Source organism: Schistocerca piceifrons, chromosome 6, assembly GCF_021461385.2.
Source record: "Schistocerca piceifrons isolate TAMUIC-IGC-003096 chromosome 6, iqSchPice1.1, whole genome shotgun sequence".
Taxonomy (NCBI): Eukaryota; Metazoa; Arthropoda; class Insecta; order Orthoptera; family Acrididae; genus Schistocerca; species Schistocerca piceifrons.
The window spans coordinates 437,413,969-437,558,147 of record NC_060143.1 but is presented as its reverse complement, the minus strand read 5'-3'; the positions used below and the strand labels follow the sequence as shown (position 1 = coordinate 437,558,147).

At 40.3% G+C, this 144,179-nt stretch overlaps 1 protein-coding gene across 2 annotated transcripts; it reads left to right on the top strand.

Moving 5' to 3' along the window:
• The first annotated feature begins 48,247 nt into the window (after positions 1-48,247).
• On the top strand, positions 48,248-133,644 carry LOC124802723 (protein Spindly-like). Of its 2 annotated transcripts, none has more exons than XM_047263693.1 (9): positions 48,248-48,380; positions 59,519-59,692; positions 78,031-78,165; positions 79,980-80,159; positions 98,797-99,006; positions 99,132-99,233; positions 99,333-99,445; positions 116,804-116,970; positions 132,443-133,644. In XM_047263693.1, exons 1-9 carry the CDS (start codon positions 48,291-48,293, stop codon positions 132,607-132,609), a joined length of 1,338 nt encoding a protein of 445 aa, XP_047119649.1. In that variant the 5' UTR covers positions 48,248-48,290; the 3' UTR covers positions 132,610-133,644. The 2 variants fall into 2 exon arrangements, with proteins under 2 accessions (XP_047119649.1, XP_047119648.1); XM_047263692.1 differs by having other exon boundaries at positions 116,804-116,976.
• Positions 133,645-144,179: the final 10,535 nt, after the last annotated feature.

Below are 144,179 nucleotides of genomic sequence, written 5' to 3'. Positions count from 1 at the left end.
TCACACCGGAATTCCAAACTGCATCAGGATCCACTGGAAGTACTATGACAGTTAGGTGAGAGGTGGGAAAACTTGGATTTCATAGTCGAGCGGCTGCACATAAGCCACACATCATGCCGGTAAATGCCAAACGACGCCTCGCTTGGTGCAAGGAGCGTAGACGATTGAACAGTGGAAAAACGTTGTGTGGAGTGACGAATCACGGTACTAAATGTGGCTATCCGATGGCAGGGCGTGGGTATGGCGAATGCCCGGTGAACGTCATCTGCCAGCGTGTGTAGTGACAACAGTAAAATTCAGAGGCGGTGGTGATATGCTGTGGTCGTGTTTTTCATGGAGGAGACTTGCACCCCTTGTTGTTTTGCGTGGCACTATCACAGCACAGGCGTACATTGATGTTTTACGCACCTTCTTTCTTCCCACTGTGGAAGAGCAATTCGACACTGGCGATTTCATCTTTCAACATGATCGAGCACCTGTTCATAATGCACAGCCTGCGGCGGAGTAGTTACACGACAGTAACATCCTTGTAATGGACTGGCCTGAAGAGAGTCCTGACCTGAATCCTATTGAACACCTTTGGAATGTTTTGGAACGCCGACTTCGTGCCAGGTCTCACGGACCGACATCGATACCCCTCCTCAGTGCAGCACTCCGTGAAGAATGGGCTTTCATTCCACAATAAACCATCCAGCACCTGATTGAACGTATGCCAGCGAAAGTGGAAGGTTTCATCAAGGTTAAGGGTGGGTCAATACCATACTGAATTTCAGCATTACCGATAGAGGACGCCACGAGCTTGGAATTCATTTTTAGCCAGTTGTCCGTATACTTTTGATCACATAGTGTGTTTACTTCCGAAGGACACAGATTCGTTGTCACTTGTGATGGCACCTCTTCCTCATAATGGGGGAGGGGGGAAGAGAAAAAAAAGAGAAAATAATCCTTGTGAAGCTAGTGATTGGTTCGACAAGATTGAATCCTTTCAGAAACGTGTGCCTGAGAATCAAAAGGTTTATTAAGTTGATGGTATTTGCAGTGTTATAGGTACCTATGATAAGGGTACGGGTTACATAATTATCTTCGGCAGAGCACTGTCAAATTTTGGCAAGATACATATATCTCGTTTCATCCCTTAACAACTGCTTAATAATATATTGATTCACTCAAGGAAATCCCTATGCATATCAGAACAGTGTGTGTACTTAATGTATTTATCTGACCTTTCACACAACTAATTGCAAATAATACTCGGGAATTCATTCCCTCTCAGCAAACTTCCTTAACACACCGTTTTTACACAGTAAATGGCCTTACTTAGTTGCATCCTGTGCTCGTTAGATAATCCAGTCTACTGGGGAAACTACGTAAACAATGTTCCCCACAGAATTACACAAAACAACATCCTACTTTTAACATTGATTCCTATTAATTCATGTAACCACTGGTAAATCTTCAAGTACTGTAACTCTTTTAAATGCGTTGTTAACCATCACACAAAAATCTCTTAAAGACACTACGTCATTAATAAACTAGGCTCCACCGCTGCTTTACAGCACACGATCCAGTCCTTCAGAACAGCCAAGGATCTGCACTGTCATCCATTAAACATCATAATCATTGAAGAACATATTCCTAACAAAATTCATCATAAATATCCACACAAAATAACAAATACTCTGATTACATAACAAATAAATATGGGACTACCTAAAATAATACTGGTTAACTCTTTCTCTCTTAACAAGTTAGCCATAACAAAGCCCCTTTACCACTACACGGTCCTACTCCATTGTTCACTTAAGTCAGACATTTCAGTTCGTCTATCTGGTTGTTTCTTAACCCACTGTTTCGCTACATCATCCAGAACTTTGTCTCTTCAACAACACTTCCCCTCTTGTTTTCCAGAACATCACCCTAAAACCATGCTCACACTAAACCCAATCACAGCTCTACCACACCCAATAATTTGACCTGTTGCACTCACTGTAACAGACTGAATCCTTCTTGCAATGCTACGTTCTCATGTAACATCGCTCACCTGAAGCAACTTCCCCGTACCTCGCTGGGTTAGTGATTTTATCCGCTGTTTAACTGGTTTGCCCCTCATGTTAGACGAATCTTGCAACAGTATTTCACTGATGTCAGTTTCTCCTGATTGGGACATTGTCCCTCTGAGTTCTGCCATACATTGCCATATGTCAGTCCTGGCATAATACTTGTACAGAAAGTCTAGCCCCAGGATTGCACAGTAATCTTCACTTGCAATACGAATTGCATTGCATGTGTCATCATTTTTGTGAATCTCCCACTCCTCAAGCATCCGTTCCTCAAAGGATTCGGCGTTGTCGGTCCGATCATTAACCTTAGCAACACGTTTCCTCTTTTTTCTCCTATCCTCTCCATATATTTGAGGAGGCGACGCCATACACGTGGTAACGAATCTGTATCCTTCGGAAATAAACGCTTCTGTGCCACTTCATTATCCACTACATCCGCAATACATTCAAGATTATCAATAGCTTCCTGTGCATCCTCCGCAGTATCTACAACAAAATTATCGTCTGCAGTTCAACTTTGCGTGATACAAAAATCAGCAGCACATGCACTTCCCTTTACATCAGGCCCAGGCTCCATGGCCTCAGAACATGACCCATTATCAATCAGTGGGGTAGTTATTGCTGTACTTTAATCTCCCATGTTGCTGTCGGCACTCTTATTCACTTCCATACAGCACACACTTAAATTCGTCTGGCAGCATAGGCGCTTCAGACTTCGCATTTTCCTAAAATATTGGAGCAGTTATTACTCCCCTTAACTACTACACATTACTACTTTTTGCATCCTCCAAAGTACTACCCTTTTCCCTTTCTTCAAGTTTCTCTAAAATCCTCATATTCCGTATCGCTGGAGACAAATATTCGTGCTTTTTCTACCTCTTCTGTGGATACTGTGGAGTAACTCTTCCGCGCAAAGTGTTGTTCTGTTCCACTTTTACTCTCTCCGCCTAGTCTACTCCCGTATCCTTAAATTTCCTTAATTATATTTGCGTTGACTGCCCACAACTCAGCTAACTGGGCTGCTATAATTTTCAGCGTCTCCACCAGGATAGTACCCTGTAATACTGAAACGACATAATTTACTCTTTGCCAATTACACAACAACGAAAGGTGAAAACAAAACAGAAAAACAAGGACACTGAAATATAACACTACCCCAACACTGTAACTTAACAGCTCTGCCTGAGTAGGTCTCCATGATCACATGCTTAAAATAATGAGCCATATTCCTTGCTCAAAACAAAATATATTGTGCAAATTAGTAACTCGGACGTAGTGGAGATTCTATTAAGTAAATACAACAAAACAGCAACAACAGGAAAAACCAAATCAAACGACGAGAAGGGCACGCAATTGAACACTGCTACAACACACTGAGGTGACAATCGTCATGGGATATGTCCTAATATCGTGTCGGATCTCCTTTTGCCCGGTTTAGAGCAGCATCTCGACATGGTATGGACTCAACAAGTCGTTCGAAGTCCCCTGCAGAAATATTGAGCCGTGATGCCACTGTCGCTGTCTATAACTACGAAAGTATTGCCACTGCAGGATTCTGTGCACGAACTGACCTCTCGATTATGTCCCATAAATATTCGTTGAGATTCATGTCGGGCGATCCGGTTGGCCAAACAATGTGCTTGAATTGTCCAGGATGTCCTTCAAACCAACTGTGAAAACCAGTGACTCATTGACGTGGTTCATTGTCATCTGCTAAAATGCTAAAATTCCATCGCTGTTTGGGAACATAGCGTCCATGAATGGCTACAAATAGTCTCCAAGTAGCCGAACACCCAAAGGACCCTGTCCATTCCATGTAAACGCAGCCCACACCATTATGAAGCCACAACCAGCTTCCACAATACCTTGTTGACAACTTGGGTCCATGGTTTTATGGGGTCTGCGCCACTCTCGAACCCTGTCATCAGTTCTTACCAACTGAAATCGGAACTCGTCTGCCCAAGCCATGGTTTTCCAGTCATCTAGGATCCAACCGATATGGTCACGAGCCCAGGAGAGGGCTGCAGATGATGTCATGCTGTTAGCAAAGGTACTCACGTTGGTCGTCTGCTGCCATAGCACATGAACACCAGATTTCGTCGCACTGTCCTAACGGATAAATTCTTCGTACGTCCCATATCGATTTCTGCGGTTGTTGCTTATCTCATAGATTTGACCTTTACGTAAACTCCGCTGCTCTCGATAGTTAACTGATGGCCGTCGGTCACTGCATTGTCCTTGGTGAGAGGTAGGTAATGCCTGAAATGTGGTATTCCCAGCACACTCTTGACCCTATGGATCGCGGAATATTGAATTCCCTAACGATTTCCGAAATGGAATGCCCCATGTGTCTAGCACCAACTACCATTCCGCGTCGAAAGTATGTTAATTCCTGTCGTGCGGTCATAATCTCGTTGGAACCTTTTCACATGATTCACCTGATTACAGATGACGGATCCATCAATACATTGCCATTTTATACCTTGTGTACGCGATACTACCGCCATCTGTATATGTACATATCGCTATTGCATGGCTTTTGTTACCTCTCTGTTCTTCTCAACAAAACTCAGCTTCACCTCTTGAATCGTTACATGTGGTTAACACTTTATACATTTCTAGATAATGAGCCACATTCCATGCTCATGACAATACCGACTGCCCATAGTCGAAAAGTAACACTCATATTTACACATCCTTTGAACACTGTCTGGGAGGAGCACACCTCAGAACTGCTGAAGCGTATTAACAAATCTCTATTTGCAAATGCGAATTGTGTCAGACATAGGGGATATAAAAATGAAAAAGCTGGCATACTATGCTTACTTTCATTCCATAATGTCATATGGGATTATTTTTTGGGGCAATTCATCAAGCCAAGCTAAAATTTTCTGGGCACAAAAACGTGCAGTAAGAGTTATATGTGGTGTGAACACAAGAACATCCTGCAGAAGCCCGTTTAGGAAACTAGGGATAATAACTACTGCTTCCCAATATATTTATTCCTTAATGAAATTTGTCATTAAAATATATCACTTTTTCAAACCAACAACTCAATTCATGGAATCAATACTAGAAATAAGAATAATCTTCACTAGGATTTAAAGTCACTTAGTCTTGTACAAAAAGGTGTGCATTATTCAGGAACACACATTTTCAATAATTTGCCAGCAGCCATAAAAAGCTTAACAACCAACGAAATTCAGTTTAAGAGAAGCCTAAAGGATTTATTAGTGGCCAACTCCTTCAACTACATTGATGAATTTCTCATTAGAACCAACTTATTTATATATATATATATATATATATATATATATATATATATATATATATATATATATATATAAAAGTACAATATAATTTCTGCACCAGTTCAGTGCAGTAATGTGTTCATTGTAAATAAGTATTTAGTAGTTGTATTACACGTTTATTACCTTATAAATAAATAAAAAACATTTTTTATTTTAAATTCAGTGCATTAGCATTTGTAAAATGATTCTTTCATACAGCGTTCATCAAAAAATGACCACCATGCCATTTGGGATCTGTGGAATGCTACATTAGCTTATTTGTTTGAGTTGTAAATATTTGTCATGTATTGTTGCTTTTCTGACATGTTCTAATCCTGGAGGACGTCCTCACTTCGGAATGCTGACGTGCGGAGTCTGCAGCCGTTCTTGTACCATCAGGGCCGGCTCTGCAGCTCACGCCAGGAAACTCATTGTGATTCTTGTAAAGGAAGACAGCCCTTAGCGGTGGTTTCTGTCCTTGAGATTGGAGACATACAGTGTCAGTACGCCCAAGCGGGCTTAAAATGTTGAATGGCTGCACTGCATTGGATTGAATAACTGCCTTCCAGGCAGAAGGCTGGCTGCAGCTGAACTTAACTCAGAGGTGAACCACTGGCTAGAAGTTGACTGCTAGTCGTTATATGTATGAAGCGTCCTAGTCTGTTGTGAAGACATATATGTAAACCAGTTTGATATTGTGGTTCCTTTAGTAGCAGGAACGACTGGATGGCTTATTTCATTTCGCGTATAGGGCCCTGATGATGGTACCAATGATACACCAAAACTGGTAGCATAGTAAAATTATTCCACTGACTTTTGGCTTTAGGATAACTGTCTTCTGCAAGTCTCGTAGTGATCGCTTGTAGAACCATGTGGCCTTGTGGGCCAGCGTAGACCTCTCCTCAGAGATGATGCTGCCAGACTGCGATCCCTTTGACTAAAAGTAATGGGTATTTATACTGGTTCAGTTTCTACATTTACATGATTACTCTATTCACAATAGAGTGCCTGGCAGAGGGTTCAATGAACCACCTTCAAGCTTTCTCTCTAACGTTCCACTCTCGAACGGCGCTCGGGGAGAACGAGCACTTAAATTTTTCTGTGCGAGCCCCGATTTCTCTTATTTTATCGTGATGGTCATTTCTCCCTATGTAGGTGGGTGACAGCAGAGTGTTTTCGCAATCGGAGAAAAAAACTGGTGATTGAAATTTCATGAGTAGATCCCGTCGCAACGAAAACGCCTTTGTTTTAATGATTGTCACACCAATTCACGTATCATGTCTGTGGCACTATCTCCCCTATTTCGCAATAATTCTAAACGACCTGCCCTCCTTTGAACTTTTTCAATGTCATCCGTCAGTCCCACCTGATGCGGATCCCACACTTCACAGCAATACTCCAGAATAGGGAGGACAAGCGTGGTGTAAGAAGTCTCATTAGCAGACCTGTTGCACCTTCTAATGAATCGCAGTCTTTGGTTTGCTCTACCCACAACACTATCTATGTGATCGCTGCAATTTGGGTTAGTTGTAAGTATAATCCCTAAGTATTCAGTTGAATTTTACAGCCTTCAGATTTGTGTGACTTATCGCGTAATTGAAATTTAGCGTATTTCTTTTTGTACTCATGTGCGTAACTCCACCCTTTTCTTTATTCAGAGTAAAAAAAAAAAAAATGGTTCAAATGGCTCTAAGCACTATGGGACTTAACATCTGAGGTCACCAGTCCCCTAGACTTAGAACTACTTTAACCTAACTAACCTAAGGACATCACACTCGACCATGCCCGAGGCAGGATTCGAACCTGCGACCGTAGCAGCATCGCGGTTCCGGACTGAAGCACCTAGAACTGCTCGGCTACTACGGCCGGCTATACAGAGTCAATTGCCACTTTTCGTACCATACAGATACCTTATCTAAATCATATTGCAATTAGCTTTGGTCATCTGATGACTGTACAAGACGGTAAATGACAGCATCTTCTGCAAAGTGTCTAAGAGGGCTATCAGATTGTCTTCTATGTCGTTAATATACTAGGGGTATTCGGAAAGTAAGTTCCGATTGATCGCGAAGTGGAAACCACTTTGAAAATCAGAAATATTTTATCTGCAACAGTTAGCTACAGCTTCCAGTCACTGCTCTACATAGTCGCTACTCCGACTTAGACATTTGTCTTAGCGTTGTACCAACTTTCCAATACCCTCGTCATAGAAGGCAGCCGGCTGTTCTTCCCGCCAATTCTCTACGCTCATCTATAGCTCATTATCTGTGCGAAAATGTTGTCTTCATAGCCAGTAGTTAATATGAGCAGAGATGTAACACGGAGGGAGCCAATTACGGGCTGTAGCGCGGGTGATCAAATACTTCCCATCGAAAACGCTGCAGGAGCATTTTCGTTGCCCTTGTTGATTGTGACCGAGAATTGTCACAAAGTAGGAACCTGTAATGTGGGCTGCATAACATCAGGCGAACCGCCAGGACCTCATACTTGGCGGGAGTCACTATTTTCTACGAATATTTATACGCTCGCCACGCGCTTAGAACTGAAAAGAGCGAAATGATGTAACCGACAGGCATACTAGAGGCACTGTCGAACACATATGTGCAAAGCTTTATTAGATTTTCACAGTGGTTTCCATTTCTTGACCGATCGGAGCTTACTTTCCAAATATCCTTCGTAGTTCGGGAACGATAGATGACCTTTAACACTTCCTTGGGGAATGCCGGATATTACTTCTGTTTTACTCGATGACTTCCCGTCTATTACTACGAACTGTGACCTTACTGACCGGAAATCACGAATCCAGTCGCACAACTGAGGCGATATTCCATAGACACGAAGTTTGGTTAGGAGACGCTTGTGAGGAACGGTGTCGAAAGCTTTCTCGAAATGTAAAAACATGGAATCAATTTGACATCCCCTGTCGATAGCACTTATTACTTCATGAGTATAAAGAGCTAGTCGTGTTTCACAAGAGCGACATTTTCTGAATCCTTGCTGACAATGTGTCAATAAATCGTTTACTTCGGGGTAATGCATGATGTTCGAACACAGTTTATATTCCAAAACTCTACTGCAAATCGACTTTAGTGATATGGGCGTGTAATTCATTGGATTACTCCTATTTCCCTTTTTGGGTATTGATATGACTTGAGCAATTTTCCAGTCTTTAGGTACGGATCTTTCTGTGAGCGAGCGGTTCTGTATAATTGCTAAATATGGGGCTATTGTATCGGCATACTCTGAAAGGAACATGACAGGTATACAATCTGGACCGCAGGCCCTGCCTTTATTAAGTGATTCAAGCTGATTTGCTACAACGAGAATATCTACTTGTATGTTTCTCATCTTGGAGGTTGTTCTTAATTCGAATTTCGGAATATTTACTTCGTCTTCTTTGGTGAAGGAGTTTCGGAAAACCGTGTTTAATAACTGTGCTTTGGTGGCACTGTCTTCAGTGACTTCACCGTTGTTATCGAGCAGTGAAGGTATTGATTGCGTCTTGCCACTGGTGTGCTTTATCTATGACAAGAATCTCTTTAGGTTTTCTGCCAAATTCTGAGACAGAATTTCGTTGTGGAAATTATTAAAATCATCTCACATTGAAGTACGCGCTGTATTTCGAACTTCTGCAAAACTTTGCCAATCTTGGGGATTTTGCGTTCTTTTAAATTTGGCATGTTTTTTTCGTTGCTTCTGCTTCTTGTTTTGTACTTGTTTTGCTGAAGCACGACCACAAACCATGTGAGCCGTAACAAGTTCACAGCTATGGGTGTAGTAACCGACTTGCCGAAGCCATAGTCGTTCCACGTTTCTACTCGGTCGCCGTTATAGCAGAGGTGATCCCTTGCCTGGCCCACAATGTGCAAATCAGATGGTGCAGTGTTGCAACTGACATAACGATGTTTTGGTCGACTCGTCTCTCGCCCCCTCCTATGGCCTCTTCGCAACAACCCAGTCAGCGTCATTATTTTACACAGCAGCACCGGAAAATAGTGGCAGCGCTACAATATCTTTCCAGTGAGACAATATCCAGACGAAAGAATCGAGTCATGGAGAAACAGAATCGATGAGCTGCCCAAATCGTTCACAGAGGCCATAACAAGGATGACAGACACAGCACAATTAAAAGGTGCTTTAGATTTGCGACATGCATTAACCGTTGACTTCTCAGGTGAAGCCGCACAGACCGCTTGCGTGTATTGTTATTCTGTTGCTAATGCATTGGGGTGGGGTAGGAGATTACAGCGCTGTCTAGTTGTTTTTTCGCGCAGCTGTCGTGGTTTTCTTTGTCAGTACAGTTGAAAGTGACGTGGGCCTGTATTATTAGTGCTTCTTGTGTGCTAACGGTCTCTGAGACAGTACCTGGGGCTTTGTATTATGCGTATTACGTATTATGGATGCAGTAGCCGGGCCTTCGTCTACTGTTATGTGTAACAGACACTGACTTTGAGTATACTGTTTTAAAATGGTTTGAGGATAGTTTAGCAAGTGCTGTTGGATCAGACAGTGACATCGAAATTGAGAGTGAACATAAAACAGTATAGGAACAGTGCGAAAGTGACAACAAATTAATTTTGCCACCTGTGAATTCCTTGAATGAAACAAGTGACCAAAGTGATGAAGGCAGAAGTGTGGAGACTAAATTATTAGCAAGAGGTTCTGTTAGAAATACATTAGGACGGAACAAATTTCGCTGCATGCTGCAGCCTGTTCCAACGATGGCCAGTGGCATAACTTTTGCGCATGTTGGACAGAAGTGGGGTGAATGTGTTTGTCCTAGAGAGACAATACTCAAGTGATGCGCTTTAATTTTTGAAGAAGCTTATAAACACGTTAGTGTCACCACAGGTAAAAAGTGAGATAACAAGTATCACGCATCCCTTGAACTTCGCGCATAGTTCACTGTGTTTTGGGTGTAGCAGAAACAAGAGTAGAAGTCGTTGTAGAACGATTGGAAAAACGGAAAACCTGCTCCACCTATAACCCCCCCCCCCAAAAAAAGAGAAAGGCATCCCTTATTTGCCACTGTTGCAAGAAGCGAATCTGACATGAAATCTCCTCAAAAATTTCCAGTGAGTGCAAAGAAAACCTGCAAGAAGGAAACTAAATGGTTAAAGTACAAGTGTAGTTTCCATTTTTAAAGGTTTTGTGGGAGCTTTTATGCTTTTATTGTGAAGTGTGTATTAAAAGATAAAAATATAGCAAAAACTAAAATTTGGAGTGCAGGCTGGGTATTTGAGTTTTGGTATCGTTAACATTATCATGTAATATTATGTTCATTGTGTCCAGTTTTCCGTATAAATAAATTTTTTGTGAAAATAAACTTTAAAATTTATTTGAATATGTATTTTTATGTGGTTTTAATGTAACCTTTTACACAAAATCCGAACTGTGGCACTGAAACTGATGAACCCAATTTGTGTGTCTATTTAAATATATAAGTCACTCAGAATACACCTCAGATAGTCTGTAATCAAATAATGACATGGAAAGCTACGGATTAAGATGTCCAGGATTCAGTGAGTGATCAGTTTCAAACAATTGTGCAAAGTCGTGGTGGAAAGATAGGTGTAAGAAATGGGGTGGAAGTTGCATTACAAGGAAAGAGTGCACTGCTGCCACTGAAAGAAAAGGATCATTTCCCAAGGGCCACTCATAGAATCAGTGAAAGAAAAAATAATAAATGGGCTAGATATTATAACTGTGGCCAAAAAGGCCATTTGCTGTATATTGCTGCAAACCAAAGAAATGAAGCGAAAATACGACAGGTAACGATACCCACTAGGGCACAAGAGGCCAGAAAGTTTCAGAATGCCTAGTATCATAGTCATAAACTAATGCATACTGTTGTGCAGAGTAGAAAGATAATTATCTGCGAACAATGCCACAGACTTGGGCATCAAATAAAAGACTGTCAGTCACATAAATGCTACTGTGCAGTAAGTAAGGTAATATTTGGCCTCATTGTAGAGTGAATAGTAATAGGAAATTTGGAGGGTGGAAAAGTAACAAATAATGTGGAATATGACGCAGCCACTTGTTACCGCAATAAAGTGGCCAAGAATTAGAGTAATGGCCTTCAAAGCAAAAAAAGAGAAAATTATGGCACAATGCAATTACTCAGAGATGCATTGGGGACCACAGACCTGCAATTGCTCATGGCAGAGAAGTCACAAGTAGAACAGAATTTCCACAGCTTAGGGAAAAGATCTAAATCCCTTATGATTGTATAATAGGAGACTTTCTGAAAATTCAAAGCGCTATAATCAGTTATGATGGCAAAGTTTTTGAAATGAGGGGTCGGAATATACCGCTGTATACAGTGCCCAACACAGTGACCCAAATAGACGAAGTAAAGCAACAAGTTTCCAAGAAAGCTGTAAGCCGAATCAATACAGATCACAAAAGGGACTGTTACTAGGCAGATGGGATCAAAGGGTGACATGCTAGTCGGCACTACAGAGGAGAAAATTTTGAGAGCACTTTTAGAAGGAGGAGAAACTTATGGATGGAAAGACAGTAATTATTCCTGAAAAGGAAGTAATGGAAAGTGTATATATACCAGACTCGATCGTACACCTAAGATAAGGAAAATATATTACAACTGTAGAAAAACTGAATGTGACCTAAGCTCACTGAGACTAAGGACAGAAAAGATGGCAAAGAAAACGCCAACTATGGGGATACAGGAAAGAACAGGCAAAGTAGATATATTTCAGAACTGCATGACTCAAGTAAGAGTGACAATATGCACAGAGCACTTGAACTGAGAAGAGAAATATGAATTAGATAAACTATGTAGCGAGTATTGTGACATATTTTATTTGAAAGGTGGTAAGTTATCCCCTACCAAAACAGTGAATTAATCTCTCCCTGTACTACCAGAGCATATGGGAAAGGCTATAAATGTACATCTTTTCAGAGTACCAGAGGCACAAAAGAAAGTGTTATAGGAACAAGTAGAAAAAATACTAAATGAAGATATAATTGTAACGATGAATAGACCATGAAATGTACCACTTATGTTAGTGCCAAAGAAAAAAGAAGCTGGTGGACTACTTAAGCATATGTTGGTAGCATATTGTAGAAAGTAAGTTAAACGAAATTTTGGTCAGATATGCTTTCCTGATATCCAACATAAGTGAAATCTTAGACCACCTAGGCAAATCAATGTATTTTTCCACTGTAGACATGGAAAGTGGATGTCATCAGAATTCAATGAAACCAGGGGATAGAGAGAAAACAGCTTTAGTGCAAATTTCCTGCACTATGAATACATATGATTGTTGATAGGATTAAAAATGCACCAAATACATTTCAAAGTAATGTTGTTTGATAGAACATATAATTTAAAAAAGTGCGCTATTAAATGCATGAGCATGAGAATGATGTCTGACTGTGAGTCCTACCCAGTGCTGGCTTTCGAAAATCTTCGGTGTAGTCATATGAAAGTCTTATTATCACTGAATAAGTGGGTCCTCTATGTGATGTTTTAGTGGTAACTGCAGGCATGTTCAATGGAATTGGTCAAGATCCATCAGTCATATTAAATGATTATATGGTCTCTGCAGGGGACATGCCATAATCATCTAAAATTTTCTGTTATTTAGAACGCACTCATCTCGAAGAACATTTAAAAACTTAATGCACTCCAGTTACTTGATCCAGCATCCTCTAGTGAAGGGGTAGTCAACTATTTTTACCTGTTGTCTACTGCTGTATCTCTCTTAGTCGTAAAATTCTCTACCTGCTCATCAGCTGCACTGTGATAGTGATTTATAAAGTAGGGAAGAAGACTTATAGAAAGTTAAAGCATACAATAATAATGACTTACTAAATATCTTATGTTGACATTTCACAAAAAGGTAATGAAAATATTTTTAAAACTCCTACAGCCTACCATCCACCATGATAGCCATATCACAAACTAGTGGACAGTATAGATTAAGTTCATTGCCACTAGTCTAGGTGAATGAATAAGCTGTCAACTGTATATGCACATATTCTATGAGATAATGTGGACTGAATTGGTGTACTTAGCGTGCAATGCTTAGCATCCATTTGAAGAAATCATAGCCTTAATTTAGAACTCCTCCAGTGGATCACTATTGCAAATATAAACCCTCCATGCCAGATGTAACCTAGAACTACATTCTTGTTTGAGTTGGTATGTATGTCATATAGGCTTTTAAGAGATTATAAATAAAAAAGTTTAAGTCACATGCTGTTTGTTTCTCTATAAAAACCCCTGGCATGCTCATAATATCATATGGTCATCACCATGGGCGAGTGTGCAAAACAGCCTCATCACAAGAACTTCGTTGTAGCCGACTGGTCCTGCAATACTAGCGAAGATCGGAAGAAGGAAAAGGAGATGAATGGGACATCATTCTTGATCATATATAAGCGATAACTGTAGGTCCATCTGACTGCAGGAAGATGAGTGTTATCATATCACTGCTAACACATTCAGCTGTAATTTATTTGAGCTTGTGTACGTATTTTCAAAAACAGTATTTCAGCCCAAATCCCGAATATTACAGGAGATGTTGTATGGAATCGATGGTGTAAAGTATGTGACATCCAGTGAAAACATCGATATATCATCACCACAGAGGGTAAAGCTGAACACTGTGCTTATATTTGACCATGTTCCAGTGGAAAACCAGCATCAAATACGAAAATATTTTTGTTTCAGTCGTTGTATGGAGCTGATGTTTTTTATTTGAGTCAGACGTATTCTGGGATCCGGAAACAGATGGTGAGGGATAATGAAAACCTTATTACCCCTTTCAAATAGGCAATATGAATTTAAAGTATCGTACATTTATCAAGCATGTGTAGGAACTGATATGACATTCGGTGAATTTGTAAATATATGTGCAGATTGCTAGAATCACACATTGTACGATTTTCTGGTTATTGACAAAACAAGAAAACTGAGTGATGGATGATATGCAAGAAACTTCCCGGAGTTTCTCTGAACTTAATATGTATAGTAATACAAGATGTGGGTAAACTGAAAACATCAGCAAAAGTTTGACTAGAATGATTGACATTATGTTTATGATGGCTAAACAGAAGATTAATGCAAAATTCCAGAGGAACGGTCAGCAGATAACCTCAAGATTTGAGGACATCTGGAAGATAATTTAAAAAACGTTAGAAGACATGAAAATATCTCAGAACCCTTCAGATGTTAATCATTATATTATGTGCAAAGGTTGATGAAACTGAATGGGTTTTAGACTTATGGCAAAAATAAATCAGCAGATAAGTCCATGAGTATATAAATTATGTACTATCTCAAAGTCAATTTAGTACTCAACAGCAAGTGGACAAAATGTAAAGTCATTGAGACTGTTTGACAGAAATTATGATTGTTAAGGTTATGGGATTTGGAATGAGATCAGATCACTCAGCCAGTTACTGAATCTTTGAAGGGAAAAAAAAGATGACATTTCCAATTTTGCTGATTGTCACAGCAATGCTAAGATAAATAAAATATAGAACCTATACGTTTAACGAGCACATGGTACACATTCATGGCAGAGAATTTCAAGTTTACTGAATATAATGGTCCTAAAAACCTCAAAAACCGGAAATTAATTATAGAAAGATGTAGAAATGTATGGTGAAATATTAAATTTGACTGATGTACATAAGACAGCCAATGAAGGCCAAAAAGCCAAACCAGAATAAATCATTGTAGTAGTAGTAGCAGTAGTACAAAGATATAGGACATGTCAAAGCATTTACAAATTTAGATCAATTTAAAATAAGCTAATGCATATACACATATACTTACAGACTTCTAGTTAGAGACAATCATTAGATTTACTCCTGGTAATAATACTTCTTTTACAAATAACTTATTAAATAATGTAATGCAACATTGTTCACTCATATCTCACTATCAGTCACTGCGCACACTATACACACATTGTTTCAGAACACTCCACTCACTACACACACACACACATACACATACACACACACACACACACACACACACACACACACACACACACACACACACACACACACACACACTGGTGATTTCTGGGCCATTTTCTGTACCGCAACTTTCCGTTTGCTATCCTGAAAGACTGAGTCAGCAAGCATCCCTCCATAAAGAGTGAGATGTTGAGCTCTGAAAGAGAAAGAGGTGTTAGTATTGTGCCATGCATAGCTTGGAAGTAGATATTTCTAGAAAGGGAAAAAAAGTAGGAGAATAACATTTATGTGGAATATTGGATATTTTATAATCATTATTATTTATTTGTGTAACTTTTTTTATCAAACCCCTATTCTGTTTTAGCTACGTAATTCTTCAATGTATAAAAGGTTTTAGATAACTGCCTTTTTAAATAAGTGTATTTTTCCAATGGCTTTAATCTCTTTTGGTAATTTACTGTACAGTTTCATTCCTTGGTAGAATATGCTGTTTCGAGTTTTAGGTTATTTTTTTTTTTTTGGTAAATGTAAGTTGAGTCTATCTCTTGTTGTATGGTCATGGAGAGAGCTGTTTGTGCACTAATTACCAATGTTATATTTTATGTGTACAACTGACAAGAAAATGCATTCACATGGAGCAGTTAAAATTCCCAGAGTTCTGAACAGATCTTTACTATGAGCTTGATTAGTACTTTTATGGCTCTTTTCTGGAGTTTGAAAATTGTGTTCATATTTTGTGCATTTCCTCCCCAAAAAAGAATGCCATAGCTAAGAAATGAGTGTACATATGAATAATATGTAACTAAAAGACACTCCATGTTACAACCTGATGATAGGATTCTAAGGGCATAACATGCTGATGACATTCTGTTTGCAAGTAGCTTTGTATGTTCACACCACTTCAACTGAGAATCAATATTCATTCCTAGAAATTTTGCATTTGTTACACAGTCTATAGAGGTGCCATCTACATTTTATTTAACATTGTCATTTTTCCTCTTCAAACTGAAATTCATGGCATTAGTTTTCTTTTTGTTCAATGTCACCTTATTACTTATTGGCCAATCATAAACTTCCTTGAGAGTTTCATTTGCTTTCTTGGCAAGGAGTTCTCTTGTTTTCTCATTGACTATAATATTGCTGTCATCAGTGAAGAGGATTTTTTCACCATGAGTAACACTACTGGGAAACTCATTGATGTATATCAGGAACAGTATTGGCCCTAATATGCTACCTTGCAGATCCCCTATATTAATGTATTTTGGTTCTGACAAGTGTTTTACTAAATGTTTCGATCTATTTATAGTATGTGTTATCTCTACTCTTTGTACCCTATATGTAAGATATGATCGAAACCAGCCATTATCTACCCCTCTTATTCCTAATGCTTCTAATTTATTTAATAGAATCTTGTGGTCGAATGTATCAAACGCCTTAGAAAGATCCAAAAATATATCTGTGACACGCTCATCTTTAGCAAGAGCATCAATTACAACTTTTGTGAATTCTCCTGTATCTGATTGCGTATTTTTGCCGCTTCTGAAACCATACTGTGATTCAATTCAAAGATTGTATTTATTCAGGTAATTAATTAACCTGTATTTCATAATTGCTTCTATTATTTTTGAGAATGCTGACAGCAGGGAAATGGGCCAGTAATTTTCTATGTCTTCTGAATCCCTTCCTTAAACTAAGGTATAACTCTTGCCTGTTTTAACTGCCCTGGTAATGTTCCTGATGTGAAGGATTCATTTATTATATTTGTTAAGGGGGCTTGTATAATCCCTATGCATTGTTTCAGTACACACATTGGTACTTCATCCAAGCCTACAACTTTTTTATGTTTTAGTTTTTGAATTGTTTTACTGACTTTATTCTCTGTGGTTGGAAGTAACATCATTGTATTTAGTGCGACATTATTTACAGGTGTTATATTTGTTTGGGGTAATTTTTGCTGTAACTTCTTTGCAATACTTGAAAAATGCTCGTTTACATAGTTTGCTAAGTACTGTGGATCATTTACTTCTTTATCCCCCTCCCTTAACAGTATGTTATTCTGCATTTGTTTACCTCTCCCTGTTTCCTATTTTTATAACATCCCAGACTGCTTTGCTTTTATTCTCTGCATTATACATTATTTTGTAATTAAATGACTTTTTGCAGCAATCAGAACCTTCCTATAGATCTTTTTGTATCTATGATACAAATTTAAGAATTCTGTATCATTGTGAATCTTTTTTATGGAACTGGCGTGTTTAAGTGTTTGGGAGGACTTCTTAATACGAGGGCAGTTCAATAAGTAATGCAACACATTTTTTTTCTCAGCCAATTTTGGTTGAAAAAACCGGAAAATTCTTGTGGAATATTTTCAAACATTCCCGCTTCGTCTCGTATAGTTTCATTGACTTCCGACAGGTGGCAGCGCTGTACGGAGCTGTTAAAATGGCGTCTGTAACGGATGTGCGTTGCAAACAACGGGCAGTGATCGAGTTTCTTTTGGCGGAAAACCAGGGCATCTCAGATATTCATAGGCGCTTGCAGAATGTCTAAGGTGATCTGGCAGTGGACAAAAGCACGGTGAGTCGTTGGGCAAAGCGTGTGTCATCATTGTCGCAAGGTCAAGCAAGACTGTCTGATCTCCAGCGTGCAGGCCGGCCGTGCACAGCTGTGACTCCTGCAATGGCGGAGCGTGCGAACACACTCGTTCGAGATGATCGACGGATCACCATCAAACAACTCAGTGCTCAACTTGACATCTCTGTTGGTAGTGCTGTCACAATTGTCCACCAGTTGGGATATTCAAAGGTTTGTTCCCGCTGGGTCCCTCGTTGTCTAACCGAACACCATAAAGAGCAAAGGAGAACCATCTGTGCGGAATTGCTTGCTCGTCATGTGGCTGAGGGTGACAATTTCTTGTCAAAGATTGTTACAGGCGATGAAACATGGGTTCATCACTTCCAACCTGAAACAAAACGGCAATCAATGGAGTGGCGCCATACCCACTCCCCTACCAAGAAAAAGTTTAAAGCCATACCCTCAGCCAGTAAAGTCATGGTTACAGTCTTCTGGGACGCTGAAGGGGTTATTCTGTTCGATGTCCTTCCCCATGATCAAACGATCAACTCTGAAGTGTATTGTGCTACTCTTCAGAAATTGAAGAAACGACTTCAGCATGCTCGTAGGCACAAAAATCTGAACGAACTTCTCCTTTGTCATGACAACGCAAGACCTCACACAAGTCTTCGCACACGAGAGGAGCTCACAAAACTTCAGTGGACTGTTCTTCCTCATGCACCCTACAGCCCCGATTTCGCACCGTCGGATTTCCATATGTTTGGCCCAATGAAGGACGCAATCCGTGGCAGGCACTACGCGGATGATGAAGAAGTTATTGATGCAGTACGACGTTGGCTCCGACATCGACCAGTGGAATGGTACCGTGCAGACATACAGGCCCTCATTTCAAGGTGGCGTAAGGCCGTAGCATTGAATGGAGTTTACGTTGAAAAATAGTGTTGTGTAGCTAAAAGATTGGGGAATAACCTGGTGTATTTCAATGCTGAATAAAACAACCCCTGTTTCAGAAAAAAAATGTGATGCATTACTTACTGAACTGCCCTTGTACCTGTTGTTTTCCATCTGTTTTTGTGAGATGTTGATACAGACATGCATTCTTTTGGAAATGCCTTTTCAGAGTTCAATTTAAACAATGTGGACAATTTATAGAATTTCATATTCACATTGGTTTCCTTACACACTTCATCCCAGTTTTGTTTTTCTAGTTCTTTTGAAAAATCTTTTATTCTGATTTCCAATAAATGTCGTTTGTAGGCTTGTAGTTTAGGGAATGATTCGATGCCTGGCTTTACTGTTATTATTTGACAGAGATGGTATGATAGTCCGAGATCTTTTACAGCTACATCACATTTTTCCCTGTCCATATTTGTGGCCACATTGTCAGTTACTGATGAAGTTGTTGTGATAACCCTTGTTGCATTAATGACCAATAGGAACATGCAAAAACTTTGAAGAATGTTTATGATGGTGCTGTTGGATTCATTTATGATGTTACAGTTGACTGTAATGTCCTCACAGAGACTTATGTTGACTTTTGTACTTGAGACTTTATCTAGAACTTCTGTTAACTTGTTGAAATAAGAGTCCACACTACCACTGGGAAATCTGTATGCACACAAAATGATTAATTTCTTGCTGATATCAAGCCCTGTTAATTCAATAACTGATATTTCAAAGTGTTTGTCTTCACTTACTGTAGTGAGGTCATGTCTTGTTTTGAACAGTGTTCCTTTTATGATATAAATGCATGATCCACCACCTCTTGAAGCAGTTTTGCAAGAAGAGTTTGCCTTTTCATACAATGATAATACTGCATGTTGGATTTCTGTCTCCCTACACCAGTAATACAAACTACTGTGCAGTTCAAAGATTCGAGCTCAACTTCTAATAGTTGTATTTTATTTTTTATTAATTGCATTTTTTGATGGAGGATTGTTAAGTTTGTGAAATGCCTCATGTTACTCTTTCCAATGGTTTGTTTTTCTTTGTGACATCTGGTCCAAGCGATATTTAAGGTGTTAAAATCTTGTCTTGTGAGTGACTGTTTCAGTATTTTTTAAAGTGCTGCAATGTAAAGTGATATTAGATGCTAGATTTATCAATGGTGAAGGATTTGACATTCCACATGAAGGAATATTCATTAGATCTCTCTATATATTCAATCTCTCTGTGTATTATGATGACCCCAATGAGATAACACAATGGCTACAACTGCAAATTGCTGGGAATACAGCTCATACAAATCAAATCATATCTTCAGAGCTTCGGAAAAGACATATAATCGAATAATTATGGAGACAGTAGCTTGCAAATCGCACAAACCATAGTACAAAACATTCCCTCATAGATATGTCAAAGTACATAGTCTGGGTGATATACAACAGGCTCATATTGTAGATATGAAGCAATGTTCACGGGCGATTGAGGTCCCCAATTCGCCTGGGCATTACACATGAAAACTAAAATGGGGAAGATTGTTGCACAAGCGTTTCGACAATTGATACATTTGTGGATCAATCATTGGCCATACAACTTTCAAGTCGACCATAAGGGTGAGTACTATAATAGACATTTAAAGACAGCGATGAAGCGCTGTGAAATACGTCGCTATTCAATGTCCTCCCACATGAAAGCAGTTTTATGAACAGAAAGACAAAAAACCAAATGTGAATGCGTTTTAACCTATGAGGATCATATACATGGCTAGATATAACTGAACTATACATGATACAATACAAATGAAGCCAAGTGATGTTAGAGACAATGGGCTTTTAAGGGGAGCTGGAACGCCCGATCCTGACAATGTTAAATTTAGTGACTGGGCTTCCCTGTATTTCAGGAAGCACTGTAGCCATTGACATGAAACTTTTACAGAACATTAAACTGTATGTTCTGAGTCTACTGAACTACAAAAATTGCATTTCAGCCACTGCTTTCGGAAATACAATTTTTTATTTCATGATTAAAATTTTGTGTACTTTTTGTGCACATTATCCCAAATAATTTTAATTATACATAGCATTATGTCCTTCTTTTAGTTCAGTAGACTCAGGATATGATTGTTATAACTCCGTGAAAATTTGAATTCTACTCTCGAAGTGGTTTCTGAGATTTAGGGAAAAATGCGACAGAAAATGTAAATTTTCAGGAACGGCTTCTGAAGTTTCAAAAGATGAGACTCACTTAATATATGCTTAATTTTTTATTTTTAGTCACTCAGAAGTACCCTGCACCATACTGTATATCTTCTCTTGATCTTTTTCCACGTTTTTACTGCTTTCTGGACTCCTTAGTGGCCAACTGTGCTGCATACTCTGCTTTATCAATGTGAACCTTCATCCATTCAAGTTCTCTGATGCAGTTTTCTCTGGGATTAATTCTTATCTGCTGTAGCACTTTCACCCTACCAATGTTGCCATCGTTAAAAGCAATAACAGCATCACTGACCCTCCCTCCCCACCTTAGTGTCTTCATTCCAAAAAAACATTTTTTTCGTAAGCTTGTCCATATAACATTATTTAATGACTCATTGGGATTTAGAGTCTGACCATGCCGACATTTTTCAGTAATTCAGGCTTTGTCAGGGATCTGTAAATAGGTTTTATGATATCCATGACTGCTGCTGGGATGGAATGTATGAACTGTTTGGGTACTGAGCAGTGTGGTAATTTCACCATGAATCTGCTCCAGGAGGGCAAAGGTGGTGCCATAGTTTTTCATCCGTTGACAGTCTGTGGAAGAAGGTAGCCCATGATGCCTGCTTAATTTTTAACAAATCCTCAGTATTATTTCTAATGGCCATCCCATAATACTGCTGTAGTTCATCAATCATTTTGTCTATCAGCCTGCCTCTTATGGTTTTACCATCAGAAAGTATCTTGTCTCTCAAATTTTGTTTAAACTTCCTCAACCTGGTGCCCATCCTCTTCTGGACAAGACCGTTATAGTACAGCTTTCCACAGTCTTCTATATAAAATATGACTGATTTTATTAGATCTTGAAGTAACATACGTAAAAATTTTAACATTTTCAACTGGTGTAGATTATATATGAAAAAATAAAATACTTTCTATATGAATTTATAAGAGTGTATATATACATATATATAATTTTATTTTGAAAATTACAATTTTTATAATGAGATAAAAATTCGAAAATGCGAAAAAAAATTTCCATTCTAACTCGCCTTAGATACTGTCTATAATCTGGTTAAAATAGTGGGGCCACGGAAACAGAAATTTAATGTAGGTGATGTAGCCCATATTTTAATGCATAAGACTGCATCTGAGGAATCTTACCGACAGAACTGGTCAACAAAGTTGCAGTTTGCAAAGTGCAGAGAACAATCCCTAGAATTTACATATTAAAGGATGATGATAACAGAGAAATTATTAGAAGTTTTATATAGAAGAATTGCAGAAGAGCTCAGAACTGGATGGGTTTCTCACAGAGCGCATCATAATATACAACAGGGCTTTAGTTAAATGGGTTGGTTTCTCTTCATCGCCACCAACAGGGTGGATGCCCTTAATTTGTTACATAATTAGATGTGCAAACCTCAGACTGTGTAGTACCATAGTATGAGCAATAGGAGATACATCGGAGATGGTGGTAGTATTCTCGATAAACTACTGGTTGAATTGTACAACCCTACACGTAACTAGTGTGGGCCAGAAACAAAGATGCAATAAGATTTATCACATGGTGATAATTGGTTTAACCTTTTGGATGAGGCCTACATGTAACTACAACATCTAATACACAACAAATATAGATCTTTCAGGATGTCACACTGCCAATCGAATTTTAGCTGATAAAGATGAGGCAATTTGTACAGGAACAGACACTGGTATAGGACAATGCATTGCAGCATCTGGAGAATATGTTTCCAACAAAATATGAAGACCATCGTACTCTAAAGAGGAAAAAGAAAAGCCTATGGTACTTAAAGACTGAATTCAGTCACCAGTGGCTAAAAGTGTCCTGAAGCAGAAATGGTTAACTTTACATTAACACTTGTTTCATAGCTCATTAATACGACATTGCGTAATGATGTGAGATGTGTCAGTTTAACATAAGTTTTCTTTACACAGTACAATTATTTTTTTTTATTTTTTTATACAGTTACTAGATCAAATCTAAAATTTACTATTGAATAGAAAGAGTTGTCATTCAGAAATTCTTTAAATTTGCTTTTAAATGTCAGTTGGCTAACTATCAGACTCTTAATGCTATTGGGCAAATGAACAAAGATTTTCGTGGTAACATAAGTCACCGCTTTCTGTGCCAAAGGTCAGATTTAACACAGAATAGTGAAGGTCATCCTTTCTTCACGTGCTGTAACTCGGCACTCTGCTACTATTTTTGAATTGGAAGGGTTATTAATAAAAAAATTTCATGAGTGAATATATGTATTGTGATGGTATTGTGAATATCCTGAGTTCTTTAAATTAATTACTGCAAGTTGGTCTCGGTTGTACTCCTTCTATCATTCTGATTACATGCTTCTGTGCCATGAATACGTTTTCCCTTAATGATTAATTACCCCAAAATTGATCCCATATGAAAGTAGTGAATGAAAATAGACACAGTATGCTAATTTACTGGTATGTTTATCACCAAAACTTGCGATAACCCTAGTAGCATAAGTAGCTGACCTAACAACTTCAGCATATAATCAATGAATTTCTTCCAATTCAATTTCGCATCAGTGCACACATCCAGAAATTTTGAACATTCTGCATTAGCAACAGACTTCTGTTCAAAGTCCATATTTATCAATAGAGTTATGCCATTTTCGGTACAGAACTGTAGATACTGTGTTTTTCAAAATTTAGTGAGAGCCCATTTGCAGAGAACCGCTTAATAATTTTCTGAAAGACATTATTTACAATTACCTCAGCTGATTCTTGTTTGTTGTATGTAATTACTATACTTGTGTCACCACCAAAAAGAACTAGATTAGCATCATTAATACATAGTGGAACGTCATTAATGTATATTAAGAACAATAGGGGACCCAAGACTGAAGCCTGTGGGACACCATTCTTGATACCTCTCCAGTTAGAGGAATCTGCTGATTTTTTTTCTGAAGAAGAGGAAGACTGATTAAAATGGCAACATTTTTATCAAGAACTAAGATACTGAATGAAAGTATTCCTGTTACAACTCCTCCACTGCCGGGTCTTTCAGACATCTGCTCATTAGTTGGAGGTGTGACAGTCATTACCCAAACAGTGAAAACTGCTAAAAGCGCCCATGAAATGCAAGATGGCGGTTAGTGTAAAAATTCTATGTGTTGCTCCACGAAATAATGTCAATTATGCTGTTAAAAAGAAAAACTGTGACAGTTGTAAGGACTAAATAACACATCTCAAAGAATGTGTGTCTAGTTTACAATTTATTATCAGTTGATTGAAGGCAGATGTAAAGAAACTCAAAGAAGAAAAAAGTGTATTGAATATGACAAAATGGCAGCGTGGAAGTACTTTGTTGGAGATTTGGATGGAAGTCACATTCAAAAGATGCAAACAGATAATACAGGGTATAGGAAACTGTGAAGAGAACATAAATGTAGTACATGAAAATCATTTTCAAAATCTGTCTTCTATGCATTGTGATAGTGCTGTTAACAGTTCGAGTGTACCATATGGAAAACAAAATGACTTTGTGAATGAGGTAGAACATGGAATACTTCATCTGCAGTTAAGTAAAAGATCATAAGTGAAAGTGCTCTCAAAAAATTGAAGTGCTGTCAAAAAATTTGCTGTTCGTCTGAGACATAATAGACTTATGTTATCAAAACAGAAAAATATATTGTGCCAAACAATACATCGTGTACAGCAAAGGTAGGCGGAAAATCGATAAGCTCTGAGCAGCAAGTACATGTGAAACTGACCTGTATGCAGACAACCAAGGGAGAAGTACAGCCACTGAATTTCGGCGGACAACCAGTCAGAATTTTAGTTGCATATTAAAACCAGGAGCGAAATTCAGTGCCACTATGTCAATGATTCAGGAAAAAATTTCCATATTGAGCAGAAGGGAATTTTTCCCTATTCCTGGCGGGATCAAACGAAGTCGCAAGGAATGAAAAACTGGATTGCTTAATCTTGTTAAAAAGAAAATTGTATGATATGAGCAAAATAAACATTACTGTGTTTTTGGTGCCACATTGTTATGTCTTGAGAGAATGGTCCTGTAAATAAAGAAAATGAAATGAAAATACAGAGATGCAAAATATTTCCAGGTGGTTTGAATATGTAACATTCGTGAACATTAACAATTTGGGTAAAAGATTTCACACAACACTTGCTTTCATCTAAATAAACATGGAAAAATGTTGAAGTAACAAAAACTTTAAATGTAGTAAAGAAAACCTCAGATGTGTAGTGTGGCGATACAGAAGTCATACCTCTCGTGAACAATAAGTTTGTGTGTGTGTGTGTGTCTGTGTGTTTTACCTGGAAACTCAAATGTGATATCTGCTGTCAGCAGAGTTACACCCTTACAAGACAAATGTGAGATTTTGTCAATACAAGTAAACACCTCGAATTCAAGCAGCTCTCGGAAAAGCATGATATTTGTGGAAGAGCAAACACCAGAAATAAGTGAAAAAGCAGCAACAACATCATCATCACCATCAGAAGCAATATTAGCAACAGCAGCAGCAACAATAACAACTGTAGTAGTAGCCGAAACAACAACAATTCGAACATCGGTACAGCACAGCTTAAGAAGGAGCCAAAGGCAAAGTATGTGTTGTGTCAGTCAGTGACAGTTTTTTAATGGTTTCAAGCCATAAATAACACGAAAACGTGAAAAACCATCCTGCTAACTCTCAGAGAAGTCACAGTAACACCTTACGTTTAAACCTTCAGGTCTTGAAAGTGAAGTTGACATTGAGTCATTGAGTCACTGCCATAAAAGTTTATAGACATGGAAACAGTTCTTGCAGATCTTGGTACCATAATGGTGGTACTGTTATCTATGTTTCCAATGAAATAGAGTTTAGTGCACTAGATCTTAGATGGGCATGTGTAGAGAAACACTTTGAAATTACTGGAATCATACGTGATGTAATGAAACTCATCTTAGTATGTATTTGCCATTCCCCTGACTCAGAGGAAAAAGCTTTTTAGATAATTTAGAGAGTGTACTTTGCCACATAACAAAGTTACAATATGTAACTGTAATTGGGGGAGACTTTAATTCAAGCTTTGATGTAACATGTAACACACATGGTGTAAATACGTTACTGAATACGCTAAGGCAGCACAACTTCCATCATGTAAATTCAGAACAGACAAGCCTATAAGTGTACTTAGATAATGCTTTTGTCAACTCTTCCAATGCCCAAACAGTTTATGAAACATTCCATAACTACTTAATAGGTATGTTAAAAGCTCACCTTGTTCCAAAGAAATACCATAAAAGGAGAAAGGGTACATTGCTATACACAAGAGCTGGAGAATTTAAAAGTAAGCTACTACCGTTAAAGGACCTTGGCAAAGTAAATAATTCTAATGAAATTAAGGACCTCCAAATAACTGGTAAGAAACTACATAAGCAACAGCTACAACTCGCTAAACAAAGATGCAATACTAATATCATAGAAAGTAGTAAAAAACAGTGCAAAACAGCCTGATCAGTAATTAATACTGATAAAAGTGAAATCAGACACTTTATAAGACAGTCCCAATATCAGCAGATCCATTCGACAAATATTTTGTAAACTGTGCTGATGATCAGTAAACCCAATGTAACACACATAGATTATCTTAAGAGCACAAACCTAAATCATAATCAGGCCGGACCTTCATTGAAATTCTTCATAGAGGTGAACTTCTTAAAATTGTCAAAGAAATGAACAGCTCATATAGAACAGATATTTTTAACACATCAAACAGTCTACTAAAAGGAATAGCACATAACATTGCAGCACCATCAACAAATAGTATAAACTTGTGTCTCACAGCTGGGTTTTCCCTGACCCTCTCAAACTATATAAAGTGACTTCAGTCTTTAATAAGGGTACCAAATCTGATGCAGCAAACCTCAGACCAGTTTCACTAATTCCAGTACTAACCAAAGTCTTTGGAGGCATAATGTGTCAGCAGATATATGAGTACCAAGAACTAAATGATATCTTAAGTACATACTGATTGGTTACAGAAAAGGAAAATCAACTATACATGCCATAGAAATCTAAGAGAGAGACATTTTAGCAGCATTCAAGGACCCCTCTCATATACAGGTAACCTGATGTTATCTGAGCAAGGCCTTTTACTGTATTTTTTCTCTCTAAATTTGAGTATTATGGAATATTTGACAAAAGTTTAAAATTCTTCAAATTATGCCTTAATAAAGGGAAGCAAGTGATGAGTTAATAAAAGGAATATTAACTAAACTGTTGAAGAAGCAAAGTTTTATGACAATTAAGACTCAACAAAGTGAAACTGTTTGAATCTTTTGTTACTCCTGGATGGAATATGAATATAACCTTAGGAATGGATGTGTTGAACAAGTATAGTGACATAAGATGTAGTATGTACCGGGTTAGGCGTTGTGTGTGAGTGTCAAACAAGAATTTACTTGTACAACAGTTGATAATGAAAGATTTTAAGATGTTAATGGTGGAAGAAAGAGCGAAAATGAACGAAAATGTATGTGAAGGAGAGAGAGAGAAGGAAAATACATAAATCTACATGAAAGTAGGTGGGATACTGTGTGAAGAGAGAAGAATCAAAGGCACTGCTATTTGAATAAAATGAGATTTTCCAAACACACTTGGTTTAGTATTTTTCTGAGTGGATTGAAATTGATAGCTCGCGAACCTTTTATTATAAAATCATAAACGTACCCTTATCCAAATGAGAAGTATTTGAAAACCAGCTGAAATGAATGCATTGAAAAGTCTTATAGTCCTGTAAACAATAGGATCATAGCTATGAGGAAGAAATATGAGTAGTGTATGACATGTTAGATTCATATATCCTAAATTTTTAGAAAGAGAGACAAATATATGTAAAATGTAGAGGAATTTATCCAGTAGTTTCTAAGTACATCATTTATGTCCACTTGTTACACCAATATAGAGTGTATCTTTTTGATTTTACTATTTCGCTTTTATTACTCATAAGACCTCTGGACTCAATTTTTTTTCAGCCAGCAGGTTGATAGAACATGGTCAGCTATTGAAAGTAGTTTTTGGGCATTAATCATGGGAGGCATGACAGTGAAAATAGTAACAAGAGATTTACTCAAAAAGGAATAAAATTTCTGGGATATTATGTGACAAAAAAGGGATAAAATCTTGATACAATAACAACTATCAACTTTTCTTTTCCCTAAAGATAAGAAACAGGTTTCATCATGTTATGGATCATGTGAATGCTATAGGTAATTGTGTCTAACCAGCTTGTGAACAACCACTATTTGGTAAATTCAAGAAAGACAAATGCAACACGCTTATGTACTTGAAAATATCAAGTTACTTCTGAAAATATTAAGACAGAAGTGAGCAACAGCAAAATTTTGTATCATCTAGGGTTTAAATTTGTCGTTCTGTTCAGTAAGTCACAGTAGTAACACTGGAATTGGGTCAATAAAAGAAAAGGAAACCCATAGAAATACACCATTCACTTGCAGAGTTGTGACAAACTGTGAGTAAAGTTATAGTATGTCAAAGGAGACATTGAGCACTGTTTGAGGAATCAAGAGTTATATGGCGTCATAGAACTATAGTATACACATACCATAAAACTTTACCTTTTCTTTTAATGAACACCAGGTTATTACACTGAATGTTAGTCAGATGGGCCTTTCATTTTCAGTAAAATGTTTTTGAGCTCAGATATATCAAAGGTTCTCAAAATCTAGATATGGATGGGTTGTCTAAATTACCACTGAGTATGGATGAATGAACTGTAAGAGATAGTGGGAAGCATAGTTTTTTAGATAATGTTTATGAAATAGGTAGAGAATGAACAGGAGATACAGAATATGTTTCGAAATTAGCAGCGATTTCAAAATGAATGGTTGTGTCTGAAATTAGGCAACTCATGTTTAGAGAAAGATGAAAACGAAAAATTAATCAACTGTATTTGGCTTTTAAAAAAGTCTTGTTCAGAAGACAGGAGGTAGTTTCACATAACTGGAAAATATCTTGGCCTCAGATATGAATGGCTAGATTAATTAATAATACTCAGCCGGTGTTGGACATTTTTTGCTAGAAGATACACAGAAAAGTTTAAGAAAATTGTTTTGTTTAATATCAAGGTGAAAAAGAGTCAAGATTAACAGTAAAAAAAGTAGAGCTGTTATGCATCAGTGTTTCTTCCTCTAGTGTCTGTTTCATAAATAAAGTTGAATGAGCAACAGCAACAACGATATATCCACCTTATAAGGCATTTTAATAAAACAGATCAAAAGTCAATGGTGTAAAATTATCAGGGGACAAAACAGAAAAATCTGTCTATAATACACACAGTGTAAATATTACGGGCCCCCAATATGGCAGAAATTAATCAGTGATTCATTTATCGCAATAATCTCTTCATATCCTTTCATTCACATATGATCTTTGGGAAAGCCTGCTCCTAAAAGCCTACAGAAGGACGTCTTCAACTGTCTTCTTACAGGTTACATGTCTCGTTTGTAGTTATGAGGATATTCTAACAGTAATGTCACCATCATCGTAATCATCATCATCATTATCTTCAGTCATTTCCCCATCAGCTTAGAGGAAATATTTGTTACAGTATGAGCAAAGCTTAAAAATATAGTACACACATTCTACGTACCTTGATAATTAATCTTGTTATTAGTTCATAGATAAAATTTCAACACATAATAATACACAGCTCTTTTCAGGTAAGATGTGCCTCACAACTGCAATTAACAGAAGTTCCAAGTGAGACCAGAATAAATTTCACAGTTCACTCTGGAGAAAATGGAGAACAGTCGCCTGAATCATGATGATCTTTGCAAGGAGTTCGTAGTTTCTCTGTGAACTCACTTTAACGTCGTTTGCTATTTTGTCACAGTAGTAATATTTAGTATCTTTTAATTTTTTTTCACACTCCACCACTCAGTATATTCATAATTCATCAGGCTGTAGTGCTACCACTGCTAACACTGTTGCAGCCAGTCAACTGAAACACAAAACTGACTATGGCTCTCTGTCCTACTCTGGACTGGACTTACCTAATTCACTTTTAAAGCTCTGCCACCACAATATCTTAACACCTTTCCTAACATAATCATGAATCTTCAAGCAGAATATCAAAATACGTAATATTGTAGCGTAACCTATCATACACAAACACTTAAAGACTAATGCAGTAAAAACTACACATATGCAAATACAATATACAAATTATTTGTGTAAGATTTTTTGTCTTCATCGTTGATGCAAAGTCTTTATAACATGTTAGGTGTACAGATCTTTTATTTTTCATGTTTCCAGATAGGACAGCAATAATACTCTGTGATTGGATATCCAAGCAGTAACATACAGACCACTGTATAAGTATTTCCTTTTTCTAGTCTGTTTTGTCATTTATGACAATTTCAGGGAAGTGCAGGATCACCAATTTTTATAGAAATATATTTCTTCCTTTGTGTCATTTTCTGTATCTTTGTAACAAGTGCTTCGTTAATCTTTCCTTAAGTCGAAACAATAGTTTGGCTGTTTGTGGGTGTAATGTTGCTGTCTTAACATTGACTCACAATGTGTATAGTTAGCGCACATGTGCTTTAAACTGTTCATATGTCTTCACTGTGCGTAAAATAAGCAAACTAAGTGCTCTAATTTTGAACACTTATATGGGTAAATGTTTCTTAGCAATATGACTAATAATAACCAACTTATATTAGCATATAATTATTCCCTGTACCAAATTCTTGTATATATCAGAGTATGCGCTTATATTCCTGTTCATGTCCGAGTATGGTCACTGAGCTATACTGTGAACAAATCAGTACATCTCTTTCATACAATCCTCAGCATCAAAGACTCTTTTGTGGTGATCAGTTCATTTATCTCTTTTACTCAAACAGTTAACTGGACAAACGGACAAAATAGAATGAAATGTTCATAATGTGTCTTTTCAAGTCATCGTAGTCAGGGAAGTGTTAGAAGAGGGTTTAATTGTCATAATTTTGACAATATAGAGTAACTAACAAATTGTAGTTGTGATCATTGAGAATGAATGTTGGCAATCAGTTCTGCGCTCTGTTTTGTGAACAGGTGCAGGTTGAACTTGTTCAACTGACAGAATGTGCTGGGCTGTTGTATTCTTACTGTAGTTTTGAAAAATAAATGTTAACTTTATATAAGTTTATTTGTAAAGGCCCATGAGAGCATTTTCACACCAATTCTGAGAGTAGAGATTAACAAGTAGAAATTCGAAGTTTTGCCAGTGGTTAACCATGTTAGATGTTTGCCAATGAAAATGGAAGCTGGACCAGAGCAATTTTATTCAGTTATTTTATGAATTTTGGGTAGTTTCTTTGTGACTTGCCCTGCAGCAACAGTGCCCACCACGAGTGCATGCAAAATCTGTTCTGAGTACAATTAAGGTATCAAAGTGTGTTAAACAGTCTTAATGTTTGCTAAAAGTGATACTGAGAAATTTGATGCTCCTTTTTGTTTGAATTTTCGTTCGGGTTTAACTTGTTTCTTTTTAAGTAATGTCTGGCTATTTGTGTAGCAGTAGTTCATGTGGTAACTAAATGGAGAGTGATTCAGATGTTGTTTAGTTTCGTACAGTTCGATATAATGTTTTTGATGCTGGCAGCCACATCTTATGTAATAATTAAGTAATTTATGGTGAGATGCCTTTGTGAATGCTAAGATATTCCATGTGTTCCTGCCATTCTGTTTAATGTATTCCATGCTCATTCAAGTAGTTTGTTTCGTTTCCTTTGTATGGAATAATAACATATCAAAGCCAAATTCATTAACTACGTCAGACTTTGAAATTCCTGTTAAATTTTATATGTAGAGCCAATTCACTCCAACCTTCTTTACGAGAGCAATATCAGATACAGTTACTATCCTGATAGTGTAAAACATGATTTGTGTCTTTGTCAATGTGCAGTGGCATAAAACCACAGAGGAATCTCTGCTTTGATCTGCTTTCCGACAGTGTAAACTGGTGCATTTAGTTGGAATACCAACCGTGTGTGCCTCCTCCTAACCTTTCTTGGAGTTTTCATGCATTTATACGTGATTGTTGAGTTGCATATCAATGTTATGTAAGTCCATATTGAAAGCTGTGTTTTAGAATAATAAAAATAGATAAATGTAAAGAAACATGTTTTGCCGTCAATATAATCCAATCAACACCCTCTTTCCTCATCTCTACTGAATGCATTGGTCTGAGGTATAGTTACAGTTGTCCATTGCATTGTTAAACTGGTTAGATTTCAGGTACTATGTAGAACCAATAAACATGTCGTTTAAATTGGGTCAATATTAAAACTTCCTGGCAGATTACAACTTTGTCCCAGACTGAGACTCAAGCTCAGCATCTTTGATTTTCACAGACAAGTACTCTACCAACTGAGCCACCCGAGCACGACTCACGACACAACCTCACAGGTTTACTTCGCCAGTACCTCATCTCAGACCTTCCAAACTTCACAGAAGCTCTTCTGTTTTCACAGTTTACACGGTTTTTATTAGTAACGAAAATGGAAGTATATATGTTTAGTTTCTGTCAGCAGTAATTAGTTTGCCTAATAAATATGAAAAGAACCTGTTATGGTGACATGAACACAATGTATATCGTCTCAGCAGTTCCATGGTCTCCTGCCAGCAGAGAAGAGGCCATAGCAACTTAAACTGATGAGCCCCACCATCAGACCAACTGAATGTGGCACCAGCAGCTGGGTCAGTACACTGACACATGTTCACAGCTACAATTGATGCATGCAGGTCAATCTTCCCATGGAGATCAACTGGAGCCACACATGGGGTATCACTCCACGAGGCACTCTGGCCCCAGAAGTCAGTTCCAGCACAGTGAGCAGTCCCGGAAAGACTTTGCCAGGACATCACTCGTATAGGGTGGCTTTCTCTCCATTCTGTAATTCACTGAGGATATCAGCTTCATCAGTATCACAGTGCCATGCTGAGAGGCCTTGGTATACTCTGCTTCACTACCTCTTCACCAGTTTGACAGTGTCGGACTTGGTGCTGGTAGTATTTGCACAAGCACAGCTAATTTCTCTGGTTCTCTCATAAGGGCTTCATCTTCACACACAAATGAGAGAAATTACAAGTGTTGTGATTCCATTACAATTATGGAACTTCACTTGTTCAAGTAATTGAAACTTCATGTTACACTTCAGACTTTAATTTGGTCAAATTTATGAACTTTAACATTTTTGACACCCTGAAGTTGTTTTTTTATGATCACTCACATCAAGAAGACCAGTTTGTTTCTTTGGAAGTTATTGATTTGTTATACCAGAAGCAGTGTTACTACCAGTGTAATATATATTATGTTTACAATAAAACTTATGATGGTGCATCTGATGTATTTTCATGTGGTATTTCTGTTGTGACAGGATACATCAGAAGTGTCCTTGTGTAAGGTTCGAGTTTGACTTTGTTCTTTTTTGTGAATTGTGTTGATTGGATTGAGGCAGAATGTGGGCACAATCCATTAATTGTAGCAGGAACAACTTTTTTTAAATCTCAGAGTGGCTGGGTGTCCAGTGTAATGTCATACTAAGCCAACTTATTCACCAAACAATCACAAATGTCTTCTGTAAGAAGTGTAGCATGATTTGAAATACCTTGTTCTTGTTCAATAACAGTTGATGTGAAATTTGAGTCTTGGTAAGAGTTTTTAATTTTTGAAGATGAAGGTATATTTGAAAGTTTTTCCTATTGACTTTTTTCATGAGTATATTTTTACTGTCCCAATAAGTAAAATTTGGAAAATTCTGTCACAGTAATCTCTTTAGCAAAACTCTACACCTGTTTAAAAATCAAAAAACAATTGACTCTTGAGACAAAAAACGAGTAACTGAGACAACAGCAAAATAATTCTCATGAGAAGCCTCATTAGCATAAGTTCCACAGTACATTTAACTCCAGACAACATCTTTTCACAGTGATACATATACTCATTTCACATCATCTCCACTAACACTGCATCAAAAGAATTTAATTTGGTACATTTTGAGCCTTGAGCAGTATAATTTCCATTACTGATAACTATTTTCCTTAAGGCTGGTTCACACATAACGAACTCTCTGTAGAAATGGCTGTGCACATCTCATCTGCACAGACAGACGATAACTTGTGGACAGGAGATTTGAACAGATATAAGATATGCACCACCTGGAGGTTTGAGTGAAACTGGACGGGAAATCACCGAAAATTTGATCATTTCACACTGGCCTTCATGATACTGTCATGGCACGGCACCATCATATCAACGTATATATACACTATCCGTCATGTCATGCCATGTCGAGTCAGTTCAACTCATGTGATTTCTACTTGTATGACTGTCCTCAATGTTTTTATCATGGAAATTTCAATCTTCAGAAGATGGTTTTCAACTGTGAAGTGAACATACACAATGTGGTAGCTTACACGTGTGGATTCTGGAGCACATATTTGTAAGAAAATGACATTTATTGGCCTCAAATGGTTTGCAGTTTGCAGGAATACAATGTGTATTCGAGTAGGAAGGCAGAAGTGCAAAATGACAGAAAGTAGAGTGTGGATCAGAAAAATGTGATTACATGGTAAAGAATGGGAGTTTCTCACACCACACAAAGAGCTCAAGAAAGATAATATTTTAGAATGTTGAATCATCAGTTTTTTTCATTTGTTATGTCAAATAGCACCTTGAATTACTAAAATAAACAAAGTGTTTCAAGCTGTCATCACATCCCACGAAGAATTGGTTTGTTTAATATTTTTGAAAACAGAACCGCCTTTTCTTGCTGCAACTGTAATTTATTACTCCCAGACGTGTTTCGCCTTTTTTTGTTCTAAGGCATCTTCAGTGGGATCCAGCATGATAGAGTTTTGTTTTGGTATGTGTTATATGTGGTTTGCTTAAGATTACTTTTAGATGCTTGTCCAGTGCAAATATTTGTGCAGTATTCATATCTCCCTCAGAATCTTTCCATTCAAGGTTTGTAATTTTTCTTTACATCTTGTATATGGCTTTTAATAGTTCAAGTGCCTTACCTGTAGTGAGCTTAGCTGCAGAAACCACATAAATATTGATCACTGTTGCTTGGAAAACTGTTTCACACACAATCCAGAGAGCTGCTTAACAACAAATAAGCCTGCCACAAACACATATTTAAACAAAGGAATTGCAGTCTCTGAAGGTTTCAGGCCATTTCTTTATAAAATACTACAAACGCCTGCCAACAGTGAAATAAATTCCACCTACTAATCTGATTCTACCCACAGTACTTTTCTCACTTTAAGTGGCAGTCGTACTGCAATACAATTCATTGTACAATATTAAATATGGCACTGGTATGTAAGAAATCCATTTAATGTAGTAATAATATTAATAATAATGCTTTATTCAGCATTGCATGATTCATTGCATATGTACAAAAACAGGTTACAATACTCAATACATAGCATCATATACATTCTTCTGAATGTGTCATTGATTAACAAAATGATTAAGTTACAAATAAAGTAAAATGGTACTTAACACTGTTTACATATTTTTTCGAAGTACTTCTTATTCTCCATGTAAGTATGGTATTCTTCTAATGTGTAAAATGGTTTTTGTAATAGGAATTTCTTTAGCTGAAGTTTAAGCTTCATTGTGGCTAGAGACATAACTTTACTTGGCAGTACATTTGCTAACTTTAAACCTGCATATTGTGGACCCTTTTCATAGAAAATCGGAACAAATGTTGGGCTGCAGTCTTTTAACAGGTAATATGGCTTTTACAATGTACATGTTTACTACAGTAAGCACACCAGTTTTTGGAAACAAGCCACAGTATGATTCCTTATATTTTGCTCCACAAATGATTTTTATAGCCCTTTTTTGAAGTAGCAATAGCTAATGTAGATTTACTTTGGTTGTTGCTCCCAAAATTTCTATTCTGTAATTCAGCTTAGAGGAAAACAGAGCGTAGTATGCAGTCTTTAGGACAACAGTGTCTTTGCAGAACTTGCTAAACATATTAATTGCAAATATATGTATGTACCATTTTAGATTGCTTTGAATTCTTGAACTGACGAATTTTACACTAAACTCTGTTTTTACTATTTCTTTGCTTATGTATAGTTTAATTTCATCATTGAAACTACTGTTGATAAACTCCATGAGACATGTTTTACCACTGTTTATATTTAAATGGCTCTCGTTACAGTACTGAACAACTTCATTTGTCACATCATTACAGTGGGTCTATAGCTCGTTAAATAATTCCTTTGTATACACAATGGATGTATCATCCACATAAAGAACTTTTTTAGAACTCTGGGTGCAATATATTATTTTATTTATATAGATCAAAAACAGAAGAGGACACAGTACTGAGCCCTGGGGCACTCCATATTTTATATTCATGATTTTGGATTTGTGAACACCACTTTCAGTTTTAAGCAGTACAAACTGTTTTCACTTACTTATGCAAGATTTTATTACGCCATGAGCAGTGCCTCTGATGCCAATGTTCCATAGTTTTGCTAATAGGATTGTGGCGTTCACATAATCAAAAGCTTTCTCAAGGTCGAGATATATACCAGCAACATGTTGCTTGTTCTGGATGGGCCATGAGCAGTGCCTCTGATGCCAATGTTCCATAGTTTTGCTAATAGGATTGTGGCGTTCACATAATCAAAAGCTTTCTCAAGGTCGAGATACAGTATATACCAGCAACATGTTGCTTGTTCTGGATGCCACTTAGATCTCTTCACATAACTGAGTAGCTGTTGTGCTTGTTGATTTACATTTTAAGAAACCACTTTGATTTTCAAACATTAGATTGTGCATCTGGAGAAAGTTTGTAATTCTGCTGTATATTACTTTTTCAACTATTTTGTAAAAGACAGGTAGTACTGAGATCGATCTGTAATGTTGAATTTAGAATTTTTATCTCCTTTTTTAAACATTGGTGTTGCCTGTGCTATTTTTAGTCTGTCTGGGAAGGTGCCTAATTTTATTATATTATTTAATGTGAGGTACAGAAACATTTGTCTGCACACTTTTAATGTGTTAATACTGAGGCCACGCATGGCCTCCAGTACTGGAAGATTTTAGAATGCTAATGATGTTAACTATTTCTTTGCAATTTGTGGGGGTTAAATATATGCTATGCTCAGATATATTGCCTTTAAAAAGGTGCTGCCGGTTATTATGTTTGTCATTGATAACTTTCCCTACCGAAGAAAAATTTTAATGAGTATGCTAGCAATTTCAAGTTGATCTTTTACTACCATCCCAAATTTACTGTAGGAAAGATGGGTCATGTTTGTTATTATATTATCCAGACTTGCTTTGCTGTTGCCAGTCTCTCTAGTTGGCTCATGGAGAAGTGAGGTCAGATTGATTTCATGAAGTAGGTGGTGTAGCTTTTAGGTGTTGGCATTATTGGTTAATAAGTCTATATTTATATCCCCTGTTATTATAGTATTTACATAAACATTTAATCCAGAACATGTTCTGTCTATATACTGGGAGACACAGAAAAATGGGAACATTTCCACAATCCAATAAAACTACAAGCGATGAAGAAAAGAAATTGCATTCATATTAATTGAAACCTTGCTACTTTGCCATTTATGAAACATTGGTCGCATTTATCATTGTTTTAAAAAAAATTAAATCCTTTAGATGGCGTCCTCCCATAGGAATACATTCATGAACTCTACTGTTGAGATTCCTCACTGACCACTGCAACATCTCAGCTGGGATACTATGAATTGCATACCGAATTCTCTGTTTTAACTCATCCAGGGTTTTTGGTTGCGTCATGTATACTTTGCCCTTGAGGTAGCCCCACAAGAAAAAAATCACAAACGGATAAACCTGGCAATCTAGGGGCCCAGGGACTGTTACCGAATCGTGAGATCACACGGTTGCCAAACAATTCTTGCACATATGCCACTGATTGCCATGAGTGTCTGATGTCGTTCTGTCCTGTTGAAACGAGGCTACTTGCACATTTGGCAAGTTGTTCAATGCAGGTGTAACGAAAGTTCATAACATCTCCACGATCTCCATGATTGGCATTGACAGTTATTATGTTTCCTTGTTCATTTGCGAAAAAATACGGTTCAATAATCTTATGTGATGAACACCACCTGTCACTTTACAAGGGTGTAAAGGCCGCTCGTGAACGTCATTAGGATTTGTGTTTGCCCAGTCACGGTAGTTCTGTTTAGTCACATAACCTGTGAGATAAAAATGTGCCTCGTGTGACATCCACAAATTGTTTAGAAATTCATTGTCATTGTTTATTTTTGTTATCATTTGCTGACGGAATCTTAGTCGTAACTGGTAATTGTTGTCCTTCAATTGCTGCACCATCTGTAGTTTGTATGGCTGAAATTTTAAATTAAGATGAAGAATTCTGTGAACACTCGCCTGGGACATTCCAACCACTGCTGCTTGCTTACGAATTGAACGCCATGGGCTCTGTAAGACATATTCTCGTAGAACATCAATGTTCTCTGGAGAATGCACTCTTCTTGGTCGTCTTGGTTTCTTCTTGAGGGCAGATACGGTCTCTTCAAAGTTATTAATCCAACACTTTACTATGTGTTTCGATGGAACGACATCATTACGTCCTAAATTATAAAACGTCGAAACTCCCTCTGCGCCGCTACCAAACTATCATTATTTTTATAAAACATTTTTATGGCTAACACGCTGTTGTTCGTTCCACTGATCATGATTACTGAAATGGCCGACTGTTTACTCGCTAACTGTCACGATCCTGCAGTGGTGCCACCTGCCCATAGCTGCCACTACTCATTTCAAACATTCCCGTTATTCTGTGTCACATCAGAAGGTCAGACAGATTTTTGAAAAATGTATCCATACATGCCCAGGTGGTCGATACACGCCGATAATTGCTATATTTTCTCTAACTTATTTTAGATTTGTAGCATCAAATTCTGTGATTCCTTCTATGCAGAATGCACTTACGTCAATAACATGGTAATTACTTGCTTTCTACATCTACATCTACATCCATACTCCGCAAGCCACCTGAAGATGTGTGGCGGAGGGTACCCTGAGAACCTCTATTGGTTCTCCCTTCAATTCCAGTCTCGTATTGTTCGTGGAAAGAAGGATTGTCGGTATGCTTCTGTGTGGGCTCTAATCTCTCTGATTTTATCCTCATGGGCTCTTTGCGAGATATACGTAGGAGGGAGCAATATACTGCTTGACTCTTCGGTGAAGGTATGTTCACGAAACTTTAATAAAAGCCCGCACCGAGCTACTGAGCGTCTCTCCTGCAGAGTCTTCCACTGGAGTTTATCTATCATCTCCGTAACGCTTTCGCGATTACTAAATGATCCTGTAACGAAGCACGCTGCTCTCCGTTGGTTCTTCTCTATCTCTTCTATCAACCTTATCTGGTACGGATCCCACACTGCTGAGCAGTATTCAAGCAGTATTCAGTGGGCGAACAAGCGTACTGTAACCTACTTCCTTTGTTTTCGGATTGCATTTCCTTAGGATTCTTCCAATGAATCTCAGTCTGGCATCTGCTTTACCGACGATCAACTTTATATGATCACTCCATTTTAAATCACTCCTAATGTGTACTCCCAGATAATTTATGGAATTAACTGCTTCCAGTTGCTACCCTGCTATTTTGTAGCTAAATGATAAGGGATCTATCTTTCTATGTATTCGCAGCACATTACACTTGTCTACATTGAGATTCAATTGTCATTCCCTGCACCATGCGTCAATTCGCTGTAGATCCTCCTGCATTTCAGTACAATTTTCCATTGTTACAACCTCTCGATACACCACAGCATCATCTGCAAAAAGCCTCAGTGAACTTCCGATGTCATCCACCAGGTCATTTATGTATATTGTGAATAGCAACGGTCCTATGACACTCCCCTGCGGCACACCTGAAATCACTCTTACTTCAGAAGACTTCTCTCTATTGAGAATGACCTGCTGCGTTCTGTTATCTAGGAACTCCTCAATCCAATCACACAATTGGTCTGATCGTCCGTATGCTCTTACTCTGTTCATTAAACGACTGCGGGGAACTGTATCGAATGCCTTGCGGAAGTCTTTTTCGAAACCCATGCTGATTCCTATAGAGTAGATTTCTACTCTCCAGAAAAGTCATTATACTCGAACGTAATACGTGTTCCAAAATTCTACAACTGATCGACGTTAGAGATTTAGGTCTATAGTTCTGCACAGCTGTTCGACGCCCCTTCTTGAAAACGGGGATGATCTGTGCCCTTTTCCAATCCTTTGGAACGCTATGCTCTTCTAGAGACCTACGGTGCACCTCTGCATGAAGGGGGGCAAGTTCCTTCGCGTACTCTGTGTAAAATCGAACTGGTATCCCATCAGGTCCAGCGGCATTTCCTCTTTTGAGCGATTTTAATTGTTTCTCTATCCCTCTGTCGTCTATTTCGATATCTACCATTTTGTCATCTGTGCGACAATCTAGAGAAGGAACTACAGTGCAGTCTTCCTCTGTGAAACAGCTTTGGAAAAAGACATTTAGTATTTTGGCCTTTAGTCTGCCATCCTCTGTTTCAGTACCATTTTTGTCACAGAGTGTCTGGACATTTTGTTTTGATCCACCTACCGCTTTGACATAAGACCAAAATTTCTTAGGATTTTCTACCAAGTCAGTGCATAGAACTTTACTTTCGAATTCATTGAACGCCTATCGCATAGCCCTCCTCACACTACATTTCGCTTCGCGTAATTTTTGTTTGTCTGCAAGGCTTTCGCTATGTTTATGTTTGCTGTGAAGTTCCCTTTGCTTCTGCAGCAGTTTTCTAACTCGGCTGTTGTACCACGGTGGCTCTTTTCCATCTCTTACGATCTTGCTTTGCACATACTCATCTAATGCCTATTGTATGATGGTTTTGAACTTTGTCCACTGATCCTCAACACTATCTGTACTTGAGACAAAACTTTTGTGTTGAGCCGTCAGGTACACTGTAATCTGCTTTTTGTCACTTTTGCTAAACAGAAAAATCTTCCTACCTTTTTTAATATTTCTATTTACGGCTGAAATCATCGATGCCGTAACCGCTTTATGATCGCTAATTCCCTGTTCTGCGTTAACTGTTAATAGTGAAGATGGCGACGCCACTCCCAGACTTGTTTTTCCCACTAAAGGCAGAACTAAATTTCATGGAGAGTGGTTGACTAATGCTAATTAGGCCTTCAGTGTACCAATCTTCAGTTATGACTGAAATATCAGGCTTATCGACATGTAATAGTATCCAGATTATTATGCTTATTTTTAAGACTACCGAAATTTTGGTGTGTGGCATTAAGTCCGAGTTTCTCCTGCTGGACTATACAGGATGATTTTGGCCTACCAAACTGTCGAGCAGGCTTTACAAGTTTCCCAGGCTAATTGTTTGTGTGGCAGATTCTGATTTGGTGGGTTGTGCCATTCCATGGCAATGCACTTATTTACACCGCTTTGTGGACCATTTCGTCTAATTTCCTAGTCAGTTAATTTGCTGACAGTCTTTTTGCCTCTTTTATTCGTGTGCATACCATGAGTTGTGTGCAGGTCTCTGTTTAGATTGCTCACATTTACCAAAGACCCATTGTGAAATTTATTACATATTGTTTTAAGCCTATCATTTGCTTGTGCTCTTCCAAGTTCATTACAAGTTGTCCCATCAGATCGTGTCTCTGTGGTATACTAACGATAAGTACTTTAGTGTTAGCTAAGGTAGCGAGTGCCGCTTTCATGTGGCTGACAGCGTCGTTTTTTTTTTTTTTTTTTTTTTGCTGCATCATTTGTATCTCACATGATTACAACACAATCAACTGATGAAGAAGACTCACTATTTTCATACACGGCTTCACCCCAGCAGAAAGAGGTGCTCCAGGTTGAATGTGAGCCACAGCCATTAAAGTCATCCTGGATACTTGCGTTGTTTAGTGCTATTCCACGACCGTGACTGTCTCCATATTTTAGAATCCGTCCCTTCTTCTGTTTCTGATTCACCCCGCTTCTTCTATTGTTCTCTTGAGCCCGTTTCTTCCATACGCTCTCACGGATTTCACTGTTTCTATCTTGGACAGTTTGATTATGTTCACTTAGGTTAGCACATGGGGAGTTGTTTGCAGTTTACAGTGTTGCTTTTTGTTTGCAAAGATTTGAATGTGACATCCTCCACTTTGTCGTCAAGGATCTGATACCTGTTTTTAGTAACAATTGCCAGAGAGCTTTGTTTTGTTTTTGATGTAGGCCTGCAGTTGTTGAGCAGACACTGCCGATCAATTTCGCTCATTTTTTTTATTTAGTAGAAAAATTTCAGCATTTAGATACTGAATTTCACTTATTAAGTCTTCAACTAATGCTGAAAATTCACAGTCACAGTTACAACTTTTCCTGTTTATTATTTTACCTGTGTTTTTGAAGTGGCATTAAATACTGTTTCAATTTTTCATCAATTCGTTGCATTGTTTCACTGATGGATCATTTGTAGCACATTGGAAATGGAAAGAATGTTTACATTCCATACACCTGATGCCGGTTATCAACACTTTTTTGCATTTTATGCATTGTTCATCGTCTAAATTAAGGTTCTTATGTGGACTAAGAAACGTTGCACTTCTACTTAGCAGCATTTTATACTGCTGAGTTTCAAAAATTTTTATTTTTTTTAACTTTTGTGGATACAACTGGGCATGTGGTAGGGGCAAGTAATTTATTACACTCATGTTTTACAATAAAGACTGGTGCCTCACTGCTTCTATTAATCTTTCATCATTTATTATAAATTTTAACACAAGAAATAACCCGAAACGAAACAATTTATAACAAATAGCGAATAAAAAACAACTTATATCAATCACGAAAACCATGATGAAACTAAATGTAGAGATCTGCACATCGCCGTGTATCAGGAGGAACTGAGCTTCGTGTCATGTGATTGACAAATTATGGTACTGTCAAACATCAAAACTTTCTTACTGAGAAACCTTTAGGTGTCATGAAGGGATGGGACAGACGGTGTGCATGCCACCATTTGGAAGGCATTGTAGAATGTTTTGATAGGACAGGATGTGACGTGGCAGCCAGTGTTAATTGGCCTTGCTACATGTCTGAGTCAACTATTTGTCCAATCTAGAGATTTTCGTCTTTGGGGGCACAGTCCATTCGAAAACTGCTGACACACGCCAGTGTTCTAGAAAGTTCATTGCTAATTTTAATTGAAACGTATTGGGTCACACTTGTTTGTGGACAGTTAACAGCAAAGCATACAATAATCAGGATAAGAATACAGCAGCTTATAATTCCTTAATAGAAAAGATAGAAACACATGACCAGACAGCAAACAAGGAAATGATAATCTTTTTTCTTTTTTTTTTTTTTTAAAAAAAAAAGAAAAGCACAGATTGGTTGCTGACTGTTAAAGCAAGAAATTAAGCAAAGTACCGCAGTCTATGAGGTATGTCGCCAGGGACAACTAAATGAGTAAGCTAAGTTTGTAATATTTTGACATTCAGTGCTTTCTGATCAATCAGGAAATACCTAAACCTATCACGAACACGACAGTGGACAGCATCAGACAATGTAAGGGGAAATGGCATACGAAGCATTAGAGCATCAATACATTTTGTACAACTGCATGCCCATTGTGAGAAGCTGCTTGGGTAGCCCTGGCACAGACAGCACATACTTGGAATATTGAACTCGTGTAGATAAGTAGTTAATGCTGTAATAACTGCGAATAAAGTTAATATTACACAGTAAGGGAGTTAATTAGAGTCTGTTTCATCTTATCAATAGCAGGTTTCACTTCTTTCAACGTATTTCTCGAAAAAAAGATCTTGATGGTCGGTTTTGGTATATTTTAGACATAGATCTTCATACAAATTTAAGACGTTTCTACAGGTATTAAGTGCAGAATTTAGGTTGCTTTCATTACACATATACACTGATGACCCAAAATATTATAACCACCTCCTTAATAGCTTTTTTGTCCGCATTTGGCACGAAGTATATCACGGGGATCCGACAGTTTGTTGGTGGGGGTTTAAATGTGTGTGGCAATAGATGTCTATGCACAAGTCCTGTAATTCGCGTAAATACGCTGATTTGCGTACATAGTGATGGCGTCCGATAGCGACCCAATGGGTTCCATAGGATTTGTATTAGGCAATTTGGTCGCCAAGACATCAAAGTGAGTTCACTATAATGCTCCTCAAACCACTGCTGCATGGTTCTGGCTCTGAGACATGGACAAATGTACTGCTGAAAGATGACATCCCCATCAGGGAAGACATCAAGCATGAAGCGATGCAGTTGGTTCACAGCTATCTGCGTTTCTTTAATTACTAACACAGGTCCCATGCAAGCACAGAAGAATGTCTTCCATAACATAACACAGCTCCCACCTGCCTGTTTCCATGGCACATTTTGAGCCGTCATTCACCTCGACTGACCTAGTGTAAGGGAAATGTGTTCCGCACAAAGAGCTGACACGTTTCCATCGATCAGTCATCGAAACCCAATGGCCCTGTGCCCATTGCAATCCTAACTGACGATGTCATTGGGTCAACATGTGAACACGCAGGGGTGGTCTGCTGCGGAGCTCATTTTCCAACAGTGTACAATGAATGGTGTGCTCTGAAACACTTGTGCTTGTATCAGCATTGTGCTCTTTTGGCAGAGATGTCACATAACACCAGCTATCCTACTTTACAGAGCAGACATGCCTCTGAACCCCACGTTCTGTGAAGAGTCATGCACATCCACACATTTGGCGACTAGAACATTCGACCAACTTAGCCGTTTTCGAGACGCTCATTCACAGACTCTGCGTAATAATAATCTGCCCCTCTTGTACTTTGGCTGCACGTCATGTGCCCGCAACACCACCAGATGGCATGCAATGCTGCAGAGGCCAGTGATAAAATGTTTTGGATTGTTAGTGTATATAATAATTCCATACCTATCAGGGAATTAAAGGTTGTAAGTTCTATCCTTTATTTCTTTTCAAAATGCTTGAAGTCATTATCGTGCATATGCAGTCTTATGCCTAATGTTTTGGGTATACAAATTTTGAGCGTTAACGTTATTTTAAGTGCATTACGTTGGTATATTAATAGTAAACGAATATATTAGTGTTCCACATAACTATAGTGACTCTTGTAATCTGTAGTTAATAGAATTTTACTTTTATTGTCTACAAGGACTTTGCAAAAAGATTGTAAGCAACCATGAGCGAGAACTGTTTGCACTGCTGTAGGAAAGTTAGTTCTGAGGTTCTATGAAGCCGTTGTGACAGATTGTTACATTGGGAGGGAATGTAGTGGCATGGGAATTGGGGAAGTACATGGGTCTATTCCATGGCATTACAAAGTATGTTCAGGGGATAGGAAAATAGCTGAACAGGAAGTGAAGATTAGAGACCTTAAGGCTGAACTGGATAGTGCTAGGGAGGAACTGATGAGGTTAAGGGAGGAGAAGAGTGAAGACAGGTGGGAAGTAGTGGCAAGGAACAGAGGCCATGGAAAGAGAACAGTATCTGACAGTTTCATCATTGGCACAAACTATAGAACTGGTGCTCTCCACATGGCATTTGGCTGTGCTGACCAATCAGTTACACAGGTGGACAGATTATGTGTTAGTGCCCTGAAATGAAATATCCTTTGCAAGAAGATAGCCACTTGTCGCTCAAATTTCTTTCCTAGAGCAGCAGACTTTAGAGAGCACCAGACTGAAAGGGTGCTGTGTTCACGCACAGTGTTTGTGATTCTTATTGCATGCATAGGCATTTGTGCAGATAGAGTGTTGCATGTGGACCATTCGTTACTTTTGATATCTTTTTTTCAATTCAGTTTGATAGGTTTTTTGCTACTTTTCATAAATCTGAGAGTCAGAGAGGTTAGATTCTAATATCCTTGGTGAAGATGATTGTTCAATGCATCTGCCTTTCACTACAGGCAGAGAATCAGTTTCTAAAAACAGTGATCCAGATTGGCTGGAGTGAGAGATGAACAAGTTGTAGCTGTAAAATGAGTGACAAGCAAAGTAGTCCTTAAAAGGAAAGAAAGGTTTGTGGTAAATTACTGCTCGAAGAATTTCGAGACCAGTTGCTAGTGATTGAACTTGTAATGAATGTGTAAGACAACTTCCCACTAATGAATTCAAATGTAGATGTGCTGCATGTAATGTGGAGACACTGTGTGCAAAAAATGAACTATATCAGCATTCTGGAAGTCAGAAACATATAAAATTGTTCAAAAATTTCGTTGCAGCTCCATCCCATAAGTGGATACATATCTAAACAGAAATAAGTGGAAGTGCATGTAAAAATCCCTGTCAATGAAACAGAGATTAAATTGGCAACTTTTGGGCAGAACATAGTTTTACATTTCAGGTTATTGATCATTTAATCCCCTTAGTGAAAAATGTATTTTCTGATTCTAAAATTTCCCAGATCATTTAAATGAAAATGTCTAAATGTACAAACATTGTTGTCGAAGTAGAAAGAGATGAAGTAATGGATGATATCAAAACTAAGCTCTTTTCAGTGTTGTTAGATGAGATTTCTGAAATTGGCTTACAAAAATCACTGTGTGTTGTGATCAGGTATGTTTCTCCAGTTTTGGGTAGAATCAGAACCCAACATCTAAAACTCATTCGTTTGGACGCTATCGACTAATATGTAGATAAATTTTATATGGCATTTAGAGAAAGCTTGCTTGCAAAGACAATCCCAATAACGAGTATTGTAGAGATTTCATTTGATGGTGCCAATATAATGGTCGGCGTTAGTAATTCATTTGTTTCTCGTCTTGAACATGAGGTAAATGGCGTTATTCTAATTCTCTGCATTTGTGTAAAACTTGCATGTGCACCAGAAGAGCTTCTGAGAAATTCATCTCCTTGCTTGACTCGTAGTTCCAAGTGTTGTGCACATTTGGTTGAGATCCAAGAGTTTATGAATATGGAAAAGCATAATATACCGAAATCAGCAATTACAAGAAGGCTTGCAATGCATTAATGCTTATGCCACGTAATTAATAAGTGGTCTGCTTTACAGTATTTTTTGTAGTGTAGATGCATTTGAGGACAAATAAAAAGTTCTTTTTTCATCTTGAATGACCAACATAACTTTTACACCAAAGCTTACCCCTTGTTTCTGAAATATAGCCTTAATTTTACAACCATTTCAGTGCTCTCTTCCAGAGTCAGAAGATTCTTATTCGTAGCCTAGCAGAAAATACTGTTAAATGTCTTACAGAAATCGGCTAGAACTTTTTGTAAGAGTGCAGTAAGAAATTGAAATAGTTATACGTGTTTCCTTGAAACTTCCTTCATTTCAGTGAGGTGTATTTAGAGCACGAGTGTGAAACGTTGCTGAAATATCCATCTGCTTCGGCGTTAATGAAATCAGAAAGAGATATTTGGAATTTTTTGTGTTTGCCATTGAAGAAATACAGAGAAGCTTGCCAGTTAGGGATTCAATGAACAAGGAAATGAGATGTTTGTGCCTTACTGTGGCATTGGGAAAGGATAGATCTGGATTACAGAAGTACGACATTTAACTGAAGATTTTAGTAAATATGTCACTGGAAGCAACGTGTCTGTACGGTGTACATTGTTGTCCCATTTTTTGGTGAAAGGAAGACAAGTAATTTAATGATAATAGAAGTAGATGAAATGTTGCAACGTGTAGATGATGTTAAAAACGTTACTGCTGAATTGAAATTTACTGACTGAGGAAAACTTGTAAAATTGGTACTATCAGTGCTTTATTCGTCTCTATAATGAATAATGTAAAGACAGACAAGAGGAATGAAACAGGTGATGAAGATCTCGATGCAGTTTCATTCGTAGGGTCGGCCGTACAAGCCAAGGGATTGGACTAGTGTTCGTATAAAGTCATCTACAATCATTTGAAAGTTCACAATTAATATGTACTGTATCAGATTTAATGAGTATAGTTTATATAGATTCATACTTAAGATATTTTAGTAGGCCTTTAATTGGCCAATTTCCTTCTTATATATTTCTAAAAAATTTTCAATGTGTGGGAGAGATCTTGATCTTGTGGTAAATTCTATGATATTTGAGGGAAAATTGAATTGAAATTGGGTACTTGGCCACCCTGTGTGTTTACGTCTTTGATTTAGGAAACCCTCTGGATGGAGGTTAAATTTGAACTCTGCGGTTTTTGAAGTTTCGTATGTTTGTGATTTTGTTGTGTATTCTTCTGCTGATTGCAATAACTTTGTACCGTAAATCCGTATTATTGTTGCCAGAGGAAAAGATGGAGGTAAATCTGAGTAGTCATATTGATTTTTCGAATTAGTTTCATTTATTTGTTCTTAGACAATTTTACATTTCAGATTGGGTCGTTCTGTGATAAGTGATTCTCGCGCTATCTTATTACATATTGGTCAATTTTTTTTTATTTATTTGCCTATACTTGCTATAGGTAATTTCTTAGTTCTTAGTAGTTGGCCTAAGCGAGTCTCGTAAATAAGGCATGTCGAAATTTCACACAGAAGATGTTAACGTTTTCGTCATTTTTGGGTCGCATATGTGTCATTGAATAGTTAAATGTTGAGTATTGTAAGGCATAAGGTTTTAACATTTAAGAGTTCTGATACAGTTTTACAGCACCAGGAGTAGTGAAAGGTGTCAATTTCATTGTAACGAGTACGCTCTAAGTTCACGTAGAATTATTTCCTGAGGTTAACATCTGCATTTAGGAATTACTTCTCTATTACTTTATTTGCTGTTATGCAAAAAATTTTGGGAGTGGAGAGTTCCAAGACAATAGGGCCGCTCCAATGAGCAAAGCGAGCCATCAGTATGTGTTTTTGGATGCGACGTCATATTTTATGTAGGTGGCGTTTGGGATGTTTTGTTTGTATGGTACATTTGTATGCGTCGGTCGTATATTTTCGTTGTAATAGTCGTTCATTTCCTGCTGGTTACAGCAAAAATCGTTTTGTTTACCAGACAAGTTCATCCTGTAACGCCCATCGCTAATGCAATTTTTCAACCATTCATCAGAAACAGCCGTTTCTCTCAGCAAGACACCATAATTTAGTTTCGGGAAGTTGTCAGATACCGAATATCCAAAATTATCGTACATATACTGTTGCAAGATGTAATAAAATAAGTGCAGTTGTTTTTTGCATATTGCTATTTCATAATCTTAAAAATTTATTTTGATGACAAGAAAAATCTTATAGACTAGTGAACTGTTATCCCCACTTAAAAAATGTGCATTTCAAGTGACACAATTCAGATGGGCACCAAAGAGTTGGCCCATCAAAAAGAAAGCAAAAACAGCAAGAAAATTGAAGAGGTTGCTATTTTGGATGCACCAGGAAAAAAAACTTTACCAAAGTTATTTCTGGTGCCATAGAAATTAGACCTTAATTATTTTTAAGATGATGAATTCAGCAGACTTTGGCTAGGGATTAAATATCGTGTGCAGTTCTGAATTGATGGGGTAAAAATTTCATAAGTGACTGCTGCTATGTAATTTGAATTACATATTTGTTGTTTATCAGGATAACTTTGGTTGTGAAATTGCCTGTTCCATATTCTGTGGCATGTTACTTTAGGGTGGTTCAGAATACACTCCATGTGTATTCTATTCATCAGAATATCATCAGTCCAAAATAATTTAAGAATTTAATACTTTTGGCAGTACACACCACAAAATAAGAATAGTGCATTCATCATTGGTGACAATTGTCGAGGAAAAAGTGAATGCCACGAAGTGGTTCCTTCATCTTCGGAATCAAATCAGTCACAAGGACTTAAGTCTAGGGAGTATGGTGGATGGTACAGTACTTCCCAGTCCCATCGACTCAACAGAGCAGCCACAGCTCACGCTGTATGTGGCTGCGCACTGTCGTGCAACATGATGGGTGGGTTGTGCAGAAAGTGTCACTGCTTCTTTCGCAAAGCTGGTCGCAGGTGATGCTCCAAAAACGAACAGTAATACTGTGTATTGACGTAATGCGTTAGGATAACACTGTCACAGTTGTACACGAGAATCGTAATAACTTTAGACCGCTCCATACGCACCATCAACAGGCTCTGCTAATGGTATACTACGCCTTCCACATTGCTAGCAATGGGTTCTACACAACACTGGTGACTACTTTGAAGGGCAGTAACAGGTGCAAACATGTAACTCTTTTGTATCGGTTGTGAATAAATAGTTACCAGTATTTAAGTTCCAACCCTTCTATGTCAATATGATTTATGCCAGGCTTTAATAACATCAACCATTGTCCCTTTATGAACTTAATGCATGCTACAGTAATTGCAGGACAGTAGCTAGTGTTAATCAACACAATGGAAAAACCGCCAATTTCGCTTTTATAGCGTTTGATGACTAGCTACGGGTCGGGACTGGAAACAAACATTACAATCATGTACAGTACACCTGTTACCAAATTATTAAATGCACGTCAAAAATATAGAACATGTTGTTTAAAGATATATGTACCAGACAGTCAGAATGGTATTATTCAAAATATACGAGCAATATCAAGATAACAAACAGATACATGTAAAAAAGCGCAAATGAACGTTGTTACTAGGGCAAAAGCTACATCGCCCAATTGGTATGTTGGAGATACCAACCAAAAAGAAAGAAAAGCATTATTGGGCATAACTTTTTATGAGTGAGGCTCTAAAAATGCTCATGTCACTTGTGCTGATGCATAGTCTGTGGGGTATGGGTCCCTATTTTTACAAGGTGTGATGATGAAAACTGGTGCGAATATTTGATCAGTAATCTAAGACTTGATAACCAAATGACTCATCTGCAAAAAAAAAAAAGAGAAGTTCACTGCAGTCCTTGATTTGTTGTGTTTGTCAAACATTGTCAAGAACTGTTCACTCCGTCAACTCTCGTAATCATTGATGAGACACACCGTAACTTCAGAATGTATCTATCAAGCAGACCAGACAAGTATGCGGTAAAGACAATTTGTTCACATGATGCGAAGATGGATTACTTTCATGGGGGCCTGCCATATTTGCGAAAAGAAACTAGGGATAAAGATGTGTAGATTCCTACATATTATATGATGATATTATGCAAACATATTTATGGAACCAATTGGAACATCAAGATGGACAATTCATTTGCTGTTTGTGAAGTAGCTGACAAACTAGCTGATAGAATTTGACAATGGTAGGAACCTTATGCAAAAACAACCCAGAATTCCTGCTTCAAACCAAGAACAAGTAAGTTTCTTAATCTGCATTCTTACAAGGAAACAAAAAAAGAAGAGTCATATGTTCCATTATATATTGTCAGCGATGAGTGAGATACGTGAAGTAGGAGGCAAAGAAATAGAACATAGCACTTTTCTGCAATGATAGCAAATGGGGAGTCAATGTATTTGATTTACTATGCCACAGTAACACCATGGTACTAAAAACCAGGTGCTGGCCTATGTGATATATGTATGAGCATTTAGATGCTTCATGGATAAACGGCACCGCCAGGGGGCTTGCCACTCTTTGGTGGTTCCTGCTTGGTTACCACGGGGCCCCAGCCTTTGTAGCATTTTTTCCCTTCCACGCTGCATGTCTATCCTCTTGCTATTCTTTTTTCTCCTCCCCTGGGGAACACTTCTGGGGTATTCTTGGGAATGTTCTGCATTCTTTCGCTGAGGTGCGAACGGTCTCACCCTTGTTTTTTGCTCCCTTTTCATTTCTTTGTTTCCCTTGTCCTCTCGTTCCTCCGCTTCGGCGTTTGAGGATCCTGTGTCTTTTTGCTCCCTGTGCACTCCTGAAGGCCAGCCCACGTGTCTGACTCATCACAAGTGACTGAGTAACGTGTAATTCCCAGCCCCGGATTGACAGGTAGGGTTTGCATGTACCCCCTGGTACAGGCCAGGCCCAAGGAGGGGTGATTGCCTGAGCTGAGCTGTAACCTTCTCAAACTGCCGATTGATCCCTCCGTCAGGTGTTTGGGAGGGGTGACCTGAGGTGTGAACAACCACCTAACGCAGTGCGCCCCCTTGTGAAGGGGCCCCCCCCAGTTGAAAGGAGCGTGCCATCGGAGATGCTGGCAATCATGGGGGATTTCCCCACAATGAGTCTATCATCTTCCCACTCCACTTCTACAAAACAAAAACACACCGAGGTTAATGATTCAACAACCCTTCCCGCTGCACCACGGTTCCTCGTGGTCTCGTGCACTGGAGATGGTCAGTCCTTCGTCCATGGTTAATCCGTTTATCATTCGGAAAGTTGTAGATGCAGTTGCTGGCTCTGTGAAACCCTACTCTCGTTTAAAGAATGGCTCTTTGCTTTTGGAGACCACTCCTGATTCTCATGCACAGCTGCTTGCTGCCTTGCTTCTTCACGGTTATCCTGTTCATGTCGAGTCCCACAGAACTTTGAATTCTTCCCATGGTGTAATTTACACCAGGCTCCTCGACAGTCTAACTGAGGCTGAAATACAATCTTACCTCTCTGATCAGGGTGTCATTGCTGTTCATTGTGTAATGAAAAAGATAGTTTCCTCCCCTCTTCCTCACCTTCGATAGAGTGGTGCTTCTATCTAAGCTCAAAGCAGGCTATGAAATTATCACTGTCCAGCCATACAATCCGAACCCGATGTGCTGCTACCAATGTTTTAACCACACTAGAACGTCTTGTAGACACCAGCCACATGTCACCTGTGGTAGAGTTGCGCACCAGGGCGATTGTCCACCTTCTCCCCACTGTATCAACTGCAATGGCGGTCATGCCGCCTCATCTCGCGATTGTCCCATGTATCTAGACGAGCGGGTTGTTCAAGAGAGCCGGGTAAAGGAAAAGATGCCTTATCCAGTTGCTCGCAAGTGACATGGCTAGTCGCTAACCATATGTTCTCCCATTTGGTACCTATAGTTCTATTCTAGTCACCCCTCGCTCCGTGAAGGACAAGACCACGCAGACATGCGACCTCCAATTCGGCTCTGAGGTTGTGAAGTCACCCAGTGTCAAGGTAGCATCGCCATCCCCCCTGTCCAGCTGTGCAACAGGCTATCAAACCCTCGGCTCAAAGGACAAAACCATCAGCTACGCAACTGGTAGGCCGGAAAGGGCAGAAGGAGTACTCCCGTGAAGACTTCCTCAGTCTCTCCAGCCAAACGACACCCAAGTCTTCATCTAACCGGAAAGGCTTGAAGAAGTCCTCCAAAGGCAAATGGTCCTCTCCTTTGCCACCTTGAAGATCCTCTTCGATGGTGTTGGCATGTGATACCTTAGCCCGGTCAGCCTCTGTGTCGCCTGTGCGCACCAACAACCACTTCTCAGCATTGGACTCCACAGACCGACCACACAAGCAAGCTGATGCTTCTGTGTACCCCATGGAGCAGGATCCTTCTGCTTCTGTGCTCTGTAGTAGTGCCTCTTCCCCAGCTGTCACTCAGCAGGCGCCGAGGTGACACTCCTATGTCTCTTCCTCATAATTACTCTCCTCCGATAGAAAGTTCGTGGCCTTTGGTCCCACGACGACGGTTTACGGCTGCTTTTAGCGTCACAGCGTCCCCATGTACTCTGCTTTCAGGAAATGAAATTGCGCCCTCATGACCGCTTTGAGATTTCACATTTCTTACGGATTTGTTTTGACCTACCCCCTGAGGTCTGCATTCCCTCTCATGGGGGCATCATGCTGCTCATACGGGATGACATTTGTAGTCAGCTCATCTCGCTGACTACCAAACTTCAAGCTATGGCAGTTCACCTTTTCCTTCCCCACCAGACTTTTTCTCTCTGTACTGTTTATGTCCCTCCATCATTGGCTGTACCAGGGCAGACTCCCTTCAACTTATTTGGCAGCTGCCTCCCCCATTTTTGCTACTCGGTACTTTAATGCACATCACCCTCTTTGGGGTTCTTCCAGTGCCTGTCAGAGAGGTGCCCTGTTGGCTGACCTCCTTCTCCAACTTGACTTCTTCTGCTTTAACACTGAAGCACCCGTTTTCCGTTTTGGCTCCTCGCACACATATTCCCATTTGGAACTATCTTTCTGCACTGCCCAGCTTGCCCATCGTGTTGAGTGGTTCGTTCTTTCTGATACCTACTCGAGCAACCATTTCCTGTGTGCTGTCCATTTGCTGACCCCTCCCCCATTCGCATGCGCACCTAAATGGCAGGTTTTTAGGGCTGACTGGCAGCTTTACTCCTCCCTGATGACTGTCGAAGAACAAGATTCCCAGTTGAGATGACCAGGTCGAATATCTCGCAAACTTTATCCTTACTGCTGCAGAACATTCCATCCCCTGCACTTCCTCTCTACCATGTCGTGTCCCAGCCTCTTGGTGGACTGAGGCATGCCATGACGCAATTTGTGCATGTAGATGTGCTCTTCGCATTCTTAACCACCACCCTATGCTGGCAAACTGCATTCATTATAAACAGATGTGTGCAAAGTGTTGTCACGCTCTTTGGGATAGCAAAAAAGCTAGCTGGATTTCATTCACTAGTTCTTTTAACAGTTCCACACCTTTCTCTGTTGCGTGGGCCAACCTCCGATGGCTCTCTGGAGCAGAGATCCATTCCCCAGTTTCTGGCCTGACAGTCTTTAACAATGTCATTGTAGACCCTAGTGCTATCCCCAACACCTTGGGCTGCCATTTTGCAGAAGTTTCAAGCTTTTCGCACCATCACCCTGCCTTCCTCTATTGGAAACAAGCAGGGCGGCTCAGGTGATATCCTTCCCTTCTCCGAGACGTGAGTGCTACAGTGCAGTCTTTACTCTGAGGGAGCTCGATCATGTTCTCAGTTCGTCCCAATCCTCTGCCCCAGGGCCAGATGCTATCCAAATTCAGATGTTCCAGCACCTTTCTCTTGCTGGCAAGCACTTTCTGCTGAACACGTACAACCGCATCTGGGCAGAGGGCACATTTCCTGGACACCAGCATGAAGCCACCGTTATACCCATACCTAAGCCCAGTAAGGACAAAAATCTTCCTTATAGCTACTGCCCCATCTCTAATACCAGCTGCGTTTGCAAGATGGTTGAACAATTCGTGCCCGGCTGGTGTGGTGGCTCGATTCTCGGCATTTACTAATGAATGCACAGTGTGGATTTGGAGCGCAGCTTTCTACAGTTGACCATCTTGTTACTTTGTCCACCCATGTCATGAATGGTTTTCTGCGGAAATCCCAGACGGTGGCTTTGTTTTTTGATTTGGAGAAGCCCTAGGACACCTGCTGGAGAACTGGTATCCTCCATACTCTTTACACCTGAGACTTCCGTGGGCACCTGCACCATTTTCTTTAGGCATTTTTACAAAACTGAGTTTTCAAGGCATGTGTGGGCTCCGCTTGTCAGACACCTTTATCCAGGAATATGGTGTGCCTCAGGGTTCTGTCCTTAGTGTCGTCCTCTTTGCTATCACCATTAACCCTACAATAGCTTGTCTCCGGCTCTCTTTTTGTGGATGATTTTGCCATCTGTTGCAGTTCTCCACAGACCTGTCTCACTGAGTGGCGTCTTCAGCACTGTCTTGATCGTCTTTACTCCTGGAGTAAACTCCTGACAAAACAGTCTATGAATTTCTGGTGGCCAAATGGTTTCTCCCACCATCTCTACATCTTAGGCCTGTTGCCCTTCCATTTGTTGAAACTACGAAATTTTTGTTGCTCATGCTCGATAGGAAAATCTCTTGCTCCTCCCATGTCTCACCTGGCAGCCCACTGTATGCGGTCCCTTAGTCTCCCACGTGCCCTCAATGGTACTCCCTGGGGTGCCGATCCAACCACCCTCCTCCGCTTGTACCGGTCCCTTGTCCCTTCGAAACTTGACTATGGGCGCTTTGTTTATGCATCTGCACGCCCATCCCTCTTAGGCCGTCTCAACACTATCTACCATCATGGCATCCGTTTGGCCACGGGCACCTTTTACACCAGCCCGGTTGAGTGTGTGTATGCTGAAGTTGCTGAACTGCCACTGTCTTACCACCGTGACTTTTTCCTCAACAGGTATGCATGACGTTTGTCTGCCATGCGTGGCCACCCCTCCTATGCCTCCTCCTTGGATGATTTGTTTGATCTTCAGTATGGGGCTCGTCCCTCTTCTCTGTTACCTCCTGGAGTCCACTTTTGCCACTTGCTACGGTGGCTTAACTTCACACTACCTGCAACTTTCCCAGTGGGTGTGAACCCTTCACCACCTTGGCTTCGTGAAGCGGTCCATGTTAACCTTGGCCTTCATTCGCTTCCTAAGGACACTACTCCAGCCTCCGTCAGTTGCTTCCAGTTTCACGACCTTCGCATGGAACTTTCACGATAGTGTCTTTGCATACACTGATGGCTCTCTGACTGACCATGGGGTCAGCTGTGCCTTCATCATTGGCACCCATGTCTTTCAATATTGGCTTCCGGCACACTCCTCTGTATTTACAGCCAAGCTTTTTGCCTTGTATGAGGCCATGGAGTACATCTAGTGACACAGCCTCTTCAATTGTGTCCTCTGCTCAGACTCCCTCAGTTTCCTCGAAAGTCTGTGCGCTGTACACTGCTCATCCCTTACTGCAGTGTGCCCAGGAAAACTTTCACTTGTTCACTCTTCGTGGAGCCAATGTCATGTTTCTGTGAGTCCCTGGTCATGTCAGTCTGCCAGGAAACAAGGCCGCTGATGCTGCCGAGGCTGCAGTCCTCATACCTCAGCCTGCGAGTACCTATATTCCCTCCAATGATCTCAGCGTTGCCGTCTCAGGTGATTGTGTTCCTTTGGCATCGCCACTGGTCCTCCATTCACGGGAATAAGCTTTGGCTTATTAAGCCTCTCTCAGCACCTTGGATGACCTCCTCTCAGCCCTTCCGCTGGGAGGAGTTCATTTTAGCTCTGCTGCATATTGGGCACTGCTTTCTAGCCATCGTCATTTGCTAAGTGGCGGTACCCCACCACTTTTTACGCATTGTGCCGAAATTTTAACTGTCTGCCACTTCCTGCTGGAATGCCATTTTTTAACAATTCATGTTCCATCCTGGGTTTGCTGTCTGATTTATCAGCCGTTTTAGCGAATGATGCGCGGTCTGTCGACTATGTTTTACTTTTTATCTGGCAAAGGCCTTTTAATTTTTAGTTTTGGACCTCCATTTCTGTGTGGTGCTTTTTTGAGCCCTCTTTCCACGTGCCACGTGTCTCCTACTCTGTCCATTGGGACTGATGTGTAGTCGTTTAACTCCTCTCTTTGTTCGTGTTATATAGTTTTGACTTAGGCGCATATGACTCCAGTTGTTTTTTGCACCCTAAAACAAAACAAAATGGATCAACGGCTATGTCTTGTATTAGGAGAAGGGCGACACGGCCAGCAAATGCAGTTTTCTTAAGTCATTGGTGGTTGGGCTGGTTGTAGGAGAAATGAGTCTCCTAAAAACAATTTTACCCAAAGAGCTTCGTGTAACAATGGAACAGATTTTGACATGTTTTGGGTGCAATATTCCAGGATCAGCAATGCAGTCAGAACCAATCTCAATAAAGTGGACGATGCCTTCTTTGCAGTTAAAAAAGAAAAAGGAAAAAGTCCCTTCAAATACTGTGTTTGTTTGAAACGAATGCGTGAACAGCATCAGAAAAATGCGTCAAGGTTGCCGTAACAGTTAGGTTTGAAAATATTTAAATATCCAGAATTTTATCAAATTTGAAATTAATTTATGAGATCTTCATTTTGTTTTAGTTCATGAACTATTTTTATTTCTAATTGCTAGTTTTATCTTTTATCAATATACGTACATTTCTTACACTGTGCTAAACAATACTTCTTTCTTTTTATTTTCTTAATTTTTAATATGTGGTTCATAATGTTATTAGAAACACTTTAACTGAATAAAAAAGAAAAATAAGATCTCATATTTTGATAGATCACAACAATGATATAATGAAATGAATTGACCATAAAATTATCATTGGCTTTGTCATATTGTGAAAATTAATAATACTTTGTAATGAATGTTGCCTTAAGCTTATTTGTTACTGTATATTATTCCAGAACCTTTATTTTAATGGAGATAAATTTTTACCCCACATTCTTATTTGTGTCCCAGAATTTGCACCTTGTTATACTAAGATTAAAATTCATATAATCTAGTTAACAGTGTAGGTATGAGGATTATTCACAGTGTTATTAGTTTGTCGATTTACCATTCCATTTGCATGTGATCAGGGGATGGGGGTGTGGGGTGGTACTCCGCCACGCAAGACCGTGCAGAATATGGTGGCCAATGCCCAGTAACCATTTTTCATCAGAAATACTGGACAAGTTCATTTGTTTGCTGGGAGGGAAGGCAGACAGTGTGCAGCCAGTATGTGATACACTGCAGTGACAGAATTGAAGTGAGGTGCACGAACTGCAATTTTTCTCAAAGGATTTTACAGAAAATAATCAGTAAAAAAATTTCATTCTTGAGTTCATTATAGCTACATATGTTGCCTTCATTATGATGTGCTCGTCATTTCGTTACTGGTCACAATTACTGTGATATGCGTTTTACTAAGACACTGTAGGAAATTTGAAAAAGTTTTGCAATGAAAAATAGGGGTTGACATGATTTTGCTTACGGTGCATATTACATAATATGTTGCTGTGTATAAAATTTAGTTAACATATTGAATTTTTCTTAAGACTTGGACAGATATCTATCTGTCACCAATCTCGAGAAAATTGATGTGATGTAGCACAGTCATCTGTGATTGCACACACCAGTGATTATTCATGCACCAGTAATAAATATCCGCAACATTTCTCTTATTTCATAAATGATTTGAGGTATCAAAATGATGGTTTGACAAATGATACTTTTCCTCTGTTCTTCACTTAATAAACCACAGTTTCAGAATTCTCTTGCAATTGCATTGCACAACATGTTAGTGAGGTGACAATGTGTAAACTTTACTTTATTTTGACAAAGGAACAAATTTTAACATGGCAACAAGAGAAATGTAGGTTTTACTAAAAATTTGCAACACGTGACGCTTCTATGAAATTTATAAATGGTTAACTAGCCAGTTGAAAATAAATCACTGCTTTTGTTGCATTTTCAGTGGAATTCTTTTCAGACACTAACCAAAGCAGAGGTGAATGTCATCGTGTGAGTGTGGGCAAGGAGGGGCTCCACTTAATATTTACAAAAAATGTGAGAATAGACTTCAGCTTAGAATGGTACGTGCCTTACAGCCCCTGCGTATAATGCCATCACTACCACTCTCCCCATGTGTGCCCTGCTGACTGTGCATTGCCAGCCACGTTATTCTCAGTGCTCTCTTCTGCTATTAACATCCACTGATTTGAAAATTATGTGTAAAACACTTAACATTAAAATATCTTGTACTTGCTAACAGTTTCCAGAATAATTTAGGAAGAAAAATGAAATTCTTTTCAAGAACTACATTATATATTTGTTAATTTCTTTTCTGTGTCATTCATACAGGAAAGACAGCAGGAAATTCACAATCTTCATCGTGATATAGAAGTTGCAGAAAGTATGAAACGAGAAATGCAGGATGTCATTAAATATCTAGAGATGGAAAAATTGGAGAAGAATAAGCGGTTAACAATCACTAAGAAGAAACATGAGCTAGAGCTATCTCGACTGACTGGAAAGGTAGTTATATGCAGTACTTATAATGAACTTTACCTTCTTTGACCTAATTGGAATACAGCTGTATATAAATGAATTGGTATTTTGCATCCTCATTTGAATATTCCTAATTTGATGTTTTATCAATGGATACATTGCTAGATGAAAGGCAGAACTTGAGTACAGTGGATTTGTGCATTTACTATGACAATTCATCATTGTATTAAAAAAAATATCAAACTCTTCATTTGAGAGTCTGCAACCAATACTTCATTAAAAGAAGGGCAGCCCTTTAAAAATCAAGACTAGTTAGTGGTGCAGCTATTACTGAACGTGTGGTTAGCATATTGCTGTAGCTCTGTGTTATGAGGCTCTCTCTCTCTCTCTCTCTCTCTCTCTCTCTCTCTCTCTCTCTCTGTGTTTGTGTGTGTGTGTGTGTGTGTGTGTGTGTGTGTGTGTGTGTGTGTGTGTGTGTGTGTGTGTGTCCCTACCCTTCTCCCCCTCCCGCTGCACCCCCTCCTCGCTCTACTAGGACTAACTGTGTGTGTGTGTGTGTGTGTGTGTGTGTGTGTGTGTGTGTCCCTACCCTTCTCCCCCTCCCCCTGCACCCCCTCCTCGCTCTACTAGGACTAAATATTATATTTGATGAAAGTATGGGACATATATTTATAACTGGATATTATATGTTGCATTACTTTTATTTTGCTTGTTGGGCTCAGAAGTATGTAAAATATTGTATAATACTGTTGTGATACATGTAGTTTTGAGGTTTCTCATTCTTATTTATTCTGGTCCCCAATGGTCACCTGTCCACTACCAGTGGTAAGAGGCCAAGGAAAAACTACCCTTTGTTGACAGGCATTCTTTGCATTAGCCTGCCAACTGGTGCCAACAGGAACTGAACTAAAGCAATCTTGGCTGTATAACACTACATCACCCGGCCTTACTGTCTATACATTGAGCAACATCTGGCTGCAAATTTACAGTGAGCCAGGCATGCCCACTGTTTAAGTCAGTTTGCCATGGGTAAACCAGAGTTCTCCTGAAGTTTTTGCCTTTTGGTCACAAATGTCAAACTGTTACCTCAGATTGCTGTTTCTTCACATTCACTGTTTTTGTTGCTGTGATTTGTCACTGTGGAGAATGCTTTCATGTTTCTTCTCTACATGTCTTTGTTTCCATTATATTGTTGTTGGTCTTGCGTACAAGGGTATAAGCAGTCCACAGGTAAATTTATGGGTCATCATTGTGTCATCTGCAAAGGGTCTAAATGGCCTCTCAGGGAGTTCATGTACTAATGAGGCCTACTTGTGGCCTGGCACCTTCAGTGACTGTCCCAGTGCAATACTGTACGTGGTCCTGAGGCAAGAATTGACTGCCTTCGGTACCCATGTCAGTGAGATTCCTCGTGGTGTGGAGGATGAGTCACTGATTAGGATATGTCTGTGCTACTTTGCCACACTTCTTATTTTGGTTATGACTGTTAGCCTGAAGGAGGCAGTTTGTGATTGGGTAAAATTACTGACAATGTTTTGGGTAAGCAGCATGAAATCTCCCTGGAGACTTTGTTTTGTCGCTTTGGAGCACACACATACTACAAAGTCCCACACAAGATGCATGGCCCCTACACCTCAAACAATTGTTCCAGTAAATACTGGTACCACTTGTCATGCAAGTCCAGAGTGCATCCTTCCACCAGCCATAACTAGATTCATCTTGCCTTGTATGATGAATCACTGGCAAGGATGCTCCAGTGAACATATACCACATATTTTGCTGCCAGAGGAGACAGTCACCATTTACGAGGGATTGAGTAGCCCCTAAGGCAGCTTTTTAGGCAGTCGCAGTGCATTCTGCGCAGTGACTTCATCATGGGTGAAAGACTATGGATACTAGTGAATACAATGATGTATGTTACCTGACAGCTCAACCAGTTACCTCCCGCATTATCTCTTTTCTACGCTTGAGGGGCACTTATTCATTTATATTGGCACCCATACTGAGCAGGAGACCGAGATTACTAGGGATGGAGTTCAGGTTCTTTCAGTCTGCCAGCTGGTATGCAATACAACTCTGACTTGGCAACAAGGATTTGCGTTGACACGCCTATTGTCTATTCAAAACCACACAGGATTTACACGTCAGCAGGAGCACGTGGAGACGTAGCAATGTTGCTGTGTTCTACATAGAACATACACATAATCGTATGTTTCATGAAGCTCACGCAATCACAAATTGTTCGATATATGTAAATGCAGCTGGAATTGGTATCTTCTGGAAGACGTGCATATGTTTTCATTTTAGTTTTATTTAGTGAAAAATTTTAAAGGCTATATGCAGAAAATGCCAAAAAACTGCATTTACTGACAAAATTCAGAATTTTCGATGAGTGAGGATTGTTTTTGTTAGTAAAGTTAGGGAAACAGATCATGTAAACGTAATCTTAAGAATACATCGTATTTTTGGTTGCACCAAACTGAAACTCTGTCGGAGGTATCTAATGTGAGGTAATTTGCATTAAATGTACTTGATGCAGCATACTCTAGCGAAAACTTAGCGACGCCCATTTGGTTTCATTATGAGAAACAGAGTGCTAAGTTTGTAACTGTTATTTATTCATGTCAGAAGCGGCACCAAGTTACATATCTTTTGACGCTTCTGGAGTGAAAGAAGTAACCAGCCGTACTGTTGTCCAGGTGATGCCCAAATGTGTAATTAGCACATTCTTCGAGGAGGCTCCTTTCATGTCCCCCAGGTTTGTAATTGACTTGATATTTTCATTTTCTTATAAAATTTTCTTCTTGTTTGTAACATAAAAAAGCTTATGCCTCTCCCAAGGGAAACTCCCCATTGCACCCTCCTCAGATTTAGTTATAAGTTGGCACAGTGGATAGGCCTTGAAAAACTAAACACAGATCAATCGAGAAAACAGGAAGAAGTTGTGTGGAACTATGAAAAAAATAAGCAAAATATACAAATTGAGTAGTCCATGCACAAGATAGGCAACATAAAGGATAATTTGAGCTGAGGAGCGTCGTGGTCCCGTGGTTAGCATGAGCAGTTGCGGAACGAGAGGTCCTGGGTTCAAGTCTTCCATTGAGTGAAAAGTTTACTTTTTTATTTTCGCAAAGTTATGATCTGTCCATTTGTTCATTGACGTCTCTGCTCACTGTAATAAGTTTTGTGTCTGTGTTTTGCGACCGCACCACAAAACCGTGCGATTAGTAGACAAAAGGACGTGTCTCTCCAATGGGAACCGAAAACATTTGATGGCAAGGTCATAGGTCAACCGATTCCTCCACAGGAAAACACATCTGATATATTCTATAAGACACTGGTGACGGCATGTGCGTCACATGACAGGAATATGTTGTCGACCCACCTAACTTGTACACTTGGCGAATGGGTAAAAAGATTCTTCTAACTTGCCCGATTTAGGTTTTCTTGTGGATGTGATAATCATTCCCAAAAAGTGATTAAATCATAGGAGTTTGTCACATAAACTGAAAATAAAAAATTAAAATTTTCACTCGAGGGAAGCCTTGAACAAACGACATCTCGTTCTGCAGTTACTCACGCTAACCACGGGACCACGGCGCTCCTGAGCTGATACTGTCCTTGATGTTGCCTATCTTGCGCATGGACTGCTCAGTGTGTATATTTTGCTAATTTTTTCATAGTTCCACACAACTTCTTCCTGTTTTCTCGATTGATCTGTGTTCAGTTTTTCAAGGCATATCCACTGTGCCAGCTTATAACTAAATCTGAGGGGGGTGCGATGGGGAGGTTACCTTGTCAGTCAAACTGAGGAAACTTATCTGTTCGGAACAGTGGAGAATTACAATGCATCAGTGGGAGAGAGTGCTTTTGTGTGAGTAAGACTGAATTACTGAGTTGAACTGCACGAGGACTCATTTGCTGGTAACACTCTTCTTATTAATATTCAAAACTTACGAAAATATAATTTTGCTATACTGGCACCATACTTGAACCACACTCACCAATCATTCAGCTGAATCTCCCTATACATATTTTTTTGTGATGACAGCGGAAAAAAATCCATTGACATTAATCTCGTCCCCAACATGGATGGTTCAAGTGTTGCACTGCCTCTGCGATTATTTACGGATTTGCTAATTTCTTATAACAATTTTTAATTGCTTCATTCTCCCATGTTTTTTCCATGAGACTGCTTTCTTAAAGTCTTCAAAGGTGGCTTTTCGAATGGCTTTTTTGCTGGTTGCCTAAACTGCAAACATTTTTTCAAAATTTTTCATGTATTAATTTTTATATATTTGTTGGCAACATAACCTTCAGTTTGGCGTCCATATCAGTTCTATTTGGTTATAAAGGCAGTGACAAGGTGGACATCTGTTTTCATCATTTGACGATTTCATTTATAGGATGTGTGGCTGATGGAGAGATATCATGTCAATAAGATCCATCTTTTTTAATTTATCACTTCGATGTTCCAATGCTGAAATCAATCATCTCCTTGTAAAATTTCCAACTTGTTTTGTGCCTCATAAATCTTGTAGGTTTCAGTCTTCATACATTCTCTTCTTCTTCTTCTTCTTCTTCTTCTTCTTCTTCTTATTATTATTATTATTATTATTATTATTATTATATGCTTTAGGGTTAAAAACAATTTTCCACAACATTGATGTTTTTTCTTTATAGCCCATCTACATTTATTTCTTTAAACACAACACTATTATCCTGTGAATTGTAACCTTGATGACTGTAACAACACAGGTCAGAAACTCATATAGGCTCTGGGTAGCCTAACGAAATTTTACAAGTAGGAACATAGACAATTAACACTCTGAGGACAGATTGAGATTTTACTTAAGTTTTGCTCACCATCTGTTATGGAAGGGTCTCAAGATAACTCGTGTTTTCTACACATTGTCTGTAGATGCCATCTACTGTGGTGTATTAGAACTATTTCATCTATTTAGTTGTTTACACTGCAGTGAATTCATCAAACATGATTGCCTTCATGTACTTCTTGTGTATTTAGCATTATGGTTGTATTTAGAAATTTCACATATTTACTATTTTCACACTGAAGTCCCTCCTGCTTTTAGAGATGGCCCTATTCAGAAAACAATAGGAAATGAATGAATGTGAAATGCTTTCATAGGTTTTTGACAATGATTATTCAGATGTTCCTAATAATAATGACGATCCAGATGACTGTGTGACAAAGTTTTTATGGTTCTGAGGTAGATTCAAGTGACATCATTAATCTGTAAAGAAGTGTGAGGTGCAGTGTTTTCAAGTGATCCCAACACGGGCAATAAAGGTAATTCTATTCGTGTGACTGTTTCATTTTACCATAATGCCAACACTTTAAAGATGGAGCTGAAGTCTCACTCGAGCCTAACTGAATGAAATAGTGAATAACAGGGTAAATATACATGTTGACTATAGGGTGTGCAGACTGACTAATTACATAGTGGGTGTGCTGATTGAATAATCATGACTGACTGACTGACTGACTGACTGACTGAAAGATGTAATGACTGACATAGTAACTATAGATCTTGACTACTGGGAGCAGACTGACTAAACATGGTATTTGCACTGGTTGAATACTTGCCACAGCCTGACTCTGGAACCTTAATTGTTGAGTACTCTCTGCAGACAACTATATGGATTTGTGTACACTGCCTGTATAAAGATGCATATAGTACAGAAATTACATAATTGCAAAATGTATTATCTTTTCGGTATTAACATAAGTCGGCAAAAGTAAAAATATAAAAATGCATTAGGCAGTGATATTATCTTGGTTAGCAATAAGCCTAATAATATCAAATGGCAGATAATAGCTACTGTTGCATATCGTGGAAGTTTTAATATGCTCTGGGATAGCCAAAGTCCGCAAAGAATTTTTGGGAAATACTAATTTCCAGTGGGACTGTTCACCAACCAACATATTATTCTTGGACAGTAATCAGAAAAATTAGATCATAAAACTATAACAACAGAATTTTGTCAAGATTGCATTTTAAGATTAGTGTGTTCTCGAATATGGTTACCTGGAATAAGTATAACTGTTAAAATACACAGTTTTTTCTAAAACTAAGATGCTCATTAGAAAGTGGAGAATGAGGCTTTCAAGTAATGTTTATTAGTCCTGAAATAACTATATAATGGGTTTGAATTTTAAAAGCACATAGTTTTAGTGAATCATAAATTTACAATATTTCTTAAAATAAATTTTTTTAATAAAATATTTTCTGGCTGCCTCCATAGCTGAATGGTTAGCGTTGCTGCCTTCAATGCGGGAGGACCCAGGTTGATGGTATTTCCACAGGTTTTTCCTGAGGTAGATAGGTCTGTTAGGGATCCATTTAGCCCTTGTTAAGCCAAATGATGATTAGCTTGAATAAAGAAGCAGAGGGTTCATTTACTGACAATAATGGCTGTAGGGATTGGCAACATACTGATCACATGTACCACGATAATGGATCACTCCTCGTACTGTCTTGTAGGCAGCAGTTGGCTGTTGGAACAGGCCTAAGGTCTAATCCCCAGATGTTGTTTACTTCTACCATCAGTGATTGGAAAACCATGCGTTCACTAACAAAGTTTGGTAAAATATAGCATTCCTAACAATTTAGAAATTTCATCTATTCATGATATATGCATTATGTGTAGAATAGAAAATACAACTGGAAAAGGAAAAAAGAGATTAAGGAGTGGAAATATAACAAGTGGAACCATTCCACCTTGATACTTTTCATCCTCCTCTTGATTTACCATGGTAGGTATCCTCTCAACAATCATAGAATGATAGGGAGCATTATCAAGAATAATTTGTTGATAGTATTGGAATGCATTGTGCAAACTATTTCTCTTGACTCTTCTGGCAGTACAATCCCACAGACAAGAGTGATGCCGAACATTTTGACCGATTAACATTTAATGAACTTGCTTCTGACTTCATTCATACCACATAAACAGAGTGTATACGACCCGGGAGATACGGGAAAAACCCGGGAATTTTTTCATCCGGGAGAAAACCGGGAAAAACCCGGGAATTGTTTAGAATTCTGGGAATTTTTCATTGTTTTAGTTTTCTGTTAATTTTTTTTTTTTTTATTTTGACTGGTAAGAACGAATACTCTAACAAAGGATATTACTGTATCCCGCTACTGCAGAATAATACTGCAACAACAAAACATGAACGAGAGAAAAAAAACGAAAATAAAGCTTAAGTTGCAAAGGAAATGCACAGTATACAACAACAAAACAGTGCTCATACAAGTGTCTGCCGACAGCAAAATGTGTCAAAGGCTTTAGGAAGACTATGCAATACTTTGTACCAAAGAAATTGTTTCTGATGAGCGTGGCGTCACAACTGTTTAGATTCGTTCGAGCAGTTGCGGACCGGCTCTTGCGCATGCGCAGTTGAGTCGCTTATGAGTAGTACCTTCTCCCGCTTCTGGTTACAGAAGTGTGGCTGGGCGCCACTACTTAATATTGCCCCGATTCGGAAATTAGTAAATCTGGGGCTGATGCACAGAGCAGTCTGAGTTGCGGTGGAGATGTGGGTCGGCTCCACGTGACCTGTGTTTACGTTTAGTGATTTTTGTTGTTTCCTCTTCGTTTATTGCTGTCACGTTAAATGATAACAAAACGGATTTTTGTGGCCTGGAGCTATCAAATGAATTAAAATACGTTCGCGTAATTACGAAAGGCTAAAATATGTTAATAGTTTGATTTTATTTCCACCTTTCTGACAGCCAAACATTAATCGCCTTACAGAACAATGAAGTTATTTTTGCCGGTTTGCTAAAGAGATCTGGCTTTTATTAATCTTTTCTGTTGAGGCAGTCAATTTATTTGAAATGAAGTGTTTAATTTCACACTATTGGCTAGTTTCAACTGTTCGCTGCATTTCAAGTGCACGTGTGGCATTATGCCATAGTAAAGAACCAAACATGAAATGATACAGTACTGGTACTGCAAGAAAATTTACTTACGAATGTGCATTTTAAGCCGAATTATGCGTTTTAGTATGGTTCACGAATTTCCAACGCTCTTGAAGTATCCTCTGGTGTCTTGTTTCTTTTATGACATAATGTAAGACCTTTTAATGTTTTACACATATGAATATATGGGCTTTCTGCGTCATCGTAGCTGCCCAAGCGCGGTGACGCTTGTTATCTGGCGCTCTATTCCAACTGCTGGAACGGACCTATTTCTAACAGGTTGCGGGAAAACATTGTGAATGGTGGTTTGAAAAGCATTACATTCAAAGCAGATTTGCTTTTACGTAAGATGTGCGAGAACGTATGATGAATTTCTTAAATCACAAAGCGTTTGACTCTCCTTTAAAAATCAATTCTTTGAGGACAACCATTTAGAAGATTTTTGAGCCCAGAAGATCAGACGTTTACGTCGTTATTAGAAATTTTACTGGCAAATTTGTGTGATGTATCTGAAAGTGTAACAAGTGCAAAAAAGATCCACATTATATGTGGAAGCTTAGCTTCTCTTCCAGCTTATTACTCTTCTTATGTGAATGCTATGTATATTAATTTAAACCATTAACTTTTCTTATTTGTGTGTTCACGCTACTCGAGAGTGATCTTGCTATTGGCTGACTACATCACGTGTCCTGTGCTGTCATCGGCTGGCGAGATCACGTGACATGAGCTATGACTGGCTTACAAAAGAGCATCGCAATCTCGATTTCAATGCTTCTGGAAGTGACATGCGGTATTTGACGGAATTGGAATTTATACCTTCGTAACACGAAAATATGCAGCGTACATATTGCTGCACATCAAAGGTCTTTCAAAACGTGTTTTTCCCCCCTGAGTTTCGTTTTCTAAAGTGCCGGGAAATTCTACTCCGGTATATAAAACCGTAAACGTTCAAAGGATTGGTGAGTTTTACAGTGCAGAATAAGAGTATACTGTAACTTAACATGTAAAAAGTGTATTTTCACTCGGGAGAAAGTGTATTTTAACCGGGAAATCCGAGGAAAATCCGGGAATTTTTTTCCTTGTCCACGTATACACCCTGATAAATGACAGTAACAATAGAGAAAGTATTAATCCCACAACTATAAGAAATTAAAACAAACCTCAGCACACAATAAACGATCTCACAAGAATAGCTGATTGAAAGTGCAGCATAGTGCAAGCAGGAAGTGACGTGGTGGCGGTTAAGGTCTGGCAACTGCAGTCAGTTGCTGCTGCTGCTGCTGCTGCTAAGGAGCTTGAGATTGACTGAATGTGAGCCTCACCCCTGTACTTCCAAGTACTTGTCAGTCCTAAAGTATTTTGAATAATCTACACTCCACCACAAAGCCACTTAGATTAACAGTTTCTGTTGCACTGCAGAGAGAGAGCATTTAAAATGGCCAAGTTGTTACAAGGAATTAATTTAGTTTAAAACAGACTGGAGGAGATTGTTTTATAGCTCAATGTAAACACACAAAACTGATAAAGAAACAGTTTATCATGCCCCTGATGAAAGATGTTGCTAGACCTACAAATGGTCAGATGATGAGTCAGTTACAAATGATTCATTTATTATGGTCAGCCTAGCCAGGTCATACTCCTGAAAATATGAAAACTTCAGATAAATTACTATAAATCAGGTGCAAGTGCATGTAAGTCTCTCTCTCTCTCTCTCTCTCTCTCTCTCTCTCTCTCTCCCTCTCTCCCTTTCTTTTGTCTGTCAAAGATTTGGTAAAGTGTTAGTAACATTAAATGCAGTGTTGCAAAGAATGGAGAAGTTACGAATCTCAACCAGTAATTACACCTAATCTGTAACAGAACTTATTTATCTTTAGAGATGTTACTAATTAGTGTACACTCAACACCTACATTGTTGACAAAAAGCTAAATATGATTGAAAAATTTGAGTGTGTTAGATAATGAAGTAGTTCAGTGTTGAACAGCCAGATGTTGTCTGACAGGCACAATATTTTAGCAAGCAATTATGTTGCAATCTTTGGGTGCTCTGGCAAAGTGACTGCCTAGGAGGTAGTGCAGGGCCTACACTGCCCCCGTCCCCAATCCCTCCCTCGAACCTGCTGTTCTGGACACAGTCTGCACCCAAATGTGGGCATGCATCCAGCATCTCTTCCCCCCTTGCCACTCGTTGACAGGTTCGTGCTTGTCTACCACGGGGCTCCAGCCTTTGCAGTATTTTTTCCCTTCCATGCTGCATGTCTATCTTCTTGCTGTTCTTTTTCCTCTTCCACGGGCAACATGTCTGGGTTGTTTTTGGAAATGTATTCTGCATTTTCGGTAGTTGATATCAGAATACTCTCCACTGTTCTCTCTCTCTCTCTCTCTCTCTCTCTCTCTCTCTCTCTCTCTCTCTTCCCCCCCCCCCCCCCCCTCGTTAATCAGCTTCGGCGTTTGAGGTTCCTCTCTTTCTTCTTCTCCTTCTTCCATGTGCACTCCTGAAGCCAGAATCATGCGTCTTACGTGTAACAGGTGACTGGGTAATGCGTAATTCCCAGCCCCGGGTTAACATGTAGGGTTCACACATTCCCCCTGGTACATGCCTGGCCCAGGGAGGGTTGATTGTACATGCCAGGCCTAGGGAGGGGTTATTGCCTGAGCTGCTACCTTCCCAACTCGCGGATTGGTCCGTCAGATGTTTGGGAGGTGGACCTGAGGTGTGAACAGGCACCTAAGATGGGTGCTCACACTTCTGAAGGTGTCCTCCAGTTGTGAAGAGCACACCATCGGAGACACTGGCAATCATGAGGAATTTTGTTGCAATGAGCCAATTATCTTCACAGTCAATGGCTACAAAATGTAAATGGAATGAGGCTAATGATTTAAAGACCCTCCCGACTGCACCAAGGTTCCTCCGGTCAGTCCTTTGCTACAGTAAATCTGTTCATTATTCAGAAAGGTGTTGATGCAGTTGCTGATCCTGTGAAATCCTGCTGTCGTTTACATAATGGTATTTTGCTTTTGGAGACCACTTCTGATTCTGAAGCACAACTACTGCTTGCAGCTTCACTCCTCCGTGGCTATCCTGTTTGTCTCAAGGCCCATCAGTCACTGTATTCTTCCTGTGGTGTTATTTACACGAGACTGCTTGATGGTCTGACTGAGGCAGAAATACAGATTTACCTCTGTGATCAGGGTGTCATTGCCGTCCACTGGCTGATGAAAAAAGTGGATGCCTCCTTAGTACCCACACACACTCTTTCTCACTTGTGATAGTGTTTCATCGGTCAAAGATCAAAGCAGGTAATGAAGTAATCATAGTCAAAGAGTAGATTTCGAGACCAATGCGCTGCTACCAGTGTCATCATTACAACCACACTCAAGTCCTGTCAACAACAAGCCAAATGTGTAACCTGTCTGTGGTGGGGATGCTCATGTGGGCAATTATCTGCCTCCTCCTCCTCTCCCCCATTACATCAACTGCAACGGCGACCATGCCACTGCCTCCCGCAATTGTCCCATGTATCTCGATTTATGGACTGTCCTGGAGATCCAGGTGAAAGAAAAAGTGTCTTACCCGATCACTCGCAAGTTGTTGGGTAGTCGGAAACCCTGCATTCTGCCATCTAGCACCTATAGTACTGTTCTTGGGGCATCTCGCTCCATGAAGCACATGGCCAGGCAGACATGCGCCAACCTGCAGGAAAGGACAGGGGGAATACTCCCGTGAAGACTACCTATGTCCCTCCAGCTAACCAACATCTGGATCTTCCTCTGGAAGGGCCTGAAGAAGTCAAACAAAGGCAAACAATTTTCTCCCTCGCTAACTCAAAGACCCTCTTTGACAGTGTCGCTGCATGATACCCTTGCCTGGCTGACCTCAGTGTCGCTGGTGCGCACTACCAACTGTTTTTCTGACCTGGACTCCGCAGACCGACAGCAGAAGATTGCTGACGCCTCTGTAGACCTCATGGAGCAGGATCCTCCTGCACCTGTGCCCTGTAGCAGTGAGTTTTCGAAACCTGGCACTCAGCAGCCACTGAGGTGACACTCCTTCAAATTTTTGCTCATTGTGACTCTCCTACAATGGAACGTTCGCAGCTTTTGATCCAACGGAGGATTTACGGCTGCTCTTAGAATCGCAGCTCCACTTGTTCTATGCCTTCAGGAAACAAAATTGTGTCCTCATGAATGCTTTGAGTTCACATTTCTTCTTGGTCCATTTGACGCCACCCCCTCCCAAAATTCGGCATTCCATCTCTTGGGGGAGGCGGGCTGCTGGTATGGGATGACGTTCACAGTAAAAATTTCCCTGATTACCCAACTTCAAGCTGTTGCAGTTCACCTTTTCCTTCCTCACTTGACCTTTTCCCTTTGTACCATTTACAACTCTCCCTCATTCGGTGTCACCAGGGCAGACTTCCTCCAGCGTATTAGGCAGCTACCTCACCCCCTTTCTGCTGCTCGGTGACTAATGCACGCCCCTTGGGAGTTCTCCCAGAACGTGTTAGAGAGGTGCTGTGTTGGCTAACCTTCTAATCAACTTAATCTTTGCTGTCTTAACACAGGAGCAACCACATTCTGTTCAGACTCTACACACACCTATTTCCATTCGGACCTAGCCTTCTGCACTGCTCATCATCTCGAGTCATCTGTTCGTTCTGACACCTACTAGAGCGACATTACCCATTTACTATCAGTTTGCTGACTTACACTCCCTGTGCATGCACACCCAAATGGTAGCTTACTAAGGCCGACTGGAGGCTTTACTCCTCCTGGCGGCCTTTGATGAACTACGTTTCCCCAGTTGTGATGACCAGGTGGAATATCTTACAAATGTCATCCTTACAGTTGCAATAGGTTCCATTCCCCACACTTCCTCTTTACCAGGCAGTGTCCTGATCTCTTGGTGGACAGAGGTATGCAGTGATGCAATATGCGCACGTAGATGTACTCTCCGCATTATTAACAGTCATCCTACAATGGCAAACTGCATTCATTATAAACAGATGTGTGCACAGTGTCGTTGCGTTCTTCGGGATAGAAAAAAAGCTAGTTGGATTTTATTCGCTAGTTCTTTTAACAGTTCCACTCCTGTCGTGCAGGCCAACATCCGTTCCCCAATTTCCGGCCTGACAGTTGCAGAATATGTAATCGTGGACCTTGTTACTATCTCTGACACCTTGGGCTGCCATTTTGCGGAGATTTCGAGCTCCTCCCGCTATCACCCTGCCTTCCTCCATTGGAAATGAGTGGAGGAGGCTCGGGAAATACCATTGTCTTTTCTGAATTGTGATTGCTACAATGCTGCCTTTACTATGAGGGAGTTAGGTCATACTCTCACTTCATCTCAATCCTCCATCCCCAGGGCCACACGCTGTTAACATTCAGATGTTGCAGCACCTTTCTCTTGTGGGCAAGCACTTTCTGCATAATATGTACAACTGCATACGTGCAGAGGCCACGTTTTCCAGACGCTGGTGTGAAGCCACTGTCATACCCTTCCCTTAGCCAGGTAAGGACGAACACTTTCTTTCTAGCTAGCATCTCATTTCAGTCACCAGTGTGTTTGCAAGGTGATGGAATATATGATTCATGCTCAGCTGGTATGATGGCTCAAGTCTCGCAATTTGCTAACCATTGCAGTTTGGATTTCGAGTGCACCGTTCTGCAGTTGGCCATCCACCATTCTGCAGTTGGCCATCTCATCACTCTTTCCACCCATGTCATGAATGGTTTTCTGCAGAAATCCCAGACTGGATGTGTTTTTCGATTCGGAGAAAGCCTAAGACACCTGCTGGAGGACTGGTATCCTCCGTACTGTCTACATATGGGGCTTCTATTCCATGGGCACCAGCCTCACTTCCGACTTAGTTTTCAATGTATGTGTGGGTTCTTGTTAGACACCTTTACCCAGGAAAATGGTGTACCTCAGGGTTCAGTCCTGAGCATTGCCCTATATGCTATTGTCATTAATGGCCTGTCTCCTGCCGGGCATCTCTGGCTCCCTTTTTGTTGACGAATTTGACATCTATTGCAGTTCTTCAGACTTGTCTCATTGAGCAGTCTTCAGTGATGTGTCGATTATCTTTACTCACGGAACATCGAGAATAGCTTTCGTTTTTCCACTGAAAAAAAAACAATTTCTATGAATTTTGCGCAGCCCAGTTGGTTTCTTCTACCGTCCTTACATCTTGGCCTGTTGCTCTACCGCTCGTTGAAACCAGAAAATTCCTGGGGCTCATACTCAATAGAAAACTTTCTTGGTCCTCCCACATGTTGTACCTGGCAGCCCACTGTAGGTGGTTCCTCACTGCCTTACATGCCCTCAATCGCACTTCCTGAGGTGCAAATCGAACCACCCTCCTGTGTTTGTATCGGGTCCCTTGTCCGTTAGTAACTAGTTTATGGGTTTTTCGTTTATGCATCTGCCTGTCTCTCTTGTGTCTTCTCAATACTATCCACTATTGTGGCATCCGTCCCACCACTGGTGCCTTTTACACTAGCCCGATAGTGTCTGTATGCAGAAGCTGCCGAACTGCCGCTGTCCTGTTGCCATGACTTTCTCCTCAGCAGATATCCATGCCGTTTGTTGCCATGTGTGGCCACCCATCCTATGCCGCCTCGTTTGATGACTGCTTTGACTGCCAGTATGGAGCGCGTCCCTCTTCTCTGTTATCTCCTGGAGTTCGCTTTTGGCTCTTGCTCCGGCAGCTTAACTTCACACTACCTGCAAGTTTCCCGGTGGGTGTGAACCCTTCACCACCTGGGCTTCATACGGCAGCCCATGTTCTACCTTGGCCTTAATTTGCTTCATCAGGACACTACTCCAGTGTCACTCCATTGCCTTCAGTTTCATGATCTTTGCATGGAATTTTGCAATAGTATCTTTGTGTACACTGATGGCTCCCGGACTGATCATTGTCAGGTGTGCCTTTATCATAGGGCCGACATTTTTCAATATCGGTTACCAGAACACTGCTCAGTTCTTACAGCCGAGCTCTTCACTCTGTATCAGGCCATGCAGTACATCTGACGAAACGAGCTTTTCAATGGTGTCGTCTGCTTAGACACTCTCAGTGCCCTTCAAAGTCTTTGTGCTGTTCACTATCCATCCCTTAGTGCAACGGGTCCAGGAAAGCTGTCACTGGCTCGCTTGTGTTGGAGCCACTGTGATGTTTGTGGCTTCCTGGTCAAGTCTGTCTGACAGGAAACAATGTTGTTGACGCTGCTGCCAAGGCTGCAGTCCTCGTACCTGAGCCCCCTTTAGTTCATGCTTTCCCTCTGACGATTACTGTGTTGCCGTCCTTAAGCAGGTGGTGTCACTTTGGCATCACCACTGGTCCTCTCTTCATGGTAAAAAGCTCCGGGATATTAAGCCACTTCCAGTGACTTTGATGACCACCTCTTGGTGCTCTTGCCATGAGGAAATCGTTTTAACTAGGTTGCGTATTGGGCATTGTCTTTTTAGCCATTGCCATTTGTTATGTGGTGCTCCCCCACCAATTTGTGCACATCGCGCCCAGCTTTTGACTGTCCATAATTTCCCGATAGAATGCCCCCCCCCCCCCTCTTTACTTTTTTTTTTTTTTTTTTTTTTTTTTTTTATTTTATTTTTTTTTTTTTTATTTTTTTTTTTAATTTTAAATCTGCTTATGTTCTCATTGGTGTTTGCTGTCTTGAGTTATCAGCCATTATAGTGAATGACGTGCGGACTGTCGACTGCATTTTACTTTTTATCTGTCATAGCATTAAGGCGAAGGCTGTTTAATTTTTAGTTCTGGACCTCCATTTCTCTATGGCATATTTTATTGACCTTTGCCCATGACTCTGTTTGTAGCTGTCATCTCTTCCATCGATTGGGACTGATTTTTTAACTCCTTTCTTTGTCTTTGTGTTCTACAGTTTTGACGTGGGCAAGTATGACCCCTGTAGCGACTATCATGATTGATAAGTGTGTCCCTTACTCCAGTCTCTGTAACTTCTTTAATTACACAATCACAGAAGCTAGACAATTGTGTTAGTACCTTAGAAAAGTTGTGATCCATCCCGTGTAATTCTGAAAGGTAGTCTTCTGCGACTACCGGCTGGTTAGGCTGCTGCAGTCTGGTTTGCCATTGTTTTCAGCAACAGTCTTCGACATCATGCACCATTTGACCTATGTCAGTCATGCCACATTAACTGGGGATATGATAGACCCTGAACTTCCATAGTCTGATGTCATACTTGATACTACCTAGTAGTGCCAGTACTTTAGTTGATGGGTGGAAGACAGTCTTCATTTGATGTTTCCAAAGAATTTGTCCAATCTTTCCAGATAATGGGCAACAAAATGGAATAAATGCAATGGCCACATCCTCATGAGGTTCCTCTTCTGTTCCTGCCATTGCACAGTTGGTGTAGCACATACAGCTCACAGTGTATGCCACTGTGGTAGATGTTTTTCTGGGTCATAATCCTCAGGTGTCAAAGTTCTTGGTTCTGGCTCATTGTCAGATAGGGTATAAGCTATTGTTTATGCCATTTCTCTGTGCTGGGCAGTAGCAGTTGTCCGTACGTAAGTATCGGTCAATGTGCCTCTTCGTATTGTAAATGCTGTGGCCTGATGTGCCATTCCCTCTTCTTTTTACCAGGACATCCAGAATCAGCAGCACTCCACCCATTTTGACTTCGCTGGTAAAATTGATGTTCTGATGTGTGGAATTCAGATGTATGAGGCAATCATTCAGTTTCCGTGTGGCCACACAACTTGGGTGTCATTGATTTACTGGAAGAAATAGAAAGGTTTCTGTTGGGCTGGTTCCAGGGCTCCCTTCTTGAAATGTTAGACATGTGTGTTTTACGATGGGTCTGCCAGTTTGATGTGACTTACATAGATGAATTGGTGCCTATTGTCAAAGATCACTGCCAGGAACACCAACAACAAAATTACAAGGTTCTGACACAGACGTCTAACTTCTGGGACTGTGTTATTAAAGAATTTATCAAGATTTGAGTAAGGGAACCACTGATCATTGTGATAGTGGCCACCTCCTTATGACTGGAAAACTTGCATTGAGTCATATTAAGAAAGGAAGGATACAGTTCACAATGGACAGACTTCGCGGGCAGGCAGAGCGACAGCAGACACGACACCAGCTCATGTCCTTGGGCACAAACCTCGAATGGAGGACTTGGTGGAAGGAGATGCTGGACACCTGCCCGCACCTCCTGCAGACTATGTATATAATGCCAGAGCAGGAAAGGGGGGGGGGGGGGTGGTCGGAGTTATAAACTGTGTGCCACCTCCTAGGCAATCATTTCGTCGGCACATGTGAGCAGCAACATAATCGCTTGCCGAAATATTGTGTCTGTTGCACACAGACATCCAGCCATTCATCCATGACCTTTTTCGTCATATATTACACTAGGAGAAGGTGAGGAATCACATGTCAGTGTCTGTATGTTAACTTGTGAATTTATCAAGTATGCCACAACTCTGTTCATGGTATCACACAGTTGAGATTGTAAGAGCTGTTTGTGTAATGCGGTGACTGTGTAGATGTACACATGTACATTGGGTGGATTGAAGAAATTCAGTTGTGGATATTTTAGATCTGTGCCTGACATAAATTTTTAAATGGAAAAATAAACATTAAAATGCTAGCCAAGTGTTTAAAATTTCCAAAGGAGCTGTGGTAAATAGGATTCATGGCAATTACGGTAAAAAACAAGGTGGTCAGCCAGTAGTAAAAGCTAAGTGTGTGTTTCTTTGGAATTTCATAAAACATATTTGTGATCACATTTTTTTCTGTTCTTAAACTTTATTTTTAGGTTACTGTGAAATTAGTAGTTAAGTATTGTGCCTGATTTGATGTATTTCTGAATTATTGATAGTTTCAGAACAGTTAAAGTCAACCTAGATTCATAAATAATCCGCAATTATCGCATAAAAGATAATCTGTCAATTTCATCCCCAGGTGGGCTGAAGTTGATTGATGGAATTTTTTCAGAATTTTACAATGTATTAGATCAACAGGTAATAAAGAACAAATATTTTACTGCTACAGCTCAATGTCCATGAGTTGAAGAAAAAAAACTGTGTATTAATTTTATTGGTTTCAGAAATATTTAAGTTTAAAATCCAAAATTTATCAATTTTTCCCCATTTGGCAGCATGTCATCAGTGCTAATGAGAGAAGGGTTAAAAGTTAATATGATACCACTGCTGGTCTTTGGTGGTGAAGATGTGAACTTTTGTTTTTATGACTTTCACAAGATGTTTATAGCACTGTCCTCATTTTAAGTAACTTTGTTTCCTTTCAGTTACCACTACTTTAAATACTAATTTACACATAACTTTGTCCTTATTTTCATAGTTTCTTGAAAGTAGCATTTTCTAAGGAATAATTATCGTGGAGTGTTTACTATATTTATTTTCAGATTGTTGAACTCGAATCAACTATTCACGAACTTCAAGAAGTTATATCGGATTTGAAACCGGCAAGCATAAAAGATACTGGAGACCAACATATCAGTGTAACTACTAACAATTCTGAGGAGTTAGTAAGATTACAGGTAAGGTGTTAACATTGTCTCCACACTGTATTGACACGTACAAACTACCTTCCATTGGCAGTTTTGAAATATTTACTGAGGAAGATCTATGTCATATGATATTGACAAATTGTCACTAAAGTTAAAAATTTTGTAAGTAATATCGTACCATGAAAAATTTTGTGAAAGAAATGTTCCAGTCAAAGAATTTACTGCTGCAGCTTGAGTGAGCTGTGCAGTTCATTACTTGCTGTCATTATGAGAAGTAATATGGCAAATTAAACCAGTGTTTGCACTTTTATGAGATCAGAAACTTGTATAGTTTACTTTTGTTCCACACAAGCATGTGGATGTGCATGCCATTATGCATGTACAGGGTGTTCCATGTATCTGATGGCAGCCTGCCCGGGGTATTTTTTTATCCCCACCCCCCTACCCGCACCACACGGCGTGAAGGCCGTACAGACATATGCGTCTTTTCAACCAGTCTCATTAGAACAGTGAAACAGGCATCACGAGTGTAACAATGAAATTTGCGAACATAACAATGGCAAGAGCAAATTATTCAGTTCCATGACAAGTGTTTGTTTACAGTTTGTGTGTGCAGTGTCATTTGTACTGTTCGGAGATTGTTTCAACAGAAGTTTCGAGGCATTAGAGTTCAGAGTCTGATGCAGTTCACAAATTAGTGAATAAATTTTGTGAAAAGGGACTTGTTAAAGACAAGAAGCACAAATAATGGCATACGGTGCTCACAGGAGCTCTTCTTGATGACGTTGCATACTGCCTGGAAGATTCCCCTAAGAAGTCTCTTAGACGTCTTTTGCAGCAAACACAAATATCGTGCACCTCTGTACAAAGAGGGGCTAAGCTGCTTGGGCTAAGGCCCTCTAAAGTATCAGTAGTACAAGAACGTAGACTTGCTGATCTTGCGCATAGGGTTAAGTTTTGCGAATAGGTTTTAAAACAAGTGCATGATGGTGCAATGGATCTTTACATCATTCTGTTGTCAGACGAGGCTTGATCACATTTTCATGGGTATGTTAATTCCAAAAACTGTCGACATTGGAGTGCAGATAGACTTTTTGTGCTTCATGAGGAACCCCTTCATGATCAGAAAATAGGTGTGTGGTGTGCAGTTAGTGATTACAGAATAATAGGCCCAGGTTTTTATTTTTATTTTTTATTTTTTTTTATGACATAGATACAAGTGAAAGATATGTGTAATACATTTTGTGACAGTTTTTCAATGAACTGAGTGAAAGAGAATGAAGCTTCACATTTTTTCAACTGGGTTTGACAAGAGCACATACCGCCAATGTTTCTTTGCGCGCAATTCATGATGTGTTCGATGAAAGAGTGATTAATAACAATATGTGGCCTGCTTAAAGTCCTGATATAACTCTGTGTGATTTTTATTTGTGGGTAACACTGAAGGACAAAGTATACACAACAAATCCTCATATGACAGAGGAACTCAAGGTTAATATCTGTGAATCAGTTAATTCAATATCTCTCAGAGAAGTACATCATGTGATTAATTATTTCTTGAGTAGATGTCAGAAATGTGTGGAAAATAATGGCAGGCATTTCCAGCATCTCCTTGCGATACATGTGTGAGTACAAAATTTATTTGTTTATATTTTAAACATAGCCATCTCTTACCGCAGCAGTAGATGGGTGACATGGCATCTGATAGCCGGGCAGCAGAGTACTTGCTGCCTGACATCTACTGCGCTGCACAGAGGGTCATCATATAAATAGAACAAACAACCAGTATTTGGCTACAATGTGTTTCAGCATTCTTGCTGCTGATTGTTAAACGTCTGTTTCAGGCTGAAAAACAGGAAGCAGAGAATGCCTACTTAGTGTTGCAAAACACATATGAAGAATTTCAGACACAGAATACTCACCTGGAAAATGTAAGAAATGAACTTTTAACCCAGATTTCTGAATTACAATCAAAACTGGCTCTGAAGATTGATGAATACAATGCATCCAAAGAAAATGTGGAAGTAAGTAGTAGTAATGAAATAATTTTGATGATGTGATTCTTCAATTTCTCCATTCGTATTTCATGACGAAATAAATCTCGGGTGAACAGCCTGTGTGAGTGTACAAAAGACACTCACAGCAGGCTGTTCACCCGAGAATTATTTCGTCAATTTTGATGATATTTGCCAGTCTTCTACAGCGAAATTTTTTCACTAGTTTATGGTTGTGCATATTAAATAAGTCTTATTGCCTTACACACTCGGTATGAGAGTAACACATTATCTTGGAAAATGTTGTTTCCAAAGAGATTTGTTTAGTGTTACATACGTTTCAACTACCTTCATGCTGCAATGCTGCAAAATACAAACATCTTTTTTACAGTGTACTCCACGATGTCACCAATGCATAGTCTAACTATTAAAGATAGAAGAAAAGATGCTGCTGTTGTACAAAAGGCACATTACAAAAAGAGCAGTATAAGACAATAGAATAAGTAAATAACCGACACCTTGAGGTGTAACAGATTTCTTTGGCTTCAAGTGGTGTGTTACGCCTTACCCTTTCAATAAAATGTAAGTCAGTCATTGGTTGACAGCCAGAATATACAATACACATTGTACAAGGCAAATGTTGTATATTTTGGAGTGTAAGCAGCTGTAAAAAAGGCGGTGTACTTGTTTGTAACAGAAAATGAATACATTTGTAGCAAAGTAGGAGAGTCCTAAATCATTCAGCAATAGCTGGTTTTTGAAATAACTTTCCAATCTGACACAGGCATTGCAACAGGGGAAAAAAGTCTGATACCTGGGACACAATACTTCTGTGACTACTTCAAAGTGCAAGAAGGTAAAGTTTATAATTTACGACGACCATAAAATACACGCAAATGGATTGTTGGAGATGCGTGGTACGTCCCAACCTATTTCAGATCACAATTTATTTGGAACCACTGTGAAGTGTAAAGAACAAATGCACGTTTACTATGTTGGTGTTATGTGGATGTTTAGGGCACATACTTAACTGATACCATTAGTGCAGAATGAATGGTTGCTATCCCACTTTACTGAAAATATTTGTTATTACAAATTGCCTGTGGGTCAGATGGAGCTAGATTGGTAAGTGAGCAGTCATTGTCAGTTGCTGCATTTATACCTCAACTAAGGGGAAATAGTGGGACAATAATTAGAAAGAGATTAATCTTTTCAAGGGTAAACCAATGGATGAAAATGAAGGAAAGAGTGTCCATAGGCAGTTTTATGGATTTGTATTGAGGAAACTGGTAGGAAAAGAAATAGCAGGACTTAGGTAGGGTGGAGTAACAACGTGATTAGAGATGGAGAGGCTACAGAGCAGCACAAGTGTGTGGGGATAAATTGAAAGGGAAAAATAATGAGAGAGTAACTAGAAAATAAGTGTAGACTTAAGGTTAAACTAGTAAAAGACAAAATGGCAATTTAAAAAAGTAAAAGTGAGAAAAATGGAATTTGTGGAAAAGGGACAGAAAAGCTTGAAGATACACTGTAAAAGGGAATACAGCAAAGAAAGAGTGGCAGGAACTAAGAAGGATATGGTCAAATAGATGGTGCTGTGTTAATGTGTTTTCAGTCCAGTTACACTGTTTAAATATATAGTGTGTTGAAAATAATCTTCCATTTACAATGCTCATATCAGTTTAGAAATAAGGTATGTTTTAGCAAGCAAGTAGTAAAACAATATTGTGATTCCTGTAGGTGGTAGAAATGGACAAAAAAAAAAAAATGAGGCTATGGGATATAAAGTTGGGATCTACGAAGTACTACCTATTCTACCTATTCCCTAATATCAGAAACACCTTTTGTAAATGTAATAGTCCATAATACGTGGTTAGCCCTATTTGTTATATGAATATGTTAACGTGTAGCACTGCATCGTTTTCAAGCTGCTGTGGACATCGGTTATGTGTGCTGTCATGTCTTTCCTCTTAGACTAAAAACCATAATCATGCCACCTCATAGTGCCAGAGTTCAAAGCCCTTCTAAAACCACTGAATCTCACATAATGTTAAGCACAGTAAGCTGGTTAAAATCTGAAGTCTACAGTAGTGAGATCTTTGCATAAAATTTAAGAGTATGCCGGAAGGATAGGGAAACAAGAAATGGAAGTGGTGTACCTCTTGCAGGAGACAAGAACCTCAGAACCATAAACATAGAAGTTTAAGCTGGATGTGAGATTGTTTGGACACTCAGTATCAAGGGTAGGCAAAAAATTCTAATAGGGTCCTTTTATCCAGCAACACATGTTCATTCAGTATAATGAAAAAGTTTAGAGAGAACTTCAGTTTGTACATAAGTTCCCAATAATGCTGTAATCATTGAAGGAGACTTTAATATCGCAATGATCAATTGGGATAATTATAGTTTTGCTAGTGGTGACCATGACAAGACATCTTGTGAAACATTATTAAATGCCTTCTCTGAAAACTACAGGTAATTCAGAACCCCACTTGTGATGGAAATACATTATATATTAGACAACAAACAGACCCGACTTCTTTGAGGGAGTCCACATTGAAACTGGTATCAGTGACCATGAGGCACTTCTAGTAACAATGAATACCAAAATGTGAAGGGCAACTTAAACAGGTGGAAAGATTTATATGTTCAACAAAATAGACAGAGAAACAGTAATGTAGTACCTCAGTGAGGCATCTGAATCTTTTAGCTCAGGACAGGACCATGTAGAGGCACTATGGCTCAAGTTTAAAAAAATAATCAGTCATGCATTGGATAGATATCCACCCAGTAGGACAGATCACAGTGCGGCAGGTGTCCCATAGTATACAGTCACTGTAAATAAACTTATAAAGAAACAGAGATTACTGCATAAAAGGTATAAAATAAAGCATAGGGCTATAGACAGAGAGGTGCTATATGAAATTGTGTCTGGCAATCAAGACAGTAGTAAATGAAGCCTTCAATGACTACTGTAGCAGAATATTTTCAAATGATATTTTACAAAACCCATAGATATTCTGGTCATGTGTAAAGGCTGTTAGTGACACCGAGGTTTGTGACCAGTCACTCATAGACGAGACTGGAATTGAAGTTGAGAGTAGCAGAGCAAAAACAGAATAAAATGATGGAAAGTCCAGGATGGAATGATCACAGTATTATGAGAAGAATGGATTACTGCTCACTATATAGCGGAGAAATTGAGTTACAGACAGACACAACAAAAGGGCTACTGAATGTGTAAGCTTTCAGCCAGAAGGCCTTCAGAAATAGACGAACTGCGCACAGACTCACTCACACAAATGTAACTCTCACACACATAACCACAGTTTCTGGCAGCTGAAGCCAGGCTGTGAGCAACTGCCCTTGACAGGAGAAGCAGTCTGGATAGTGGGGGCGTAAGTAGGAGGCTTGGGTGGAGAGGGGGGGGAGGGGGGTAGGAGCAGGGTATGGTTGGAGGATATTAAAGTGCTGTTTGTGGGAGCATACAGGGATTAGATGGAGAGGAGGTAGGGCAGCTAAATGCAATCTGCAGGTTAGATGGAGTGTGAGGGGACAAAAAAAGAGAGAAGTAAAAACTGTGGATGTGCTTGTGGAGTACAAGGCTGTGCAGTGGGAACAGGGAATGGGATAGGTGGCAGAAGAACAATGACTAATGAAGGTTGAAGCCAGGTGGTTTACGGGAACATAGGATATATTACATTTCAGAAAAGCTGATATTGATAGAAAGGATCCAGATGGCAAAAGGTGTGAAGAAGTCATTAAAACAAAGTAATAGTTGAAAAGTGTGCTTAGCAACTGTCGTTCAGCTGTTTCTTGGCTACGGTTTGTCAGTGACCTTTCATGCAGACTAACAGCTTATTGGTTGCCATGCCCACATAGAACAAAGCACTGCAGTTGCAATTTGGCTTGTAAATCACGTGATTCATTTCACATGTAGTCGTGCCTTTGATGGGACAGGTGATGACTGTAACTGACTGACTGGACTGGAGTAGGTGATGGTGGGAGGATGAGTGGGACAGGTCTTGCATCTAAATCTATTACAGGAATATGAGCCATGAGACTAGGAGTTGTGTAGGGATGGATGACATTCTTCATTTGAATGACTGCTTTGTAGCCTGTGCCATCTGAATTCTTCCTACCAATTCCAGCTTTTCTGTATTGCACAGGTGGGAACTCTTAGTCACTGAACTTTGTCTGCCCTACCCTGCCCATAGTCTTTTCACTTCTCTCCTTTCCTGGATGCACCCTGCCCCCTGCCTAACTTTTTGACTGTACCTGTCAGCCCTAGCCTCTTTCCACCTCTTCCCTGTTTGCTCCCACAAGCAGCACTTTATCGTCCCCAACTTGTACTCTGCTCTCCCTACTCCTCCTTGCCTCAGCTATCCCCATGACTCAGATTGCTTCTCCCATCATTCACAGTTGCTAACAGTCTGGCCTGAGCAGCAGCTGGTCTTTTGTGAGTGAGCTGCGTTTACTTTTGTGTGTGTATGTGTGTGTGTATTCTGTACTTCAGAAGAAGGCTTTCTGGCCGATAGCTGACTTGTTTATTAATATTTTTGTTATGCCTGCCTGTGACTCAACATCTCTGCTATACCTGTGTTTATCTGTGGTTACAGGACAGTGACCAGTCAAGTATTTACCAAGGAAAATCACGAAACAAACGTGTGTTTTGAGAAGTTACTGTATTGAGACATCCATAACGCCATCTTCAGGCCCTATGAGAAGTATCAATATATCTGATTGTTCATACATGGGTGAAAATACACAATTTAACAGGCATGAGTCATTTCTTTATCTGGATTAACCCAAAATACAAAGCTCTGCAAACTAGGAATGGGCAGTTACTTCAACAATCATCAGAATTCTCAATGCCTAGGTGCAAGTGGCAACAAGCACAACATGTTTCTATATGTTCAAGCATGACTCATCAGCAGTGCTTCCAAGTCCCCTTCATTTCCAGATCTGAACTGTGTGTCAGGTGTGGCAGTTCCCTGTACATATTTGGATTATTTTTAATCTGTAGATTATTTAAATTAAGCCACAGAAGAATGATCAATATACAGCATTTCCAAGGATTTTGATAGACAAGTGGTGGCGTGTCACAAAACTAAATGTGATGTCCAAAAAATTATTTCATTTTTGAATTCAGCACCCACGAGTTAGTATGGAACACCATTCATTTTCTTTGTACAAAAATGTTGCCAATTGGTACTACGTAAGATACTGAACGTATTACTGAATTTTATCTCGTATCATATACTTACCTTATGCTTTATATATGTGGAGAGAGAGAGAGAGAGAGAGAGAGAGAGAGAGAGAGAGAGAGAGAGAGACCTGTCTGTCCATATTGTTACGTGCTTCTCCTTTGTCTATTACACACAAGAATTATTATATTTATTAAAATGTCATAAATCTTTGAAAATTACAGCTGTAATGATACTTACCTCTCAGGGTTCAGTGGTTGCTTCGATAGAGAAAAGTTCTCTCATAGTTGAGATTTTGAGAAAAAAACTAGGTCATGCACATTGTAAAATTTTATTGCAAGAAGTTTGAAGTAAATACGTTTAATTGACAGCATATCCAAATTTTCATGAAATCACAACATTTACATCGTCACTGGAGTTGCCAGTTTATATTCCGCGCGCGCGGGTGTGTGTGTGTGTGTGTGTGTGTGTGTGTGTGTGTGTGTGTGTGTGTGTGTGTGTGTCCTCTCTCTCTTTTTTCTGCTTTGGATTGTTGATAAAAACTCACTTGCCTTCTAGCAAAGTCTACACATTCTGAGTCTTTAGTATCATCTATGGACTATTTGAATTTCACTGCTACGGTGTATTCTATAGGAAACTTCTCAGTGTGAAGTTATTTTATTTTCTGTTGATAATTGGACTTATTTCTGTGAATGTTATTCTTTAACCTACTCAGCTAGTTATCTACATTTTCATCACATCAATTCTGTGTCCAAGTTGGTGCCTCCCATAGTTGCATCCATATCCAAGAGAATGGAGTCCCGCAAGGCTCTGTATTGAGTGTGTGTCTATTTTTAGTGGCCATTAACAGTCTAGCAGCCGCTGTCGGTTCCTCCGTGTCACCTTCTCTATTTGCAGATGACTTCTGCTGCTGCTCCAGTACTGGTGTTGCTGAGCATCACCTACAGGGAGCCATCCACAAGGTGCAGCCATGGGCTCTAGCCTACAGCCTCCAGTTTTCAGCCACAAAGTCATGTGTCATGCACTTCTGTCGGCGTTGTACCGTTCATCTGGACCCAGAACTTTACCTTCATGATATCGATTCTTTTGACCGGTTTGTAATGCTCGATTGACTTGGCTTCCTCATCTTTGTCAGCTTAACCAGAAGTGCTGGCAGCACCTCAGTGCCGTCCGTTGCCTGAGCAACACCAGTTGGGGTGCAGATCGCTCTACACTGCTGCAGCTCTGCGCTGCTGCAGTTCAATCCCAAATTTACTATCATAGTGTGTTTTATGGTTTGGCGGTGCCCTCAGCATTGCATTTACTCGCCCTGTGCACCACTGCGGGGTTTGACTACCGACAGTCCATTTCTTGCATCGGCAGCCCAGGTCGGGGCTAACGACTGCGGTTTGCGTGCGATCCCTTCTCTCCAGAAAGGAGTCCTTCACTTTACGACGTATATGTGCTGTCCGTTCACGTACGCCTCCATGGTGTGCGCCTCGGCCGCAACTTCATCTGGACCTTTCATGTGGCCCTAAGGACTCCATTTACCGTGCGGCTCTCCGCTGTCACTTGCTCTCAATTCTTGACGTGTTGCGGGGCTCTGAAATGATTTACACCAACGGCTCTATGGCTGATGGTGACATAGGCTTTGCATATGTTCATTGAGGACATATTGAACAGCACTCCTTGTCTGATGGCTGCAGTGTTTCACTGCAGAGCTGGTGGCCATATCTCGTGCTCTTGAGAACATCCGCTCATGCCCTGGCGTGTCATTTCTGCTGTGTGCTGTCTCATTGAGCAGCCTACAAGCTATCAACCAGTGCTACCCTCGCCATCTGCTGGTAGCGTCCATCCAGTAGTCAATCTATGCCCTGGAATGGTCCCGTCATTCAGTGCTGTTTGTGTGGTCCCTGGACACATCGGAATCCCAGACAATGAACTTGGCGACAGGCTGGCCAAACAGGCGACGTGGAAACCTGCATCTGGAGATGGGCATCTCTGAAGCTGACCTGCGTTCTGTCTTATGCCACAGGGTTTTCAGGCTTTGGGAGACAGAATGGCATAACAGTACGCACAAGAAGTTGCGTATAATTAAGGAGAAGACAAATGTGTGGAAGTCTTCCATGCGGTCCTCTCTCACAGGGAATCAGTTGTCCTGTGCTGGCTCTGCATTGGCCATACATAGCTAACGCATGGTTACCTACTCCATCGTGAGGACCCACCTCTGTGTCGCTGTGACTCCCAAATGACAGTTGTCCACCTCTTGCTGTGCTGCCCACTTTTAGCCGCTCTTCGGCGGACTTTCACCTTTCCCAGGTCCCTACATTCAGTGTTGGGTGACGATGCCTCAGCAGCAGCTTTAGTTTCGTGTTTTATCCGTGACAGTGGGTTTTATACTTCTGTGTAGGTTTTAGTGCATGTCCTTTGTCCCTCTGTGTCCTCCACCCTAGTGCTTTTAGGGTGGAAGTTTTAATGTGTTGTAGAGTGGTTGCCTTCTCCTTTTTATCCTCATGGTTGGCCAGCCACTGTAATCTGCTTTCTTGTTTTAATCTCTTCTGATTCTAGCATCTCTGTTTTTTTCTTGTCCTCTTTTGTACCTTTTAGGGTTCATTGCCTTTCCTTAGTTCTTGTGGTTTTTCCTTTCTTTCCTTTTTGTGTTATATGTCTTGTCTGTTTTATTCTCATACCTGTGGCATTGTTTTATTAGGAACAAGGGACGGATGACCTCGTAGATTGGTCCCTTCCCCCCTCTTAAACCAACCAACCAGCCATGACATCAAATAGTCCTTATTATTTTCATTTGACACTAGTTCCATCAATTAGTTGGGCCCATATATATCACATTTCTACCACACTTTTGTAGTGGCAGCAAAATCCACATCATTCGGTAGAAAACTGGTCTATTCTCATATATTATTGCTCAAAACTCCTCATCCATTTGCTGATAAGGAAACATCCTACCACAGCTATTTTGAAATTCCTATTTTGTACACTGCAGTACCAGGTCAAGTTTGTTAAAATATTCGGGGTTGTTAATGTCTCTTCCAAATATCGAAAATGTGGAGAAGTTTCATTCTTTGCGTTACAGAGCTTCTCTCAGATGCAGATAATGAACATTATCAATGTCGTCCCCCCCAGGGGGCTCGCCACTCTTTGGCTGGTTCGTGCTTGTCTACCACAAGGCCCCAGCCTTTGCAGCATTTTTTCCTTTCCATGCTGCATGTCTATCATCTTACTATTCTTTTTTCCCTCCCTTGGGGAACATGTCTGGGGTATTCTTGGGAATGTTCTGCATTATGTCGGTGACATGCGAATAGTCTCACCTTTGTTGTTGTTGTTGTTGTTGTTGTTGTTTCCCCCCTTTCTCCTCTCATTCCTCTTTTTTCTTCTTCCTCCCTGTGCAGTCCTGAAGAACAGCACATGCATCTAATGCATAACAGGTGACTGGGTAACACACAATTCCCAGCCCTGAGTCAACAGGTAGGGTTCACACATATCCTCTGGTATAGGCCAGGCCCAGAGAAGGGTGATTGCCTGAGCTGTATCCTTCCCAAACTGCCGATTGGTCCCTCCATCAGGTGTTTGGGAGGGGTGACCTGAGGTTTGAACAATCACCTAAGGCAGGTGCACCTTCTTGTCAAAGGGGCCCCCAGTTGGAAGGAGCGTGCAGTCGGAGATGCTGGCAATCATGGGGGATTTCCTCACGATGAGTCAATCATCTTCCCACACCACTAATACAAGGTGTAAACGCAATGAGGCAAATGATTCAAAGACCCTCCCCACTGCACCACGGTTCCTCGTGGTCTCATGTACTGAAGATGGTCAGTCCTTCACCATGATAAATCAGTTTATTATTCAGAAAGGTGTAGATGCAATTGCTGGCCCTGTGAAATCTTGCTCTTGTTTGCGGAATGGCGCTTTCTTTTGGAGACCATTTCTGATTCTCATATGCAACTACTGCTTGCTGCCTCGTTTCTCCACAGTTACCCTGTTTGTGTCGAGGCCCACTGAACTTTGAATTTTTCCCGTGGTGTTATTTACACTAGGCTGCTTTACGGTGTCACTGAGGCCGAAATCTAATGTTACCTCTCTGGTCAGGGTGCCATTGCCATTCATCTTGCAATGAAAAAGGTAGATTCCTCCTTAGTGCCTACCCGCACTCTTGTTCTCACCTTTGATAGAGTGGTGCTTCCGTCCATGCTCAAAGCAGGCTATGAAATTATCACTGTCTGGCCGTACATTCTGAACCTGATGCGCTGCTACCAGTGTCATCGTTTTAACTACTCTAGAATGTCTTGTCGACACCCAGCCAAATTTGTACCTGTGGCAGGGAGGCGCATGAAGGCGATTGTCCACCACCTTCTCCCCGCTGTATCAACTGCAATGACGACCATGCCACCTCCTCTCTGGATTGTCCAGTGTATCTTGATGAGCAGGCTGTAGAAGAGATCCGAGTAAAGGAAAACGTGCCTTATCCAGTTGCTCGCAAGTTATTGGCTAGTTGCAAACCCTGTGTTCTCCCATCTGGTACCTATTGTTCTGTTGTTGATGCCCCTCGCTCCATGAAGTACATGGCCATGCAACCTGCAATTCAGCTCTGAGGTCATGAAATAGCCCAGTGTCAAGGTAGCATCACCATCCCCCTGTCCAGCTGTGCAAAAAGCCATCAAACTCTTGCCTCAAGGGGCGAAGCCACCAGCTACACAACCAGTAGGCAGGAAAGGACAGGAGTAGTACTCCTGTGAAGACTTCCCTGTCCCTCCAGCCAAACAACACCATAGTCTTCATCTAACCGGAAAGGCTTGAAGAAGTCCTCCAAAGGCAGTCTGTCTTCTCCTTTGACACCTTGAAGATTCTCTGATGGTGTCTGCACTTGATACCTTCGCCCGGCCAGCCTCCGTGTCACTGCTGCGCATCAACAACTGTTTTTTGTCGGACTCCACAGACCGACCGCACAAGCAAGCCGATGCTTTTGTGGATCCAATGGAGCAGGGTCTTCCTGCTTCTGTGCCCTGTAGTAGCTCCTCTTCCCCAGCTGTCATTCGGCAGCTTCTTGTGTCACAGCATGCCCTTGTACTCTGCCTTCAGGAAACGAAATTGCGCCCTCATGATTGCCTTGAGCTTTCACATTTCTTACAGATTAATTTTGGCCTTCCCCCTGAGGTTGGCATTTCCTCTCATGGGGGCATCATGCTGCTCATATGGGATGACATTCATAGTCAACCCATCTCGCTGACTACCAATCTTCAAGCTATGGTAGTTCACCTTTTGCTTCCCCACCTGACTTTATCCCTCTGTACTATATATGTCTCTCCATCATTTTGCTGTCACCAGGGCAGGCTTCCTTCAACTTATTGGGCAGCTGCCTCCCCCATTTTTGCTACTTGTATTAACTGCGAGTTTTTAAGAGGGGCAGGATGTCAAACCGGCCGAGTGGGAGCAGGAGAGGCACCACAGGATATTTTAATTTCCACTGTTCTGAATATAGTTTGATGGCATCCATTACAAAATATTACATGTTTGAATTCCACAGAGCGAAATACAGTGATGTGCAATAGAAGAATGGTTTGAGAAGAGGCGTGGCACTGCACTTTCGCACACTTGGTATCAAATAACATTTTGTACATTTCCTCGAACACACGTTTTATGTATCAGACTCTACAGAAAGATGTGTGCTACAAAATGAACATATTTGTGAAAAATAGATCTTTTAATTTCTGGCGTCCTACGTCAAAAGCGCCAGGGGTTGGGGATGGTGCTGCACCACTATCTAGTATTGCCCCCGTTCGGATATATCATAGATCCTGGGCTGATTGCTCTCACGTCACATGAAAACAAAACGGATTTCTGTGGCCGGGAGCTGTGAAGTGGATTAAAATACATTCACATAATTACGGAAAGCTAATATGTGTTATTACTTTCAAATGTTATTTTATTTCCACCTTTCTGACAGTCAAGCGTTAATCGCCTTGCAGAAAAATGAAATTATTTTTGTTGGTTTGCCGAAGAAATTTGGCTTTTACTAATCTTCTCCACTGAATCGAAGTGTTTAATTCCACACGATTGGCTAGTTTCAATTGTTCGGTGCATTTCAAGTGGACATTTCCATTTTGTGGCACGTATGGCGCATCCCTGCCACAGGTGACAAATTTGGCTGGGTGTCGGCAAGAGATTCTACAGTAGTTAAAACAATGACACTGGTAGCCATGCATCAGGTTCGGAATGTACGGCTGGACAGTGATAATTTCACAGCCTGCTTGAGCATGGAATGACGCACCACTCTATCAAAGGTGAGAACAAGAGTGCGGGTAGGTACTAAGGAGGAATCTACCTTTTTCATTACAAGATGAATGGCAATGGCACCCTGACCAGAGAGGTAAGATTAGATTTCGGCCTCAGTGAGACTGTAAAGCAGCCTAGTGTAAATAAAGAATCAAACATGAGATAAAACATTACTGTACTCAAAGAAAACTTACATCCGAATCTGGACATACGAATGTGCACGGAAGCCGAATTACGCCTTTTAGTATGGTTCACGAAATTCCGATTCTCTTGGAGTATCCTCTGATGTCTTGTTTCTTTTATGACTTAATGTAAGATCTTTTAATGTTTTACTCATATGAGCATACGGGCTAACTGCAGCATCGTAGCTGTGCAAGTGCGGTGATGCCTGTTACCTGGCTCTCTCTGGCAACTGCTGAAGCGAACCTATTTCTAACAGGTCACAGGAAAATATTGCGAAAGGTTGTTTGAAAAGTGTTACTTTCAAAGTAAAATTCCTTTAATGCAAGCTGAACTATGTGTGAGAATGTCCAATGAATTTCTTAAATCACAGAGCATTTGCCTCTCATTTAAAAAATCAACTCTTTCAGGACGACCATTTAGAAAAATTTTGAGCTCAGAAGATCAGACATTTACGTTGTTGGAGGTGGTGTTGTTGTGGTCTTCAGTCCTGAGACTGGTTTGATGCAGCTCTCCATGCTACTCTATCCTGTGCAAGCTGCTTCATCTCCCAGTACGTACTGCAGCCTACATCCTTGGTCTCCCTCTACGATTTTCACCCTCCACGCTGCCCTCCAATACTAAATTGGTGATCGCTTGATGCCTCAGAACATGTCCTACCAGCCGATCCCTTCTTGTCAAGTTGTGCCACAAACTCCTCTTCTCCCCAATTCTATTCAATACCTCCTCATTAGTTATGTGATCTACCCATCTAATCTTCAGCATTCTTCTGTAGCACCACATTTCGAAAGCTTCTATTCTCTTCTTGTCTAAACTATTTATCATCCATGTTTCACTTCCATACATGGCTACACTCCACATAAATACTTTCAGAAACAACTTCCTGACACTTAAACCTATACTCGATGTTAACAAATTTCTCTTCTTCAGTACCGCTTTCCTTGCCATTGCCAGTCTACATTTTATATCTTCTCTACTTCGACCGTCATCAGTTATTTTGCTGCCCAAATTGCAAAACTCATCTACTACTTTAAGCGTCTCATTTCCTAATCTAATTCCCTCAGCATCACCCGACCTAATTCAACTACATTCCATTACCCTCGTTTTGCTTTTGTTGATCTCCATCTTATATCTTTCTTTCAAGATGCTCCCCATTCCGTTCAGCTGCTCTTCCAAGTCATTTGCTGTCTCTGACAGAATTACAATTTCATCAGCAAACCTCAAAGCTTTTATTTCTTCTCCATGGATTTTAATACCTACTCCGAATTTTTCTTTTGTTTCCTTTACTGCTTGCTCAATATACAGATTGAATAACATCGGGGAGAGACTACAACCCTGTCCCACTCCCTTCCCATCCACTGCTTCCCTTTCATGTCCCTCAACTCTTATAACTGCCATCTGCTTTCTGTACAAACTGCAAATAGCTTTTCGCTCTCTGTATTTTATCCCTGCCACCTTCAGAATTTGAAAGAGAGTATTCCAGTCAACATTGTCAAAAGTTTTCTCTGAGTCTACAAATGCTAGAAACTTAGGTTTACCTTTCTTTAATCTAGCTTCTAAGATAAGTTGTAGGGTCAGTATTGCCTTACGTGTTCCAATAGTTCTACGGAATCCAAACTGATCTTCCCCGAGGTTGGCTTCTACCAGTTTTTCCATTTGTCTGTGAAGAATTCGTGTTATTATTTTGCAGCGGTGAGTGTTTAAACTGATAGTTCGGTAATTTTCACGTCTGTCAACACCTGCTTTCTTTGGGATTGGAATTATTATATTCTTCTTGAAGTTTGAGGGTATTTCGCCTGTTTCATACATTTTGCTCACCAGATGGTAGAGTTTTGTCAGGGCAGCTCTGCCAAGGCTGTCAGTAGTTCTAATGGAATGTTGTCTACTCCCGGGAACTTGTTTCGACTTAGGTCTTTCAGTGCTCTGTCAAACTCTTCACACACCCTCTTCCATTTCCATAATATTGCCCTCAAGTACCTCACCCTTGTATAGATAACTATTCAAAGGATTGATAAGTTTTACAGTTCCGAGGAAAAGAATACTGTCATTTGAAAGTGTATTTTCATCCTGGAGAAAGTGTGTTTTTATCCGGGAATAATCAAGGAATTTTTTTTCCTTGTCCATGTATACACACTGGTTATGCTAGATGGCAACGCTTACGAGGAGAATGAAGTGTGAAGAGAGACAAAAAGTGGGAGTTGAACAGCCATTTAGGATGGATGTTATCTGACTTCAACAGTGCTCTTACAAAAAGATTGGAGGTAACCACAGAAGGAAAGCATGACAATGACACGAAGAGCATTTGGAAGCAGGACGACACACTGCTCTACCATACCGAACAGTTGCTCGGTGGGTAAGTGCACTCAGGTGTGGCAGTGATGCAGTGGCCAACATGCACCTATCCGTGTGGCCTCTGTGCATGCGGTCTGTGCTTGTACCAGATTGTCCAACACTTGGAAAACAACAGAAGATGGATGCTGCAGTAATTACAATGCCATGCTAGTGTTGAGAAGGCAGCAATCTACAGGATTTTACACGACATGCTACACACATGTAAAGAGATTGTCTTGTGTACTAACTGAGGTAGAAAAGTGGACTGTTACAAAACTTGTCATGTGCATCTAGCATATTAGGAGAGAGGAGGAGACAGACAGACAGACAGACAGACAGAGAGAGAGAGAGAGAGAGAGAGAGAGAGAGAGAGAGAGAGAAATGGCATCATCCAGATTCACCTTGCAGGCAGAAATTTAATTGCATTCCCTCTCCTGTCAAGTTAATGGTCATCATAGTTTCACATTAGAGGAGTGGGTTTGTGCCATTTCATCCCACACAGACAAACTAATGCACTATACTACTGTCAAATCACAACGAGCTATTCGGGAGAAACATGCTGAAGGTCTACATGATACATTAATTTTTCAGGTCAACATGAGAAGCCACAGGGCAACGTGTTTTCAGATGAAGATAGAAAGTACTAGAGCATCCACTATATTCGCCAGACTTATCACCTTGCGATTACAACCTCATACCAAAACTGAAGACGCTTTCGAATACATGAAGACATTACCTTAGGAGTGACACATGACGTAAAATGATTCGTTCATGGTGCTGCCACAGGTATTTGACGTCTTCCAGAATGTTGGCACTGTGTGGTGTATTCATTGGGAGACTATTTTGAGGTACTTTAAGATGTCACAGGTCCTTGTTTCTGCCTTATGGTACTGTGTACTGTTCAATTGAGAGTAAAGCACATTTGAAATGACAAAATTCGTTTAGTCTTTTTTATTGTGCTATTCTTCATGGTCACGTTAAATCTGGGGGAGCTTGTAGGCTGTGATGGTGGCTGTCCTTTTTTTTTTTATGAACCATCTTCTTTATCTCACACATTAAATACCATGTGGTCACGTTGTTTTCTGTGTGGCTTACTGTGTCCCACCTCCTTCCGCTTTTTGGGCTGATCATTAGAGAACTCTTCTATTATGCTGAACCAAATAGCTGTTTTATCTCGCAGGTTCACTTCTTGTGCCATGCAAGATAACTTCCTCTCTCTCACTATCCAGAGACGTTGATGATGATTATTAGTTTATTTCGTGAACAGTTGACTTGTGTATCCTAATTACGTTTACCAGCAATCACATCTTACGTTAGGTGCAAATGGTTTACTTAGTGATGGAAAAATAAAGTACTCACTGGATTGTCAAAACTGCAGCTTAACAAGTAATGAATGGTATATTATTTATACAACTTACTGTTTGTTCCAAAGTTGCTGGTACTGCTTCTCAGCCTGCAATTTAACAAAAATACATAATTGATTTATTGAATTCTCCAAACAAGGTGCTTTGGAGTAATTCTGTCTACTGATGCAGCTCAAGTCTGCGTTGACTGTTTGCCAAAATTTGTGCTACACTGAAGCCGTTTCTGTCTTTGTGACTTGAGACTTTTTAAAGAATCTGTCACATGCTTGGAACTGTTTTGTTTGTAAGTGTGTAAGTGATAGTTTCAACAGAATATGGCTGCAGTTAGTAATTTTTGAATCCATCCCCAACAATAAAAGAATTAATCACCTTAGAATCATTGCAACACAAGTTCCTTAAATAAGGCTTACTGGAAAAAATTTCACAATTGTGAGTTTTACGAGAGATAGCTTTGCAAGTGCTGATTGTGTCCTCATCTTGAATAAAGTCTCTTCTAGCAAGAACATGAAGTCAAATTTTAAAAGAATTATGCATTACCTAGTCCACTGGGCCTTTAATATGTTCATGGCTGGAGCATTAAAATAAGTCAAACCTATCCACACCTATCAATTAACTTATGACTAAGTCAGGGCAGTCTTTGATGGAGGCATTCTTTATCATCTATTTCTAAGTACATTTTTACGCACTTAGTTGGCATTACTATAGTGCAGAGTCTGACACACAAACAAACACAAACATACACACAAAATTCTAGCTTTCACAACCGATGGCTGCTTCATCAGGAAAGAGGGAAGGAGAGGGAAAGACGAAAGGAAGTGGGTTTTAAGGGAGAGGGTAAGGAGTCATTCCAATCCCGGGAGCTGGAAGACTTACCTTAGGGGGAAAAAGGGACAAGTATACACACACACACACACACACACACACACACACACACACACACACACACACACATCCGCACATATACAGACCCAACATCGTGCAGCCCGCCTCCAGTGGTGTCGCAACAGGCGTGAATGGAGGGACGAATGGAGACGTGTCGTCTTCAGCGATGAGAGTCGCTTCTGCCTTGGTGCCAATGATGGTCGTATGCGTGTTTGGCGCCGTGCAGGTGAGCGCCACAATCAGGACTGCATACGACCGAGGCACACAGGGCCAACACCCGGCATCATGGTGTGGGGAGCGATCTCCTACACTGGCCGTACACCACTGGTGATCGTCGAGGGGACACTGAATAGTGCAGGGTACATCCAAACCGTCATCGAACCCATCGTTCTACCATTCCTAGACCGGCAAGGGAACTTGCTGTTCCAACAGGACAATGCACGTCCGCATGTATCCCGTGCCACCCAACGTGCTCTAGAAGGTGTAAGTCAACTACCCTGGCCAGCAAGATCTCCGGATCTGTCCCCCACTGAGCATGTTTGGGACTGGATGAAGCGTCGTCTCACGCAGTCTGCACGTCCAGCACGAACGATGGTCCAACTGAGGCGCCAGGTGGAAATAGCATGGCAAGCCGTTCCACAGGACTACATCCAGCATCTCTACGATCGTCTCCATGGGAGAATAGCAGCCTGCATTGCTGCGAAAGGTGGATATACACTGTACTAGTGCCGACATTGTGCATGCTCTGTTGCCTGTGTCTATGTGCCTGTGGTTCTGTCAATGTGATCATGTGATGTATCTGACCCCAGGAATGTGTCAATAAAGTTTCCCCTTCCTGGGACAATGAATTCACGGTGTTCTTATTTCAATTTCCAGGAGTGTATCTACACTCCTGGAAATGGAAAAAAGAACACATTGACACCGGTGTGTCAGACCCACCATACTTGCTCCGGACACTGCGAGAGGGCTGTACAAGCAATGATCACACGCACGGCACAGCGGACACACCAGGAACCGCGGTGTTGGCCGTCGAATGGCGCTAGCTGCGCAGCATTTGTTCACCGCCGCCGTCAGTGTCAGCCAGTTTGCCGTGGCATACGGAGCTCCATCGCAGTCTTTAACACTGGTAGCATGCCGCGACAGCGTGGACGTGAACCGTATGTGCAGTTGACGGACTTTGAGCGAGGGCGTATAGTGGGCATGCGGGAGGCCGGGTGGACGTACCGCCGAATTGCTCAACACGTGGGGCGTGAGGTCTCCACAGTACATCGATGTTGTCGCCAGTGGTCGGCGGAAGGTGCACGTGCCCGTCGACCTGGGACCAGACCGCAGCGACGCACGGATGCACGCCAAGACCGTAGGATCCTACACAGTGCCGTAGGGGACCGCACCGCCACTTCCCAGCAAATTAGGGACACTGTTGCTCCTGGGGTATCGGCGAGGACCATTCGCAACCGTCTCCATGAAGCTGGGCTACGGTCCCGCACACCGTTAGGCCGTCTTCCGCTCACGCCCCCACATCGCGCAGCCCGCATCCAGTGGTGTCGCGACAGACGTGAATGGAGGGACGAATGGAGACGTGTCGTCTTCAGCGATGAGAGTCGCTTCTGTCTTGGTGCCAATGATGGTCGTATGCGTGTTTGGCGCCGTGCAGGTGAGCGCCACAATCAGGACTGCATACGACCGAGGCACACAGGGCCAACACCCGGCATCACGGTGTGGGGAGCGATCTCCTACACTGGCCGTACACCACTGGTGATCGTCGAGGGGACACTGAATAGTGCACGGTACATCCAAACCGTCATCGAACCCATCGTTCTACCATTCCTAGACCGGCAAGGGAACTTGCTGTTCCAACAGGACAATGCACGTCCGCATGTATCCCGTGCCACCCAACGTGCTCTAGAAGGTGTAAGTCAACTACCCTGGCCAGCAAGATCTCCGGATCTGTCCCCCATTGAGCATGTTTGGGACTGGATGAAGCGTCGTCTCACGCGGTCTGCACGTCCAGCACGAACGCTGGTCCAACTGAGGCGCCAGGTGGAAATGGCATGCCAAGCCGTTCCACAGGACTACATCCAGCATCTCTACGATCGTCTCCATGGGAGAATAGCAGCCTGCATTGCTGCGAAAGGTGGATATACACTGTACTAGTGCCGACATTGTGCATGCTCTGTTGCCTGCGTCTATGTGCCTGTGGTTCTGTCAGTGTGATCATGTGATGTATCTGACCCCAGGAATGTGTCAATAAAGTTTCCCCTTCCTGGGACAATGAATTCACGGTGTTCTTATTTCAATTTCCAGGAGTGTATATGACAGCAACAATGTAATTATGATGGGACTACTTTTAGTTAATGTATCATTATGTATCTACTAAGTGGCATTTCATTCAAAAGTTGTGTATATAATGTCACATTTACATATATTTTCTATCTGCAGGCTCTTCAAGAACAAAATGCTTTAATGAAAGTTGAACTCGAAACACTCAAAGCAAAAGTGAACACTCATTCATCAAAAGGAAATTCACTATTTGCTGAAGTGGAAGATGGTCGACAGCAGTTGGAAAATCAAATCAAGAAGCAGAAGGTGCAGCTTTTGGCTTTGCAAAAACGCCATTTGCAGACATTCTTAACCTTTAGGAAGCTTCTGGTCAGTACTTATGCAACTTATTGCCATATTTCCTGATCTGTCACAATAGGTTGCTCTATCATTGAACTTAACTGTAGTAATTAAGTTAATTAAAGGTATATGCAACAAAATTTTCCTGCTTGTAGAAAGAAAAAGCCAGACTGTGTGAAGACTTGGCCCAAACCAAAGAACAAGTATCAACCAAGGAACTGCAGTTACAACTCACAGCATACAAAGAACGTTTAAAGGTAAGGCTTTTCTCTTTCCATTTTTAACTAAGATAGCATGTAAAAGAGAAATAAGTGCTCAGAGAATTTAAGAAGTGATAAGTATGTTAATGTTTCTAGGATCTAGAAACCGCACAAAGGGCATGGGTAGAAGAAAAAGCTGCTCTACCCATTGTTCTTGGCAATAATTATGAGTCGGTGAAGACATTTGATCGCTTAGTGGAGAAAGAGAGGTAAAGATAGATTTCCGTATTTCCTGATTATTTTTCTTTACTTTTAACACTACTGGAATAACTCAGTGTCTTCCACTTAATAGCTTGCAATTGAGTCCTGTGTTAAATGTCTCTGATCTGTCTTATCATTTCAGTATGTTGTTCTGTGTATTATTATTTAAGAGGTTTACTCTAAAAATTCCGAAAGATATGCTCCGAGAAGTCTGGCAATGTACTGGTTTGTACTTCGCACATCTTGTAAAACGACCATGATTGTAAAATCAGAGATAGCATAGAAACTCACCAACAATCATTCGTTGCATGTACCATTTGTGATTGATTGAAACGGAAAATAGGGGAAATTATGGTGCTACTGGAAACACCCTCTGCTACATATAGTAAGGTGGTTTATGGGGTATGGATGAAGTGTAAACTGACAGCATTAGAGTGGATACCGTTTGTAATTTGTAGCATAGCCTATACAGTACAGAGAAAGTGGCACTAACTGGTAAGTGGACCAAGCTTGGTAAAACAGAATTGGCAGATTTGCTGGCCCTAGTCCCAGCCCCACTATAGGGTGAGCAGTATCAATAATTCTAATCACTATGTATCTCCTCTATAGACTTCCATACAGGGTGAAAATGAACTCCACCAACAAAATTTTGGAGTTTATACATCGATATTTTCTGAGTATTTTGGCATAAACAACCTGTGATTTCCAGTGGTTCATTATGGAGTACGTAATCGTATTTTGATTTCTTACCCTGCATTACCTTTGTATCTTTATTGCACTAAAACTTCATGGACAACAATGCAAATGTTGGCAGTGTGTGATGTGTGTGCCTTGTTTGGGAACAAACTTCTTCAGTTAACTCACAGAACTTATTGTTCACAATAGTAATGATCACTTTGCTCTTTGCCCTCAGGTTTTCATTTAGTACTGCTCTGTTCTATCTCTGTTTCGGTTTTGTAGCAGTGTTAGTTGTACTTAGGGATCCAGAAAAATGTACACACCCTTTGACAGTCAATATTAATGGAACAAAGTGGCATACCGTTTAAATTTTTGCACTAGGGAAGGGCTCCATTTTATGCATTTAAAATGTCCTCCATTGGGGGTGAAATGATGTCAATTCTGCTGAACTGTTGGTTGAAGTACGCCTTCCCAGTCTCACGATCATGTAATCTTCCAGTAGAATTGCGGCATTTTTTTTTTCACCACCTGGCTAAGCTACGGTAACTGTTAAGCTTTGCACCTGCTTTCTGCATTGCCTGGTTCCTGGCAAAGCAGACCCCTGCCCTCTGTGGCTATAAGGGATATTATAGGAACCGTCGTGGCTATAATAGTGTCAGGTGGAATTTGCATCAATGTCCTGAACTCAGTATGTGGTGAACCCGTGCCCCTTCAAACCCCTCTTGAAGCTGTGGCTGTCAGGATAAGGACAACACAGGAAATAACTGTCTGCAATGTATATCTTCCTCCAGATGGTGCAGTACCCCTGAATGTAGTAGCTGGACTCATTGATCAACTCCCTAAACCTTTCCTACTTTTGGTAGATGTTAATGCCCATGACCCCTTGTGAGGTGAGGCCATGCTTACTGGCCGATGTAGGGAGGTCGAAAATTTACTGTCACGACTCGACCTCTGCCTCTTAAATACAGGTGCCCCTACACGTTTCACATATTTGGCCATTGATCTCTCGGTTTGCAGTCCTGGTCTTCTCCCATTTATCCATTGGAAAGCACATGACGACCTGTGTGGTAGTGACCACTTCCCATCTTCCTGTCACTCCCCTGGCGACATCCCCACGGACGCCTACCCAGATGGATTTTAAACAAGGCAGACTGGGAAGCCTTCACCTCTGCTGTCACTGCTGAATCTCCCCCACATGGTGCCATAGATGTTGTTGTTGAGAAGGTGACTACAACGATAATTTCTGCAGCAGAAAATGTGATCCCTCATTCCTTAGAGTGCCCCCGGCAAAAGACAGGACCTTGGTGGTCGCCAGAAGTCGCTGAGGCAATTAAAGGGTGTTGGCGAGCTCTACAGTGAGAAGTGGCACACTTCCCCAGAGCATAGCCTTTAAGCTACTCCCTGCCTGTCGTTCACCAGCTTATAAAAAGACAGAAACAGGAGTGTCGGGAGAGGTACATGTCGAACATTGGGTGCCATTCATCGCCTTCCCAAGTCTGGACGAAGATAAGATGTCTTTTTGGGTACCAGACCCCCAACAGGTGTCCCTGGCATTAACATCAGTGGTGTCTTATCTACCGATGCAAATGCGATTGCCGAGCACTTTGCTCAAGCCTCTGCATCGGAGAACTAGCCCCAACCTTTTGCACCCTCAAACAGCAGATAGAAAGGAAAGTCCTCTCATTCACTACAGGCCACAGTGAATCTTATAACACCCCATTTACAGAGTGGGAGCTCCTCAATGCCTTTGCACATTGCCCCGACACAGCTCCTGGGCCGGATTGGATTCAGTCAGATGTTTAAACATCTCTCATCTGACTATAAATGACATTTCCTAGTCATATTTAGCTGGATCTGGCACAATGGCATCTTTTCATCGCAATGGCGGGAGAGCACATCCTCATTCCAATGCTCAAACCCACTTGAAGTGTATAACTACCGGCCTATCAGCCTCACCAACATTCTTTGTAAGCTGCTGGAACGTATCGTGTGTCAGCGGTTGGGTTGGGTCCTGGAGTCATGTGGCCTACTGGCTCCATGTTTGGGCGGCTTCCGCCAGGGTCACTCTGCCACTGATAATCTTGTATCCCTTGAGTCCGAACAGCCTTTTCCAGATGCCAACATCTGGTTGCCATCTTTTTTGACTTATGTAAAGCATACAAACACGACCTGGCGACATAATATCCTTGCCACATTGTATGAGTGGGGTCTCTGGGGCCCGCTCCCGACTTTTATCCAAAACTTCCTGTCGCTCCGTACTTTCCAAGTCCAAGTCGGTGCCTCCCATAGTTCCTCCCATATTCAGGAGAATGGTGCTCTGCAGCGCTCCTTATTGAGTGTGTCTATTTTTAGTGGCTATTAACGGTCTAGCAGCATCTGTAGGGCCATCGGTCTCACCTTCTCTGTATGTGGATGACTTCTGCATTTCGTACTGCTCCTCTAGCACTGGTGTTGCTGAGCGGTGCCTACAAGGAGTCATTCACAAGGTGCAGTCTGGGCTCTAACCCATGGCTTCCAGTTTTCAGCTGGGAAGTCGTGTCATGCATTTCTGTCAGCGTCGTACCATTCATCCGGAACCTGAACTTTAACTTAATGATGATCCAATCACTATAGTGGAGACATATCGATTCTTAGGACTGGTTTTTGATACCCAATTGTCTTGGCTGCCTCACCTTTGGTCAGCTTAAGTGGAAGCGCTCGCAGCACCTCAGTGCCCTCCACTGCCTGAGCAATACCAACTAGGGTGCAGATCGCTCTACGCTGCTGCAGCTCTACGGAGCCCTTGTTTAATCCCGCTGTGACTACGCGAGTCTGGTTTACGGTTCGGCGGCGCCCTTGGCATTGTGTTTACTCGACCCAGTGCACCACTGTGGCATTTGCCTAGCGACGGGAGCTTTTAGAATGAGTCCAGTGACCAGTGTCCTGGTGGAGGCCGGCGTCCCTCCATTGAGGGTTAGGTGTGCACAACTGCTCACCAGTTAAGTTGCACATGTTCGTAGTTCTCCTGCACATCCGAATTACTGTCTCCTTTTCCCAACAACAGTGGTTCACCTCCCGCATCAGCGGCCCAGGTCAGGGCTTACGATTGCAGTTTGTGTCCAGTCCCTTCTATCTGAGCTGGAGTCTTTCCCGTTATCACCTCTCCTCGAGGTCCATTCACGTACATCTCCATGGTGTACACCTAGGCTGCAGATTCTTCTGGACCTTTTGCATGGTCCTGATGACTCCGTTAACCCTGTGGCTCTCCACTATCACATCTTCAGATTCTCAACATGTACCAGGGCCATGAAGTGGTTTACACTGACGGCTCAGTGTCTGATGGTCATGTAGGCTTTGCTTATGTTCATTGAGGACATATTGAACAGCACTCCTTGCCAGATGGCTGCAGTGTTTTCACTGCAGAGCTGGCGGCCATATCTTGTGCTCTTCTGCATATCCGATCGTGCCCTTGCGAGTCATTTCTACTGTGTGCTGACTCCTTGAGCAGCGTATAAGCTATCGACCAGTGCTACCCACGCCATCCTTTGGTAGCGTCCATTCAGGAGTCCATTTATGCCCTGGAATGGTCCCATTGTTCAGTGGTGTTTGTGTGGACCCCAGTACACGTCTGAATTCCAGGCAACGAACTTGCTGACAGGTTGGCCAAATGGGCTATGCAGAAACTGCTCTTGAGATGGGCATCTTCGAAACAGATCTGCATTTTGTCTTACGCTGTAGGGATTTTCTGCTTTGGGAGACAGAATGGCATAACAGTACGCACAACAAACTGCGTGTCATTAAGGGGACTACGAATGTGTGGAAGTCTTCCATGTGGTCCTCTCGCAGGGAATCAGTTGTCCTCTGCCAGCTTCATATTGGCCATATGTGACTAACACGTTTACTTCCTCCATCACGAGTACCCACCTCAGTGTTGCTATGGCTCACAAATGATGGTTGTCCACCTCTTGTTGGACTGCCCACTTTTAGCTGATCTGTGGTGGACTTTTAACTTTCCCAGCACCCTCCTTTGGTGTTGGGTGACAATGAGTCAACAGCAGCCTTAGTTTTACATTTTATTCATGAGGGTGGGTTTTATTATTTGATCTAAGTTTTAGCGCATGTCCTTTGTCCCTCTGTGTCCTCCATCCTGTGCTTTTAGGTTTTAATGTGTTGCAGAGTGGTTGGCTTCTCCTTTTTATTCTCATTGTTAGCCAGCCATGGTAATCTGCTCTCTTGTCTTGATTTCTTCTACACGTTTCTTGCAACTCTCTGTGGTTTTCTTGTCCACTTTTGTCCATTTTAGTGTTTGTTGCCCTTCTGTCATTCTTGTGGTTTTCTCTTTTCCTCCAGCTGTGTTTTGTTTGCCTTGATTATTTTACTCCCACCCTTGTGGAATTATTTTAATTGGAATGAGGGACTGATGACATAGCAGTTTGGTCCCTCCCTCCCTCTTTTTCACCAACCAACCATCCAACCCGAGCACTGGGTCCTGGGTTTGATTCCTGGCGGAGTTAGAGATTTTCACCTGCCCTGAGATGACTGGGTGTTGTTGTGTTGTCTTAATCATCATCAATCCCCATTACGGTCGAAGGAAGGCAACGGCAAACCACCTCCATTAGGACCTTGCCTAGTACGACAGTATGGGTCTCCTGCATCTCTCCCCTACGCTCTGTCAAGAAGCATGGGACTTCATTTCCATTTCCATGGTGTTAAGCAAATAATTCTCTCAGTTTTGTGTTTCTAATTATGTTCTTTGTTTCAAAATAAATGATAAGATGAACCTTCATTAGTATATGTTATGCACACATTTTGCAAACTCAAAAGAAATCTTTGTGTTAGTTAAGACCCGTACTGAATGTAAACATCATTTGTGATCAGCTGTATTGTATCGTACATGTAAAAGTTTGTATCATAAAGTACACTAGAAAGGTGGAATCTACTTTTATATTAAAGGAACCTTACCTACCCCCAAATACATTGCAAGACAGTGTTAAAATCTCAATAGATAGAAAACGACCTGCAAAAAGGAATTTACCTCTCAACCAAAGTAGCTGAAGACTGCGATGTGATTTCATCCACAGACACAACTAAAACAGTGGCTTTTATAGGATGAGATGCCATAAGAACAAAAATGGTGGTGAACAATCAAATAGTAGAACATGGCAGCCATTTTAATCATCTGATACGTGATACCTCAGGAAAGTATGGCAAAGATGTAGACAAGTAGAAAAACTTGGAAAACTATGTGTAACAACAGACAAGTATTTAAGAGACAAGATACAAAGAATAAAACACAGTTTTACAAAGTAATGGCTTGCGCACTATTTGTAGTTGGAACGGAACTGTGATCTTAAGAGGCTACTAAAAGGGCTCTTACATCTAGTGAAACTTTTACGTTGTTGACTTGGCAATTATTAGGACATCATTAGTTTTAGCTCTTTTGCAACCTTTTTGGCTTAATTGTGTATGATCTCCTCTTAGGGTTGGACTTCCACCTTTCTAAATTTCAGGGAAGTACGGCTCGTTTGGTGAGGGCACGTTACATGATGCATAATCTATTTTCCTCCTCCTATGATATGTGTCAAATGCCAAATGTTGTGACACACATTCTCCCACTGTACTAGTAAAGCTACTTTTGTGTGTGGCAGGACAACCCCATAAATGTGTAAATTACATAGGACACCATCCCCCTTGTTTGCCAACACATTGTTTCCAAGAGGGAGGAGAAAATCCAGCATTATAAAACACTTGACCAACAGTAATATCAAGATGCCTAGAAAAAGTTTGAACAACTGCATCCAATCGATCTGATGTCAAACTTTACAAACATTGTGTCAAAGTTTACACCTAGCTTGATGAAAAGGTCTCAAACAGAACTCATGGCCCACACCACATTTTAATACCTGTTCAACCACCCACCCACAGTAACATTGGTAATCACTCCATCAATGCAACTGGAGAGGCCTCATCCTCCTCCAGCATCACCAGGAAAGAAGATACCTGACAGAGTGCCCTCCCTCCCCAGATGAAACACACCAGCAACCTACCATCAACCAGTGGCCAACAGGACCACAGACTGTGGATCATACAGGAGAACGGTCTTCTTCTGTCCCAAAAGTCAAGACAGGAAAAATTTCAGTGCAAAAATTGCTCTGGTCAATCTGGCACCAATTTTCCCCGACATTGAGCCTGTGAATACCGATGGAGGGCCAAACATTCAGGTGGATTGTGACTCGGCAGCAAATTAATTTGTACTCCTCTTTTCCCTTTGCTGCTTTCTTACATCCAAATCTGATGTTTCTGTAATGGAACTGTAACAGCTACTATTGCCATATGGCTGAACTCTGTCGGTTTATACCTACTCACTTTGCAGCTGGCATGGCTCTACATGATACATGGTTTTCTGAAACCCAACTCTCTACTATTAAAAATTAAGATCCCACTGTACAAATTGCATTAGCGCCAAGAGGGCATCTGGAGGAATCTGCACATTCATTCGATTTGACATTTTCAGTGAGCAGATGCCACTGTCTACGGCATTAGAAGCTGTTGCTCTTCATGTCTACCTGTCATTTAAGGTAACAGTATACGATAACTGTCTACCCCCAGACAGATTTATACCATGTCATAAGCTGATGGAACAGCTGCCTCCAACTTCCCTCCTGCTGAGTTGACAATCCTCTGTGAGCCACCCAAACCACATGTTGCAGGTGCCAAGTAATAGAGCAATCAATTTCAGAGCTGGAAATCTGACACTCAGCTATAGATATTAGTTGGCATCTCAAGCATCTCTCTCTGAATTCAGTGATCCATCCATGGCGACCTCTGCGACAGCAACCACTTTCCTGCTGTTCTCTCTTTCTCTACACATTGGCAAGCCGAACATAACCAGGCGGGTCACATTGGAAAGCCAACTGGCAAGCCTTCATCTCCAGAACAATTTTTGAAACCAGTCAAAAGAAAGGCATCGAAAGAATAGTAAAAAATACATACTGTGGAGGCAATGATATCCTTCCTTCAGTCTCTTCCCGAAGGACACCAGTGCCATGGTGACCTGAAGAAAAAACTGCAGCTATCAGGGCATGGCAGGGCACTTTGACACAAGTGCCATCCGTCTACAGAACATTTAGTAGCATACTTGAGACTCTGAGCAGAGACACAGTTTTTAATAAAGAAGAGAAAGCAGGATTGTTGGAAACGGTATGTATCATCTACAAGAACCCACAACCTACCACTGCGTTTGTAGCTACATACTGTTCGCAGTATTTCCTGGCATCCTCCTCAATGGAAAAATCTGTACTGATCCTGCTATTATTGCTGAATGTTCTGTGGCGCACTGCCGAAGTGCGTGCATGCAATAAATACAGTAGTAATTTCATGATTCAGAAATGCCTGGCAGAGCGAAACTCGTTATCCTTCGGTGCACATAACTTTGAATCATACAATATGCCATGAAATCTTCACAGGATATCAGCCGAGCGTTGTTGTCTTCTAGTTACAATGTTTCAATGGCTTGCATATCCATCATCTTTGCCTGAAGATGATGGATACACAACCCATTGAAACGTTGCGACTAGAAGACGACAACAACGCTCGGCTGATATCCCGTGAAGATTTCATAGCTGAAATTCACCGACAAAGCCTGTAATCGCACATACAATATGCCATTTACTAAATAGAAATTTCACAGCATTTTAACAAACTGGTGAGACACAGCCCCTGAAAATGTTAGCAATGACAGCATAAAACACATCCTTTGGTTGTCAGTCATATTTGATGGAAGCCAGTGTGGAGTTGCTAGTCTCCCACTGCATTGGGTACCTCCCCAGTTTGTGGATAGGGGAATGCTCACCAGATATAGTGCATGTCAGGGAAACACCCGGGGTGGACTGACACTAGTGTCTGCTGTCTTGTAGTGTGATATTGGCTTATCAAAGACTAAAGAAAGAAAACTTTGAGAATAATTTACATGGTCCCCTGGGTTGGGGGCTGTGCGAGAGCCAGCTCCTCACACAAGTGAAACAATTAGAATGCTAAAAAACCTAATAATACGCCTAGGAAAAACTGGAATCTTGGATGATGAACAAGTGAAGAAAAAAAGAAAATGACATTTGGATGCTGGAATGTGTGAGGTATCTCCATAAAATTGAATTTATTAGCAACAGAGATTGACAGGTTCAAAATGGATGTCGTACTCTGAGACCAAGAGGAAAGGCAAAGGAGGAGAACAACTAGGTAATGATTTATATATTTGCAGTGGGATGTCCAAAGCAGCAAGAGGCAAAGCTGGAGTCTCCATCATGACAAGGCAGGCATGGAAACAGTGTGTCACAAATTGGGACTTTATTAATGAATGCCTTTTTATGGCGGAAAAGACTGGTTGCGAAAAAAGTTGTAATTATTGGAGTATACATAACCACAAATGAGAAGAGACCAGGAGAAAGATACTTTCTAGACAATCCTTAGCAGGACTGTAGACAAAATCTCATAGTGGAAGCAACTTCTTACCATGTGGAATTTGAACAGATCTGGAATGAAAGAATCTTGTATGATAGTGGGAAAAGGTGGAGAGACAGAATACAGTGACAATGGAGAATGATTGATTGAAATTTATGAACAGTTTGACATGAAAGTTACCATCACATTTTTTAAACACAAGGATATTCATAATGTACTTGCAATAGAATACTAGAGAACTTTGTTGTATAATAAATTACATTTGACAGGCAAGTAGTTTCAAGGCAGCATACATTAGATCATACAGAAGAACCCAGTGTGTATCAGACCATTATCTAGTAAAAATGAAGAGTTTTTGGCCATGGAAGAATGCAAAGAATGATACTAACAACACTAAAATGAATTGTGCTGAGAAAGCTCAGAATCTACAGTTCAGTGTTGACAGCCAACAAGATGAAAGTATACGAACACTCTTTGCCGCCAGGCTGGGAACAATGTTGCAAGAATCATTTGAAGGAAGTACAAAGTAAATATAGGAATACATAAAAACCAGTGTTATAGCAACAGAAGTGCTGGGCATATAGGGAAACAACCACAGCTGTACAGCAGAATGGTGGTTGGAGGAAACAGAGGTGGCAATTAGAGGAAAGAGGAACATTTTCAGTCAGTGGTTCAATAATAAACCGAAAGCAGCAAGAACAGTCTACAAAGAAAATAAGAACGAAGTGATGGAAAAAATACAGATAGCAAAGATGGGAAAGGACATGTACAATGTCAATAGTGAACTAGTATTTGTGAGAGTGAAAGAAGTGTTGTCAGTATTAAAAGGGCTTCAACAAGAGACAAAAGCAAAGACTGGTCTTCAACTGATAACACCAAAGGAATGGAAGAATATTTCTGGAAATTATTAATTGAGGATACAGAAGAATAGCTGGAAGAAGGAATAGTGAACAGAAAGGAATAGGAAGGGAAGGAAATCCAAATTTTAGAAAGTGAGGTGAGTACGAGGTAAAGAATGGTAAATCACCTGGATGAAGTGATATCAGTCTGGAGTTCCTAAAATATGGTGGTGACAAAATTGTGAAACTAATAACATGAGTATTCAATACATTGTTACATGGAGATTCAGTAATCAAGGAAAAGAAGCTAGGTTATATTAATACCACATTTAAAAAAAGGATGACAAAAGCTGCTTGAACTATCGAGGAATTTGTGTTATAGACACATTATTGTGAAGTTTTGGGAAAGAGATTAAAAACAAGCTGGAAATTTCAAAAACCCAGGAATAACATTGAGGCTTCACAGCTGGTAGATCATGCATAGACTGAAGTCTTACATCCATGTGTAGTACAAGGAAAGATGATTATGACAGAATAATATTAAGTAGGAAGGAAGTTGCAGAACATATGCTGTGTACAGATGTTTGTTTTCGTTGGTGCAGACATTAAACGGTGGGAGGGGTGGGGGATGTGAGAAAATGGCAAGGTGTGATGATGAGTAAATGGCTTCACCTGCTGTTGACGGGGCCTTAGATGTTTTGACATCAGGGCTTTGTGGTAGCTTGACCATCAAGGAACAACCACACTACAAGAATGAAAACAAAAGACAAGATGGTTTTGTTGTGGCGTAGCAAGACAGCCACGCCACGGAAGTAGCCGAAAGGCACGCATTTAGTTCACGCAGGCAAGAGATAGGTCTGTAACAGGATACGTAATGAATGCTATAAAGAAAAGTACGTAGCTTCTGGAATACTTAACTTTAATCCATCCTTGGTACATCGCTATTGACGATATAAGTGAGACTCCATAGATACATGCAATGTTACTAATGGCGCCTTGCTAGGTAGTAGCCATTGACTTAGCTGAAGGCTATTCTAACTATCTGCTCTGCAAATGAGCGAGGCTTCGTCAGTGTGCATCGCTAGCTACGTCGTCCGTACAACTGGGCGAGTGCTAGTCAGTCTCTCGAGACCTGCCTTGTGGTGGCGCTCGGTCTGCGATCCCTGACAGTGGCGACACGTGGGTCCGACATGTACTAATGGACCGCGGCCGATTTAAAGCTACCACCTAGCAAGTGTGGTGTCTGCCGGTGACACCACAGGTTTTGTGACAAATAAAATATATACAGCAATCTTGGATGTTATGTTGAGCCTTTGAGGTGTATGTCATATGAAGAGCTATGTTCTGCTCTAATTCATGAGTCACTCTAATGATCTATTCAACCATTTAAGGAAATATCTGTTTGTAAAAGGAAGTGGTCAAGCCTTTCCTTGGCTGCACACTGGATTTCAGAGGCACTGATTAGCAGGAGCTCTACTCCAAGAGAATCAACTACAGCTATGCCAACTGGGTTAAAAAAGAAGGTTAACGCATCAGATAGTGCATAGGGTGACAAATCTCATGAAACGTGCTTTCAGTTTCAACTACAGGAAGTGAGCCAGCAGCTACATGAAACCTTACAACAGATCTTAGAGAAACCTAGGGAGAAATAAAAAAACATAGGATTAATTTTCGTAGATTTAGAAAAAGCATATGATACTGTCCTGAGAAAAATACTTTGGAGAGCAATACACATGGAAAACATAAAGGATCCTTTAACTAAAATAATACAAGAAATGTATAAACGTAACATGTGTCAACTGAAAATTGATAATAAATCTTCTCAGAAACTTAGAACAAGCAAGGGTTTGTTAAAAGGCTGTCCCATGTCACCAACATAGTTTAAAATCTACAGAGACTGTAGTCTTAAGGCATGGTCTCATAAATGCAATGGGATGGGGCTAAAAATTAAAGATGGAGTTTATTTAGGTCACCTACTATTTGCTGATGATAAAGTAGTTTTAATTTAAGACAGAAGATGCAAATTATATATGTAATCGAGTAGCAGTGGAATGCAGAAACTAGGTATTGAAGATTATCAGAAAACAGAATACCTGACTGATGATCTAGATGACTTATACATAGAGGGAAAGAGCATTAAGGTGGTCAGTACTTTCTGTTTGGGATGCATTTTAGAGATGGAGGGAAAATTAGAGCTAGAAATTAATAAAAGAATTAAGAATGGAAGGAAACTCATTGGGATGCTCAATTTAATCTTTTGGAGCAGAAATGTAATAACCCAAAGCAAAATAATCATATATAAATCAATATTAGAGAGCATAATTATGTATGGAATGGAGACATGGATTACTAATATGACACACACACACACACACACACACACACACACACACACACACACACACACACACATATTTAAAGAGAATGGAAGTAAGTGAAAGAATACATGACATGATCGATGGATGGAAGCAAGTTACAATGGTATGGGCATTTAAGAAGAATGGAGGAAGCCAGAATACTGAAAATTATCCAGGAATGGGAAATGAAGAGGAAAGAAGGATACACTAACTGGCTCCAAAATGTACAATGAACAATGAGAAGACTTGACACAGGGGAAAAAGATATACAAGATCAAAACAGCTGGAGTGACATCCGAGGAGATTAAGATCTTATGTAACGATGTAATAATTTCTGGGTATTTGTTACGTCGACAAAACCGTGTGTATAGAGGTAAATCTCAATTAATTAAAAAAATTTGATGGGGGAGGAGAGTTTCAATCCTATTGGTAGGATGGTATTGTTATTTCTCTCCTGAAAGTGGGAAAAGACCCTCTTATTGTACTTATCACTGCAGTGGATGCTCTGAGTAGCCTCGGGCTCCTTTTTCACTCTGCATTACAGCACATTTTTAAACTTTAGTGTACATATTTTATCTATCCGTTTATTTAAGCAAATTAGTTTGTAGTCTGTACAATCTGCTTTTTCTCACATTTTAATTGTACTGAAAATGTCTACCTTCCTTGTTATATTCTTCAGTGACCAGCTAGAATTTTTTTTAGGTGCCTAGATTTTGTCATTTTCAACTATCTGGCTACAGCTAGTGTCACACTCACTTTTAACCATTAAGACATTTTCACAACCCTGGAGCTGACAATTCTCCTTTTCTTGCTACATATGTTTTTACGAGAATTTGCAGTGAGGGACTAATAACAAAGTAGTCTAATCTCTCTAAACCCATAACCATGATTGTTATAAAATAATGATGCTCTCCATACTACCCAGCCGGCTGGAGTGGCCAAGCGGTTCTAGGCACTTCAGTCTGGAACCGCGTGACCGCTACAGTCGCAGGTTCGAACCCTGCCTCGGGCATGGATGTGTGTGATGCATTTAGGTTAGTTAGGTTTAAGTAGTTCTAAGTCCTAGGGGACTGACGACCTCAGATGTTAAGTTCCATAGTGCTCAGAGCCATCCATACTACTCAACAAAAGTGAGGTACAGGTCACTTAGAAACAACAAAGTAAGAAAGATCCAAGCAGCTAAGTGAGATTTCTTTGGGCTGTGAAAAGATGCACCAGTGTAGACAAATTAAGAAACACACACACTTAGAAGGTATAAACATGTTCAACATGAGGGGGAGTAATGGACAACAGAAGGAAATGGTGGGAGCATCTCAACAGAATGAACAGCGGTAGACTTCCTTACAAAGATACAAATTATAATCCAATACACCGAAGGAAGTCTGGGCAGGCCAGAGAAGAGATGGGTGCCATAACAAAAGCCTAATGCTTGATGTACAAAAGATAAGCATTTGACACAATCAAGATACCTTTCAACATACAACCACACCGCAACCCTAACAGTTTGGCAACATTTGTGATAAACAAAAAGCATGTCCAATTTTTCAACTATTGTGTACATTGTGAATGTCTAAATAACTTCATGAGCAAGTTGTTTGACTGCTACCACAGCAGATCACAGACTAAAAGGCTTCAAACTCACATGAACTGTTTATATTTGGTTCAGTAGGTCAGGCATTTGTGGAAACTTCTGCAGATGGTGGGAGAGTGGTTGGTGGTGCTGTTATCTTGTTACTGTATGATAGAGCTCAACCTATTATGTTTTTAAAGTCCTCTTGAAATAATTTTTCTGATGCTACAGAAAACAGTTCATGGTCTTTAAAATGCCATATTTAGCATCTTTAAATGTTGCAAGTTAGTTGTGTCTATCAGAAAATTCTCCACATTGTCTGCTATAACTACTGAGAAAATCTTCTCATTATACATATTTGTTCTGTATATGTCTGGGCGGGCCTGTCTTAGAATACTGTCCGTCATTTAGTGTGTGTCACTTATCAACTTAACATAATGATTTTTCATATTATTTTACGGAACCTTCTATTAATGGAAAAATTCCATTTAGCTACAAATATGTACAAAAAACAGAGGTCAGTGTAATGAGTTGTTCAGAATTTTAATTACACAGATCTGTAAAACTTCACATTTGGAAAAGGTAGTTTTGTTTTTCATAGTTCCAGTGTAGATTGAAAGTTAAATAATAATTAGCTTGAAACTTAAGTTTGCAGCCATGTGATATGCACAGAAGCAACGAACAGTACAATCTTCATAAGATCATCAAGATTTTCTTCTTCTCCATGTTATGAACATGGCTACACATTGCCATGTTCTCCATAACAGCAATAAGGAACTGAAGTGATTTCTTCGTACTACTTTATCGAAGAGGACAAATGCATTCAATGAATAAAGTTCTATAGTAAACAACATTCCATTAGAACTACTGATAACCTTGGGAGAGCCAGCCCTGGCAAAACTCTACCATCTGGTGAACAAGATGTATGAGACAGGCGAAATACCCTTAGACTTCAAGAAGAATATAATAATTCCAATCCCAAAGAAAGCAGGTGTTGACAGATGTGAAAATTACCTAATTATCAGTTTAATAAGTCACAGCTGCAAAATACTAACACGAATTCTTTACAGACGAATGGAAAAACTGGTAGTAGCCAGCCTCAGGGAAGATCAGTTTGGATTCCGTAGAACTATTGGAACACGTGAGGCCATACTGACCGTATGACTTACCTTAGAAAATAAATTAAGGAAAGGCAAACCTACATTTCTAGCATTTGTAGACAGACTTAGAGAAAGCTTTTGACAATGTTGACTGGAATACTCTCTTTCAAATTCTGAAGGTGGCAGAGGTAAAATACAGGGAGCGAAAGGCTATTTACAATTTGTACAGAAACCAGATGGCAGTTATAAGAGTCGAGGGGCATGAAAGGGAAGCAGTGGTTGGGAAGGGAGTGGGACAGGGTAGTAGCCTCTCCCCAATGTTATTCAATCTGTATAGTGAGCAAGCAGTAAAGGAAACAAAATAAAAATTCGAAGTAGGTATTAAAATCCATGGAGAAGAAATAAAAGCTTTGAGGTTTGTTGATGAAATTGTAATTCTGTCAGAGACAGCAAAAGACTTGGAAGAGCAGTTGAACGGAATGGAGAGCATCTTGAAAGATGGATATAAGATGAACATCAACAAAAGCAAAATGAGGGTAATGGAATGTAGTTGAATTACGTCTGGTGATGCTGAGGGAATTAGATTAGGAAATGAGACGCTTAAAGTAGTAGATGAGTTTTGCAATTTGGGCAGCAAAATAACTGATGATGGTCGAAGTAGAGAAGATATAAAATGTAGACTGGCAATGGCAAGGAAAGCGTTACTGAAGAAGAGAAATTTGTTAACATAGAGTATAGATTTAAGTCTCAGGAAGTTGTTTCTGAAAGTATTTGTGTGGAGTGTAGCCGTGTATGGAAGTGAAACGTGGATGATAAATAGTTTAGACAAGAAGAGAGTAGAAGCTTTCAAAATGTGATGCTACAGAAGAATGCTGAAGATTAGATGGGTAGATCACATAACTAATGAGGAGGTATTGAATAGAATTGGGGAGAAGAGGAGTTTGTGGTACAACTTGACAAGAAGGGATCGGTTGGTAAGACATGTTCTGAGGCATCAAGGGATGTGTTGTCGTATGATGCAACTGCTATTGACATTGACACCTCTGTATATCTCTTATATGTAGCCTTTGTTTCAGGGTTGACAATAGTGAGTAAAGATAAACATGTCCTTCTCATCATTTCATCAAATTCCTATTACTTTGCCTCTCTGAAAAACAGTTTCCTATCACAAAATAACGGAGAATGTCACAAGTTTGTACGGGCTGACTGTGATATCTGTGGGAAACTGACTGATAATCGTGCAAGTGGTTTCTTAAGTGTCATTATGATCAGAGTTGACTGAAGCACGTCTTTGTACATGTTTTAAGACCTGGTATCTTTCAACATGTGTCTCACTTGGGAACTTTCAAAGAATGGTTGTCTAGATTCTAAAGCCCCTTTTTAATTTTAGTAGTAGATACTGTATCCAACATCTCTTAAAGATCAAACTGTTGTCGGTCACTTCATCTGTCTGGATTACACAAACTACTGAATTTGTTTGTTGCATTATACATGGTCCAAATTTTATTGAGCATTCACTGTGGACGGTTTACATAATTAGTAGAACAGAAAAGTAAAGGTACTTTCTTATATTTAAAAAAAATGGGTGAAACTTACAATCCTTTGGAATGTTGGTGTCACTAGCATCAGTGCTATTAAGTAATTTAGCATGAATGGAAACCTTAGAGGAGCTGGTGACAATACAGTAGATGAATCTGTACCATCCAGCTGATGAGCACATGCTAATTATTCACCTGATGAACTTTCATCACTTGCCTCATCTGATAACATATCATGTGTTGTCAAGCCCTTATGCAATGTCAGATCCTCTGTTGCTGCTATTTCTAAATGCATTTTGTAAACTACTATACAAGATGACAAACATCTCTTAATTTCTAATACATAAAACATGCATACACACAATGGGATCTCTAGTGGTAACAACTGCAACCAAATAATCGATGCTGAGCAAGAAGTATGAAGTGGATACTCTGACTTCAACAATCAACTATTGGATAGAAACAGTAATATTTAGGACTCCATTTTTAAAGGGTTCTTGCAGAATTACTTCAATAAACTTGGTATTTTAAGTTTCCGATATATTTTAAAATAAAAGATAGTACTTGACACAAGTGGTTAATGGTATTTATATTATTAACACATCTTTAATGGCTGCTTCATTTTGTTAATATTTACATTCAATTCTCACATGTGCCGAGTCGTTCTCGAAATATAAGGAACTCTATAATTGAATTAATTAATGTTTTTTTAAAACTGTGATTCAGTATTTTAAGTTTATTATTTGCTGTCTTTACATGGTTACAATGTTGAGAGTGTACCTTTCTTTTGAAAGGAGATACGCTCTACAGATTATATCCTTGAAAACTGCTGTTTGATTTTCCATTAGAGAGAAGACTAAAAAGATCTGGGAACGATATGAAGATATTATGATGAGGTACATCGCAATGACTGATGAAGTCGTAGCTTTGAAAAGTGAGACTGGTGTTACGGAAAGAATGAGATTGCGTGCAGAGGAGGAAATAGTTAAACTTAAACAGGAGATTGAGAAGAAAGGTGAAGGTAATGTTTATCTAGCTTTCATCTGTTAGGAAAGTAGACTTTTGTGCAAACTTCTGTTTTATTTTGCAAAATGAACCACACATTATTGTTTAAGAAATATAATAAATGCCGTTTTACAGTAATTTTTCATGGAGTCAGAGTTTCTGAAATTTGCATGTCAAAGTTAGTTTCCCTTCTGTTGCTTCACTAATTTGTGAAACCATTTGCTGAACAGTATACATTATAATTTTATCATAAAGTTTGTTTTCTATTCTTTGACAACAAGTTTAGTTAGAACAGTAAGTGTCCTAGGCTGATGAAACTAATAGTGTCTTGACATAAGGAAGTTTGTCAGTATATAAATTTTCAACAGTAATCTATGTAACAAATTGTTTATACCTAAAAACAAAGATGATGTGACTTACCAAACGGAAGTGCTGGCACGTCGATAGACACACAAACATACACACAAAATTCAAGCTTTCGCAACAAACTGTTGCCTCATCAGGAAAGAGGGAAGGAGAGGGAAAGACGAAAGGATGTGGGTTTTAAGGGAGAGGGTAAGGAGTCATTCCAATCCCGGGAGCGGAAAGACTTATCTTAGGGGGAAAAAAGGACAGGTATACACTCGCACACACACTCATATCCATCTGCACATACACAAACACAAGCAGACATTTGTACTGACTCCTTACCCTCTCCCTTAAAACCCACATCCTTTCGTCTTTCCCTCTCCTTCCCTCTTTCCTGATGAGGCAACAGTTTGTTGCGAAAGCTTGAATTTTGTGTGTATGTTTGTAAATGTATGCTAATAGCTCAAAACAAGTGTTAGAAGGATATTCAAAAAGTAAATGACATTAATTTATAAAGAAAAAGTGCAGGTATATAAAGACACGTTTTATTATATTCAATTAAAGCTACCACTGTCAGTTCTTTGTCCACATAATTGCTTCCTACACACAACACTCTTGTCACATCAGGTAACAAGTTTTTCAGTGCCCTTGTTGTTGATTTCTACCACCCATGAGCTAAATTGTGCATTGGAACAATCCTTTAATTCATTATCATCGTCAAACCACTGTGACCATAGCCGTTTCATTATCTGAAAAAGGTAAAAAATCAAGGTCTAAGTCAAGCATTTTCATTGTGAGAAATTCATTTGAGCAGAGCAGAAAACTGAAGCAGTTGGGAACAACTGAAGCAATTGGGAATCTCGTGATGGAAAACCAAATGATTAAACCTGAAGGTCCAAGCACTAGAAACGTTTTACAACAAGAGCTAAAATTATTGGCTGCGGAGTTTCTCGCACACAAAACTGGAATCAGAAAAGCACCTCCCACTGAAAATTAGAGGAGTTGAATGTGTGATTGAAGCAACACAGACTATACCCAAATTCGAACAGACCACACAGAATGATACTACTGCAGCAGCAGGGTAGGTAGCAATGCAGGACTCCACACCGACCAACTCAAAGGCAGCTCTTGAACCACAACAAACAGTCCATGTTGACGCCACAGTTGTTTACACAGCAATCTGGCCTATCAAAACCTGCAGAACTGCTAAAAGTACAAACTCTCAAAAAGCACAATAATTAAACTGGTGCTTGTATACAAACATAAGAGTGGCAGTTCCACACCAAAAACAAATAAGAGGAGGGAGTTAGTGACAACAAACAAGCAGAAAATGAAAGGGGTGGGGGAAGTAGGCTGCCTGTAGAGAAAAATGTATCTGCGACACTGACTCAAAAACCAGTGTAACAAAAGGTGGATTTAAATATCGTTAAAGATCCTTCGATGTTTCCAGTGGACTAGATATTCTTAAGAGTGGATGGCGTAGGTACAGAACCCAGCCAACTGTGTACAGAGCCTGGAAGAAAAATAAAAATCAAGGACTCCAAAGACTTAAGTGTTGCTACTTGTGTAAAAGAGTCCCATCAGAAATTCCCGTGAACATGAAATGAGAAAACAACTGTTCAGTCTACATTAATGATCTTCTCTGTGGCTTTAACTCAAGCTAATTTAATGTTGGCTCTGAAAATTTATAAATTATGAATAAGAAGCAGTTATTCTTATCTTACAGGAAGTTAGTATTTTAAATTTGTCAGTTCCTGGGTTCCGTGCATTAATAAACATAGCTCCGAAAGAAAGTACAGTTGTTTTATTAGGGGAAGGTATTCCCATAAATCATAAACTTAGGCCGCAAGATAAGTTTGACATTCATGGCTAACATTAAATAACAATAAAAAAGATATTTATCTGTTGGACAGGTCCCCGCAACCTGTTAATAGGTAGTGACTTTAACTGTGTGCTCAACAAAAAATACCAGTCACCGACTTTTAACTACTGCAAAGAGCCACACGAATTGGTTCAGAATGTTAAACTGAAAGACTCTTGGGAATTAAAGTATTCCACTGTAGCGAAATATTTTCCTCGCCTCAAGTTTGTGCAGCCAGCTAAATAGACTGCATTGTCTGATAATATAAGTGAACAGATTTTTGCTGTTGATGTGGTTCATGTGGTGTCACCGCCAGACACCACACTTGCTAGGTGGTAGCCTTTAAATCGGCCGCAGTCCGTTAGTATACGTCGGACCCGCGAGTCGCCACTATCAGTGATTGCAGACCAAGCGCCGCCACACGGCAGGTCTAGAGAGACATCCTAGCACTCGCCCCAGTTGTACAGCCGACTTTGCTAGCGATGGTTCACTGACAAATTACGCTCTCATTTGCTGAGACGATAGTTAGCATAGCTTTCAGCTACGTCATTTGCTACGACCTAGCAAGGCGCCATTATCAATTGCTATTTATCTTGTGATGCATGTACCGTCAGACCGATGTTTACCAATTATGGATTAAAGTTAAGTATTCCAGAAGCTACGTACTATTTTTGCTACTATTAAGACCTTGTCCTGTTCCAGACCTCACGCCATCCTGCGTGAGCTTAAACGCGTGCCCGTGCCCTTCGGCCTCCCATCCTAGTGGATTGGCTGTCTTGCCAGTCCACAAAAGTTCTGGCCTGTTTTATGATTATTCTGCTCTTTCAGTAACTGTAAACTTACCAAGTGACATAGATGGCAGTGGATGTTAAACATTTCACACCTCGCACACAGCGAATTATTCGATGTTATAAGTGACACTTATCACGCTTATCTATGCTCAAACAATAAATATTCGTCAAAATCAGAAGGGTGGACCAGTTTAGCCAAAAGGAAACTTGGGCAACACCTAGTTTATTATGGGGCTCAAGAAGCAAGAAACAATAAGACGACTTTTGTTACAACTTATTGAGAGAGCTATATGATACATCCAGAAATAAACTTGATAACAGCCAAACTATTGAGCATGGAACAGAAACAAACAAATTGAAACTCACAAGATAAAATCAAAACCCAAATCTCTTTAAGTAGCAACTTCTATGTTCCATTTCATCAGAGACCATATAAACGATAAATAGACTTCACAGAATGCTTGGAAACGGAAAATGGCAGCTTACTCACAAAGCAGAATGACATTGTCCAGAAAATTCAACGACAATTTGAAACAATGTACTCTCAAGATGAAACAGGCGACACGTCTATAGGAGAAGACTGACCTAGGCTGCATATCATGCAATGTGTGTTTCATATTGTGCAACACAATACCTGTACAGCAACTGTGTGCCACGTGCTTAACCATACAAAAGGCTCAAAACTAATGCAATGGTTGTGGTAAGAGTGCTGTAGCTCCAGAGCAGGAGGTTGTGGCACCTGGCGTATGGTGCGAGTTTTGAGTGCCTCCACGCTCCAGGGTGGAGGCGTATGACACCCATTGGCCATGAAGCTGTTGGACAACACAATGGCCCAGGGGCCATCAAACACCCCACCCCCCTTCACACACACACACACACACACACACACACACACACACACACACACACACACACACACACACAAAAAAAAAGTGTTTTACAACAGAAACAGTACAAACAAAAAAGATCACCGTGAACAGTGGATCACTCGGCTCATGGGTGAAAAACACAGCAAATTGCGCATTGAAATATGAACTGCAGGACAAGTGAACGTTGACATTTCACACACACACATTGTGATCCATGGATTCCATTCCTGTGTCACGTCAGGCTGAGTGTCAGCAGTATATTGAAGCTGGCAGCATTTTTTGCTCTGCTTTGGAGAGTGGAGAGTATCGTGGCCGGAATGATGCGTGATGTGTCCCCTCAAATGTGCTATGTGCACCTTTCCCCTAATGGTTCGCATACCAGTGCTGCTTCAGCAGTGTGCACAGCTGGCTGGCACTGCAGCACGCACCACCTTGTGTAACGACCTCAGAGCAGGCAAGAGTACCCATTGAATTTAAGTATGTTACTAAACAGAGGAAAAGAAAGTAACAAGGATTCACTGACTAGCAGTGATCAAACAGGGAAGAGTTCAGCACCGAACCCCACAGGCATGTGGCATGTGGTGTTTGGGAGGGTTCACTACCTCGACACCTTGCGCTGAGCCCAAGTCCACCTTGAATGAGGCCACAGCCTGTAGAGGGTACCAGGCCTCTAGCGGCTGGTACGAGCATTGGCGGAACATCTCCTTCAAGTCGGGTTGCATGAGAGTGCAGCTTCAAGTGGGTGGTAAACTCTATCTGAGACTAAATATGACCACGAAACTGACAGCAAGCAAGTACCATGAGGGAAAGTTGAAAAGCACTTTGAGGGCTACAAAGAAGGAAAAAGAGTGAATTTTTTCTGGGATTTTTTTTTAAGGCAGAAGACATTTTAGAGTTAATCAACAAGTTGCCACCACAACACAGAATACCTGGACTAGACGGTATATGAAAAGAGTTTTATCTTAAGTCGTGGAGTATCATTGGCACAACTTTTACTGAAATTTTAAATGAAATTATGTCGGGAGGCACTGTTCCCATTAGGACCAAAATGGGTGAAATTGATCTAATGTCAAAGAAAATATACAACTTCTGCCCAGTAACTTCACTAAACTTGGATAATAAAAAGATTGCCACAGCATTTATAGCAGAATTATGTCCCTCCTTGACAAAGTAGTGAAAATTCAAAAAGCCTGCCTTCCAAGGAAACCTGTCATGACCCTAATTTCTGAATACTGTAACATTATTTCATAGTAGTGAAAATTCAAAAAGCCTGCCTTCCAAGGAGACCTGTCATGACCCTAATTTCTGAATACTGTAACATTATTTCATAGTTGCCATAACTAACATAAAATGAACTTTACTTTCTGTTGACTTTTGTGAGGCTTTTGACTGTATCAATTTCCACTATTTAGAACAGGTACTGAAACAAATAGGATTTGAAGAAAGGGCTGTAAAAGTAAACTGGAATTTGATAACAAATCACTACAGGGATTATACGAGGGTCACTCCAAAAGAAATGCACACTATTTTTGTAAAAATACAGTTTTCATTCTGCATGTGTGCATTTCTTTTGGAGTGACCCTCGTATCAACAGATACATAACAAAGGTGATTCAGATACAAAAGGGTGTACCACAAGGCAGTCTGCTTTCAGTGTCACTTTTTGTGTTGTGACTGGAGCCACTACTCAGGAGACTGAACGGAAAACTAACTGGTGTGGCTATGGTTTTCATAAGTCAAGAGAACAATATAGGAAATAGGAAAACTGAAAACTGAAATTGACATTGACAACTACAGTGCAGCCTCTAGAACAAAAATAAACTAGGGAAAATGTGTAATATTAAATGCCAGAGGTTTTGGAATTGTTGGTGTACTGTGGGTGCAAATGGTAAACAGCCACGACACACTAGGAATCATAATGGTAAATGGCAACCAAAAACTGAAAGCACACAACAAACTAAATACAAGGTGCCTTAATAGAAAACAACTGGTTAAAAAAAAAATCAGGATTGTGGCTCAGAGGTGTGTATTCAGTTATTAAACTGCAGGCCAAAAAGACAATACAAATGTCCAGAAGGTGTGTGCGACCAGGCCATATCTTCAAGCTAAATTACAGTGTGATCATAAAATCAAGACAGATGGGTAGCTTAGAATAAATGGATATCAGAAGGAAGACGACTGCACTGTGTGTAAAACGAACCACTGTAGTGGTTAACAAGGAGCCAAGCACCATCACATGGAAGCTTTCCAAACATTGTGCACACTGAAAGTATAAAACCGCCCATTGACATAAGCAATATAAATTTAAAACTTAAATGTATCAGAGAATTTTACCTGGAAGAGAGTTCCCTTGATAACATAGCACGTCACAAAAAAAAACAGTATTAATGACAAAGACCTTGACTGATGAATGAAAGAAGACAGATAGCCAAAACCTTGTCGAACTTACGCACCCAAATATCACATGGAAAACAATGTGGGAAAATTTTAGCTTGAAAATTCGTTCATCAGAAGTGGTTTCAACTTCATGTAAAGTTGTAAACAATACTGTTGCAACTAATGGAAAAATTTAACCTTATTGAGTGAAGTGATATTGACAAGTGGCTCAAATGTGATATAAAATTTGACTTGCTATGGACAGTTCATGAATTGGAAGTTGTCCAGGAAGAGATTAGCATTATTCACAACAGACTGCTTATACCAACAACATACTCCTCTGGGCTGACTTGGTGTACTACCCAAAAACGAAAAAAAACTCTATTTATGTGGATTTGGACATTATGTGAAAACTAAGTCATAACAAAAATGGAGACAACATCTACAAATTTCAAGATTATATGGAAACAGTGTATTGGCATAGGAAATGGTTGCCAAATGTAAAAAAAGAATTCTCTAATATGTTATCAATATTAATTGAAAAATAAGGAATTGGATGATATACAAAAGAAAATAAGCTGGTAATGTAGACACACCAATATGGCTTTTCGGAACCCCAAAATCGCCAGTTCTGCTTATTCACGTATCCATTCAGGTGGAAGTGTGCTTCATCTGTAAACCAGATGCAGCCAACATCAAATCCTTCACTATCAATCATTGTGAGCATCTGATTAGCAAAGGCAACCCTTTGTTGCACAGCTCGTACACGTATGGCCTGGTGCGTTTGAATTTTGAATGGAAACATGTGTATGCTCTTTCTCAGTATTTTCTACGTGCTGGAACACTTCACACCAGTCTCAGATGCAATTCTACGGACGGATGACATTGGATTTCGCTGAATATTTCCAGAAACTGTGGCGATATTTTCAGGTGTAACTGCGGTTTGCTTGCGGCCAACATGCCCCACTTGATCATCAGTTACGCTGCCTGTTCTATGAAATTTGACTCGCTTCTAACCTATGGTACTCTAGCACCAAAAAAATGCATTGTTCAATGGAGTACATGGTTTTAATCTCTTCCTTCGGTATGCTAATCTCCTTTCACGTTTCAATAGTGGAACTGATCGCTCTGGGCTTCGGATCACTATTTATATTAGGCATTACGTATGGCGATTACAGCGCTATCTGTTAGCAGCTTTTGTAACTATTACGAGGGCAGTTCAATAAGTAATGCAACACATTTTTTTTCTCGGCCAATTTTGGTTGAAAAAACCGGAAACTTCTTGTGGAATATTTTCAAACATTCCCACTTCGTCTCGTATAGTTTCATTGACTTCCGACAGGTGGCAGCGCTGTACGGAGCTGTTAAAATGGCGTCTGTAACGGATGTGCGTTGCAAACAACGGGCAGTGATCGAGTTTCTTTTGGCATCTCAGATATTCATAGGCGCTTGCAGAATGTCTACGGTGATCTGGCAGTGTACAAAAGCACAGTGAATCGTTGGGCAAAGCGTGTGTCATCATCGCCGCAAGGTCAAGCAAGACTGTCTGATCTCCCGCGTGCGGGCCGGCCGTGCACAGCTGTGACTCCTGCAATGGCGGAGCGTGCGAACACACTCGTTCGAGATGATCGATGGATCACCATCAAACAACTCAGTGCTCAACTTGACATCTCTGTTGGTAGTGCTGTCACAATTGTTCACCAGTTGGGATATTCAAAGGTTTGTTCCCACTGGGTCCCTCATTGTCTAACCGAACACCATAAAGAGCAAAGGAGAACCATCTGTGCGGAATTGCTTGCTCGTCATGTGGCTGAGGGTGACAATTTCTTGTCAAAGATTGTTACAGGCGACGAAACATGGGTTCATCACTTCGAACCTGAAACAAAACGGCAATCAATGGAGTGGCGCCATACCCACTCCCCTACCAAGAAAAGTTTAAAGTCATACCCTCAGCCGGTAAAGTCATGGTTATAGTCTTCTGGGATGCTGAAGGGGTTATTCTGTTCGATGTCCTTACCCATGGTCAAACGATCAACTCTGAAGTGTATTGTGCTACTCTTCATAAATTGAAGAAACGACTTCAGCGTGTTCCTAGGCACAAAAATCTGAACGAACTTCTCCTTCTTCATGACAACGCAAGACCTCACACAAGTCGTCGCACCCGAGAGGAGCTCACAAAATGTCAGTGGACTGTTCTTCCTCATGCACCCTACAGCCCCGATCTCGCACCGTCGGATTTCCATATGTTTGGCCCAATGAAGGACGCAATCCGTGGGAGGCACTACGCGGATGATGAAGTTATTGATGCAGTACGACGTTGGCTCCGACATCGACCAGTGGAATGGTACCGTGCAGACATACAGGCCCTCATTTCAAGGTGGCGTAAAGCCGTAGCATTGAATGGAGATTACGTTGAAAAATAGTGTTGTGTAGCTAAAAGATTGGGGAATAACCTGGTGTATTTCAATACTGAATAAAACAACCCCTGTTTCAGAAAAAAAATGTGTTGCATTACTTATTGAACTGGCCTCTTATTTCAAACTGCTGTATAAATTTCTTACAGCTTTCACAATAAACATACTGTTTACTGCTTTCCTCTATCGATCTTTGTTTTTGAGATATTTAATTTTGAAATCAGGGAGTCCTTTTCTGGACACCCTGTATGACCACTGTGTCTGTCTGTCAAGGCCAGACTATGAGCAACTGCATGTGATGGGACAAGCAACCTGGGTGGTGGGAGTGAGGTGGAGGCTGGGGTGGGAAGAGGGAGGCAGAGCAGGGTACGGCTGAGGTACAGTAAGGTGCTGCTTGTGGAACCAAATGCGGACAAGATGGAGAGAGGGTAGGGCATCTGGGTACAGTCAAGAGGTTAGACAGAGGGCATGGTTAGGGTGGAAAAGCCGAAAAGTAGAGAGACTGAGGGTGCTTGTGGAATAGAAAGCTGTGGAGTGGGAACAAGGATGGGATAAGCAGGTGGGGGACAATGTAATAGAAGACTGAGGCAAGCAGGGTTATGGGAACATGGGATAAATTGCAGGGAGAGTTCCCACCTGCTCAATTCAGAAAGCTGATTTTATAGAAGTATCCAGATGGTGCAGCCTGTGAATCAGTGATTAAAATGGAGAACAACATCGTGATGGACAGCATGCTCAGCAACTGCGTGATCGAACTATTTCTTGGCCACAGTTTGTCCATTCATGTGGTTGTCATGCCCCTGTAAAACAAAGCACAGTGGTTGCAATCTAGCTTATAGATCACATGACTGGTTTCACAGGTAGCCATCCCTTTCATGGCATAGGTGATACTTGTGACCAGTCTGGAATAGGTCGTCGTCGTCGTCGTCGTCGTCGTCGTCGTCGTCGTCCATCTAGGACTATTACAGGGGTATGAGCCATGGAGCAAGGGATTGGGAGCAGGGGTTGTATAGGGGGGAGGAGGAGGAGGATATTGCACAATTTGGTGGGTGGCAGAATACCACTGTGGGAGGTGTGGGGAGGATAGTGGGTAGGACATTCCTCACTTTAGGGCACAACAAGATGTAGTCAAAATACTGGTGGAGAATGTGATTCAGTTCCTGCAGTCCTGGGTAGTACCGAGTCTCAAGGGGTACACACCTCTGAGGCAGACCGTGGGACTTCGGGAGGTGGTGACCGTCTGTAGAGAAAAGACGTGGGAGATCTGTTTCTGTCCAAGATTGGGAGAATAATTATGGTCTGTGAAGGCCTCAGTGAGACTCTGGGCATATTTTGAGAGGGACTGCTTGTCACTACGGAGAGCAGTGGCTCCTGGTGGATAGGATGTATGGAAGGGACTTCTTGTTGTGGAATGGGTGGCAGCTATCGAAGTGGAGATATTGCTGGTGGTTGGTAGGTGTGATGTGGATGGAGGTACTGATGCTTACTACCTGAGACCCCATCTTACTGTTACTCGCTCCTGTGAACGGGAACGCGTTATGCAGATCTTGGTGCCTCTCGCGTCCATCTAGAAAAGATAACCTGAAGATGCCTAAATAAGGCGAAACGCGTCGTTGAAAAATAAAAAACTAACATTCCAACCAAGACTGTTTTTAACCAATACTGATGTAGTCACCTTTGAGGTGAAAGTCAACATCAAGGAAGAACCAGGTGAAGCGAATGGGGGAGAAGGTGTTGAGGTCCTTGGCGGAATGTGTATAGGATGTCCTCACTGTGTCCAGATTTCAAAGATGTCATCAGTGAATCTGAACCAGATGAGGGGCTTTTTAAACCATTAAGGGAATACTTACTTCAGTGTGCTACATGAATTTCAGCTTGATATGTCTAAGTATACTTGAGAAAAAGGAATGTTAACCAACGGATGGACAGTGTCTGATAACAAATGATAAAAAGGTTTCGTCATGTGACATAATTACAGAGTAACAATTTCCAATATTTTTTCCTGTGGTTCTAGTGTGATACCTTGCTTCTTGCCGAATTTCATGATTTTCGGTCAACGGGAAGTATCCTGTAGGTTGTGATGAGTGAGTTTTTAAGTATCAAAAATGTCACATTAATGGTTGATTCTTTTGTGTGCATTGTTTCGGAAGCATATATTTACTGCACTGCCAAGGGTCTGTAGCCACTACGTAGCTCCATTCTATTAATGATAGACTCGTTCAACTTTATTGTGAAGCAATGAGCCAGACATCTTAGACAAAAACAAACACAAAGCAAAGAGTAAATGATTATGTGCACACTGGAGTCTTTGCCGCTGCCCCTGTACTGTGCACATGCAACTATTCGTCTGCGTGCTCCCACACAGCCCCCTCCCTGAATGGCGGAGCTCCAGGAATGTGCAAAAACTTGTACCGAACCCTTCGCCTGGCTCTTGTGCAAATTTCCGGCTGTACTTCCTCGATCGTCGTATCCTCTCGCAGCTTCATCCGGCTCGCTGTCCTACCATCCGTTGCACCCTGAAGGGTCCCCTCGTCTTGCTTTAGGCCCACCTCCTCTTCTTGTCTTACGTCTTCTAGCAGTAAGTGAGCCAGCTTCACCCGGTCTATTGACACAATAACACTCTTATCGCAAACTAGGATAGTCATGGCCTGGTCCGTACGGTGTAGTACTTCATAAGGTCCCATATATGGCAGCTGCAATGGAGTTCTGACTGCGTTGGGTCGCAACATTACATGCAAGCATTTGCTCAATTATCTGTGTACAAACGATGGCCTAACACCATGCCATGTCACTGGTTGTGGCCTAAGCTCGGCCAGTTGAGCCCTTCCTCTTGTTAACAAGTACAGTAGGTCCATCTCGCCTGTACTCTTCTGAGGCGTAAGGTTTCCCCGTATACTAATTCCACTGTAGATGCTCCGGGATCAGGTTTGAAAACAGTGCGTAAGCCTAGTAACACTAGTGGCAATGCTGCTGATCAATTCTTGCCATGGCACATTAATGCGGCCTTAAGTGTTCGGTGCCAGCGCTCTACCATGCCGTTGCTTTCCGGGTGATAACTTGTGGTACGGTGACAGCGGAACCTGCACATGTTTGCCATCTCCAGGAATAAGGATGATTCGAACTGACGTCCTTGGTCTGTCGTGACATGTACCAGACATCCGAACCGTGCTATCCACGTCGTCAAGAATGCCCAGCTGACTGCCTCTGCTAATATGTCTGAAATGGGGATTGCTTCTGCCCGTCTCGTAAATCTGTCAGTTGCTGTCAATAGATATCGATAGCCTTCAGACATTGGCAACGGTCCAACAATATCCAGATGCACATATTCGAAATGACCAGTTGGCCCCTGAAGTTTACCCACTGGCTTCTTCACACAGTCTCAGCAGCTGGCATCCATCCTTTGGATCAGAAGGTCGAGGTTATACAGCAGATGCCTTGTCTGTTAGATTTGCAACAGTTGCGGAGGTTCCTAGGTGTTTTAAATTTTTATCACAGACATCTGCCAGGATCTGCGGCTTTACAAGCGCCACTCACAGAGGCTTTGGTGAGCACGAACACAGGTAAAAATCAGAAGCTACAATGGACATCAAGCATGCAGTGCATGTTCGAGTGGATCAAGGAAAGCCTAAAGCAAGCGGTTTTACTAGTTCACCCAGAGAAAATCCAGCCCTCGCAGCACCTCATCGATCATACGTTGCCATGTCTGTGCAGCGTTTTTTTAACCAAATGGCACGCGAAAAGTCATAAAGACCGAAAGGTTTAGTGACTGCTGTCTTCGGTATGTCACTGTCAGCCACCGGTATTTGGTGGTATGCTTTTTTACAGTTGACTACACTGAAACATACAGCTCCAGCCAATTTATCTGTAAAGTCGCAAATGTTGGGAACCGGATACCGATCAGGTATCGTACGGGCATTCAACAACCTATAATCACCACAAGGTCTCCCACTTCCGTATTTCTTCCGCGCTAAATATAGAGGCGAGTCCCATGCACTACCAGATCTTTGTGTCACTCCCATTTCCAACATCTCTTCGAGCTCAGCTTTTGTGTCCGCAAATCTGTCTGAGGCCAACCTTCTCGGTCTGAGGGAGACCGGAGGCCCAGGCACGGTGTTTATATGGTGAATTGTATGATGGGCCACCATGGCTATCGGCTGCGCTGACAGTTCTCTAAGTCGGCATACTTCTGTCACTCCAATCGAACCGTGTACCTTCTCTGTGATTATTCCTACATGACCCTGCACCACCTCTTAGCCCCTTCTAAGCTGTGATAACCGAATGTCCACCGCAATACCGAATGAATATACAAAATCTGCTCCTAATACGCACTCTGCCACATCTGCAATGACAAAAGTCCTATGACAAGTAATACTAGGTCCTAAATTCACTTCTCTGACACAACTGCCATATGTCATTATGGGCTGTTTATTTGCAGCCTGGAGGCAAAACGATGTGCTGTCACTGAGGGAAGTACGTTACCCCTTTGGCCAAGTGCGACATAAGACACCGTGTCTATCAAATAATAACACGAAGCCGTCACATCCCGAACATAAAGTCACCGAGATACTGTTAATAAAGAAACATCTCTACTTACAGTCTCCATGTTATTTACGCGGCGAGCGTGACTGCACAGTAGAATGCACTTTGAGGGCTTGCTCCCCGAATCGTCGATAATACCAACACAACTGCTCCTTCTCGGCATCTCCGCTGTCCTTGTGTGTCGGCAGGACCTCCGAACCGGTAGCTCTCAATACCTCCATCTGCCTCTGCAATCCGTCTAGCTGCTCCTTGAGTTTTTGAAGTTGTATACCAGTAACAGCGCGCCGCTGCTTATTAATCGCCGCCGCTTCGTATTCTTCCGTCGTCGCCTCCACCTTCACTATACTGAGAGAATTTTTTGGTTCAACCATCGCATGTACCCTGTCAGTGAGTTGGAGTAGTGCTTTGTCTATCGTATCTGTTATTCGCTGCCACAGCTGCTCTTACTGCAGACGGAAGCTGTGCTGCCCAAACGGAATGAAGTGTAGTGTTCGAAAATTCATTTTCCGCCACGATTCCACGCAAATGCCTCCAATATTTGGAGGGAGTTCTGTCACCTCTACGTTCACCTCGCAACACCTGGCAGATTCTTTGATCTAGCAGTTTAGTAAGCCAGCTTATTAAAAAGCCCTTCAGTGTTGTATATTGCTGCATTTCCGGCGGCCATCTAATTATCTCTTCAACCAATATTGCTGCCCTGGCATCCAGACTGTTTGCCGCAATCATGAACTTTTTCTGGTCGTCAGTTCCCCGATTATGCATGAATGCCAGTTCTAACATGGAGAACCAAAGTTCCGGTTTATCGGCCAGGAACGGCAGCGGGCGTACTTTCACGCGTTGTCCCAGCGAATCTTCCTCTCATATGTGTGTTCCGGCCGCAGATTTTGTCCTGGTAATATCATTGTCTCGCTCCGCTGAATCCATGATCATTTTCTCTCACTTGCTGCTTGATTCATGTCTAGTAAGAATTTTCAAAGGGTGAAAACCCCCAAGTGGCACTACGATATGGAGTCCACGGTAATCTATAGGTCCTCTTACAACTAGATGGTCATTTCAGAGACAGGAAGAATCAAGGGCATGTCTAAAGTTTTAATGGGTGCTGACAAACTGCATGAGCAAAATATATGTAGTAAATTTAGTGCCTAGTAATGAAGTTAGCACTGTCACATGTACTGTGATGTGAATGGAAGCAACATGGGAATTCTCCTCCATATTAGTGGACAAAGGCTTATTAAGATAACTGAAAATAAGGAACAAATTTGTTTTCCCATACACGTGCAATGTTGTTCTGTTGCATGCATGCTTTTCTGTTTGTGGAGCGTGATACATTGTACTTATCATATACCTCATTGTGTCATTTGGTTTAAAAATGTCATAGTTACCCCCAGGAAACACTTAGCTTGGTCAAGCAGGATGAAATTTTGTAACTCCTCAGTTTTGCATGTCACATTTAACTGCCCGTCTTTTGACTGCAGTTTTATTTTATGGAGCATATGGATTAGGATTATTGCAAGAGTGCGTCACTGGTGCTTTTAAATACTTTTAACACCTTTGATATACAAAAATCATCATTTGTTAATGGAAACTAAATGTGTGCTGGGCTTATCAACTTTCCGTTCATGTAATCATGTGGGAATTTGAATAATGTATAGAAAATGAGAAGTACAGCAATACTACTCTGTGAGTGAATATGAATTTGTGTTAAGCTAATTTGTACTGCCCACATTTACTTTCTTAACAATAATTTACCTGTAACTGAACGTTCTACTGTTTCAGTTCTATCACTTAGTAATTGTTTTGCTGCAAATGCACCTTCCTGTAGACCCATCTACTCAACTCTCTCTCTCTCTCTCTCTCTCTCTCTCTCTCTCTCTCTCTCTCTCTCTCTCTCTCCCCCCCCCCCTCCCCTCCTCCCCCTTCCTCCTCTCCCTCCTCCCCTCCCCTCCCCTCCCCTCCCCTCCCCTCCCCTCCCCTCCTCTCCTCTCCTCTCCTCTCCTCGTACCTCAAATAATAATAATCATCATCATCAGGTAACTATATTCAGTGTGCAATGTTTTGCATTCTGTGTTGATGTAAAAATAAATCATTCATCTTATTTTACATTACACACTTAGAATTTCTAGATGACAAGTAAATTTTATTTGTCGGAAGTTCTACATTTTTATTTGAAAGTGGTTATTTCCTGATTTTCCTTAATGAAAACTACGCATAAGTAGATCCCCAGTGAAAGAAGTGAACACATTCACTCTGGATTTTTGTAATTTGTAATTTTTGTTCTTTTGTAGGTGAACATAAAGAGGAGGATCTGATTCCAGTTGTTGAAAGTTCACTTACACAGGAAATTCAAAACAAAAAGAAGTGCCGATTTGCTCCAGAAACAATTGAACCCTCTTCGAGAAAACTTGTTGCCAAAAAAGAAACTAACAAAATACCTTACTTGACTTCTAGCTAGTGTGTGTGTGTGTGTGTGTGTGTGTGTGTGTGTGTGTGACCTTTAAGTATTTCTAGAATTTATACATAATGTTTATTCCATGATATTATATTAAACTAGTGGAAATGAGAATATTACATAAAGTTTTTGAATATTTCTCCTTGGTTGCCATTATCATGGAACCCTGGTTCATTATAAGACACTTTCTCTGGCTTTTCATTTAATTTCTACTTCTGAGAATGCTTCGTGTATGCGAAATAACTGGAGTTGTTCTTTGACTTTATATCCATGACAAAAGCCAGGTCCCTGCCTTTTAGCTTGTGAATTAATATCATGTGTTGTGTGGTGAATTGATGTACTGAGTGTAGACTGAAATGCCTATAATTCAGCGCATGTAGTACGGACGGACAGTATTGGGAAGGAGTTTTGATAACATTTTCTGAAAAGTGTCTGGAGCAGCTAGTTCGAAGACTCATGTGCCATGAAAATATTGCAGACCTTGTAGGTATGAACAGGTTGACCTTACGAATAGTGCCAGAAAGACATTGATTAGTGATCATTCTGTCATCAGAGTGAGAGTGATTACTAAGGTTAATAAATCCATCAAGAAAGCTAATGGGAAATGTTCTTATGGTAGAAAGAGCCGCTATGCAATTGTTAGCATCCTACTTAAACAGCGAATGGGCATTATTTAGTTCAGATATGACAGAAAATGTATGGATTAGGGGCAAAGTTGAAACATGACTGTAAATCATGTTGTGGAGAAGTATGTGCCGAGTTACTGGATTATAGGGCTGGAAAGAACCCACTGTGGTTAATAACAGAGATTGGTGTACTTTTGGTTAGAATAAGAATGTGAAAATGTCAGCAAGCAAGAATTATTAGTAATTTTTACATCTGTAAAAAGACTGATGGGCAAAGTGTTCAAAAACTTTAGATCAACTCGCCTATCGACTCGATGTATGATTGATGCTCACACTGAATAATTGTAAGAAAAAGTGTTTGTGTTCCTGCTTCATTTGGTGTATTATTTATAACTGTAAGGTGAATGTAATATGTGCTACAAAGCCTTAAAACCCTTATATTCATTTTTAAACTCCTTGTACTTAATATTTCAAAGTTTATTAATTATATGAATATTATTCCATATAAATTATTGATTTTTAAAAATTGCAGTCAAGCATATTGCTTATGGTTAGTGTATCACACACACACACACACACACACACACACACACACTGATGTCTCAGGGGAATTCTGCCCCTCTCCCCATCCTTTATCCTTAACATTGAATTGCTGCAGAATTCTTGAGCATATTCTAACTCTGATTATCATAAATTTCCTTGAGACAGAAAAGCTTCTCTCAAATATTTAAAAAGAATTATTTGTGTGAAACTCAGATGGCCATTTCCTTAGATAATATCCAATGACTCATGGATAAAAGGCAATAGGCAGTCCATATTCCTATGTTTCTGGAAAATATTTGACACAGTCCCCCACTGCAGACTGTTATTAATGTTTGAGTACATGGAATAGGTTTGCAGACATGCAAGTGGCTCAAAGATTTGTTCAATAAAAGAACCCAGCATGTTGTCCTGTATAACGAGTGTTCATCAAAGGTATTGCGAGGAGGACTGCCACAGGAAAATCTTACAGGACCACTCCTGGTGTCTTCAAAGTGTGTTTCAGAGCCTTACACCAGACGTCTAGGGGAGATGATCACGTCATTGGAAACAACCTTTGTAGAGAGAAAATGTTGGCTGACATGTCGTGACAATGCTAGCCATAATTTATTATTGGTTATACCCCTGAGAGATAGAGTATAGGCCCTCTGTGGTTGTGTATGCAGTATGTGTGTTGCATGTAATCTAGGCATCTGCTCCCCACGAAACGGGCTAGACTGAGCTCTGGATTTGCTTCTAAAATAACTTACTCCACTTAGCGAGACTCACTCGGGACTAATTGTTTAAAATCACATTTTCAATGTAATAGGGTAGATAGTATGGAGATGCAGGACACCTGGGTAGTAGACCTGGCTAGTTCAGTGAACTTCGTTCCAGAGCCGACAAATCCAATAAAAAGAATTCCTAGCATTATTTGAATGTATCAGCTAACATTCTGTGTCCAGCAAAAGTTGCTCCCCATCACATCATCTAGCACCCCTAAGTGTATGATGCAGAGACTTTGAAACATCCTGTATTCATAAACGCTGTAACTGACAGGGTGAGCAACAATCTGCGACCATTTGCTGGTGATGCAGCATTGGAAACTGTCATTGTAGTGTGACTGTAGGCCTATACACAATGATTGGTGAAAATTTCTATTTGGTGTGATGAATGGCAGCTTGCTTTAAATGTAAGTTAATGCAGGTGAATAGGAAAAACAGTTGTGTAATGTTTGAATATATTATTAGTGGTGTGCCGCTTGACACAGTCACATCGATTAAATATCTAGGCACAACATAACAAAGTGATATAAACTAGAATGAGCATGTAAGGTTGATGTTATGGAAGGTAAATGGTAGACTTCATTTTATGGGGAGGATTCTAGGAAAGTGTTGCTAATCTCTAAAGGGAACAGCTTACAATAGATGTTGTTATAGATTTTATTTTGGTATAGCCTTAAAGTATGTGTCATTTAATAAGTTTCGGAACATTGTGTGGAGTAAAGATGATATAAAAAAATCTCTGTGCCAAATAGAGATATGTACGAAAAGAGATATGTACATATATCTGTATTCTAAAGTTTCCTTAAGCTGATATCAAATTTTTTACTCTTCAACTAGCTGTCTTTCCCATCCATGATTTTGGGTGGATGTGTTGTATGTACATCAGACAAATATATAATGTGTGTGTTTGTTTTTGTTCTATTTTTGATGAAGGCCGTACTGGCCGAAAGCTTAATTCGTGGCAGTCTTTTTGTCATGCCTATCTGTGACTCAGCATCTCCACTATATGGTGAGTAGCAAATTTTATTGTTACATTCCATCCTGGCTTTTCCATTGTTTGATTTTTAACTGAAGTAATTAAAATATATAAAACAGGGCATAAAAATTTTCTGCTTTATTGCTTATCTTTTGTTTTCTTTGTGACGTGAAATAAATAATACTGCCAAGAGAAAGGCTCATAAAAGGATATGCATGGATGGAGAATGAAATTTCTGTGTACACTCATGCTATTGCTTATTTTTACATAATAGGGTCAGTGTGTTTTGCCTTGCACAAGTAGGAAACAATTTCAGAATTCTGTTCTGCAAAATCTAAAAATTCAGTTAGCCTCAGCAAGGTGTCGGCAATTATATTTTGTTTACCTTTGATATACACTACATCGAATCTGAATTCCTGCAAGCAAATACACCAACTTGCCTGGTCTTCTGTGTAGCAATTTGCACATCAAGCGAAAAGAAAGTGCTTGGTGATCACAGTAGAATTTGGCATGTTTTCCCCACAAATAACATTTTTATTTCTTAAAAGCCTACAATACAGAGAAAGCTTCACGCTCTAGTATGGCACACAACTGCTTACATTCAGTAAGAGTTTTGCCTTGCAAAACTAAGTATCTTGGCTATTGTTTTCTAACGGTTTTCGGACGACAAGAGACAGCGTGGTATTGGGTTGCAAGGCACACATGTCCTTTAATTCAATTAACTTGTATGTTGTGTGTAGCCGATCCTCTTCTCTGGGTAATCAGCTACGTCAATCTCCCAAAAGCTTCTTCTCCAAAGACTATAGCTGGTTAAAAGAATTTATTAAAATACTTGTCTATCCTTGAAATAATTTTGGTACACGTAAAATACTTTTCAGTTCAATCACTATATATTTTCAACTTTCACAGACAATAACTTCTGCGAGCCAGTTTATTCCTTAAACATTACATATTTACACATATTCAAATAACATGTATGTCTTGCTTCGTTCATAGCCAAGACTTGAACTAACTCAAAAGTCTCTAGTCTCAAGAGTCCAATACAGGACTGAACATAGAAATCTATACTGAATTTTCCATTAGTCTCTTTACAATCAACAGAGACACTAAGGAGCACAGATTACTACATGAAGTTTCCTTGTTCTTCTCAACCCCTACACAGAGACTCTGCGGACCGTACAGCAGGTACTTGTTTGTCGCAGTTCGGATGTCTGGTCCATCTTTTTCGTGTAAACTTTGTTTTACCCGCACATACAAATAGGCGATGCGCAGCAGGGTGTCTTCATTTCTCCCACTCACCTCTAAAATATCGGGTGTTCGAAATGAGCTTCTTTTATGCTTTTAGTCAATTTGACATTGTCTGCTTGTGTCTGTATATGTGCGGATGTATGTGTGTGTGTGTGTGTGTGTGTGTGTGTGTGTGTGTGTGTGTGTGTACTTGTCCCTTTTTCCCCCTAAGGTAAGTCTTCCAGCTACCGGGATTGGAATGACTCCTTACCCTCTGCCTTGAAACCCACAGTCTTCCGTCTTTCCCTCTCCTTCCCTCTTTCCTGATGAAGCAATCGTGGGTTGCGAAAGCTTGAATTTTGTGTCTTTGTTTGTGTGTCTATCAGCATACCAACGCTTTCGTTTGGTAAGTTACATCATCTTTTATGACACACACACACACACACACACACACACACACACACACACACACACACACTTTTATAAAGGAGTACTATTTCACCGAAATACACTTAACCAAGAATGATGGTGCATGTATTTACCTGGAATCTTTGTAGATAAATTCATTCTTTACACTAGAAACTTATGGGTGTCATTATGGTGTTTCTAAATGCACCAATAAGGTAAACATGTACTGCTACTCTCCCACTATGCGATGCCGAAGTCTCCCAGTAATTCAAAAATTTATTACTTGTCAGAAGCCAAAACACTCCAACAAATCAAAATTAATTGAACTGCATCCAGTAGTTCCCACAAAACCTAAAGAATTAGTTGCATTTGACACTGCCAGACATTATCTAAAAGGAAAAGGGTGTGTTAAGTATGTGATTGCCTTATATGATAATTTTTTTTCCAAGTATGTTAAGTTGTATGCAGCGATGCTGGTGATTGCCAGTTACATTATTAGGAGAATTACAGACAACTGTCTCCCAAGAGCTGCGGAGCTGCAGATACTTTCAACTGATAGTGCATTGTACTTCACAGGAAACAGACAACTTACACTTAAGTGGCAAGGATAAGTGTCTTTATCCTCCCTAAGATCTAAAGCCCCTATTATACGATGTGCCTAAACCGTACACCTAAGCACCAGCATCCCAAGCGTGCATATGTTAAATTGCGGACTGGTTCACGTCGACCTATTACACCATCCACGAACGATATATCTAGTGCACATGTACAGTAGAAGGTAATAATGTGCGAAATGCAAATAGAACTGTCTGACCTCCTGTAAAGTTATTCTTTCTACCAGGCGAAACACAAGGGGGACCGTTTGATATATTGGTACGTCATTCGATCAAATTATTTCTGAGTGCCCAAGGTTCTATTTAATAAGATATTATTTTTTTATCATAATTTACTAAGTTACTGTTATTCTCTAATGTAGGTTAGTACTGTTCTGAATAACAGACAAAACAATTAGTTTTATATTATGACACTTAGTTACACAGGTATATGTATGTATAAATTTATATAATAGAGGGAAACATTCCACGTGGGAAAAATATATCTAAAAAGAAAGATGATGAAACTTACCAAACAAAAGCGCTGGCAGGTCGATAGACACACAAACAAACACAAACATACACACAAAATTCTAGCTTTCGCAACCAATGGTTGCCTCGTCAGGAAAGAGGGAAGGAGAAGGAAAGACAAAAGGATATGGGTTTTAAGGGATTGGAATGACTCCTTACCCTCTCCCTTAAAACCCATATCCTTTTGTCTTTCCTTCTCCTTCCCTCTTTCCTGACGAGGCAACCATTGGTTGCGAAAGCTAGAATTTTGTGTGTATGTTTGTGTTTGTTTGTGTGTCTATCGACCTGCCAGCGCTTTTGTTTGGTAAGTTTCATCATCTTTCTTTTTAGATATATGTATAAATTTACATTCATACAGCATTTTGCACATGGAGGACCCACTTGTTTTTGGAGGTATTGCCCTGGCAGTGAAGGAAATCTTTGGATTGGGCAGAATGATGATAACGGGAAACAAGATGTTGTTCGGTTCGACCCTGGCTGAAAAGAAGGGATGAAGGCTGGGGAATATATTGACTGCTTATGAAAGAACTGAGGCCCAAAGATCCGCAAGATTTCTGGAACTTTGTAAGGATGGACATGGCTTGTTTTGAGAAGCTGCTGTTTGTGACAGAAGACGGAATTAGCAAGTGTGGCAGTCATGAAGGAGGTCACTTTCTTGAAAGTAAGAATCAAATCACATGTTTACACGTTTTGTGATCATACCAGCCTAGATCACGATAAAATACTGGTACGAGCCCTTTTATGTTCCAGTCTAATTGTACCATTGTGTTTCCTGGTGACTGGGGAATCTTCTAAGAGTCTGGCTTTTAGCCACAGAATAGCACAGCCTGCCATTCCAAAAGTTGTTGTGGTGCATCACTGCAGCTTGCACACTTTAAAGGGCCAGTACATCTGTTAGTGCACTTGTGTTAGCACATAAGTACAAAACACGTCTGTCGCACTGGATGAAACTGCACCCGGAGTTTCTTGCCTATCATTGCCAGTTTCTTTCCTGGCAGGCTGAAATAAAGCAAGAGATGAGTCAAATCAAACATGAAAATTCATAAGCCAAGCCATTAAGATACAAATCGAAAATAATTGTACAATGATATAGGCATGCTACTCAGAAATAAAAAATTGCCGATGTACCTTATTATGATACAGTGGGTCAGGCATACAACTTTCCTCGCTGTATGCCTGAATAAAGATGCTTAACGCCTCTTTGCTACATTGCATTTCTAAAATATGAAACAGCCAATAGAAAAAAAATACTTTCACATTCAGCTAGTATAAAAGAAAGTCTACTGCAAAAAGAAAAGAAAAAAAAAATTCTCTGCATTTGTGAAAACCTAATTCCTGAAAAATGTGGAAAATCCCCAACACTAAAACTTGAAATTAGCCTCTAGCAAATAATACGCAGAAAGCACTGTGGAACCCCCTTCTTAGCATGCATGAGTTATAGCTTCCTAGTGCGCACGCACGGATAATGTGTCTGGTTATTTTCGTAATTACACCTGTTCTACTGCTAGATGGGTGACATGCTAGACCAGTACTATTCACGGCAGATTGTTGTGTAATACCCCCTTACAGGAATTTGTACACTGAATGGATTTGCCAAAAGGTTAAACCAGCGCAAGAAGTTATTGTGCTTAAGTAGAGTGAAATTATTTCACTATTAATTATATTATTACATTCCTTCCTGGTTTTTCCAGTGTTTGAGTTCTCTTTTGTTATTTACACCTGTGTATATATAAATAAGGTAAGTCACTAGTTATGTAAGATTTTGTTCAGTGACAAAAGGATGTTGTGAAATAAGTAATAAAACAAATTTAATTGCCACAATGAAGATTTACTACTCGAATACATACACCTTCCAACCTCAAATTGCTAAATATGGTGGGGAGAAATAAATGATGCAGCATTACAGTGAGAGGCAATGTATAAGTGCAGTAAAAGTTTGCATAACAGGACAGTGACTTCGGCACATACGTGAAGACAAATTGAATCCAACATACTGCTTAACATGACAGACACTTGGCTAACGTTTGTATCATACACTAGATAGAATATACTTTGAAAGATTATGAATATAAATTGATTACTAAAATAAATAATGAGGTTTACACTATAACAGTAAAGCTAATATGAGAGAGAACTAATACAAGGAAATATTTTCATTGAAGGAAAGAAAAAGAACTAACTTCAGGAAGATATCTACACACCAGGTTACTATTTGCAATATATGCACAGAAATCTACATTAGGCTCTATACAAAATAAACTAAGCATAATAGATAGGTAATGCGTGTTTGCTATGAAAGAATGAATAATTGAAGAGATATGCTTGTGCTCTGTATAAGCTATGAGGGGGGACAATGACGCTGCCTCATCTAAGAAGATAGCTATTAGTTTTGTGTGAACTCATTGTATGAATATGAAAGGGATGGAAAAGGTAAATCAAAGTGATGAGCATGGTGTTAATATTTGCACTCTCACAAATAAAGATTGAATTCTGAGAGTCAGAAAATGATGAAGTAAAATCAATTGCTTGCTGAATGAATATATGAGTGTGATAGTGTGAATGTTGTGTGTGAATATACAGCAGTTATGGTACACAAAATGATGGGAAATGAAATAGATGTCCTGTACTACCATAGAATGCAAGGGGGTGTGGGGGTGTTGGACTGCCCATGCACTGAAGAATGCAAGTAACAATATGAACTCTAAATACTAGTGTTAAAGACAGTTATACCTATCATGGCTTGTCTGAATGTCTTACCATGAATATTTCTTTTGACACAACTTTTGTAGTAACATATTTACATATTGTACACAGAAGCTGTACCCTGCAGTGAAAACTATGAATTAAGTACACTGAAGTACAATAATTACAGGTACTTTTAAGCAAATGACATTAATAAACTTGTATGACACAATGATGTTAGAATTTTATCTATAGTGCTGCTGACACCAAGTAAAAGGTTTGGCAGACACCAAGTAAGGTTTGGCGCAAAATTCAAACAAGTTTTCACAGACTCTGTGGCTCAATTATTGAGAGATATGTGAACGATGTCCAGCAGGAGATAACTGCTTCCATTCCTTGTCATAACTCCCTGTCAATTTGTAGACAACCTCCGGGTCGATTTCAGAGAGGTGTACCTAAGTGTAGTTATGCTTAGTTGCATTGGACATGCAAGAGTGAAGTTCCCTATTCCTTTTGTTAGCAATTTGGAATTAAAAACCCTTGAGTTAAATGAGGTGATGGTAGTAGTTCATGCATATCATCAGATTGCATATGTTACTTCTGTGGTTACATGTAACATGTTTTGTAAATTATTCATGTAAATAAAGATTACAGCATGATTTTAAAAGTTAAAGGAGGCACTACCTCTTCATAAAAGTTGTTAATGTAAATGATTTAATAATGATGAAAATTAATATGAAATAACTTGTCACGGGAATGTTGCCTTATGACTTTTGAAGACAAAAACACCTCCTTAAATGTTATTCCATTGTGTTTAAGTATTGTTCTGCAGAGATTGAAAATGTGGCAAATTCATGTATAAATTTGTATATAAGCAAAATGTACTAGCCCTCGTGCGTCAGTTAATGTTAAAATGTTTGTCTAGCTATAAGGAGTAAATTGTTGTTACGTTTTAATTTCATTGTGTAAGTCATGTAAAATTTTACACACTTGTACAAAGACTTGTAAGGAAAACTCTGTATGAATAGGGACTTCAAGAAAAACTATCCACATATCATATGTAGTGTGTGTTGAATCACAAATATACTTTTGTTTGAAGTATGATCATACTTGCATGTGACTACAATGATGAAAATGTTCTAAGTGCCCTTTGTAGTGACAATGAACGTCAAACATAACTCAAAAGGGGTAATTAAAGCAAGTAATTTGTGGACTTAAGTGGAATATGGGTAGTTATCAATGTGGTGCCAATGACAGGGATGGCCTTTTGGACACAAATATGTGGACGTCGATGTGGTCTGTATAACCATGGTCGGAACTGTACAGCTTCTCTGTTGCAGCATCAAACTTTTTAAACAAAGAAAAATCAACATGCACTTGTCCTGTAGAGCCACCCATTGGGCACTACAACGACGTGCAATTTGTTGTCTACAATGTTAGACTCGACAGTGAATTGTTCTTTGAAGTTGTACCAAAGGTACCGCGAGTCTCGCACGGAATGAACACTGTTTAACGTGTGGAGATGTGGCCATGTAAACTATTGGTGGTGGTTACACCTCAATAATGGAGCAGAAGACTAATTCAAACATGCCCTTTGCTGAGTCATGATCTGTCAGGAACTGAACATTTAAAGTTTCGTAAATTTAATGTAAATTAATAATAATATAATGCTGATATGTGTAGGGGATAAATAAGATACGTCTCACCACAAACAATGGGATTTGATCTCTAGCCAGACCAAAAAGTAATTTAAGTGGAATTTCTACATGACATATGATTATTTATGTTATGTATTTTTGTAAACTGCATCAGTACAGTATACTGTCGTCCAGTAATCATGGGCACAGCCAGTATACAGTAGGGGGAGGGGGCTGTTGTTATCTTATTTTGGTTTAGCGATAAAGTATGTCATTTATAGTCATTTGAAGACTTTGTGGGCCAAAGATGTGATACTAACATGCCCATGCCAAAAAAAAATGCATGCATGAGAAGAATGACGAACATACATCTATAGTCTGTTTCCCCAAGACAATATCAAAATTTTCCCTGTTCAGCTACTGTCTCTCCACACCTGTAAATCTGGGTGGATGTATTGCGTGTGTCTTCTGGAAAGTGAGGCATTTCATTTCTAAATTGCTTCATCCTGAAAATGGTTCCTGGATGCACCATAACACGCAAACTTCAGAACTCAAGACGACATAATGTACGATTGTGATTTACAACATTATTTATCACGGAGCTCGTCACGCTCTTCTACTTCAAGAAAGGAGACGTAAATATCACTCTGTTCCAGGGCTTAATCTCAGCCGGAACGCGATGCACCACCTCCCAAACTTTCTTACCAGTTCAGCAACGGAGATTTTAAATGGTACACTTGTATTAAATCACAACGTAACTATAATTTGCCGTTGCGCCAGAACAAGTGAACGTAACAATGGGTCGAAAATGTGATGTGACGGGTAGGAGGTACTGTGCGCGCGTTGAGTATCATTCCAAAGTCGTGATCGGTATATATTGCCTTTCGTTGACGACTGCCAACCACCCCAGCGATGTCGTAGCAAGGCAACGTCTCGTGTGTGTCAATGGGAAATAAATAATGTAAGCCCTCTTTGAATGTGAACTTCTGTATAATGTGCTTTCACGAAATCATTTTATTCCGTGTCGTAATTTGTCATAGCTACTATCAAATGTGCGTATGGAGCACGCATGACTAAAAGTTGGCAGCCTTTCGAGCTGATACGTCCCTTTGTCCACGGCAATCTTGAACTTTAAATTTTTATGTGCCCGCACCCTTGTTAAAACATGGTTGACGCTAAACAGTAGAGAGGAGCTCCCACGGGGGGCAAATTTGAACTCCCAATGCAGAACAGAGGTATATATGTTTGACCCATAAGTCAGTCTGTCTGCCCCAACATTGTTCTCAAATGAAAGTTCTAATTTTAAAGCCTTTTTCTTTATTTGAAAGCTGGTTTAGTCGGGAAGGTTCTTAGCTATATTTCTGAAAGTCTGTTCAGCCGTTTAAATTTCATCAGCTATATGAAATAAAAATATTTTCCTCCAGCGTGCTCTCTTGAAATACGTTACGTAGTCCATAAGAACTACATCACGTTATGTAGTACCAGATTGTAGAGCTCAAAAAGATGTACCTAAATAAAAGATTACGGTTGAACGATAATAATGATTTATGTCTCCTGAAGCCGCCTGTTTCGGTACCTACAAAGCAGAA

What these genes read in the sequence shown, in the direction of transcription:
- LOC124802723 (XM_047263692.1), top strand. Translation starts at nt 48,291, where the DNA reads ATGTTTGTGATTTTGTTGTGTATTCTTCTGCTGATTGCAATAACTTTG. An exon ending in TATCTCGACTGACTGGAAAG is followed by an intron (nt 59,693 to 78,030) that starts GTAGTTATATGC and finishes ATTTATTTTCAG; the next exon opens with ATTGTTGAACTCGAATCAAC. An exon ending in TAACCTTTAGGAAGCTTCTG is followed by an intron (nt 99,007 to 99,131) that starts GTCAGTACTTAT and finishes TCCTGCTTGTAG; the next exon opens with AAAGAAAAAGCCAGACTGTG.